Source organism: Acomys minous, assembly GCF_964271855.1.
Source record: "Acomys minous genome assembly, chromosome: 16".
NCBI lineage: Eukaryota > Metazoa > Chordata > Mammalia > Rodentia > Muridae > Acomys > Acomys minous.
In genome coordinates, this window is record NC_140498.1 from 2,997,060 (window position 1) to 3,134,710 (window position 137,651).

At 51.2% G+C, this 137,651-nt stretch overlaps 5 protein-coding genes and 2 long non-coding RNA genes across 18 annotated transcripts; 3 read left to right on the forward strand and 4 right to left on the reverse strand.

Moving 5' to 3' along the window:
• Nucleotides 1-6,067: 6,067 nt before the first annotated feature.
• On the reverse strand, nt 6,068-12,976 carry KCNAB3 (potassium voltage-gated channel subfamily A regulatory beta subunit 3). The gene is made up of 14 exons (XM_084761126.1): nt 12,352-12,976; nt 11,026-11,069; nt 10,896-10,933; nt 10,584-10,663; nt 9,065-9,109; nt 8,925-8,969; nt 8,755-8,798; nt 8,508-8,594; nt 8,184-8,269; nt 7,904-8,024; nt 7,727-7,821; nt 7,482-7,602; nt 7,251-7,339; nt 6,068-7,000 (listed from the first exon to the last, which is right to left on the reverse strand). Exons 1-14 carry the CDS (start codon nt 12,591-12,593, stop codon nt 6,923-6,925), a joined length of 1,215 nt encoding a protein of 404 aa, XP_084617252.1. The 5' UTR covers nt 12,594-12,976; the 3' UTR covers nt 6,068-6,922.
• Nucleotides 12,977-13,504: 528 nt separating this feature from the next.
• TRAPPC1 (trafficking protein particle complex subunit 1) lies at nt 13,505-15,313 on the reverse strand. 2 transcript variants are annotated; one of them, XM_084761127.1, is made up of 5 exons: nt 15,159-15,313; nt 14,968-15,066; nt 14,779-14,849; nt 14,321-14,459; nt 13,505-13,838 (listed from the first exon to the last, which is right to left on the reverse strand). In XM_084761127.1, exons 2-5 carry the CDS (start codon nt 15,064-15,066, stop codon nt 13,710-13,712), a joined length of 438 nt encoding a protein of 145 aa, XP_084617253.1. In that variant the 5' UTR covers nt 15,159-15,313; the 3' UTR covers nt 13,505-13,709. The 2 variants fall into 2 exon arrangements, with proteins under 2 accessions (XP_084617253.1, XP_084617254.1); XM_084761128.1 differs by having other exon boundaries at nt 14,968-15,082; nt 15,159-15,257.
• Nucleotides 15,314-15,388: 75 nt separating this feature from the next.
• CNTROB (centrobin, centriole duplication and spindle assembly protein) lies at nt 15,389-35,484 on the forward strand. 3 transcript variants are annotated; one of them, XM_084761123.1, is made up of 19 exons: nt 15,389-16,373; nt 17,081-17,165; nt 17,371-17,455; nt 17,951-18,107; nt 18,857-18,973; nt 19,482-19,598; nt 19,923-20,021; nt 21,054-21,290; nt 21,555-21,701; nt 24,724-24,854; nt 26,357-26,482; nt 26,893-27,055; nt 28,991-29,249; nt 30,632-30,786; nt 31,436-31,499; nt 31,946-32,116; nt 32,278-32,410; nt 34,690-34,762; nt 35,000-35,484. In XM_084761123.1, exons 1-19 carry the CDS (start codon nt 16,104-16,106, stop codon nt 35,120-35,122), a joined length of 2,712 nt encoding a protein of 903 aa, XP_084617249.1. In that variant the 5' UTR covers nt 15,389-16,103; the 3' UTR covers nt 35,123-35,484. The 3 variants fall into 3 exon arrangements, with proteins under 3 accessions (XP_084617249.1, XP_084617250.1, XP_084617251.1); XM_084761124.1 differs by having other exon boundaries at nt 15,390-16,373; nt 17,374-17,455; XM_084761125.1 differs by having other exon boundaries at nt 16,235-16,373; nt 17,081-17,169; nt 17,374-17,455.
• Nucleotides 35,485-50,749: 15,265 nt separating this feature from the next.
• Nucleotides 50,750-96,885, forward strand: GUCY2D (guanylate cyclase 2D, retinal). Its single transcript, XM_084763331.1, has 22 exons — nt 50,750-51,167; nt 59,448-59,572; nt 76,743-76,889; nt 78,653-80,537; nt 80,627-80,931; nt 83,316-83,667; nt 83,925-84,009; nt 84,252-84,354; nt 84,775-84,876; nt 86,467-86,547; nt 88,303-88,509; nt 88,716-88,872; nt 89,263-89,412; nt 90,756-90,904; nt 91,478-91,641; nt 91,736-91,928; nt 92,333-92,507; nt 92,758-92,856; nt 92,989-93,083; nt 93,219-93,304; nt 93,498-93,608; nt 94,148-96,885. The coding sequence occupies exons 4-21, from the start codon at nt 79,808-79,810 to the stop codon at nt 93,589-93,591; spliced, it is 3,327 nt and encodes a 1,108-aa protein (XP_084619457.1). The 5' UTR covers nt 50,750-51,167; nt 59,448-59,572; nt 76,743-76,889; nt 78,653-79,807; the 3' UTR covers nt 93,592-93,608; nt 94,148-96,885.
• Nucleotides 83,671-85,136, reverse strand: LOC311586979. The gene is made up of 3 exons (XR_014775716.1): nt 85,017-85,136; nt 84,763-84,903; nt 83,671-83,781 (listed from the first exon to the last, which is right to left on the reverse strand). It is a non-coding gene; the product is annotated as an uncharacterized lncRNA (long non-coding RNA).
• Nucleotides 96,886-114,978: 18,093 nt separating the features above from the next.
• On the forward strand, nt 114,979-126,339 carry ALOX15B (arachidonate 15-lipoxygenase type B). 9 transcript variants are annotated; one of them, XM_084761523.1, is made up of 14 exons: nt 114,981-115,166; nt 115,272-115,494; nt 115,760-115,841; nt 119,236-119,358; nt 119,556-119,659; nt 121,559-121,731; nt 121,940-122,086; nt 122,196-122,399; nt 123,396-123,482; nt 123,627-123,796; nt 123,979-124,100; nt 124,233-124,333; nt 124,414-124,584; nt 125,152-126,339. In XM_084761523.1, exons 1-14 carry the CDS (start codon nt 115,020-115,022, stop codon nt 125,329-125,331), a joined length of 2,034 nt encoding a protein of 677 aa, XP_084617649.1. In that variant the 5' UTR covers nt 114,981-115,019; the 3' UTR covers nt 125,332-126,339. The 9 variants fall into 9 exon arrangements, 8 of the variants coding, with proteins under 8 accessions (XP_084617651.1, XP_084617652.1, XP_084617645.1 ...); XM_084761524.1 differs by having other exon boundaries at nt 123,396-123,470; XR_014775374.1 differs by having other exon boundaries at nt 114,980-115,166; nt 123,396-123,796; nt 124,414-124,938; nt 125,152-125,289.
• An 8,566-nt stretch (nt 126,340-134,905) lies between these two features.
• LOC311586578 lies at nt 134,906-137,133 on the reverse strand. The gene is made up of 3 exons (XR_014775589.1): nt 136,980-137,133; nt 136,263-136,312; nt 134,906-135,082 (listed from the first exon to the last, which is right to left on the reverse strand). It is a non-coding gene; the product is annotated as an uncharacterized lncRNA (long non-coding RNA).
• Nucleotides 137,134-137,651: the final 518 nt, after the last annotated feature.

Genomic DNA, 137,651 nt, shown 5'->3' on the forward strand with positions numbered 1-137,651 from the left:
ACGGCCTTAGGAATGCTGGGAATCCTTTCCTGCCGGACTATCCAGGCCTGGACACCCACACGGTATGATGGTTGAAACGAAGCAGGCCTGCGTGACTTCTGACTCAGGGGTCTGACTTTTCCCACAGGTAAACAGGACGTGGTACTCACAACCCACATTCCCTCACGGTGCGGCACCCACACCCAAGCTGCCTCCTCATCCTCTCGTACCCAGAGCCCAGGTTCTGTGGCGGAGGATAATAACACAGCCTTGACACAGCTGGCTCCAGTACAAATCCTAGTTGTGACATCACAGGCAAGTTACTTAATTTCTCTGGGACTTGATTTCCTCAGCTACAAAATGTGGATAATAATAGTACGGATGGAAAGAGCTTGTGTTTGTAAGGTGCCTTAAATGGTGCCTGGTACACAGTAAACACCAGATAAGCAACAGCTGTTATTATCCTTATTGTCCCTGGCTCCAAGGCTGCTTTGTGCTCACTTTTGCATCTCGGTACCCAGTATTTCCCATCTCTTGGTTATGGGAGGGTGGGTATCGACACATCCTACATGAGTAGCATTTACTGGCTCACCACAGGTAAGCTAGCTGGTTTTTGGATTTTTAACATTAGAGTTGTGAAAACGTGGAGGGTAAAATTTGTTTTGTTTTGTGGACAGGGTCTCACGACGTAGGTTTTTCTGGTCTGGGACTCTGCATGTGGTTCTAGATGGCTTCAAACTCACAAGAGATCCCACTGCCTCTCTCTCCTGAGTTCTGAGATTGAAGGCGTTTGTTATTCTGCCTAATGGCGGTGACCTTTTTGTGCAGTCTAATTTGGAGCTCACTCTGTAGCCTAGGCTGGTCTCAGACTCATGGTAATGCCCCCTCAGCTTCCAGAGCACTGGGATTGGGGCTTCCGGAAAAGGAATTTTGGGAGATTTGCCTAAGATGCATTTTATTTTTAATTATGTATGTTTGTGGGTCTGTGCACACGAGTACAGGAGCCCCTGGAGTCCAGAAGTAGGTGCCAGACCTCCTGACACTGGAGTTAGAGGTGGCGGTGAGCTGGCTGGCACCGGTTCTGGCAACAAAAGTGGGTCCTGTGTAAGCGCAGCACAGACTGGGGGGGCTGGCTGGGAACTCTACACAGTGCGGAGAATGACAGGTGTGTGCCATCACATCCTGATTTGGCTCGCCATTGTTTTCAAGCAGACACGAAGAGGGTAGGAGCTCAGTTACTTTCCCGGTCACTCGGGAGAACTTGTCCGCTGCTCCAGTGACACTGTCACGATTCAAACCTTTGATAGAGCTTTGCTTTGTGAAGGCATGCCTCACATTCTAAATTATCTGCAGAGGGCCTGGCGAGGTGGCGTAAGTGCCTGCTGTTCTTCCAGAGGGCCTGGGTTCAGTGCCCAGCACCTGTGCTGGGCAGCTCACGACTGCCTGTAATTCCAGCCTGAGAGCTGAGTCTTCTGGACTGCGTGGGGACCTGCACACACCTGGCCTACAGACACACAGACATGCACACAAGACTGATGGTGACTCTTAATCTCTGTGCTTGCTTGTGTGTCCGTGTGTGTGGTTCGTGCTGTGGCACGTGCGTGAAGATCCGAGGATGACCTCAGGTGTCTGCACTTTCATCCTGTTTGGCTTTCCCTGTCATTGGGTGTTTGCTTGTTTTTGAGGTAGAGTCTTACGGTGACTGGCCTGGAACAGGCTGGCTTCAAACTCAGAGAGGTGTGCTTGCTTCTACCTCAGAGTGCTAGCCTTGGAAGCAGGTACCACCATGCCCGGCCTAACATCCCCCCTTGCTTAGGACAGGGTTCCACAGGCCTGCACGCCAGGATAGCCGGTCCACAAGCCTCTGCGAGCCTGAGGATTCTCCCGTAGCCACGCCCACCTGCTGCAGGAGAACCGTGATTACAGACACAGGCGCGATGGCTCTCGGCTTATGTGGGGGTCTGTGGATTCAAACTTGGTTCTCACACTTACATCCGAGCCCCTTAACCCTGCCAGTCATCCCTGAGACCAAATCTTAATCACTGAAGAGAGAATGAAGAGTCCAAAAGTGTTTCACAGCCACGGGTCCCGACCTAATGTTATCCTGTCCCGTGTTCCAGCCATTGTGGCCAAGAAGCCAAACTGAGGATCTCCCTTTTCCCAAGCCAGCCTTTCTTCCATTTTTCTCCTTCCCCTTCCCTCGCTAGCTCCATAACGTGGGTGGTAGCCTTAAGCTCTCCCTCTCCCTCACCGTCCTTTACTGACTCATCCCCGAGCCCAGGTCACTTTGTCCCTTCAATAGCCAGTCCACCTGCGTATGTGACCACCTCTTGGTCAGCCTCCTGGTCCGAGCTGTTGTCATCTCTTGCCTCCCTAGCCAGTTAACTCACAAACGCACTGGTCTTCTATAGGCTTTCCCCCTCCAGGCTGTCTGCAGAGAGCTCTCCAATATCAAACAGTCACACTCTAAAAACACTTCTACTCCTGCTTCAACTCTCCCTGTGTGGCGGGTGTTGAATGGCACCCGGACCCCGTGCTCCTTCTCCCATCACTGGGCATGGTGGCACAAACTGTGACCCCAGCACTTAGGAGGCTGAGACAGAACGCTGGGGAGTTTGAGGACAACCTGGGCTGACACAGTGAGACTGCTTCCAGACAAAAAGACTCTGCTTCCCTATCTCTGCAACGGAGGACGGCTTTGTCACCAGCCATGACCGAAAAGAGCACGAGGCAGAAATCAGGTGTGTGTTCTGAGGTCAGCCCTCCACAGCATTGCCCGCCATCCCTGTCTGATGCCTCTGGCTTTGAGTTCTATGGGCACCCTGAGACCACCGTAGATGGTTAGATCTAAGCACTGGAGGGGAAGCCCTGTGGAGGAAGATGGGTGAACGCCAGGCAACGGCCAGTGCTGGGTGCTTGACGTGCTGGCAAAGCCGTCTGGAATAGTCATGCCCAGGTAACCTGCTTAGTAAATGCAGCCACGTGAAGGAAGCCACGCGAGACAGCACAGGACTGCCGCCAGCCAACCCACAGAATGACTTTTAAAAGTGTGTAAGTTAGGCATTTTTAATAATTATTTTATTTTTTAATTATGTCTGTCTCTGTTGGCTGTATACATGTGTGTACAGATGCCCGTTGAGACAAAAACAGAGTGTCAGATGCTGCCCCAGGGCAGGAGTTATGGGGGTGTGAGTCACCCGAGGAGCCCCGGGAGGGCGTCAGTTCTTTTGTTTTTCGAGACAGGGTTTCTCTGTGTAGCCTTGGCTGTCGTGGGCTCACTTTGTAGACCGGGCTGGCCTCGAACTCACATCGATCCACCTGCCTCTGCCTCCCAGGGTGCTGGGATTACAGGAGTGTGCCACTACGCCTGGCATGGTTTGGACCTTAAATATACTCCAAAGCCATGTGTTGAAGGCTTGTGTTCAGGTGATGGTACTTTGGAAATGGGGTGTAACTGTTAGAATTTGAGGGGGTGTATCCTTAGGAGAGACATTGAGAACCCAGCCCCTTCCTCTCTGCTCCCCAGCTGTCATGAAGAAAGCAGTTTATTCCACCATAGTGGTCTGCCAGAGGCTCCAAAGCAAACAGGCCAAACAATCTTGTGCTGAAGCCTCCAAACCCATGAGCCGGAGTAAGCTTTTCCTCTGTTTCCCTGTGTTTTGTCTCAGCAGCAGCAGAGTGTCTGATACTGCTTGCTTGCTCCCTGTCTGCTCCGAGGCCCCCACGCTCTTGTTTTTACATTACTACCTACGCCATCTGCTCGCAGGCAGCCTCACCATACTCCTTCTGGATGCTGTTAACACCACGTGCTTCCCTCTGGACACAGGAGTTTGTAAGACAACAGTGGCCATGTGCTTGTCTCTCTCAGCAGCAAACTTCATGAAGGGCATCCCATGTCCTCAGTGTTGATGCACGGCAGCTCATGGATGGGTGAGAAATGACGGCAAATGTCTGTGTACAGGGGGGCTGGGACGGTCAAGGATGGTTCTGTTTACAAGGGACTTGTAAACTACACCTGAAGGTAATTCTAAGAGGAGGTTTTAAAATGTGTTGAGCAGAAGAAGGAAAAATAAACAGAGAGGAAAGTGTGTTGAGCGCTCAGGGAGGCGTCAGAGGACGAGCATTGCTCTCCCAGAGAACTATTTAAGGAGAATACTATTTTGAATTGATAAATCCTTGAATGTTTGTCACAGAGGAGCTAATCATAGCTTAGCCGTGCATTTCGCGTCTCTGAATCCTCCACGGTTTTCCAGCAGGAGCGGGAGATGAGAGGGGTGGATGTAGGATGTAAGTCCTCATTAGTGGATCCTGACGGTGGCTGATCCCGACAGCCTGCGCGGGGTAGAAGGGAGCCGCCGGGGGTATATTTAAGGGTGGCAGAAGTCGTCCTCTTTTGCCCGGTGATCGCTGAAGTGGGAACTTCCCACCCACTCCCTTTCCTCCAAGAAATCAGAGTCCATAAAGGGACTCCACGTCCCTGCCGCCTTCCCACCTGGCCCTCCGCGGCTTCCCCTCGCAAGCAGTGGCTCTTTCTGTCTCTCCCTGTCCCCTCCAAAGAGATTGTCACCACTCTTGTTACACCACAAAGCCACAACTCCAGGGACCTTTCCCATGCAGCCACAAGAACACTGCTTCACTTCTGGGCACCTGTGGGTGTGAGACAAGAGGGAGAAAGAGACCTACAAGACAAAAGTGCCAGCTTTGGTTCCCAGCATCTACATGGTGCCCCACAGTTCCAAGGGATCTGACATCCTCTTCTGTAGGCACAGGCGCCGGTGTGGCGCACAGATGCACATGCAGGTGAAAGGCTCATACACCCAAAACCATTAAAAACAAACAAATGAACAAACCAAAAAAAAAAAAAATGGGGTGGGGTGGGTGGTGGGGAGGTGGCTCAGTGGTCGCTCTTGCAGAGGACCTGGGTTCAGTTCTCAGCACCCACGGAGTAGTTTAAGAACTGTTTGTAACTCCAGTCCTGGAGACCCAACACCGTCTTCCTGCCTCCGTAGCCACTAGATGTAAGTGGTGGATTGTAGGCTCAATTTTCTTAACAACTACACTTTATTATGAACTCACTAACAGAGCCTACCTCCCTTCCAACCCGGCTAACCCAAACAATAGGAAAAGGAGGTTAAAGGACACAATAATGAAACCTTAAGGCACGACCTCCAAGCGTAGCCAGCAGGACCTCAGCAAACCCACAATTCAACCAAGGTGGCTGCTGGCACCTGGAACAGCAGCGGAGGCCCAGAGCCTCAGCCGGAGCCCAAAGCCTTGAAGCTTCCCTGAAGCAGCTCTCTCCAGGAGCGTCTGTCCAAGTGTAGCATGACCAGCCAAAACAATCCCAAGTCTTCCCCTCTCCTTCTGGTGTGTGTGTGTGTGTGTGTGTGTGTATCCTCTCAGTCTCTACTAGGATGTTTTCAGCTGGCAACATCCAGGCTCCCCCAGGAAGTGGTTCGACTTGTAAGTGGAAAATCATCCTGCTCTCTCTCAAGTCTGTTCCCCACCGCACACTTGGGATCAACACAAAGACACGTTTATCTCTCTTACAGTGCATAAACTATACATGCAGGCAAACTGCCCACATGTATAAAATAAAAATCAAAGGTGGGGGGAGGGGCAGCAGGCCAACAAGATGGCTAAACAGGTAAAAGTGATGGCTCCTCCTAACCATCACAACCTGAGTTTGATCTCTAGAACCCACATAATGGAAGGAGAGAACCAAAAGTTGTTCTCTGACCCGCCTCCCCCCATAAGAGCACTGTGGCACACGCTTACACAAAATAAAATTTAAAAGATAATGCAAAAAAAAAAAAGTTATCCAGCTGCATCTTTCATTAAGAAGAAGGGGTGAAAGAAACAAAGGTCATCACTAGGTTCTTAAGAAAGGAGCTGTGCCGGGGTGACCTGGTGCTTGGATCCTCCACGGGTGCCATAACCAGGGGTGGGATGCCAGAGCCACTCACACCGAGGGCCAGTGCTGCGAGCTCTCTAACAAAGGAGCATGCAGAACGCTCTGTGAGACGCGCCCCTCAGGCCCCACCCCCAGGCCCCACCCCCAGGCCCGCAATTTCAGACAACGTGAGGATCAAGCTGAGGTTTTATTTACAGTTCCCTGGGAAGTCTTACAGCAGAGGGGCCGTCTTTATTGCTTTAGGTTTATTGCCAGGAAGAAGACTTGAGTCCTCTGCCGCTCCATACTAAATCCAGTCCAAGCCCAAGTTTGTCCCCAGAGCTAGTGGCCCAGAGGTCGTCATTAAACCCTCCAGAGCACTTTGTTTTCTGCGGGCCACCTTGCCATTTCTGCCATACAGCCATCAGATTTCTTTCTGCCTTTGCCAACACTGTCTTCCCCCACCTTTAATTCCCCTCTCTGCAAGCACGAAGTGTGACTGACCCTAGTTCGAGATTTAAGTCCTCCACCTCCAGGCAGGAGGCGGCGATTTTGGAAGATGATAATTTACTTTCTGCCAGGACCAGCCTGGCGTCTATTGAACAAAAGCTACAAAGCCCCGTTTCCGGTGTAGGGTCATTTTTGAGGTACTCTCAAGTGTTTCCTTTATCTGCTGCATGTTTTCTGGGTTTCGGCAATAGGGAAAAGAAACGAGCGGAGCGAGCCCAAACGGCAGAGAGGAAACGGCTCATGCCCGGGATTAGCAAGAAGGCCTAGCCCTAGGACACTGCTGGGGCGCAGAGGACGGCTGGGAGATCTACTTTCTCTCTCGAGCCCCACGGCGAAAGGATATGGCTTTGTTCATGCGAATCGCTACTCGAAGCCGGGACTCGTTGGTGGGCGGGGCTACCCCGATCCTGCCGCGGCGTGGGAGCAGGGCTGGGGGGGGGGGGCGGTAGGATCCGGCGCTAGAAGGCAGGGCCGATTGCAGGAAAGTCGTTTTCTGGCAGGTGCAATCACTCCGCGCTGGGTCCCCGCTCCCCCAACGGACTATTTCTTGGAGTGCGGCTTGTTCCCCAAGAGCGCATCTATTTCCATCACCGTTTGCGGCGTCAGCTGACTCAGCACCTTTGGGGATGGGCAGTGGAGAGGGCAGGGTTTTTTTTGCTGGGCCAGGGAGTAAGGGCCACAGTGGGACCCAAGGAGAAAGTCTCAGCTGTTTGACAGGTTGGCCCTGTCTCCCTGGACTTCCCTTTGCAACTGTGTAAGAAGGTCACTTCAGCCCCATTAAGGGTTAGACAGCGTGGTCTCGACTGGTGGGCGGGGGGAAGGGGAGAGCAAGAGATTCCGTCTGTCTCTGAATCTCCCTCGGACTCACCTGGAGGGAGCCCAGATGTTCCACCAGCTGCTCTGCACTGGACACCCCTAGCAGGACTGAGCTGACACCCTCACTTCGGAGACACCAGGCTGGGTCGAGAGGAGGAAAAAGAGGAGTGTGGGCACTCAGAGTCCAGACCCGTCTGCAGAGGGCCCTCTCCAGGGACGAGCTAGTCTGGATAGGTTTAGGAGGAATCCCAGGGGGAGGCAGGGCCACCCGGGAGGGTCTCACCTGTAGCAAGCTGGGCCACCGTGCAGCCTAGCTGCTGAGCAATCGGGAGAAGGTCCATGACTCTGGCTTGCTGCTTCTTGCCATCTTCAACCTGCACTTTTTCCTTGAGCCACTGGTACCCCTGGAAGCCGAGGAGAATCAGCAAAGAAGGGGGGGGAGAAGGCCCTACTCACTCCCACCCTCCCTTTTAACCACACAGCAGCCTAGACAGCTCAGATTGGCCTCCCTGAGCCCCTAAATCTCACCTTGACAGTGGCCTTGCAAGTATCCGGAACTCGCTCATCGTACTTGCTGGTAATGAGGCCACACGCCAGAGGAGACCAAGTGACTGAGCCAACACCTAAGAGCAAGAGGATTTGGTGTGCAACAGGGACCTATGTCGTGGGTGGAAGCAGGGACAGGTGGGGTGGGGGTCTGCACACCAATCTTGTGGTAGAGCTCAGGCAGCTGGGTTTCCACCTTCTCCCTCTGGAAGAAGTGGTTCTCTGCTTGCTCACACACGGGAGGGATCAGGTTGAACTGCCTGGCCATGGCGTAGGCCTCCTGGGTCGGCGTGGAAAGGAGACAAGGGTCAGAGCAGTCCTTATGTTTTCTTCCTTGTCAGCGCAGTGCGGTATGGACAGGTCATGAGAAAAGGGAGCCGGATACGGAGTGTGCGTGAGTGTGTGTGTGTGTGTGGGGGTCAGGGTCAGGGACACATACCATGATTTCTGCAGCGCTCCATCTGGATGTCCCCCAGTATAGGGCCAGGCCCTGGTTGATGACATAGGTCATGGCTCTCACAACCTCTAGGTGCACGAGAGAGGAAAAGCCTCAATGTTTGACCCACGGGACCCTAGACTCCAGATCTGTCTCACCAAGAAACTGTGCACCCCAACCAGGCCCCAGGCGTGTCTACAGCCGTATCCATCCCCCACCTCCTTCCTTGCCGAGGCCCTGGGGTCTGAGCTTCTGCCATTGGGACCGGGGGACATTCGAGTGGGGGAGACTGGCTTCCTGATGCAAGTCTGGGGGTACTGTCTTTACCCTCCATGGGACTGTTAGGGTCTGAACGACTGGCGAAGACTATGTCGACATATTCCAGCTGGAGGCGGTCCAGGGATCCTTGCAAGCCTGGGGGTGGGGGAGGGGAAAGGAAGGTACATCTCATCCCCAGTGAAAGTATCAGACCGTGTCGGACCCCACCCCTTGTCACCTCAGGACCTTAGCAACATTCCCAGTTCCTCCGGCTTTCATGCCTGCCCACCTCAGGGCCCCACGCGGCAGCTCTCACCTTCAATGATGTGTTTGCGACTCAGGCCTCGCTCAGTTTCTGCTCTGTAGGGAAAGGCTACGTCAAAGATGAGGGCTAATCCGGAGCTATGAGAAACTGGGGGGGGGGGGCGGGCGTGTCCTGTCCCATAACGCTACATTCTTGGTTAAGTCTTCTCCCCGATTACTTACTGTCCTCCCCAAAATATCTTGGTGGTGATAACATAGCTCGATCTCCTAGGAAAAGCAAAATGGCGTGTCCAGCAGGACCGTGATATTTGGTTGATCTTGTCTTCAGGAACCACCCTTCCCCGCCCCCCCAACAGTCTCACCTCCAGCCTTTGCTCTTGAGGATGTTGCCTAGGGTTCTCTCAGCCCTGAAACACAGACAAAGTAAGAGCACTGATCTCTCCAAGGCAGAGCAATGTCTTCCTGCCCTCCCAGCTTGTCCCTTCTGGTAGAAGAGTGGGGGAAACGGGAGCCACTCTGGAGGCTCAGCTTCCTCTCGGACAAAGGCAAGGGGCTCCCGGAGCTAGCAGTGTATTCATGGAAGTTTCACTCATGCACGCGTGTTGTGTGTCAACCATGTACCAAGCCCCACTGTGGGTGCACACAACAAAGTGAGAGAAACACGAGCCAGGGAGAGGACAGCCTCTTCTGGCTTCAGTCAGCTGGGTGGTTCTCTGCTTCCTCTGCCTCTGCCAAACTCTCGCTACCCCTCCTAAGCCCAGCTCTGGCTCTGCCCGTGAACGTCAGCCCGTGGGGAGACCCACACACTTCCCCCTTCTCGTCTTCCTTCCCCGTTTGGAAACAGGGTCCCTGTCTGTAGCCCAGGTTGGCCTCAAACTCTCAATCCTCCTTCCTTAGCCTTCCATTGCTGGGACTCCAAGTGTGTGATGTCACACCCAACTCGTGCTGTTCTGTTAGCACACTGTCGGGGGCTAACTGGTGGCACCTCTGAAACTACTGAAACACCTTACAATGCTGGATCTTTTCTAGCCCCTTGTTTGTATAATCACTTAGACTGTACACTTTTCAAGGTTATAGCAGCCTTTCCCCTGAAAGAGCGCACACTTTGTCCTTTTGTGCTGGCCTCTATGAGGGTTCTTGGGGAGACAAGTTCCACGGAGGTGCCAAGCCTCTGAGCTGAGCAGCAAATACAGTCGCAGCCATTTGCTTAATGTCAGAAGGCAGCCAGAGTGTCAAGGAGGCTCACAGGTTATGCCCGAGTCTGGGCAGTTGGGTCAAGGCTTCGGAGTCTTGTAGAATGTTCAACAAACAAAAATGCAGATTCGTCGGCCACCTGGACTCAGGCTACTTCCAGTGTAAAGTCACTGGCAAGTGATATGATGTGGTGTGTCTGAAAATACAGCTTTGTAAATCTTCAGGGTAAATCTGCTGGTTTTATTTTAATGTGACTGACTGCAGCGTAGTTTACTGACCTCTAATCCAGAGAGGAAAGTGTTGTGAGAACCATAACTACCATAATACACAGGGTGTCTATGAGCTTGAAAAGTTGGGCTTTGTTGTTCCCAGAATTCTCAGGGTTTTTTTTTTTTAAAAGATTTATTTATTTATTTATTTAGTGTATGAGTGCCCTATCTGCATGTACACCTGCACGCCAGAAGAGGGCGTCAGATCTCATTATAGATGGTTATGAGCCAGCCTGTGGTTGGTGGGAATTGAACTCAGGACCTCTGGAACAGCAGTCAGTGCTCTTAACCACTGAGCCATCTCTCCAGAGCCCAGGTTTTTGTTTGTTTGTTTGTTTGTTTTTTTAAAGAGAGAAACAAGAATCCCTGATGTTCTCTCAACCTGCTTTCTAAATTACTCTTTCACCCCAGTTCTTACTTTCCTGCCGCGTACACTTCAGCAGTGTCAAACAGGTTTACACCATGCTCATGGGCTACCGTCAGGATGTCTTCTGCTGTCTAGGGAGGTAAGAAAAGGTTGAAGGTGAACGGCTGCCCCTTAGTTAGCTCCCTCCTGGCATCCTAACTGCAGCGCGCCAGCCCTGGTTTCCACATTTTTCTCTCTTTTAGCTTCAGAAGCGCCCCCGCCCACATGCTCGTCCCAACCCCAGCCAGATCCACTCCTCCCTCGCCTGCCTTATTCCCTCTCCACAGCCACTGCTACCCTTCCTCTATGTCCCGTCATTTATACCTCATCTGAGATCTGAGAGCCAAATGTGACCCAGGTACCTGCAAGAGAGAATTCGGCCACATGAGAACCACGGGAGCCGGGCCATAAAATAATGCCCCCCTCCCTTTCTTGAATTTCTGTTCTAACTCACCAAGGCCAAGACAGGACACCCGGAGTCCAGACTTTCCTAGGTTCCTGCAGGACACAGAAGCAGCAGGAGAGGGTAAAGTCTCCCCTGGGGACTCGGGTTACCAGTCCCCAGCTCCTGTCCTTTCAAACTGAGAAGGCCTCAAGGGTCTCAGCCCAAAGAAACCAGACCCAATGGGCTGATGGGATGGACAGTGCTATCCCCATAGCAGAGGCCCTAGGAATATTGTTGAAAGAACAAGTCAACAAACAGGAGATAGATTGTCCCTCATGAGCCACTGTCCATTGCCTCCACTCTCCCCCTATTCATCTGTGCCTTCTGGTTTGCCTTTCTTCCGGGTGAGGTCCTGCTTGCATCGGGGCCATCTCTGGGACGTGTGGAGTAGTGGGATTTGGAAAGTGTGGCTGGCTGTGGTGAGTTTGAGAATAGGCTTCCCCCCCCCCCCAGCCACCCCACTCCCCACCCCAGTCAAAGCAGGACACACCGAAGAGTGACAACAGAGCGAAAGATGTAAACCAACTCAAGTTCAGGCGCTTGGCTGGGCACACAGATGAGGCCCCAGGAAAGGCATTTGTGGGGATGGGAGGCTTTGACAGCAAAGCCCAGCTCTCTCTCTCCGTCTCTTCATTGACTTCTGAAGACAGAACTAGAAATCTCTTCCCAGGGCACAGATTAAACAGCTCTACTTCCTAATCATGGTTGCTCCGGGGAGGATTGGATACTCCAGGCGGCTCATCCCCAAGCAAAGCGCCCCCCCCACGCCCCATTTTGAGTTCGGAGTTTTTGGCCAGCAGTTCCGAGTTAAAGTAAACAATTTCACAGCCCTTCCCACCCAAGTCCTGTCTTCCAGCACGGGGGTGAAAGATGTGGGCCATCCTTTTACACGCCCCTCTCCTCCTCTCTCGACCTCACCCTGGGAAGGTTGAGGGAGACTGGCCTCGGGGCTGATGGGGGCAAAATCTGGGTCAGGCGCCCCAACCGGCCAGAGTGAGATGCTGTTTCCTCTTCTCCCCAGGACGCCAACCCAAGGACACTCCATTGGAAGGGAGAAGCAGCCTGGAGATTCAGGCGTTCCCCGCTTTTTTACGGATAAGAGGGGGCAACTCAGGGGCATTGTTTAGGTATGACAAGACTCTGTCGACCTTAGTAAACTTGGTCTCACAGTTGGGGTAACTAAAAGAGACGTAGACAGGGAGTGCCAATCAAAGATGAGGGGGAATGGACCGGGACCTTTTAAGCTAAGTTTGAAGGGGTCGTGGCGGCTAACCTAGAAAGGCTCAGGGGTCCCGAAAGAGGAGCGAATGGGTAGGCTGCCCGGCCACCCCATACCTGTATTTCATGCCAGTGCCTCGGCCGGTGCTCTCTCGAAGGGCCCCAGCGGGTGCTGGGGGTCGGGGGACCAGTGCAGCTCTTGACTTGGAGCCCGATCCTCCACCCCCGGGAGGGTTCCCGTGCCCACCGCCCACTGACCCTCCATTACCGCCCCCAGGACCCGGCCGGGGTCCGCACAGACGGTCCTCACTGCTCCGGCTGCGAAGGTTCTGCTCGGTACATGCGATAGACACCTGCATGCCGGCTGGCCAGGGCGGGGGAGGGGGCTCCGAGGGAGCGGGAGGAGGGAGCGGGGAAGTCCGAGGGCAGACACCCGTGTGGTAGTAGCGCGATCCCTGGGAGAGCGGGGAGGCTGGAAGAGGCTGCAGCTAGAGCCGCCAAATGGGATCGGGCCCGCGGGGGCGGGCTGCTGGAGGTCGCGGGGTTTGCGGCGGGAAAGGAAAACCGTGGTGGTAGAGGGGGGGGGCGCGCGCCGGGAGTGGTGGGTATTCAGATGCCGGGGGCCGTGATGCCTGGAGTAGGAGGATAAACGGGTAAGGGTAAAGATAAAGTCGAGGACGGTCTTCAAGGATAGAGACCCAGGAACAGGGGGTGGCGAAAGACCGATGCCACTTCAGCTGGAACCGCTGCGGGACCGCTGTGCGCCCAGCCGCGTCGGCAGCGAGCCCAGCTCATCAACATGCAAGCCCCGCCCCTTCATCTGCATGGGACCGCCTGCCTCGGAGCTGAACACGCTGCTCATCTGCATAAGCTCCGCCTGGGGAAAGCGTCCCAACTTAAATAATCAGAGTGCCTTGCTCAGCACAGCCCGCTTTAGGGTCGTGGCTCTCACTTTGTATACTTGAAGCATGTCAGCTAAACCTCACTCCTCCCCGGTCTGTGGTGCGCAGCTGAGAGAGCTTTTTGTGCCCCAGAAAACAAGGTTTGGAGACATTGTCACAGCTAGAGGCAAGGCGGGATGTGTGTACTACATCTTGCAGGTGGTGGCAAAGGTTGCTGCTAAAATTCTAAAATGTAACAAAGAATTATTCAGCTTAGGAGAAATCTGCTGGGAAAACCTCTTCATAGGCTCCAGGGGTGTGTGGCTACCCTAGTTCTCATCTGCGTTGTGACTAACGCTGGGAGGGGCCACAGAAACACCCAGACAGCAGAAGGTGACAGAAAGTTTATTCTGCGTTTCTCAGAGTCAAGTAGGGGGTAAAACTGGCGAGAATTCTTGTAAGCGTCAATCTTTATGACTTGGAGGCAGTGGATAGAAGTAGGCCTTCAGGTTGAAGATCTCTGGGTGGGGGCGGGGAAGGCAGGTGGACGGGCCCAGGCAATCACAGGCTCTTCTTAGAGATGAGGTAGATGTTTCAGCCAGCTCGGGCAGAGAAGAAGGGCAAAGAGCGGACGTAGGAGTCTAGCCGGGAGCGGAAGAGCTCACTTTGCACAGTCTGTCCCAGCGGGCACAGCGGATTCTTCACAACGAGCTCCACGTACAGCTGCGGAGAGGAGGACGTGTGAGCCAGATTTGCGACACTTCTCATTTTCAATCTCAAACCAGGTATAACCTCAGGGATGTAAGAATGTGCAAGGGGTGGGGCCGGAGGGATGGACGGCCTAGCAATGAAGAAAGCACACTGCCTTTGTAGAGGCTAGTCAGTGGCCGGAGCCCACGCTGGTCAGCTCTCCAGAGGACCTGTCACCCACAGACATCTGAGCTCATGTGCACACACACACACACACACACACACACACACACACACACACACCCTTTACGCAATACATATAATAAAAAAAAAATAAAGTCATTTTTTGAAAAACCTACACAAGCTCTCCCTTAGGAGAAGCTATTACTGTTTAAAGAGCTAAAGACTCTGGAGAAAACTGATTTCCAGGGGGGGGATATAATTCAGAAGGATTAGCCCAGAAACCGGAGGGACTCCCAGGGCTCGGGGAGAAGGGTTCCACGGCTGACACTGACCGCACTGTAGATGTGGTGTAGCACATCTCGGATAGGACCCACTCCCAAATCAGTGTTCATGACAACCTTGATCCCAGTGGGCGTCTCGTAGTAGTGGAGTTTGTACCGGCTAGTTTGGAAAGACAGAAAGCCATCCTTCCTGCAGGGTGTTAAGACAGGCGTGGAGTCACTCCCAGGGAAATGTTTGTGACTCCCTCCAAGGTCAGCGCCTTCCTGTTCCTATAAACAGTTTGTAGCAGCCTCGCTGAGCTACGACACCACCTACCATCGCTTCCACTTCTCAACGTGGTCGTTGCTGCCTTCACTCTCCCCGCTTTCAGATCCTCCCTGCTCCTGCCAGCGTCAGGACTCTTGTCCCAGATTCAGCCTCTAAGACAACCCCCCCCCCCCGGCACATGCTTCTTTCCATCCCGAGGCTAGCTAGCCCCCCCTTCCACACCCCTCTAACGCGGCCGTACATGTCCAGCGGGGACATCTTGCTGACAAACGAACGGATGGAAAAGAGCATCCCATACATCAGCTTGTACTCCTGGAGAGAGAGGGAGTAGAGGGAAGTCTCGGTTATGGAGGGAGCCAGAACGGGAGCGGGGTTGGAACCGGGATTTGGAGGGACTGGGACTATGTGCGATTTGGGACTCTCCGATCACCTCTTCCTTAGGGATCCCTGCTTGCTTCTTGCGGTGCCACTCGCTGTAGTGTAGACACACTCCATTCCGGTCAAATAGGTACAGATTGTGGACAGTCATCTGCAAGATAAGGAGCCTGGCTCAATGGCTTGCACTTACTCTTGTAGAGCCTGGTTCTTCAGCCAGGTGGGAACCCCACCCCCGAAACTCACCGGAATTGCTCCGACAGAGGGTGACAGGCTACTTCCGGTTTCCAGGGGTGGGGGGGCCCGAGCTGGGTCTCCAGCGGCACCAGCAAGAGCAATAACTCCGCCCGGATAGACTCGGCCCCTTTCCTGCAGCCAATCCGCGGCCAACGGTGCCGCGCGCATGCGCGCCCGTGCGGGGCGAGCGCAGGGCGCGTGCTCTCGCGGGCGGGTGACGTAAGGAGGCGGGGCTGCGGGCGGTGGGCGGGAGGCTGCCAACGGTTTTGAGAGCGGAGTACCGCGCTAGGAAGGGGGTGGTCTCTGGTCTTTCTCTGTCGGGGCTATAGGGTAGGAGGGGGGACAGTGCCTTTCATCTTGGCAAACCAAAGGCCGACATGCTCAGAGTAGTCGGAGTCGGGTGGTCGCAGGGCGGGGGCGTGTGCTTTTGAGGGTCTTTTATAGCGATTTCTTAAGAGTGGGATAGGGAGGAATTCCGCTGTGGCGGCGGGCGTTGTGATAATGAAGTCTTGTAAAGCCAGTCGGCAGACAGATACTGGGTCTGCTTTGGTTTGGGGTCTGTTACAGTTTGCACATTTTGAGTGTGAATAATAATAATTTTTTAAAAAGCTAACCAGGGCTAGCCCGTGCCGAAGCTAGCCCTGGACTCTTCAGTTAAGAGGAAGGCAGTGCAGCGGTTCTGTGGCCCCTGCGTGCAGGTCTTCTGCCCTTTGCCTTGCCTGGTTCCCTGGAGCTGAGAGAGAAGGAATGTCTTTGCCCCATCCATGGCCTCTGGAGCCAGTGGACACTCCTCCAACCAGAAAGCCGTGATACCCTCCTTATTTGCTAAGGATCCTTATTTTCCTCCCTTCCAAACCTTCCTTCTTGGTGGACTTTTCCACAAGTGCGGAGCCTCTCAAAACTGAGCCGGAAGTTGCCAGTTTTCGGCTGTGTCCCCTGGTCTCTTCACTGCACATGGCTACAGCAGCTCCCGGCCCCAGTTCGCCTCTCCGGCCAGAGGACCTCCTGAGTGACTCGTCAGAGCCCCCGGGGTTGAACCAGGTGTCCTCGGAGGTGACCTCCCAGCTGTACACTTCTTTGCATCTCAGCCGCCAGGCGGAGGCCACAGCCCGGGCTCAGCTGTATTTAGCTTCCAACTCCCCACCTCCTCACGAGGGCTTAGACAGCTTGGCTCAGGAGCTGAGTCGCAGCCTGTCGGTTGGGCTGGAGAGCAACCTGAAAAAGGTGAGAGAGGCGTGTGTGTCTTGGAAAGTGTTCCGCCCTGGAACGTTGAGGTCAGCTTTGCTGTGGCTTGGACCTGTTCTGAGATTTAAATTATCTGCTCGTTACACGGATCTTAATGCTTTCTTCTCATAGAAGATGTGTATGAGGGGATGGCATGAAACTATATAACTGGGGAAATTGTGACGGTTCCTAGTGTGTCTCCCCCCCCCCCCCCCCCGGTTTTATTTGGTCACACGCCTGTGTTGTAGAGTAGGTTGGTGTCCTGTGAGTCGGGGTTAGGTTTCTTGGACCCAGATGATGACTGGGGACTTAAAGACAGCAGCAAAATATGTAAAGCTCCTTTCAGCACAAAATTGTTTTGACTGTATGGTCCAAAATGTGGCGTGCAAGGCATTAAGCATGTGTGTTCAGAGATCGTTACTCCAATGGGAAAGACTGGTCAGGCCCTCCGGAGTGCGGACTCCGACAGGCACAGGCGCACCAGGCTTTGGCTCACAGCAGTTGCCTCCAGCCTGGTCTTCCACTTGCTCGCCTTTCCTGCCTCTGTGAACATTTGGGTTTAAGGCTGAGACCTCCCTTGTGGGTCTGACTGCTTCCCTCAATTTGCTGAGGTCCACCTGAAAATTCTGCTAACCCGGCGGCATGTGGCATGCAGACTACACCGGCTGACTGGGGCTTCCGTGGGCTTTTTCCCTTCCCCTCTTTAGGATGGGTCTAAGCATATCTTTGAGATGGAAAGTGTCCGGGGTCAGCTCCAGACCATGCTCCAGAGCTCACGCGATGCTGCCCATCGTAAGTCAGCCCCCCTTAGAGCTCTAGAGGAAAGCTGAGGCAGAAGGGTGGGAGGCAGCAAGCAGCAGCCCTGGGGCGAGGCTTGAGAAGAAGAAACAGCCATTCCTTGGGTGAAGGTTTGGGGAGTGGGGAACTGGAAAGGCCCCTTTCTTCCAATGGCCTCCGTCCTGCCTGACCCTGACTTTGGAGTCTCTTGGGCTGCAAGCAGGGGACCCATTCATTCCTCGCGCTGGCTCGGAGAGACGGGAAGAGGACTCCTTTGACAGTGACAGCACGGCTGCCTTGCTCAAGTGAGTGTTCTTTGGGGTCTGCCTGGCCTTGGGGTTCTCCTGGCCTTGGGGTTCTCCTGGCCTTGGGGTCCTCTTGGCCTTGGGGTTCTCCTGGCCTTGGGGTCCTCCTGGCCTTGGGTTCTGCCAGGCCTTGGGGTCCTTGTGCTCCACTCCTTGGTCCCTGTCACCCTAATTTCCTAAGGGTCTAGGTCCTTGGTTTTCTGAAACCTGGGCAGGTACTGTCTTGTCTAGTAGTTGGCGCTCTCTCTCCTCAGCCCATCTTCCCCTAGAAGAATAAGCTGGTTTCTGCTGTTATTAGATGTGTGTGTGTGTGTGTGTGTGTGTGTGTGTGTGTGTGTGTGTGATGCGGAGGACGGAACCTCATCAAGTAGTCACGGGCCTCTGTGCTCCTGTCGTGGTTTTCTGATATGTAAAATGCCACAGTAGGCCAGCGCACAGTAGGCCAGGGCTCTCAGAGGGTCTCCAGTCTTGACATTGTCTGTCTGGCTCGCTCAGCACCCGGCCTCTGCAGGACCTGTCTCCATCCAGCTCAGCCCAGGCGCTGGAAGAATTCTTTCCCCGCTATACCAGCCTTCGGCCAGGGCCCCCCGCCAACCCCCCAGATTTTCAGGGCCTGAGAGATGCACTGGACTCAGAGCTTACGCGCCGAAAGGTGAGGGCAAAGAGCTTTCTTCTGAAGTGGCAGGGGTGGAAATTAGGGTCCTTGGGTGGAAAAGTCACGCTGATTGATAAGCCCAAAGGCTGGGAGAGGCCTTGAGAGCTGGCCTGTGTCACATGTGCCACCACCCCAGCAGAGTCCTCAGCTTCTCACTGGTGACACACTCAGCTTGTTTCCCCCTCTAAACTCTCGGCCCCTCCAAGGGAAGTACTATGTCCTCTTTGGCACCTGCTCTCACATAGCAAACACCCTCCCGTAGGCACCTTTCAAATGGGCAGGCACTTCATTGGCTTGACAGAGCTCTGGAGCTGTTGGTGGTCTGATGGCTCCATGGGTGCCTTACTGTCTGAAGGGACAGAGTGATGAACGGGATGACGACAGGGCAGTGTCACTGCTCGTCGGCTTGGAGCTCCCACCATTATCTTACACTGCTGGGCCGGGAATGAAAGGCTTTGGTGTTCAGTGAGCTCCTTAGAGCAGGAGTGGCTTCCCACGCCACCTCTGCCACAGTTACAGAGAAGCCGGGAAAGGGGAGAGCGCGGAAGCTGACAACCATTTCCTGAGCTGGTAGAAGAAACTGTTTAGCGGTCTTGGGTCTCAAGGTTCCTGCTCCAGAATTCTTGATTCTTTCTTTTGAAATCAATTCTGTTTTGGGGGCCCATCTCCCCCTAAGGATCCTGACGTGCCTGGTGCTGTGGTCAGGCTAAGATGAACAGCACCCACATCCTCGGGTTTCTTTCCAGCACTGTGAGCAGCACATTCAGAGCCTACAGACTCGGGTACTAGAGTTACAACAGCAGCTAGCCGTGGCTGTGGCCGCTGACCGCAAGAAAGATCTCATGATCGAACAACTAGACAAGGTGACAGCAGCAAACGTGGCTCTCTCCAAGGAGGGCACCGTGGAAATGAGGGCGGCAGGGTCTCATTGTATGGTTTACCTTTAAGCTCTTCTTGTTGTTGTTGTTGTTGTTATTACTGTTATTTGAGACAGGGTTTCTTTGTGTAGCCCTGGCTGTCCTGGACTTGCTTTGCACAGCACACCGGGCTGGCCTTGAACTCATGAAGATCCGCCTGCCTGGGATTAAAGGCATGTGCTACCACCCCCGGCCTTCCTTTGAGCTCTTAATGGCCATCCTGCCTCAGCCCCCAAGTGCTGGGATGACAAGAATGAGCCATCATCCCCTGTTTAACCAGTGTGTGTGCACGTCAACAGCAGGGAGAGACAGACGGGTCTACAGTGTGTGTGCACGTCAACAGCAGGGAGAGGCAGACGGGTCTTCTGATTTGGGAGAAGGAGGTCGCTATGACTTGTAGAAAAGAGGGCAAAAAAAGTGGATTTGAAATTCCATTTTATTTGCCTGTCTTGAGACCCTGGCTCGAGTGGTGGAGGGCTGGAACCGACATGAGGCTGAGCGGACAGAGGTGCTGCGGGGACTTCACGAGGAGCGCCAGGCAGCAGAACTCACCAGAAGCAAGCAGCAGGAGGTAGGCGCCCTGGTCCTGTGACTTCAGAGCCTAGGTCACAGGTGTCAGGATAGGAAGGACTGATTGATTGGCTTTGGTATTAGCGTTCCCCAGAAGCTGGCGTCTCGCTTGGGGTTGCTGCCCTTACCTGCTGCCCTCTACACTCCTGCACCTACTGGCAGGTTTATGTTGTCCTGGCTTCCCCCAGGCTTCCCCACTCCATCTTCTCTCTGGTGCCCTAGGTCATGTAGTTACCACTGCACTTTCAAGTCTGCGTTGCTAGTTATTTCTGAAGTAGAGGTATTTTCCTCATTTTCACTGTTCTGTGTTTTTCTCTCCTGAAAGACAGTAGCCCGCCTGGAACAAAGCCTTTCTGAGGCTGTAGAAGCTCTGAGTCGGGAGCAGGAGGGAACCAGACTGCAGAGGAAGGAGAGCGAGGCGCTGGTGAGAAGGCGGGCGAGGTGGTCAGCCCTGTGCAGATCGTCTCGAGGAGCTTGTGATTTGACGGCACCTGGCACAGGCGCGCCCTCAGAACATGCGCTCCGCTGCTGTCTGTCAGAGGTTCCGCTCACAGCAGCCTGCTGCCAGGCAGACTTGAGAGACTGCAAATTGTTTGTTTTTGGATTCCGAGACAGTTTCTCTGTGTAGTGGCCCTGCTTGTCCAGGACTCACTTTGTAGACCAGGCTGGCCTCGAACTTCCAGAGATCCGCCTGCCTCTGTTTCCCCAGGGCCACCGCACCCGGCTCTTCATTTGGCTTTAAAAAATGTAACATTTTATTTCTTCTTTACCAATCTTGTACACATAAATAATGTTTCTTGTTAAATGCACCTCCAAATTCCTTTCCTTAGTCCAGTTGGTGCTGCTTTTCAGTTGTTGACTTATCTTGTGGCTTGGTCACTTACACTCGGGTCTTGTGCAGGTGACCTTAGCTGCCGAGCTCATGGGTGCCTTACCATGGCGTGTTCAAAAGACAGCCCTCCACAGCCCTCCACAGCACTCCACAGCCCTCCTCTGTCCCTCTTCATCTCATTTCCTGAGCCTTGGAAGGGGGTGTTGATGTAAATGCCCCCATTTAGGGCTGAGCGCTCAACAGTCACTTACTTGCAGGACTGCCACCCAGTTCTGAGTTCCCAAGTTAACTTGCCCACAGCAGAATGAACCTTTTTCTGCCAAATCTGTGTTTAAATATGAATTTTTAAAATGTCTTTATTTTTATTTTATGTGGGTGGTTGTTTTGCCTGTGTGTGTGTGTCTGTGCAGCACACACATGCTGCTCCTTACAGAGGCCACAAGAAGGCTTCCGATCCCTGGGAATGGACTTAAAGACAATTGTGAGCCACCACGTGGGTTCTGGTAATCAAACTTGGATCCTTACCGCCCCAGGTGTGCATTCACCCGCTGTGTTGTAACCTGGGAGCTAGCCAGGCCGCTGGTCTCTTGAGCGCACACTAAAGCTTTCTCTCCGGGACTTCAGGAAGAAGAAAGGCAAGCCCTGGCGCTGAGGTTGGAGGTGGAACAGCAGCAGTGCCGGGCCCTCCAGGGGGAGCTGGACGAGGCCAGGGCTGGGCAGCTCAGTGAGCGGCGGAAGCTGGAGGCCCTGCAAATTGCTCTAGAAAAAGAAAGGCAGGCCTGGACCCAGCAGGAGCACCAGCTGAAGGAGCGCCATCAGGCAGTGCAGGAGGAAGGCCAGGCTCAGCTGGAAAGAGAGAAGGTAGAGGTGGGGATGGAAACATGGCGGGGAGATGACTAAATAGGATGAGATGCCGGGATGTGGAGCTTAGTAGGGAACCAGGATGGAGGATAAAGAGCTGTGCGTGGAAGGCAAGCCTGGGGCTGAGGACGGGTGTGGAGGGCTGCGGGCAACAGACGTGGAGTGCTGAGGATGGCGGGAGGAGGCAAAGCAGGAGCGTGCGTTAGAATCAGACCCAGGACATAGGAGACGGGGCATGCGTTGAGCCGGGATTCTCCTCCTCAGGGGAACAGTCAGAGGGAGGCGCAGGCAGCCCGGGAGGCCCAGCAGCAGTTGGCGCTGCTGCAGTCTGAGGTGCAGCGTCTGGAGGGGGAGCTGGACACGGCCCGGAGGGAGCGAGACGCGCTGCACCTGGAGATGAGCTTGGTCCAGGTGAGCCCAGCAGGCCCTGGGGTTTCTGCAGGTCTGGACAGCACAGTGACCGGGAATCACGGCGGGCTTGTCATCTCTGGTGGGTGGGACTTACCTTTGTCTAGTTGGATAATACTCTGTCTTAAACTCCACTGTTTCCTCGCTGAAGGACAGTTTCCCACAACGTGGGCTGACTCACGGTTACCTTTAGAGTCCACTGTTCAAATCTGAGCGGCCTTACACTGTTGTTAAGAGACAGCACTACACACACCGCACACACCGCCTGAGCAGCTGAGAGCATCTGCCAGACCTGACACCAGTTGGTGCAGTTTGCTTTGTATTTGTCGTTATTTATCTGTTAAAAATGTTATTTGTCGTTGTATATGTGGTGTGAGTGTGTGGTGGGGGTGAATATGTACCATGACACGTGTGTAGAGGCTGGAGACCAGGCTTTCCTTCTCCTGTGGGGAACTGAGCTCAGGTTGTTAGGGTTGTGTGCTGCGCATTTTTACCAGCCCCATTTTCATTATTTCAGTAACTTCTGCTAATATCTCTAAGTTGGGGACCCAGGAGGACAGTGTTTATTTTATTTACTTGGGAAATTCCTGTAACAGCTGATAACCTGGCTCAAAAATAGCACCAAAAATCCAGATACAATTGGATCAAAAAATACTTTTCAGCCAGGCCTGGTAGCATACGTCTGTAATTCCAGCAGCTACTTGGAAGGCTGAGGCAGGAGGATCTCAAGCTGTGGCACAGCCTGGGCTGCTGTGTGAATGTGGATTCAGGGAGAGCCTGGATGACTTAGCGAAATGTGTCCGAAAGTAAGATGTAGCCTAGGATCTGGCTCAGCGTGTGTGAGCCCTGAGTTCAGTTCCCAGGACTGGTTAAAGAAACAAAAGCCTTCCTTAAAAGCCCGGCATGGTGGCCCACGTCTTTAATCCCAGCACTCAGGAGGCAGAGGCAGGTGGATCGCTGTGAGTTCGAGGCCAGCCTGGTCTACAAAGTGAGTCCAGGACAGCCAAGGCTACACAGAGAAACCCTGTCTCGGGATAAACAAAACCCCTTAAGAACACTGGCTGCTTTTCCAAGGCCCCCAGGTTCGATCCCCAGCACCCACACGGCGGCAGCTGACAGCCATCTGCATTTCCAGTTCTAGAGAATCTGACATCTTTTTCTGGTCTCTGTGGACCAGGAACCAACATGGACGTTTAATTCTATTTAACTTACTCTCAGAAACTCATGGGTTGGCCGTTAGCAGACACTACACATAAAAATGGCTCACAATGGTCAGAACAGAGAAGGAAACTAATGGTCAGAACTAAATTCACATTTTACCTGCAGGAAAAAGCAACCGTTTCTAGCTAGTACACAGAATCTTAAATTCACATCTGTTAGCCTCTGATCATCTACTAAAGCAGGCCTCGGCAGACTTTCTGGAAGGTTCTCAGTGGTAACTGCTCCAGGTCCTAACACGAGCATCTGTGGAGATGGTATGTAAATAAGTGGGTGTGGCCATGCCCTGCTCTGGGGGAACTGCCTGGCTGGCTGTGTGGAAACGCTTGGAGAGAACCATGTTTCAGTCACGGGGGAGACACTCCCGACTCTTAGTTCTGACGTTGTGGGCCTCTGGTTATGTGGACCAGTCAAAGGGAGTAAAGAAGAAGAGCTCAGAGTGCTGGCTCCCAGCTTCTCACAGCTCAGCGGTGTGGGCAGGGAGGGCAGCACCAGGCAGGAAGCCTGGTGAGGATGGCCCTGCTCACAGTGTAAGCAAAACAGGACGTTTTAGGGTATATGGTTTTCTGTTTTATTACTTTTATTTAAATTTTTAAATTTTTATGTGCACTGGTGTTTTGCCTGCATATGTGTCGATGTGCAGGTGTCTGATCCCTTGGAACTGGAGCTACAGACAGCTGGGTGCGGCCATGTGGGTGCTGGGAACTGACCTCAGGCCTCCTGAAGAGCAGCCAGTGTTCATAAGCACTGAGCCGTCTCTGCAGCCACTTACTTATGTATGCTTTAGGCAAGGTCTTGATACGTAGAAGTTGGCCTTATCACACGGCCTCAGACTGCCAGGTTTGAGATTCAGCAGGAGCCGCCATTCCTAGCTTGGCTATGTGGGCGTGAAGCTTGGGAAAAAAGATCAGGATAAAATGAAAAATTTGAGAATTAAGAGAGGTATAAAAAATGTGCCTAGAGGCAAACGCTTACTATATATAACTTAGACTTCTCTGGCCTGAATGTCAGCAGGTAGGAGAGGAGAGAAGGAGGGACAGGACTAAGGGACAGGACTAAGGGACAGGACTAAGGGACAGGACTAAGGGACAGGACTAAGGGACAGGACTAAGGGACAGGACTAAGGGACAGGACTAAGGGACAGGACTAAGGGACAGGACTAAGGGACAGGACTAAGGGACAGGACTCAGGGACAGGACTCAGGGACAGGACTAAGGGACAGGACTAAAGCGCAGTTGGAGGCGGAGCAGTCGGCCAAGGCTCAGGAGGAGAAGGGAGAAGAGGTCCTGCAGAGGAAAAAAAATCTGTCTCGACAGAGTTTTGGCCCGAGGGTCAGGACTTGCAATGACATCATTGAGGACATAGATGGAGGAGCAGCCACTGTGGGGTTAGAACTGAGCTCTTTGCAAGTGAAGATTGCAGTGCGCTGGAGGAGTGAGGCGTGAGAGGGGAGAAAGTGGAGCCGGCAGGTGTGGGCCACTGACTGCTCAGATGCCTCCTGGTGTCAGGTCGATGTCACACACGTGTTACCTCAGGCACACTGCAGATGGCTCTAACATTTCCTTGGGTTAATATCGAGTTCTTTTGTCCAAAGCCATTTTCACTTTTGTGTACATATATGATGTGTCTCGTGGTTCAATAAAGAGAAGAAATCTGTGTCACTCTCTGAGGCAAATTGCCTGTTCTTCGTCCTTAAGGAGGCAGATGAGGAGGTTGTTGGTACTGATTTCGTTTACATTTTCCATCGCCGAGAAGACTGAGCTCAAACAGACTTGAACTGACAGCCGTGGCCTTCCTTCACTCCCAGGCCAGATACGAGAGCCAGCGGATCCAGATGGAGTCAGAGCTGGCTGTCCAGCTGGAGCAGCAGGTGGAGCGCCTGGCAGAGGCTCAGGAGAGCAGCCTGCGGCAGGCGGCCACCCTAAGGGACCATCACAGGTACTTAGGACTTACTGGAGTGTTTCTCTGGCAGCAGCATGTGTGATTAACTTCCGGCCCTGTGCTCCGAGCCTTTTAGCCTCTTCCAGAACGACCCCCAGCATACTCCCAGTTCCATCTGTTCAGATCTTGGTCCCTCTTGGGAGAAGGAGTAAGCACATCAAGTGCTTATGGAGAGGCACACGGCAGGGAGCTCTCACTCTCATAGGGCAGAGCCAGCACTGAGGGCAGCACTGTGGTGCTGAAGGTAGCGTTCACAGCTGCCGCATGGGCGAGCCTCCCTCTCACAGCCTTACTGCCCTCATCCCATCCCTCACCGTGTTTTCTAGAAGTGCTATTTTGTTTGTTTGGGGTTTCTGTTGTTCTTTTTTGAGACAGGGTCTCACTATGTAGACCAGCCTGGTCTTGAATTCCTAGAAATCTGTCTGTCTCGCCTTCTGGGTGCTGGAATCAAAGACGACATCACACCTGGGGGAAATGCTTTCTGTTATATCATTTTCAAGTGGACATGGATTATAGTCCTGTAATCCCAGTTTGGGTGGTTGAGGCAGGAGGATTGCTAGTTTGAGATGAGCCTGGGCTCCATAGTGAGATTCTGGCCATCTAGTCTGTTGCTTTCTGGGCAGTCCAGCATGTGGCCTCAGCTTTGCTCTTACCTGTTCTTGTGCTGTGGCTGGACCAGGAGATTGCAACTGTCTGTCTCCCTGACCTGAACCCATAGGAGTAAGGAGGCCCTAATAGTGAGGTGTGGAGTGGGAGGACCAGGGCTGAGGATGGGGCCAGCAGGTCTTGCATAAAGGACGACTTAATGCCAAGCAAGTTTATTACGAAGTATAGCATCAGCCAGGAATGGTGGCATGTGCCTGTAATCCGAGCACTCAGGGAGGTAGAGGCAGGCGGATCTCTGTGAGTTCTCAAAAAAACCAAAAAGGAGGAAGAGCATTGTTTATGTATTATTGGGGGGAGGGGAAGGGGGCTCAATGGCCAAGGTTAGCAGAGAGCTAGGTCAGACACTGCTGGCAAAGAGAACACAGGATAGATATCTCAGACACAGCTGCCTAAGGACTGGAACCACAGCCCGAGGGGAAGAATCGGTTCCCCAGAACTGCAGCCTTCGCTCTCTTGCCCTAGACGAGCCTTGCCAAGTCCACTCCTGGACAAGGACACACAGCGCTGTTCCCTCTGTCTTCTCATGAGGGCCCCTGAGAAAGTATTGGGTTGGTCGGGCGCCTCACGTCTCACCTCTACACAGTCTGTCTTTTTTCTCGTTGATTACATCATTTTGTTTAAAAATGGTTTTATTTTTAGTTACGTGTATGCACATGTATCTGTGTTCAGGTACAGATGCCTGTGCCAGATGGGGGGTTGGACCCCTGGAGCTGTGTGGGTGCTAGGAGCCACACTTGGGCTCTCTGCAGAAGCAGTACTAGCCACTGAGCTAGCTCTCAGCCCCTGATGCTGTCTCCTGTCAGCAAAGTCTCGTTCTCACTGGGCCTTCCTAGGAAGCAGCTGCAGGAACTCAGCGGACAGCACCAACAGGAGCTAGCTGCCCAGCTGGCTCAGTTCAAGCTAGAAACGGCGGAACGGGAGGAGCGGCAGCAGCAGGTGGCGCAGGACTATGAGCTCAGGTGCTGGTCTTGGGGTCTCTTTCCGTGGGTAAAGCCCAGGCTGGGATGGCGAGGAGCAGCCTCTCAGAAGAGCTGACCTCTAAGGACTCCAGAGTCTGAAGGGCGCCCTGGCTCTTGACCTCTACGCCTGTTTCCTTAACCTCCCTGAGCCATCTCTTTCTGTGTGTGTTCCTGTGGGTGCTGTGTGGGTCAGAGGTCAATGTCAGATGTCTCCTCCCCCTTATTTTTGAGACTCACCAGTCAGTTTGGGTAGACGGCTAACTGTCGAGTTCTCTGGATCTCTAGGGATCGCCATCTCTTTCTGTGTGTGCTCTGCCACACCCTGCCCTGGCATGGGCGCCCTGACTCAGGCTTCTGCAGGAGACAGGCCACCAGCTGAGCCACCTCCCTGGCCCCCTCTTTTCCTTCAGACTGGCAAGAGAGCAAGCCCGGGTTCGTGACCTGAAGAGTGGCAACCAGCGGCTGGAAGAGCAGTGGGTGCAGCTGGTGGAGCGGCTCCAGGCCCTGCTGCGGGCCCACTGGGACGAGGCCACCCAGCTGCTCAGTACCACACTGCTGCCTCCCAACCCTCAGGTAGGCGTCGCCCCGGAGGGCAGCTGTCCTGCCCAAATAAACCTTTCTTCCATGGACATAGCTCACCAGATGTGCCCGTTCCACTGGGCACGGCTCTGTGACGCCAGTACTAAGACACGAATGAATGTGTGCTGCTAGTTGGGTGGACTAGGGGCCGAATTCACTATGACAAGAAGTCGTTGCTAAGGCCAGAGAGATACCGGTCAGGAACGGTCAGCACGAGGACCTGATTTCATGCCCTAAAGCCCTGTGGAAAACTGCATGAAGGGGCGAGGCTGGCACTGTGCAGGGGAGCGGCCGATGGGAAGGGCACTGAATGGCCAGTGGGGCATCTCAGGCTGTCCTACGAGGTCTTCACGTGCACCCACCTGGGAATCCCAACTGTAGTGGTTCAAGGACGCCGTAAGGACCTGGCTGCACAAACGACCGTATGCCCAGGACTAAGCAGAGCCCTTGACCTTCCAGTGGGCGCTCTAAGACTGCGCCAACACCGGGCAGCATCGCATGTGGTGCGCACCCAGCAGCCTGGGCTGCCTGCCTCTCCGCTCCTTCCTCATCAGCTTGTAATTAGCTTCCTCCCTTCCTCCCCCTCCCTCCTTCCTTCCTCCCTCCCCCCCCTCCTTCCTTCCTCCCCCTCCCTCCTTCCTTCCTTTCTCCCTTCCTTCCACAGAGGAGCTGTTGCTTACATGCCCACCTGTTAGGAACTCCTTTCTCACCCAACACCTCACCTATCTGGTCTCTCACTACCTGCTCGGTTCTGACATTTGATGCCTCCTTTGTCTATGGACAGTGAACTGTCTCAGCTGTTGAGGCATAGAGAGCCATGGGAGTGTGTGTGTGTGTGTGTGTGCGTGTGTGTGTGTGTGTGTGTGTGTGTATGTGCATGCGTGTGTGTCTGTGTGTTTTGGTGTCTGCTTATGTAGAGGAGAAGGCAGGCGGTCAGGCTCACAGCTTTCCTCAGCTTTATAGTGAGTTCAAGATAAGCCTGGGCTATGAGAGGTCCTGTCTCAAAGGAAAAGCAAAACAAAACAAAAACAACAAAAACCAAAGTAAGTGCTTGAGAACTGCACACACACACACACACACACACACACACACACACACACACACACACACACACACACACACACCCTGAGTTGTTGCTAAGTCCTGCCCTAAGCTAAAGTAGGGGCCCTTACTCCTAGTCTTTCTTATGTTGGTATCTCTTAATTTATGATACAATTACTGGCTAAAATGTTTTAGAATTAGTAACATGCATGTGGCACAAACAAAAATCCAGTTAAGATTTAAGAAGAAGCTATTCAGTAAAGGTAGCCTCCCCCATGTCCCAGGCCCAGCCCTCTATGCAGGCAGCCATGAGCTGGGATCCTGAGCATCTCCCTCCTCCCCCAAACCCCTCCCACCAGGTGCCACCCTGTACCTACTGCTGTGTAACTTTGTATGAATGCATTTTACATCTACAGAGTTACAATAAGTATCAAAATGCAAGTTGTTGTATAAGTTATCTATAAAATGTCTGGAAATAGAATTGTAATATGAAAAATAATCAGATTAAACTTTGGTGGAAATTGCTGGGTGTAGTGGCACACGCCTTTAATCTTAGCACTGGGGAGGCAGAGGCAGGTGGATCACTGTGAGTTTGAGGCCAGCCTGGTCTACAAAGTGAGTCCAGGACAGCCAGGGATAACACAGAGAGACCCTGACTCAAAAACAGACAGACAACAAACAAACAAACAAAAAACCAAAACAAACCCAAAATAAAACAGAACAACAACAAAAAGTCTAGACAAGTTTAAAAAAAGCTTGGTAGAAATTAGATGCTGCCATTCCCTATGAAGGAACTCGGGGAGGTGACAGCCATATTCAAGTGTCTGCGCTAAGCCCTGTCTCTTGGGGCCCACCAGGCTGTGAGCTTTCTTTCCTCCCCCTGGCCAGGCTCCCCCTGCTGAGCCCTCTAGCCCTGGGCCTCTGGAGCCAGAGAAGGCGGAGAGGAGGATGTGGGCCATGCCTCCCATGGCGGTCGCCCTGAAACCTGTGCTGCAGCAGAGCCGAGAAGTGACGGATGACCTGCCTGGGGCACCCCCTGTTCTCGGGAGCAACTCCCCAGATCTCAGCCTGCTGCTGGGACCCCCTTTCCAGAACCAGAACTCCTTTCAGCCCTTGGAGCCCAAACCTGATGTGGCTCCACCCACAGGTAACTAAGGCAGAGGTCTGTCTCCTCACGAGGGAATGGGGAATGGCTTCCTTACCAAGGTGGAGACCAGAAGATGGCATCAAATCCCCTGAAACTGGAGTTATGTGTGGTTGTTAAGCCATTGTGGGGGTGCTGGGAACTGAACCCAGGTCCTACTTAAGTGCAGCAAGTGCTCTTAACCATCTCTCTAGCCCCTACATGTGAGTTTGATTGAGGCCAGCCTGGTCTGTACAAAGCGAGTCCAGGACAGCCAAGGCTACACAGAGAAGCCTTGTCTGGAAACACCGGGCGGGGGGTGGGCTGTCTTGCAGGCCCACCAAAAAAAGGGGTGGTATTTGCCTCAGATTCACTGCTGTAGCCAAGTGTGACCTTGAACTCTGATTCTCAACTGCTGGGATTTCAGGAGTATACTGCAGACCCAGTGCCTGTGGTGTGGGCAGGCACTCTCAGCTGAGGTACACCTCCAGTCCCCAGGATGTATCTTTTTTTAAAAGATATATTTACTTATTATGTATACAGTGTTTTGCCTGGATATAAGGCCTGCAGGCCAGAAGAGGGCACCAAATCTCATTGTAGATGGTTGTGAGCCATCGTGTAGTTGCTGGGAATTGAACTCAGGACCTTTAGAAGAGTAGACAGTGCTCTTAACCTCTGAGCCATCTCTCCAGCACCAAGATGTTGTTTGTTTTTCGAGACAGGGTCTCTCTGTGTAGCGTTGGCTGTCCTGGACTCACTTTGTAGACCAGGCTGGCCTCGAACTCACAGCAATCCGCCTGCCTCTGCCTCCCGAGTGCTGGGATTAAAGGCGTGCGCCACCACCACCTGGCCCCCAGGATGCATCTTTTGTTCATGTTCTTTAAGGAGTTTATGGTAAACTTGTTTAGAGTTTAAGTCCCACAGCCTTGTACTTGTGTTGCATTTCTGTCTTAGAGCTCAGCTGTGCAATCTCCCAGGCTCCCTTCACCTTCCCCTCTCCAGCGCCTTTAAACTTCGGCGGCGTCTCTGCCAGCTGTGGCGTCCCTCTTACATTTATTTATTTGTTTTAAGGGTTTTTCTTCTTTTAAATTTATGTGAATAGGTGTTCTGCCTTCACGGCCGTCTGTGGGCCACATGTGTGCAGTGCCTGTGGAAGCCAGAAGAGGGCATTGGATCCCTTGGGACTGGAGTTCCAGGTGGTTGTGAGCTGCCATGTGGGGGCTGGGAATTGAACTCGGGTCCTCTGGAAGAGCAGTCAGTGCTCTTAGCCATGGAGCCATCTCTCCAGCCTCTGCTCTGCCTTTCGGTAGTGCCTTTTCGTTGGGAGCATTATGGTAGGCTTATTTACGGAGAGACTTCGCCCATATGTAACACACGTGTGCCAGCACACCCGTCTCCTTTTACAGTTGGACCCATCTCTGCATTGGAGGCCTTCGCTGCTGATCATAGGGCAGAGCGACCGTTCCCGGATGAAGACCCTGGATCTGATGGTGATGGCTCCCTAAAACCAGGGCTGCCACCTGCTTCTCAGCTTGAAGGCCTTAGGAATTTTTTGCAGCAGGTAAGAGAGAGTCCACCAAGATGGTTGGTTGTTTATCCTGCCTGCTTTCTCATGTCCTCTGGGTTAGGATCCCCTCCAGCCTCCCAGCTGGTGTGATCACATGTGTATGAAGTGGGTGAGCACAAAGTCAGTGTCAGCTGTTTTCTTCTCTAGGTCCCGTCGCTTTTTTTTTTTTTTTGAGACAATGTCTAGTAAACCCAGTGTTTACTAAATGGCTGCAGGAGCTAACAGGCCCTCAGGCCTGGCCTGTCTCCCTCTCCTCTCCTTTTTTTTTTTTTTAAAGTCAGGGCCTCACTATGTAGCCCTGGCTGGCCTGTGACTTACTCTGTGTAGACCAGGCTGGCCTCAAATTCACAGAGACCTGCCTCCCTCCCCAGTGCTGGGACTAAAGGCGTGCGCTGTCACTCCCGGCCCTGCCTGGCTTTTATGTGGATGTCAGGGACTGATCTCAGGTCCCATGCTTGCTCAGTGTCACTGAGTCATCCCCCTGGCCCCTTCCTTGCCTTTTTAGGACCAATTATTTGTCCCAGCCTTTAGTCTATCTGTTTCTCAGTCCGCACCTCTCCTCTGGAACCTGGGCTGCTGAGCCCCTCAGACCCTGGCCTTCTTTCCACTGGTTACTAGAGGAACAACTGTCTTGTTTCCCCAGCTGCTGGAGACAGCACCTCAGAGCAACGAGAACCCCTCTGTCGACCTGTTGCCCCCTAAGTCTGGTGAGTCCTAACTCTGAGGAAGGTCGGGCTGGGCCTTGAAGAGGTGTGATGGAGTCGAGCTTCTTAGCATAGACAGCAAATGTGAGAAACAGGCTCACAGTAGTCTTCTGTAGAGAGATTATACATGTTTATTTGAATTTGGATTAAAAAATTTTTTTTCCGAGACAAGGTTTCTCTGTGTAGCCTTGGCTGTCCTGGACTCACTTTGTAGACCAGGCTGGCCTCAAACTTACAGCGATCGCCTGCCTCTGCCTCCTGAGTGCTGGGACTAAAGGCATACGCCATCACGGCCCGGCCAGTGCCTAGTTTATTTGTGCTGTACTGCACCCAGGGTGGCTGAGCTACCGGGTCCCCCACCACCACCACCTCCCAGGGGCTGAGTGCTGCCCAGCCGTGTTGGGGTGTGCTTGCCCCATGTTCATTCTTGCACCTCTCTCCTATGCTAGGTTCTCGGACTGTCTCTTCTTGGGAAGAAGCCGCTCCAGTGCCGCGCCTGCCGCCTGCTGTGCACAAAACTAAAGTTCCCTTACCCCTGGCGGCTAGTCTTTTCAGGGCCCGAGAGCTTCCCTCATTCCATTTGCAGGGCAGTGGTCACAGTACTGGCTCCCCAGAGAGAGGTAAGCAGGGAGCTGCAGGGGTAGGGGTGGGGGGTGGGGATGGGGTAGAGGAGGTTGGGGGGGGTGGGGATGGGGAGGAAATGCTCTGAGCATTGTGGAGTCCTTGGAAGTGAGCTAAGGCTGAGAGGAGCCCCAGGTAATGGTGTCAACTCGTCCCTCAGGTACAGAAGGGCTCAGCCCCCCAAGGCAGCTAATGGAAGTGTCTGAGCTGTTCCGCCTGTACCAGGCTCGGGGGTGGGGCGCCCTGCCTGCCGAGGACCTGCTGCTGTACCTGAAGAGGCTGGAGCAAGGCGGGTAGGTGTGTGTGTGGGGGGGGGGGGGGGGCAGAGCTCCAAGGGTGGAGTGTGTGGAGGTGATGATCCAGCTGTGTCGCCACTGAGTTCAGTGTGTAGTTTTCAGGGGCTGCCGTGGGGTGACAGAGGGGCAAAATGTAGATTTGTGGTTTCCCCATCTGTTTACTGATTTTTCTTAAATCCCCACCCGTATGTCTGCACCTCAGCTTTTTTTCCTTTCTACCCCGAAGCTCAAAACTTAGAATTACAGAATTTTTGCTTATTTTTCTAAATTTTTTTCCACCTGTGGCTCTTTTTACCTGAAGCCTTAACAAGCATTTGCTCATAGTTAATCATAAGGACTTTTTTATATATTTTTGAGACAGGATCTCACTATGCATCCCCTAGCTAGCCTGGAACTCATTGGATAGCTAAAGGCTGACACCAAACTCAGAGAGTCACTACCCCTGCCTCCCCAGTGCTGGGATTAAATCACACACACACCTTGATTTTATTTTTTAATGAAACTTGAAGTCAGCAATTCAAATAACAATTTTTCACATCAAACATTTGAATACAGTCCAAAGACAGTAATTTGATGCGTGCTGGGGAATATGGGGTTGGAGAGTCAGCTCATCTGTTGAGGTGCTTGCAATACAGCACGAGGAGCTGATGCTGAGATGCCAGGTGTGGAGCACACACCTGTAATCCCCTGGGTAGCTGTTGTGGAGCCATCTTAGCAAACTGTTGAGCCCCAGGCCAATAAAAGACCCACCTCACAAACTGCAGTAGCCAGGTATGGTGGTGCAGGCCCTGCTCCCGGTGCTCGGGAGGCAGAGGCAGGTGGATCTCTGAGTTCCAGGCCAGCCCGGTCTACAGAGTGAGACCATATCTCAAAAAGAGACACAAGGCTAATGTGGATAGCCCCTGAGGAACAACACCGGAAGCTGTCTGTTCTCGGCGCCCAAGCACATGCTCACACGTGCAGAGGCACAGTCTGTGTTTCCTGTAATTAAACCGTCATTTGTATGAAAGCAGAAATCCTCATATGTACAGCAGGAGCACTGCGATTCACAGTGTGCGTAGTTAGAGCTGCGGTGGCTCCAGTGTGTTCCTGTGTGGTGACCACAGGTGTGGTGCAAAGCATGCGTGCAGTGTGTTCAGAACCAAGGTTGTAATGAAGTCTCACCGAGCCACACCACCCAGAAACACCTTGGATTCGTTTTGAATTTGAGTTATTTGGTTATGCCTTATTCAGAAGCTTTTTCTGTGTTCCAGCTTTTCACCTCCATGTTTAGCTGGGCCAAACCAGAGTGTAAGGAGCTTGGCTTCCGGGTAACTCACTGGTTCCCACATGGCTCCTCCCACATGGCTCCGGGTCCATTTTCTTTTCTTCCCCCCCCCCCCCCCCCAGAGCTGAGCTAAATCCCCAACCCCTCCAGGTCAGTTTTCAATTCTTCTTTCCTTATTTGATGCTGGAAATTGAATCCCAGGCCTCATGTTTGAAGGACAAGCGCTCTCCCATCTGAGCGTCTCCCTAGACTCATTCATTATATTTTCCCCTGGGGATAGTTTCTCTGTGTAGCCTTGGGTATCTTGGACTCCTTTGTTGACCAGGCTGGCCTCAAACTCACAGCGCGCACCACCACGCCCGGCACCAGACTCACTATGTATTTTTTTGAGACAGGATTTCTCTTATGTTATTTTGGTTGTCCAGGACTCACTTTGTAGACCAGGCTGGCTTTGAACTCGCAGTGATCCACCTGCCTCTGCCTCCCAAGTGCTGGGATTAAAGACAAGCGCCGCCATGCCTGGAGGGACAAGCATTTTTTTTTAAAGATTTTATTTATTGGCAGGGCGTGGTGGCGCACGCCTTTAATCCCAGCACTCGGGAGGCAGAGGTAGGTGGATCGCTGTGAGTTCGAGGCCAGTCTGGTCTACAAAGTGAGTCCAGGACAGCCAAGGCTACACAGAGAGACTCTGTCTCGAACCCCCCCCCCCCCCCAAAAAAAATTTTATTATTTATACAGTATTCTGCCTGCGTGCGAGCCTGCAGGCCAGAAGAGGGCACCAGATCACATTATAGATGGTTGTGAGCCACCATGTGGTTGTGGAAATTGAACTCAGGTCCTTTGGAAGAGCAGCCAGTGCTCTTAACCCCTGAGCCCTCTCTCCAGCCCTAAGACAAACATTCTTAAGAAAGGAAATCCAGAAACATTTTAATTTCTGTGCAGAGTTGTGTGGAATTGGGGAATTACTCCCCAACCCCACCCTCACTCATACCCATGATTTGTATGGTAGGACTGACGGCCAAGGGGAGCTTGTCCCCCGAAGAAACACTGACTCCCGCTTGGGTGAGATTCCCCGGAAAGAGGTGAGGGAGTCAGCAGGGACCCGAGGCAGGGCTGAGGGTTGGGGGTGGAGAGTGGGGACACAGTCCCCTGAACACCCCACCCTCCCTTCCTGGCCCCGCCCCTCCGCCTCCTGGCCCCGCCCCCTCTCGCTCTCACCCGGGCTTCTTTCCCCCAGGCTCCCTGGCTGGGGCTTCTCTGCACCCACGGTGTTCTACAAGTGTATGATGGTGGTTTCCTTTTTTCCTCTCAATTCTCAGATCCCCTCCCAGGCTGTCCCTCGACGCCTTGCTTCAGCCCCTAAGACTGAAAAGCCGGCAAGGAAGAAGAGTGGCCATCCTGGCCCGAGCGGCCTGAGGAGTCGCGGAGGCGTCTGGAGATGAGGCCGTTCTCCTCCGCGCTGGCCTCTGTTGCTGTTCATTTTAATCAGTGCCCTATAGTCTGTATCGCAGGAATTTGGAAAATGGAGATTTTGTAGGATGCTGCTTTGTAAAGAAACCTTTAAACATACTGTTTTGGTATTTTAAACTATATTTGTTACTTCCTATGAGAAAATACATGGAATCTTTGGGCCTGGTGTGTGCTGGGGCTCCGTGGACGCCTGCAGGGTTAGCCTGTCAGTATTAGATCTATGAGTGGCTCTTTTTTATACATTTTGTATTTTTTATACTTCCTGAAATAAGTATATGTATTACTTTAGTGATCAACTCCCAAACTTAATAAAAGAGTAAATTACTATAAAAAGCATTTGAGAAAAAAACCTTTTGATCCGTGGAGAAAACTTTGTCTTTTAAAATGTTCTAGATTATTTTTATGTTAATTTTTCCTTTTCTGAGACCAGACCTCTCTCTGTAGCCCAGGCTACCTGCAAATTTTCAGCCCTCCTGCCCCACAGGTGCTGGGTTCTGAGCGAGCGTGTGTAACATGCCTGGCATCTCTGCTTCCTGAGAGCAAGTGATTCTTTGGCCCTGGGGATTCAGTTGGAGCTAGAAACTTTACAGCTTTAAAACATGTGGATATGCCAAGTATAGTGGCACACGCCTTTAATCCCAGCACTCTGGAGGCAGAGGCAGGTGGATCTCTGTGAGTTTGAGGCCAGCCTGGTCTATAAAGAGAGTCCAGGGCAGCCAAGGCTACACAGAGAAACCCTTTCTGTCACACATACACGCACAGGCCAAGGGCTGCTGGGATGGCACCAGACTGGGGGAGAAGTGCTTTCTTGAGCCCCACCTTTAGGAATGTTTGCATCTTTATTTCCAGTGTCATCAAACTGGTCTGTGTGACACTGACTTTGGTAAGAGTTGTGCACTTCTAAAAATACTGGTAAAATGAACACTTGGTTTCTATTTCATCTCCAGACTCCAGCCTGCCACCATCAGCCAACACGCCCTACATTTTTTCTTGGGACACAGGCTGGAGAGAATGCCCCTCAAACGGTTCAGTGCTGACCTAACCACCCTTGCAATGGCGTCCTAGCAGGGCGTTTGAATTTGTAGTTTCTGAGGGAGTTAGGAGGGATGAGGGGATCCCGCCCCCTCCCACCTGGCACGGCCTCCCTGGTCAGCTTGGAGAAATTCTGAGGAGAAGAGAAAACCAGCCAAACAAACCCTGAAAGATTTCAAGAAAACCTCCCTGCTTCCGTGCCTGGTGCAGATGAAGGTTCTGGCATGTGTGGGAGGGGCTTGGGGAGTCTGGAGGTGGCCTCCACTCAGGGGGAAGGTACAAACCAAGGCCTTGCAGATGATCACAACAGTGGGGGAGCCCGACTTCACATGCTAACCAACCTGTGGCCTGTTGGCAGCCATCTGGCTGCTCTTCCCTGGGCTCTGTCAGTACGGCTCCCAGCTGGTACTCAGGGGACGACTTGAGGGGTCTGGTGTCTTACGACACATAGCTGGAAATACGATGCCCCGACTTTGCTACGAATTCATTAGCAAAATGGTCGACATTTGTTTACAGCAAACAACAAACAGTTCAGAAACTGAGCCTAAGTGGTCGGTCAGCCACGTGTGCAGTTGGCACTGTGTGTAGTAATAATAATGGGACAAGGAGAAAGTGGATCTTGATGGACAGTCTAGCAATCTGGCTTACAGAAGACCTCCCTTTCAAAAATTGAAAACTAACCTTTGGTGGTGGTACAGGCTTTTACTCTCCACACTTGGGAGGCAGAGGCAGGGGGATCTCTGAGTTAGAAGCCAGCCTGGTCTACAAAGTTAGGTCCAGGCCAGTCAAGGCTACAAATCAAGGCCAGCCCCTTTCTAAAAAAAAACCAAAAAATAAAAATAATTTTTAAAGGAAGTTGGTAACTCTTCACTGTGAAGATGAGAGAGGATGGGAAAGCGCACTGGATATGCAGACCAACCCAAGTGCAGAACTGAACTACTCTTTCAACAATGAATGTTGCAAGAACTTCTCTAAGCAGTGTGCTTTTTGAGAAGAGAAAGATGGTATTAAAGAGCAGCAGTCAGACAAGCAAGTAGCGCAGCAGCGAGCCTGAGGCTTACGAGACGTATGAGCACTTGCTGCTCTTGTAGAAGACTCAGGTTTGTGTCCCAGAAGCTTAAAACCAACTATAACTGTTGGCTCCCACCTTTTCCAAACCTACTTTGAAGTTCTTTAATGCTTACACCTCCCTTCCAACCCACCTACCCTAGATAGGAGAGAAAAGAGGTTTATGGGAACAGGAGAAGCAGACCTTTTGGGACTCAGTTCCTGGGATGACTCCCCCGGTGTGGTCAGCAGGATTTCATCTTTTGGGTATACTTGGAAAAACAAGACATAGGCAAGCTCTGCAAACACTAGCTATATGTTTCTGTCCAGTCTTTTTGAGATGGATCCTTTGGGCTAGCGCTTTCAAAGTTGACATGTATGCAGATTCTTGAGGAAACAGCAGCTGAGGCAGTCTTCCAGGCTGAAGCACCTGGGCTACCTGCTTTGTCTTATTGTCTGTTTTTTTTTTTTTCCTCTGAAAATAAGCAAACAGCAAACGTTTAAAAGTATTAGTGTAGGTACATTTCTATGTATGTATGGAATATGCAAGATGCACAAATTATCCAAAGATAAACATCTGCCCTATTTTTGAGCAGGTGTAAGGCATCAACTTTATATGTCTGAGCTGTCATATCCATGCTGTATAAAAGAATGGCGTGTCATGAGGACCAGGCAGCCCTAGGGTGCACTTGCTACACAAACAGTCATGTTTCGGGCAGTAGGAGGTCTTCCCTGGTCAGAGCTAATCTTTACGAGCTTTGTCAGTTATGACATTTTTTTCACTCCCTGTAGATACATAAGCATAGCCATATGCATCTTGTAGTCTTTTGTTCTAACAGAATTAACTCTTTGTCTGCTTCTGCTGTTAAGACGCCTTGGACTATGAATTAACTATGACTCCCCTTGTAATGTTTGAAACAAGTTACTTACCTCATAAGTATGTAGGCTAAATTTTCTTAACAATTATACTTTATTATGAACTTATTAAAGGGCCCTACCTCCCTTCCAACCTGACTAACCCAAACAATAGGAAAAGGAGGTTAAAGGTCACAATAATGAAACCTTAAGGAGATCCGTTCTGAGGAACGATTCTCTCAACCAGGGTGGCTGCTGGCACCTGGAACAGCAGCTGAGGCCGGAGCCTCTGGAGCCCAAAGCCTTGAAGCTTCCCTGGAGCAGCTCTCTCTAGGAGCGTCTCTCAAAGTGTAGCATGAACAGCCAAAAGAATCCCAAGTCCTTGCTCTCGCCTCTTGTTTTGGGCATATGTGTGTATATACACATATATAATATGTATATGTATACACACACACACAAACTCTTATTGGGGATTTAGCTCAGGCCCTGGGTTCAGTCCTCAGCTCTGAGGGGAAAAAAAAAAAGACAAAATAACAAAGAGTCTCTACTACGATGTTTTTGGCTGGCAACATCCAAGCTCCCCGACAAAGTGGTTCGACTTCTAAGTGGAAAAACATCCTGCTCTCTCAGAAGTCTGCTCCCCATCCCACACTTGGGATCAACACAAAAACATGTTTATCTCTCCTACATAAGTAGCTAATACAATTGTAGGCCTCAGGAAGTTAATATCTCCCATCAAATTTTGAAAATCATTAAGAGTTTGCAACTGTGTTGATGGACTAGTGTGGAACTGTAATCCAAATAAACCCTCCCCCACCTCCCCCACCCCCCAAACAAAGTTTGCAACTGGTCTCTGCAGATCTGTACCTTTTGTGTCAAATTTGTTGCTGAGTTATTTTATAGCCCCGAAGGAGAGATAAACCTGTTTTTTAGGATCCCAAGTGTGGGATTGGAACAGTATTGTGAGAGAACAGTTGAGATTAATCCACTAGAAGACCGACCACCTCATGCAGGAGCTTAATTGTTGCCGGCCGAAAAGATCCCATGAACAGACTCTGGGAGGAGATATATAAATGAGCTCAGAACTGGAGGCGGGGCTTTTTTTGGAGACTTGGGATAGATTTGGCTGTTCGTTGCTGCACTTTAAGATGCTCCTAGAAAGATCCGCTCGAGGAAGGCTTCGGGCTCCGGCTGAGGTTCTGGGTTCTGGTTACCCCAGGTTCCAGCAGAAGAAATCCTACGGCTCACACCTGGAGAATCGTTCCTCGGAACTGATATCCTTAAGGTTTTGTTACTGTGTCCATTAGTCCTCATTTCCTATTGTTTTGGTGAGTCAGGTTGTAAGTGACGTATGCTTGGGGGCTGGAGAGATGGCTCAGAGGGTAAGAGCACTGGCTGTTCTTCCAAAGGTCCTGAGTTCAATTCCCAGCAACCACATGGTGGCTCAAAACCTTCTATAATGAGATCTGGTGCCCTCTTCTGACCTGCAGGTGTACATGCGGGCAGAGCACTGTATTCATAATAAATAAATAAATCTTTAAAAAAAAAGTGACGTATGCTTGGTCACTAAGTTGTTAATAAAATATATTGGTTAAGAAAATTGAGCCTACATAGCCCAAATAGGTAATTGAATCTATTTATATTATTTTTTCTGAAGTAAATCCAGCATGGCAGAATTCTTTGTGTTTCCTTAAACATTTTCTCTGAAGTATCTGCATCAGAACCTGCCAACAAAATATCATCCATGAAATAATGGTAAGTGATAGATTGAGGAAATTGCCTACAAATTATTTCTAACGGTTGTTGCACAACGTATGACATAAAGTTGGACTATTCAACATTCCCTGTGGAAGTAACGTACAATGGTATCTCTTCATTGGACCACTACTGTTCAGAGTAGGTGCTGAGAAAGCACACCTTTCCCTATCCTGCTCATGCACAAGTACTGTGAAAGCAACAACAACAATCTTTTAAGTCAATTACTATTATAGGCCATGACCTAAGTAGCAAAGAAGGTAAAGGAATTCCAGGCTGTAAAGGACCTATTGGCTGAATTACTCTACTCACTGCTCTTAAATCCATTACCATTCCTCATTTTCCTGTTTTTTTTTTTTTTTAAACAACACAGGGGAATTCCATGGGCTGGCAGACTCTTCTATATGGTGAGCCTCTAGCTGGTCTTATACCAGTTTTTGGAGTGCCTGTAATTTTTCATTTGTTGTGGCCCACAGCTCTTGCCACACAGGTCTATTTGATACCCATTTTAGGGGCAAGGCCATTGGTATGTCAGCAGTGGCCCTTTTTATAAATTTGGAAACTCAATACCTGTGAAGGTCTGTGTTTGGGCAGTGGGCACAGCTTGTGACTGCTCTTGATTACACATATCAGTACCTTCCCCAGAAGCATCTACCATTTCACCCCTAGTTTCATCACTGTCTCTGTGATGGCAGGAATATTAATTTGAACACCCCATTGTTATAAAAAAAATCCCTTCCCTATAAATTTATGGGTATGTCAGCCGCATAGGGTCTCAGCTTCCCTGTTTGCCCTTCTGGTCCCACACACTTAATCTACCATACACTTTGTCTTATTTGAGATGATTTGCCAATTCCTACAAATTGTTTATTAACCTTCTGAAGTGGCCAATCTGGATCCCAACGCTTTTGCGAAAGGATCGAGACATCTGCTTCTGTGTCCACCAAACCTTCTCTTTCAACGCGGTTCATTTGTACCATTAATTTAGGTCTCTGATCATTAACCATTGTTTGCCAGAACACATGTCTTCCAGTACTCCCAAATGCACCTGTTCTTTCTACTGGAGCGGCTTTGCCCTTGTGGTAAGGAAACAGTAACAGCTGAGCAATTCTATCCCCTACATTAATCTGCATCTCCTTCTTTACATGTGCCAGGATTTTAATTTCTTCCTTACAACCCCCATCTATAATGCCGGGATGCACAGTAAAGCCTTGAGAAGGTAATCCACTTCTTCCCAGGGTTATTTCTACTGTGTCCCAGAAGGTAAAGGACTAAACATCAAGGGTTATTTTGTAGCATTCAACCTGTGGGGACTGTGTAAGAGATGTATCTGAGGCCAGATCCAAAGCTGCGCTGCCTCCAGTAGCATGCACTAAATCATACCTGGTCTTCATGTTCCTGCAAGTTTGTTATCTCCTGGCTGACCAAAGAGAGATGGCCCGCATTGTTTGCTGTGGGGCCTTGAGCTAACAGGCTCCTCCTTTCATGTCCTGAAGGTAAGAGATTACCTCGCACATCTCTCTTGGACTGACAATCCCTAGGCCAGTGTTCCCCTCCCACAGTGCCTACAATGCCCTAAAGTCTTGGCACATCATCACCATCACAGCCGGAAGCTCCTTGTAATCTTCTGCCGAGTACCATTTACTCCAAAGTGAGTGCACCTGTTATTTTGAGGTCTGGAACCTTTAACCTTACAGTATTTTGTTTTAGGTTTTGTTTTGTTTATTTGTTTTGTAAATGACCCAATTTACCACAATTAAAGCACCGGGCGTTTGCTATCTGAGACCTCTAGCTTTCGCTTGTCCTATGATACTGTTTTGATGCCTCTGAGAGCTAATATTAACTGTCTCTCTTACCCGTTCACCTAATGGGTTCCTCATGATTTTAATGCTCTAGTTGCCCTCTTACACTCAGTATTTGCATTCTCACACCCCGTGGTCAGTGTCAATGCCTGTGTGCTCTCGGGTCTTTTATGGCTCTACCTAGAGAGCTGAACCCAGTCTCTGTAAGAATTCTGTGACAGTTTCTCCAGGGCCTTGAAATACCTTAGTAAATAAAGTGGTTGTTTTACCAGGCTCTTCAACCATGTCCCAACTCTTAAGGCCGCAACACAAAACTATTCAATTACTACGTCTCCAGGCCTGGCTTGTTCTCTTAAGTCCGCATAACGCCCTTTACCAAGCAATTGATCTTTACCAACATTTATCCCTCTTGTTATATTTTGTTCTGTTCTTGTGGCTTCGTTTCTCTACCACGATAGCCACTGTAACTGCTGAGCAGCTTCTAACACAGCTGACACCGATCCCTTCCAGGCCTAGGGGGAAAGTCTATGCTGCGTAGCCCAGTCACTTAACGTTTGTTTAACAGAAGATGAATGCCTTCCAAACCTTACAATAGCCTCTTCAAAATGCGTTAAATCTAGCATATCTACTGGACGCCATGCCATCTCATCATAAGCCTCGGCACCATCATTTGCAGGTGGTGTCTGTGTAGCCCTAGAGAATTCCTCTATTGCAGCACTTGTCTCCAAAGCCCTTTCGGCCTGTCTGCTTTCAGTTTACAGCCTCTTGAGCTTCCTGTTTTTCTCTGCCCTCCCCTGGAGCCCCCTCGTCTGCATCCTGGTGCACTGACCACCTAGCACACAGAGCAGGACGGGGCAGCAGTTGTGGGAGACACTGGCAATCAGTGGCCAGGTGTTTTCCCTTTACCAACGCTGCCTTTTGCTTTCCAAATGCTTCAGCCTCTACCCACAAACTCGCTAGTTGCACAGCCAACTCTGTAGTCCTTTCCAGAATGATAGAATTTACTGACCCTTCTGGTTTTCCTAACTTATCGGTTTTTCTTCCAATCTTTGTAAAAAAAAAAAAAAAAGTAATACAGTAAAGAGACAAAGAAAAAAACAGAGAATTCCCTCTGGGTATAGAGGAGGAAAGAACTTTGCTACTGCAGCTGCGATTTTGCTGACCCCCTGGAACTGCACGTCTCTATCTTTAATCCTGTATCTTCCTCCACAGCATTAAAACTTAAGTTTCCCATTATGCCCAAAGCACGTTGGGCGCCACCTGTTGGCTTCAGCCTTTTCCAAACCTACTTTATTTGAGCATTATTTCTTTAATGCTTATGCCTCCCTTCCAACCCACCTACCCTAGATAAGGGAGAAAAGAGGTTAATGGGAACAGGAGAAGTAGACCTTTCTGGACTCAGTTCCTGGGAGCGACTCCCCTGGCGTAGTCGGCAGGATTTCAGCTGACCAGCAATTCAACCAAAGTTGCTGCTGGAACCTGGAACAGCAGCCGGAACCTGGAGCCCTGAAGCAGTGCGGTCTCTCTAGGAGCTAGGAGCGTCTGGAAGTGGAGCGCTGGACAGCCAAACAACACCAAGACTGTCGATGCCGCCCCCGACCAGCAGGAAAGACACCAACACCAGGAACTCTTCTTGCAGCAGTTTACTCAGGAACCTTGACTACTGGAGTGACCCCGGGAAAAGCTCCCACAGAACCTTTATAGTGTGCCTGGTCCTATCAGAAACTGCACGTTGTGGCTCTTGGTTGGTGCGTTCGGATCACGCCACCTCACGATATGCCTTTAGGCATGCGCATAAGGGGCTTGCGCAAAGGCACATTGCGCATGCGCATAAGGGGCACATTGCACCGCGGAAGCAGCAGGGGGCGCTGCTATCTGTGGCTCTCCACACAAGACCCCAAAAGCCCCGCCTCCTGTTTTGGGCTCACATATATCTCTCCTCTCAGAGTGTGTACTAAGATGTGTTTTCAGCTGGCAAAAAACAAGTCCCCACATGAGGTGGTTCATCTTCTAGTGGATAAATATCACCTGGTCTCTCACAAGGCTGTTCCCCATCCCACAGTTGGGATCAAAACAAAAACACGTTTATATCACTACAATAACTCTAAGAGATCTGATGCCATCTTCTAACACCCTACAACCCCTGCACGCACATGATGCACATACATACACTCATGCACAATCACACAAATATACATAAAACAAATGTACATACAGCTGGGCATAATATCATGTGTTCATGTCAGTGACCACCTATGACCATAAAGACAAAAAACATTATGGGTTCTGGGAATCCAAACTCCTGTTCTTAGGTGTCAGGCAAGTACTTTATCCATTGTGCCCTCTCCCCAGCTCTACAAACACTATTTTTTTTCCCCTTTGGTTTTTCAAGACAGGGTTTCTCTGTGTGGCCCTGGCTGTCCTGTACTCCCTTTGTAGACCAGGCTGGCCTCAAATTCACAGAGACCCGCCTGCCTCTGCCTCCCAAGTGCTGGGATTAAAGGCGTGCAACACCACCGCCTGGCTACAAACACTATTCTTAATAGAGAATGTTAGAAACGTTTTCTTTACAGCATCCTCTTTAGGGGCTGGAGAGGCTCTCAGCACTTAGGAGCGCTTGCTGATCTTGCAGAGAACCTGAGTTCAGTTCCCAGCATCTGCAGGGTGGTTCCCAATGTCAGTAAGTCCTGTTCCGAGGAAGCCGATGCCCTCTACTGGCCTCCTGGGGAATCAGGCCTGCACTGAATACACACACACACACACACACACACACACACACACCCCACAGCAAGCAAACAGACACATCTTGTGAAAAGTAGTAAAGCATCCTTTTGGAGTAAGGCTGTTCTTTTTTTATTGCCTCTGTTAGCACTGGGGTGTAATACTAGAAGCCCAAGGATGGGAAAAGACAAAACCAATATCTACAGATTAAGCCACCATCTTCATGACATAGTTTAAATAAATATCAAATGATATACTTAAAATATACGATGGATTTTTACTAAGTGACACCAAGTTGATACATATACTTCAAGTGTTAGTGCTATGTTAAATAGCGTGTTAAGATTTATAGCAAATTGTTCAATTTTTAAAATGTCAATGTAAACAGCTTAGCTTAGCAAAAGAATTTTAAATTAGGGGCTAGAGCGATGGCTTAACAGTCAAGAGCACTGGCTGCTTTCCCAGAAGACAAGGGTTCAAAATGCAGCACCAACATGGTGGTTCACGACTATCTATAACTTCAGTTCCAGGGATCCGGCGCCGCCTTCTGGCCTCTGCAGGAAGCGGGCAAGCAGGTAGTACACAGACATCCACGCAGACAAAAATACATACACAAAATAATTAAATAAAAACAAAAAGTTAAAAGAGATAGCCGCAGGCATTTCTTGGGGGAAAGAAAAAAAGCGAACCCAAGGATCCAGGCAATGCTGGGAGGGATGCTCATCCTCACTGAGCCGAAGACGCTGCAAATAAACCCAGAGTTAGCTATTGCGTGCCCCCGCCCCCTTTGGCAACATTTTAAAGGTCTGAATGTATTGTCACTGAGGACATGCGTGCAACGACGACGGCAGCAGCTGCTCTGCGGGTGAGAGAACCAGGAGGGGCCATGCGGGCCGTTTTGGGAAACATTTTGGCAGCGCCTGATGTGATGATGCACACCCGATGATGCAGCAGCAAAGCCATCCCCAGGGACGTGGCCTAGAAAAACCACTCTGCACCAGGAGACAAGTCCATGGATGTCACAGAAAGAAAGAAGAAGAAGAAGAAGAAGAAGAAGAAGAAGAAGAAGAAGAAGAAGAAGAAGAAGAAGAAGAAGAAGAAGAAGAAGAAGAAGAAGAAGAAAAACCCAAACCAAAACAACAACAAAAACCCGCAGACCTTCCACCGTGGCAGTGTACCATCAGGAAGCAGAGCCGTTCACATGGGTAAACAGCAGTCGCAGGCGGCTTTCTGGGTGAAGTTCATAAGCACGGTGCTGAGGGAGGTGCAGGTGGCGGGAGAAACCCGGCAACACGTGCTGCTTACGTAACGCTGCACTCAGCGCGGGGCGGTCCAGTCCGGCGCGTGTCACCGGAGGGGGAGCCTGCTGAGAAGGAACCCACGCAGGGGCCACAGCCGGCTCGGGCTGTTGGAGGTGAGGAGTGTGTCCATCAGCGTGGAACGACAAGGAGTCAGACAGGCCACAGTGAGACAGAGTGGCCGTGTGAAAGGGAATATGGTGGAAACTGCTACCTTTTGGCCGTGGTTTTGTTGCTGGGAAGAGACAACACGACCCCTGCAGCTCTTATAAAGGAAACCATTTAACCGGGGCTGGCTCGCAGTTTGAGAGGCTTAGTCTATCATCATCATGGCGGGAAGCACGCAGCGTGCAGGCAGGCGTGGTGCTGGAGGAGGAGCTGAGAGCGCCACATCTCGATCTGCAGGCAGCAGCAGGAGAAACCGCCCTACACTGGGCATAGCTTGAGCTTAGGAGACCTCAAAGCCCACCCCACAGTGACACACTTCCTCCAACAAGGCCACCCCTCCTAATAGTGCCCTGTGGGCCAAACCTTCAAACGCATGAGTCTATGGGGCCCGTCCCTACTCAGCCCACCCCGGAGAGTGACCAAACAGCGGCTGCGTTGTGAAGAAAGGGAGCCGAGTTTGCGTCTTGGCAGAGCCAGTGACCAGTCACGGGGAAAGGAAAACGAGCCAGTTCTGCTACAGCCCTGGCTGGATGCGTCACAACGTGTAGAGATAAACGCGGCCGCACACGTGAAAGCAAGCCGTGTGCACATCTGTGTGCTCGGCGTGTTCCCGAGCAATACCGTTACTTTCCCGAGACTGCTTTAATGAGTGACCACAAGCCAGCTGGCTTTAAGTGACGGGCGTCTATTCTCTTGCTATTCTGGAGGCCGAAGGTCTGAAGTCAAGGTGGGGCCAGACCGCGCTCTCTGAAGGCTGTAGGGAGGATCTCCTCTGTCGTCTCGGCTTCCGGCAGTGACTGCCAACAACCCCTGAAGTTCCTTGGCACACAGTCAGTTTCGTTGTCACAACACTCTCCCTATACCCCTGTGCTCTCCTTGGCCTTTTTCATAAGGACACTATATTTATTGGCTTTAGGATCCACCTTAACCCATTATGACGTCATCTTAACTTGGTACCCTCAAAACCATTTCCAAGTACAGCAAATCCATCTATGCGCAGTTCAGCTTTCTATCTTTTGGGGGGTACCCACAGTCAGCTACAACCTGACAAAATGAGATGGGGGGTTCCAGCAATCAACACTGTGAGCGCTCTACTGTTGTCACTGTCGTTTGCAAACAGGCTGGCCTCAAAGTCCCGGACTCAGTTGCTCCTCCTGTTTCACCTGGGCAGAGAGAGAAAGAGAGACAGAGAGACAGAGACAGAGGACTATTACTGAACTACACCCTAGTTTACTATTAAATACTCTTGTTCAACTTGTTTATGAATAACATAAATGCTATGTTATTTTAAGGGGTCTGGGGAGACGGCTCAGTGGATAAAAGTACTTAACAACATGAGTTCAATTCCAGGGACCGCATGTTGGAAGAAAAGAGCTGACCCCCATAAGTTGTCCCGGCCTCACCGTGCAGTATGGCGTGTGCACATCCACCACACATACACACAAACGAATCGGATTGTGGGTCTCGTGGACCGTGCCTCGAGAGGAATTGGCACGGGACTAGCAAGGCGGAGCGTGTTCAAACCCTGGTAACTTCAAATTTGAGACTTAAAATCTCATCCCGAGAGTGGAAGATTTGGGGCAAAGCTCTCCCCTTGTTTCAGAGCCTGACTCAGGAGCATGTGACACAACCCCCAGGTGGCTACAGGTGCTCAGTCACATGAGCTTGTCACCTGTTCCTTGCCTCCATGCAAATAGAGCATCCTAAGTCCCAGCCAATGAGATACATTTGCCCTCAAAGCTCCTCCCCACTGCCCAAGGTTTATAAGTCCCTGTTTCACATGCCATAAAACAGGGAGCACCAATCACTTCACTTTAGGACGTCTGAGACTGGCTGTTTATTCTGAGTTACAACACTAGGGAAAGAATTCATTGCTGGACCCCCTGGACTTGCCTGCCACTCAGGCAGTCACAGAAGAACCTCAAAGCCCACCCCTAGAGCTCCCGGGCCACCAGGAGCCTCTTCTGTTTATCTCCACTCCTCACGGTGCCCATGGGGGAGCCAGCTTCCAGCTGTTCCTGTCACTGCCCCTCACAGTGCCTATGGGGGAGCCAGCTTCCAGCTGTTCCTGTCACTGCCCCTCACGGTGCCCATGGGGGAGCCAGCTTCCAGCTGTTCCTGTCTCTGCCCCTCACAGTGCCCATCTGGGGGAGCCAGCTTCCAGCTGTTCCTGTCTCTGCCCCTCATGGTGCCCATCTGGGGGAGCCAGCTTCCAGCTGTTCCTGTCGCTGCCCCTCACGGTGCCCATCTGGGGGAGCCAGCTTCCAGCTGTTCCTGTCGCTGCCCCTCACGGTGCCCATGAGGGAGCCAGCTGCTGGATTCTTCATCTGAGTCCGGTCAGGCCTCCGTTGCCCCCTGGCTTGGTCTCCTGGAGCACTGACCTCCCCAAGGTGCTGGCAGCCCAGCTAAAAGGGCACTAATATTACTGTGTAGAAAATCTCCTTTTCCTGCTGCCCCTGCTGGACAGGAGATCTTGTGACAGAGATCTTGTTTTGTGCTCACTCCTGAGCTTTGTCCTTTCCCACCCCGGAGACTGGCAACACTTTATAAATAACAGTAAGTCTCTGTATCATTATTCTAAATTTTGGCAGATCCAAAAAAGTCTGGCAATACATCAGCATAAGTGTGGCTTCATAAAATGAATCAGGCAGTGTCTTCTGTTTTTATTTTTTGAATAATTTGAGGAGTATTGGTATTAATTCTTCTTTGAAGGTCTGATAGAATTTTGCACTAAAACTATGTGGACCTGGGCTTTCTTTGGGAGACGTCTAATGACTGCTTCTATTTCACTAGGTGCTTCAGGTCTCTTTAAATGGCTTATCTAGGGGGCCGGGCATGGTGGCGCACACCTTTAATCCCAGCACTCAGGAGGCAGAGGCAGGCGGATCTCTGTGAGTTTGAGGCCAGCCTGGTCTGTATAGTGAGTCCAGGGCAGCCAAGGCTACACAAAGAAACTCTGTCTCAAACAACAACAACAACAACAACAAAAACCAAAATAAATGGCTTATCTGGTCTTGACTTAATTTCTTAAGTAGTATGTATCAAGAAAATTATCCATTTCTTTTAGATTTTTCAACTTGATGAAGTACAGATTTTTAAAATATGTTCTTACGTGGGAAGATACAAATGAGGGGATAACATTCGAGATGTAATCTGAATAAATTATTATTTTTTTAAAGTATGTTTTTAGCTAGTGACGCGCGCCTTTAATCCTAGCACTCAGGAGGCAACGGCAGGCGGATCTCTGTGAGTTTGAGGCCAGCCTGGTCTACAAAGCGAGTCCAGGACAGCCAAACTAACACAGAGAGACCCTGGCTCGAAAAACTAAAAAAAAAAACAAAAAACCTACCATGAAGTATATATCAGTTGTCAATCACATTTAACAAGACTAGTATTTTATTTTTTTTTTAAAGATTTATTTATTTATTACATATACAGTGTTCTGCCTGCATGTACACCTGTACACCAGAAGAGGAAACCAGATCTCACGTAGATGGTCGTAAGCCACCATGTGGTTGCTGGGAATTGAACTCAGGACCTCTGGAAGAGCCGACAGTGCTCTTAACCTCTGAGCCACCTCTCCAGCCCCCCGACTAGTATTTTAAAAGAAACATAGCTGGTCGTGGAGTACAAGCTGTAAACCCAGCGCTTGGGAGGCAGAGGCAGCAGGACTGTGGGACTCTGCCGGGTAAGGCTGAAGTCTGGCTTCTCTGGAGAGTTGGTTCAAGTCAGTCTATGAGGACAGACTCCCACCTAATCTGGGAGCCCAGGTTTTGTAAGGGACGTCACATAGCCCTAGAAGTCATTGTTACAGTTAACTACCGTTTCCTCCTCCTTGTGATAGGGCCCCGTGTTGCTGAACGGAGGCTCTGTGCCACTTTATGTAGATGAAAGATCCTGGCAACCTTAGCCCTAGCAATTCAGACACGTTCACGCGCAGAAACCCTCCTCACTGCTGGCTGCCTGGTGGGGGAGGGGGGTAGCGGGGAGAGGGGGGAGGGGGAAGTGGGGAGGGTCTCGAGTGCTCATTCTCATGCTTGTGCCCGGGCTTATGCTCTCCTGCTTGCCATGCCTCTACCATGACCGTCTGAGACTCCATTTATTGGAGGGTCATCCGCCGCTGACCGTCTGGTGGTCAGGCAGCCATGGCGGGACTGCCTTTGCAGCCGCTGGCTGGGGCCTGCTCAAGCGCTGCCAGTAGCTCAGTGCTGGCCTGGCGGTGATTCACTGGGGGTCACCCTGCCTGTCAGCGGGTTTTGGACATCCGCCTGCTTTTGCTGCTGTGCTTGGCACTGTGACTGTGACACTTGTGGACCTCCTGAGTCTCCACTGTCAATTTTGAGACTTGCAGTCTCATTCTAAAAAGAGCTAACTGAAACACCCGGTTATGGAAACTCACTTTCCACCTCCTCCGGAGAGGCTGGGAATCTGGATTAGCGCCCAGGCCACGAGCCTCACACCGCTCCCCCCCACCCCCACCCCAGCACTCTAATCTGCCCTAAGCAAGAAACCAGACCTTGGGACTTTTGATCTCCACGTCTGTCCGTTCTTGTGCGGGGGCAAGCAGTACCTGGACTGACCGACAGACGTGGAGCCCAGTCCCCCAACCCCCCCCCCCCCAGCTATGTACAGAATAAATTCTGGTTAACCAGAACTATGTACAGCCCTGTCTAAAAAAAAAAAAAAAGTCAAAAGGGATTTATATAAAAGAGCTTATATAAAACCATAATACAATGTAACTTTTTTCCCTCCCTTTTCATTAGTCCTTTGAGAATTCCACACCGTGTATTTGGTCATGTTCACCCCTCTGCCACTCTGCTCCCCATCTACCTTGCTTCTTCCCTACCTGCCCACCCAACTTCCCCTCCCCCTCTCCCTCTCTCCCCCCCCTCCACACCCCCACCCCATCAAGTACAGCTGGTGTTGCCCACATACTCTCGGATGTGTGACCTTCCCTGGAATGTACGTCAGCCTTAAAGAAAACTGACTCCCCCTGTTGGCAGGCATCAGTTCCCGATAGCTCCTTAACTAGGGTGGGATTTGTGCCCAGCTCCCTCCTGCTCTGTGCCGGGCTTTGGTTTGAGCTTGTGCAGATCATGTGCACGCTGTCACACTCACTGCGAGTGCAAATGTGCCGCTGCTCCGCTGTGAGGAAGAAAGCACGTTTCTTTATTCCCATCAGCCACCTCGTCCCAGCAAAGCTTTGGGAGGAGGTGTGTGATAGAGACGTCCAACTTCAGGCCGAGACTTCTAGAGTCTCTTCCTCGATGCATCTTGACAAGTTGTGGGTCTCCGTGTTCATCTCCTGATGCTGCATGGAGCGGCCTCTCTGTTGAGAGGTGAGAGATGCACTAACCCATGGGGATCACGGCAAATTACTAGGAGCCAGCTTAATACTACATTTATTTTTGGGTTTTGCCTCCCGAGTCCTGGCATTAGAGGCATGTGCCACGATGCCTGGTGGTATTTGGTTTTTCGAGACAGGGTTTCTCTGTGTAGCCTTGGCTGTCCTGGACTTGCTTTGTAGACCAGGCTGGCCTCGAACTCACAGCGATCCACCTGTCTCTGCCTCCCGAGTGCTGGGATTAAAGGCGTGCGCCACCACCTCCCGGTGGGTTATGTTTATTTTTCAAGTATGTTGTCTGCTAGCTGGGTAGGCCTGGTGAATACCTTTCTCCTCCTGCAGTGTGTACAATCATCTAGTGTTACGAAAGCTAACTACAGAGCAACATTCCCAGATGGGCAGCAGCTTGGCTTCTCCGAGTTTTATGGCTCAAGTACATGGTGTCTTCAGTAAAATAGGGTCTTGTTATTAAGTAACCAAAAGAACTGGCAATGGCTTGTAGTTCTTGGGTCCTCACTAGCCCACAGCTCCAAAGCAGCAGCCTATTCTTGGCTCTGGGCTTTTTGTTAGGCTAGGAAGTCTAGAAGGGGCCCTGTTGCTCTGTGTAGGGCAGCTCTATTTAAAATCTTTTATATGTGTGTATTTATATGTTTTAGGATGTTTCAATAGTAGCAGGTTTCTTTGTTTTTGTTTTTGTTTGTTTGTTTGTTTGTTTTTTGAGACAAGGTTTCTCTGTGTAGCCTTGGTTGTCCTGGACTCGCTTTGTAGACCAGGCTGGCCTCGAACTCACAGAGTAGCAGGTTTCTATACAGCTTTCAAAAGGCCTGTAAGGTTGATTACCCCACCCCCCTCAGCCTGCCTGTTTAACCTATCTTGTTCCATGACTCTTCCCCTTTAACCCTTTATACCTCTGTATTCTATCTCACCTTTTTAAAATATAACTTTAAAAGGAACATACTTTTTTTTTTACCATTTCTTTTTCTTTTTCTTTTGCTACTAAAAGCTCAAGTGTTAGCATAACTAGCAATACTCCTGGAAAATATTGTAAAAATACATATGGTTATTTCCATAAATACCCAAAGGGGACTCGTCATTGAAATGCTCCCTAGAAGCAATAAGAGGTTGTCTCTTTAACATGACAAAAAGACTATTTAAAGCCAAAAGTCACAATTACACTTAATGGGGAAACATGAATTATTCCTCTTTAAAACAGGAGCAAGATGAGGACAATCACCCCTATTTAACTTGGGTCTAAAAATCCTAACAGAGCTTCTGGAGGAGAAAGAAAAGATATAACCAAAGAAAAGGAAAACCGCAAGCCGTCGTGATTTGCAAATGAAGTAAAAATTGTCTCACAAACTAGAGATAGTGGATGCGGGGAAAGAACCAAGGTGCAGCACAATGGCCTCGGCATCCTCACCACAGGGCCCATGGCCTGGCTCTGTACTCACCACAGAGCCCATGGCCTTGGCATCCTCACCACAGGGCCCATGGCCTGAGGCTGTCCTCACCACAGGGCCCATGGCCTGAGGCCGTCCTCACCACAGAGCCCATGGCCTGGGTCTGTCCTCACCACAGGGCCCATGGCCTGAGGCCGTCCTCACCACAGGGCCCATGGCCTGAGGCCGTCCTCACCACAGGGCCCATGGCTTGGCCGTCCTCGCCAAAGAGCCTCTCTCATGTCACCCCTCTCCTGTGCACCATGATTTTACTGCTAAGTGCGATACATCCTTTTTTTTTTTTTAATGTATGAGTGCTTGCCAGCACACATGTGTGTACCACACGTGTTCCTAGTGTCTATGGAGGGCTGAGGAGGGCATCAGATCTCCTGGAACTGAAGTTACACGTAGCTGTGAGTCGCCATGTAGGCGCTGGGAACTGAACACAGGTCCTCTGTAAGGGCAGCAGGTGCTCTTAACCGCTGAGCCATCTCTCTCTCCATCCCATACTTTAAAATAAAATATTTTATACACTGTATTGGATTAATAGGGTCTTACTGTCATGTTTGGCAGATAAATGAGAGTATTGGCAATAGTTTGTAATTCTTGGGGGTCTGTGGATCCCATTAGCCAACAAGAAGAGGCAGATGTTCTTGGTGATGGGGCTTCCTTTGCAGGCATGTGGTGTCTAGTTGGGTTACCACCCCTGCTTCCCCTGTTGCCCATACACTTACTTCCTTCCTTCCTTCCTTCCTTCCTTCTTCCTTCCTTTCCTTTCCTTTCTTTGTTTCTTTCTTTCTTTATTTTTCATTTTCGAGACAGAGTTTCTCTGTGTAGCCTTGGCTGTCCTGGACTCACTTTGTAGACCAGGCTGGCCTCGAACTCACAGCGATCCGCCTGCCTCTGCCTCAGAGTGCTGGGCTTACAGGCGTGCGCCACCACGCCCAGCTGCCCATATGTGTCTTATTAACCTATAGCATAGCACTTGAACTTACTTAGAACTGTTTTTGTTTCCAACTGTCTCTAAACACCAGTTACCTCAGGTAGTAACTGTAGAGACGATGGGGTCACATGCACACGGCCTTAAAGCCCTGTTTAAGAAAGGCAGCAATGTGTTTTCTGGCTGGCATGGCGTCAGGCTAGTCCCATTTTCTACTGTTCTTTTATCTCTTCGTTTCCTTTTTTTGTCTCTTCCTCCCTCCTTGCCTCCTCCCCCACTTCTTTCTTTAGCAGGATCTCCTCAGGAAATCCAGGCTGCCTGTGTGACCATGTCCAGCGTTAGAGTTCCAGGCATGCGACATCATGCCCAGCCTCTGTTTTTCTTTTACGGTGTCCTAAACCAGGTAACTGGCTGCCCGGGAGGTGTATTGAGTGGTTTTAAATGTAGGTGATGGAACAAACGCCCAGGTCCCGGCATATGACATTAAACCATTGTCATTCGGGCACAGGGTCTCTAGCTAATCATACTCCTGACAGCTGGTGACCAGGTGGCAGGGCTTAGGCATTGCGCTAGCACAAACTGCCCAAAATACTACGGCTTAAACAAAATGCGATCCTCGTTGCTCAGGATTCTGTGGCGAGTGGGTCTCTGTAAGTGTGTCTCCCTGGGGACATACAGGCAGTGAGTCTGAAGCCTCGGGTCGGCTGTGTCCTCAGTCTGCAGGACTGAGCCCTCAGCCTGTGGGGTCTGGTGCTATCTGTGGACCAAACCAGACTGAGCCAGGCACGGTGACACATGCCTTTGATCCCAGCCAGCCCCTGGGAGGCAGAGGTAGGTGGATCTCTGTGAGTTTGAGGCCAGCAGGGTCTACAAAGCGAGTCCAGAACAGCCAGGGCTACACAGAGGAACCCTGTCTCAAAAAACCAAAAAGAAGAAAAAAAAACCCAGACTGAATCAGAGGACACCCAGCTGGAGAACTGGTTCATGAGTAAAGAACAGAAGTGCCTCTCACACTTGGTGTTCTAGGTGCCCCAAGTGTCTTTCCCATCTGAGACCGTCACCGTCTTTAGAGACGATTTCTTTCACTCAAGCTGCGGACCTGTTCTGCCAGCAGCTCTAAAGAGCGGGTGTAAGGAGCTCTCTGCTCAGGATTTTACAGCTCTGGCCTTCAGGTGTCGGAGGCCCGGCACCCTGCGGCAGTGTTGTACCCCGAGCTTTGTTGGGGTCGCCTGGCCCTTGGCCGCTGGTGTGACAGCTCTGGGTAAGTTCTTGGCAGCTGTCAGGACCCATGAAAGTGTCCAGGGCGAGGGTTTACCACAGGCCCTCAGCGCCTCTCTCTCATCTCCATCTTCACAGTCTTTCATCTTCCGAAGCCGCTCCTCCTCGGCATCGCTCCCCGCTGCTGCACTCCCAGCATTCCTCCGTAGCTTTCTGTCCTCCAAAGCCTCTGCTTACGACTGTTCGCTGGACCCTTCTGTCCCCCTCTGGGGGCTGCTGGCTTGCCTGGGACTAGCAGCTGTCGAAATCACCTGTCCTTCACGCAACTAGTTTGGCCTATTCTACCTGTGATAAAAGACCAAAGATGGCTAGATCAAATCAGGCAGCTGACAGGAGGGAGGGCTCCCAGCCGGTCAGAGCAGCATCTTTTTGTACTAGCTGTCATGGGGCCTTCTTCCTCCCTGGGCTAAGGACGTCACCATGAAAGCTGAAGCTCCTGTAGGCTGCAGCATCTGCGGATGCAGTGGCTCTGGTCCTCTGTGGGTCCTCTGGAGTTCTCACGACCTAGGTAGAGGCTCCCAAAGCCTCCAGTATTAGGGTGGTACCAAGACAGCTGCGTTAGCGGCCCCCTCAACCTCAAGGAAGTTTCTTTGGGCCATCTGCAACTGGAGTTTCCTCCCAGCATCACTGGTCAGATTTAGATCTCCTTCAGGTAGCTACAAGGGTTTTTAAAACTGCCAGCGATTGCTCTGACAACAGCCGGATAAATAGCTCGGTTGACATCTCCCATCGCCTCTGGGGACATGAGCTCAGGTCTTTCAGCAGCAGCGACGATATTGCTCACAGTATCTGGGGACTCCACAGAACGGTGGAGACAGCAGCAGTGGCTCCTCGCTGTGGGTCCTGAGGCAGGTGCATGGTTTTGTCCTTGGCAACCTTGCTTCAGCCTGGGCGCTGGGAAAGGTCTGATGGCTGTCACTCAAGTCTACCACTTACCCGACCAGAGAGATGCCATCTTTTGAAAGAAAAAGAAAAAAAAATGTATGAAGGGTGCTTGTGACAAAACAAAGATTTGCTACATGGTTAAGGATTTTTTTTTTCCAGTAGGTTTTTTTTTCCGAGACCAGGTTGGCCTCGAACTCACAGTGATCTGCCTGCCTCTGCCTCCTGAGGGCTGGGATTAAAGGCATGCGCCACCTCACCCAGCTTTTTTGATTTTCTGAGACAGGGTTTTTCTGTGTAGTCCTGGCTGTCCTAGACTCGTTTTATAGACCAGGCTGGCTTCGAACTCACATCAATCCTCCTGCATCTGCCTCCCAAGTAGCAGATTTTTTTTCTGATAATTTTTAACCTTTAGTCAAATAACCCGGGGGAAGGGCTCTCAATCTGCATTGTCACCGCTGCTGCTCAAAACACCTGCTCTCCTTCCTTCGAGCTTTTTGGAATATGTAGTTCGCTGTTGCGTCTGTGGCCGCCTTAGTCACACACCAGAGCACCTCACTGCTGTCTGCCTGGAACTTAACAGCTAACCATCAGCAGCGCCCACCTCTCCCTTGCGTGTCTTTTTATTACTGAATCATGTCGGGAACACTGACTGACGAGAACAAGTTTAATTCGCTGACTTCCTAGAAGCCAGCCCACATAATACTCATTTCTAAACTTGCTTTTGAACAGGGCTGTACTTTTTTCTGTTCTGTTTATTTGTTTTGTTTTGTTTTATTTTGTTCCCCCCCCCCTTAGAATTTCACTTGAACAAGAACGAAAAGCAAATTTTAAAATAAGCATTTCCTACTTTCTGCTCGCTAAGGCCTGCCCCACTATCCCTGCTTTGCTCCCAAGACATCTGTAGCATCCTTTAAAGTAAAAGGCCTTTACTGAAATAAACACTGTGAAAGTCTGGGGGCCTCGGCCCAGAGAGCCCCAAGCAAACAAGGACAGTATTGAGTGACACCCAGAGTCCATCTTTGACTCAATTAGGTAGAATCAATCTTGTCACCGAGCTTCCAAGGAAATTCAATTACAGGTCAAGTGCAGGAAGCCGGCTAACTGTGGCTTAAGTGGCAGACATGACAGGCGGTCGATAGCTGCCTGGGGATGAGTTTGACTTCAAAGTCCCTGAATCTGCACTGAGAAAAGGCACTCGTTGGGGGGTTGGTGTGGGGGTGGGGGTGGGGGGGCGTTTGGGGGAAAGGAAGAGGCTCCAAGTGTCGAGAGCTCACCACTGAGGGCCCAGGCCAAGTACAGACAGGGGAACCCCACAGGACCCTGCCACACTTAGCGCAGTCACCTGTTATGAGCGGGGACTCACGGAGCACGGGAAGGTCCATCAGGACCCGGTGTGTGCAGTCTGCGCGGCAGAGGCCCTTGTGTCCAGTCACAGACAGAGGTGCCGGCAGAGAAGTCTGACACTCCGGACGGGGCGCGGTCGGGAGATGTTTCTCTCTCTTAAACATCATTCCCCCTCTAGTGGTCACACAGATTTTTACAAAGGCCTGTTTGTAGCCTAAAAAAAAAGAAAAGAAAAGAAATCCAGAAACTATAAGTGAAAAGACTAAATCCACTACATTAAAAATAAGCTCTTGAGTCTGGCAGGGCGGTGGTGGAGCACACCTTTAATCCCAGCATTCGGGAGGAGGCAGAGGCAGGCGGATGTCTGAGTTGTCTCACTACAAAGTGAGTTCCAGGACAGCTAAGACTACACAGAGAAACTCTGTCCGGAAAAAAAACAAACCAAAGCAAACCAGAATTCAGAGGCAGGATCTCTGTGAGTTTGAGGCCAGCTTGGTCTACATAGAGAGACCCTGGCGATGATGGTGGTGATGGTGATGATGGTGGTGATGATGGTGATGATGGTGATGGTGGTGATGATGATGATGGTGGTGATGGTGATGATGGTGATGGTGGTGATGATGGTGGTGGTGGTGATGGTGGTGGTGGTGGTGATGATGGTAGTGGTGATGGTGATGGTGGTGATGGTGATGATGGTGGTGATGGTGGTGATGGTGACGGTGGTGGTGATGGTGACGGTGGTGATGATGATGATGGTGGTGATGATGATGATGGTGGTGATGGTGGTGGTGGTGATGGTGGTGATGGTGGTGGTGGTGGTGATGGTGATGGTGGTGATGGTGGTGGTGATGATGGTGGTGATGGTGGTGGTGATGATGGTGATGATGGTGGTGATGATGGTGGTGGTGGTGATGGTGGTGATGGTGGTGGTGGTGGTGGTGGTGGTGGTGGTGGTGATGGTGGTGGTGGTGATGGTGGTGATGGTGGTGGTGGTGGTGGTGGTGGTGGTGATGGTGGTGGTGGTGGTGGTGATGGTGGTGGTGGTGATGGTGGTGATGGTGGTGGTGGTGATGGTGATGGTGGTGATGGTGGTGGTGGTGATGGTGGTGGTGGTGGTGGTGGTGATGGTGGTGGTGGTGGTGGTGGTGGTGGTGATGGTGGTGGTGGTGGTGATGGTGGTGATGGTGATGGTGGTGGTGGTGATGATGGTGGTGATGGTGATGGTGGTGGTGGTGATGGTGGTGATGATGGTGGTGGTGGTGGTGGTGGTGGTGATGGTGGTGGTGGTGGTGATGGTGGTGGTGGTGGTGATGGTGATGGTGGTGGAGGAGTGGGCATAAATATTAAAGAGCTTTTGAACACGTGAACAGAAGTGAAATACAAACTCAAAGAGAAGTGTAAGATAAAAGCAACGGAAGGTCATTGTCCCCCTATCTGACAGACTATCAAGGATCCCCAATGCCAAAGCTGGACAGCATAGCGTGATGGGGGATTTTAGAGAAACCAACCAGCCCCTTGCACTTCCCCCTTGGCAAAAAAAGGACACACACTGTGAGGTGTGTGCCTACCTGCACAGAGCGACAGAACATGTTCACCGAGCCGCTCACAAGTGGGCAGGCCACTTATGTGTAAATCACGTGGTGGACCAAATGCCATGCACTGTGCAGGGAGGGGGAGGAATTCCAGGTACTGATCTGAGTTTCTGGTCAGTCATTGCCAAGTAAAGCAGGCACAGGAGAGAGTGGGCGGTGCCTCCTCCAAAGAAAGGAGGAAGTGGAACCCTCGGTTAGGGGAAGTGGCACCTTTACGGGAAGGACGTAGAAACAAAAGAAAGGGAGAAGTTGTTTTTCTGTGGTTCTTAAAGACATACATCTATTTTTTTTTTTTAATTTTGCGAGACAGAGAGATGGTCTACAAAGATGGTCTTTGGGAGGTGGGACAACACTAAGGAACTACAAGGCAGAGCCTTTCTGGAAAGCCCTTCCCCATGGCCAGAAGCAGTATTAGGAAGTGGCCTTAGCGATCAACCGACTGTATTTGTGTTTGTTGTGGGGTCTAGGACAGCACCTAGGGCACCTCCCATGCTAGGCAGTGCTCTGCCCCCGACACACACCAGGCCACAGTTCTGTACTTAACATTTTAAAAATATTATGTATGTGTTCTTTGCCTGTGTGTATGTATAACTATGCACCACGCATGTGCTTGGTGCCCGGGGAGACCAGAACACGGTGTCAGATTTCATGGAACTGGAGTTGCAGATGGCTGTGAGCCACCATGTGGCTGCTAGGAATAGAGCCCTGGTCCTCTGGAGGAACAGCCAGTGCTCTTAACCACTGGGCCAGCTCTCCAGCCCAGCTCTGTGGTTGTTAAAATTATTTATTTCTCACAGAGTTCCAGAGAGCAAGAAGAATTCAGACTCACCTCCCTGAGGCCTCACAGCACAGTGTGAAGACAGCTGGGGAGCCAGGACCGCACTTCACCACAGGAGGAAAACCGACCTCCTCTCTGGCTGAGGTAACGGACAACCGGAGCCACAGCGTCCCCAGACAGCTGATGAGCCGTCAGCTACAGGGGGACCTGGCTCTGAACTGGCTTTAGCTCCATCCTCTTCATCACTGAGTACCAGTGTGGCCAGAGAGTGGCCCTTGTATAAACGACGGTACAGCAAGCCGATGGAATGCAGGACCAGGTCTCCCACTTCCTAGTCAGACTGGGAAGGTTCATAGGGCCAAGGGGGACAGTTCATCTCCTCAGCTGTAAGGCAGAGGTCAAGAGAAACAGGCTGGCTATGTGATGGAGAATTCCACACCTTATAAAACCTAAATAAGTTTTTGAGGAGTTGTTGTTTGTTTGTTTGTTTCAAAAGCCCACCCTTGCCAGGCATGGTGGTGCAGGACTTTAACCCCAGCACTAGGGAGGCAGAGGCACATGGGCAGATCTCTATGAGTTCAAGGCCAGCCTGGTTTACAGAGTGAGTTCCAGGGCAGCCAGGGCTACGTAGAGAGATCCTATCTCAATAACCCTCCCCCCAAAAAAACACCCCACCTTCAGTGACCTACATCTGTCAGCTGGGTCCTACCTCCTAAAACTGGCCTACAGCCTTTAAAACATCACCGCCAACTGGTGAGCAAGGGACAAAATGGGAGCCTGAAGGAAGTGGACTTTCAGTGATTCGTTCTAGAGTGAGACAAGTCATGTAAACCGAACACGTGGTCTGGGGAGCTGACAGGTGAGCCAGCTGGTAAGCCACTGCCCTCTCTCCTGGTCTAGCAGATTTTACCAACCTCACACAAGCGAGAACCATCTAGGAAGAAGACCCTCAGCTGGGTCAAAGCATCAGACGGGGCCTGTGGGCAAGTCTGTCAAGCTTTAACATTGATATGGGCAGGGGCCCAGCTCACTGTGGGTGGCGCCCATCCCTGGGCAAGTGGTCCTGGGCGGTATAATAATAAAAAAATAAAAAGCAAGCTGAAAGCCAGGTGTGGCGGCCAACGCCTTTAATCCCAGTACTCGGGAGGCAGAGGCAGGCAGATTACTGTGAGTTCGAGGCCAGCCTGGTCTACAAAGTGAGTCCAGGACAGCCAAGGCTACACAGAGAGACCCTGTCTTGAAAACAACAGCAATAAAAGCAGACTGAGTAAGCCATGAGAGTAAGCCAGTGCTCAGAGTTTCTTCATGGCCTCTGCCTCAGTTCCTGCCTCCAGGTCCTGGGCTGTCTGCCCTTCAGGACAAACCACAGCTGTAAGTCGAAAAGGGCCCTTTCCTCTCCAAGTTGCTTTTGGGCTTAGTGTTTATCAAAGTACTACACAAAGCCACCTGAGACATTACCTATAGTATGAAACTGCGTCTGCACCAGGATCCGCAGCGCGAGGCGAAGGTGACAGGTGCAGCTTGGGAAATGATGGCTCACGTCCCAGTAGCTGGTTTTCCTGGTGTGGATCGAATGCAGAGCAAAAGGAAACCAACTACATATATAATCTCTTGGTAAAGTGACCAGAGAGCGTTGTGGTGAATCTCACTGGGCCAAGGCTGTGCTTGGGCCAGCCTCAGTTACAGCTGCTAAGCTCACAGTGCTGCAGAGAGTAAGGAAGTGAGGCTGATTTGTAAAAGCAGGAAAAAAAGAGAAAGTGCGTGATTCAAAGACTCGCTGCTTGGTTATTGGGAAGTAGGTATCTGGAAGAACAGGAAGTGCTCGTAGCCACCGAGCTACCTCTCCGTATCTGAAAAGGTGATGCTAAATGGTGCTGACATAATTCGGCCCCCCCTCGCAGCCCCCGCCGCCCCCCCATGCCCCTCCCCCCCAGGTGGGGACTAGGTGTTAATATAGGGTCTTATGTATCCCAGTCTAGTCTCAAATTTACCTCTCCTGCTTCCTCTTTCCAAGCATTGGGACTGGAGGCGAGCGCACCATGCCTGTGGTGCTGAGCGTCAGACCCAAGGCCGCATGCGTGCTGCGGACTGACCGCAGCATTCCCAGCTGCCCCTGCTTGTGGAATCCGACGAAAAGCCAAGTAGAAGTCCGCAAATTTGGGTGGCACTGCTCCGTAAGACATCTGGCCATGGGCTACGACTGGCCCAGACAGACAGACTCATCGTTAGTGACTGAGCCGGGATTCTAGTGGCCTGTCATTTGTGTTTTGACAATCATTTTAAAAACCAGGCCATTAAAACAGCAACTTCCCTCTTTCTTGCTAAAAGCTAAGTTATTTCTTCAGGATGCAACCTCAGAGTTGTGACCTTGGGAAGCAAAGTGGCACCGTAAGTCTCTGTAGTGAGCAGAACCTGCGAAACAGGTTCGGGGTCTCATGCACCTCGGGTAGCAGTGAGACCTGCCAGCAGCTGCAAGATGGGCCAGGGCCACGCGCAAGCTCCGCTTGACCAGAACTTCTGCTGCTATGAAAGGAGACCCTTCTTTGCATGTTGCCATACCAACCTGCCAGGCCAGATGTGCCCACTGAGGCAGTAGTAGCACGACCATTATGGGATAGCCAACCATGTCCTAATAGGATCTAAGACTTGCCCCACAAGATGGCACTTATATTTGGTGCTGTGGACCGGCTTCAAGGCCCATCACTGGAGGGAGAGGCCTCAGGTCCTAGGGGTGAACACACTGCTTCTGTTTTGCTAAGTGGATGTATTGTCAAGAAACCTCCTAAGTCTTTGTGTCTATACTCACAGGCAGGTGCTGCTCTTAGCCTTGTCAAAGAAGAGGTTTCCTTTGTTTTTCTGGTTTTTTGTTTTTCCAGCAAATGGTGATGCAGACTCATGGCTGGTCAAAGTGCTGAGAGTGACTATTGACAGCACTCGGGAGGCAGAGGCAGGTGGATCGCTGTGAGTTCGGGGCCAGCCTGGTCTACAAAGTGAGTCCAGGACAGCCAAGGCTACACAGAGAAACCCTGCCTCAAAAACAAAACAAAACAAAAAAAAAAACACAAAACAAAACAAAAAAAAAAAAACCAACAACAACAACACAACTAAAAAAAAAGTGACTATTGAGTGCTCAGTTATCAACAAGACATCCATATCATCCCTGACAAGGTTCAGGGACCATCACAGAAGAGGAAGGAGGCGAGAGCGTGCCAGCCAGAGGATGAGGAGGAAGGCTGAGAAGTGCTGCACAAGACTGGACCGTCCACATTCACTCACGGATGGGGAAGAGGCACCCAGAGGACTGTTGGCAGCTAACGGCTGCTGGGGTCGGGGGAAGCCACTAGTGAGGTGTGTGTGCTCATGCAGGCGGCCCTGGTTAAACTCACTGGGTCACTGGACACAACTGCAGCAGAGACGGTGATGAGAGGGGGCTGTAGGGAGGGAGAGGGGGCTCCTGGGGGTAGGAAGAGAGCTAAGAGAGAATGGGGGTGTGTGGCCAGAATGAAGTATATACATGTATGAAACTGCCAAAACTAAATAAATAAATAAATTTTAAAATGGCCTGGTGGTGCACGCCTTTAGTCCCAGCACTTGGGAGGCAGAGGCAGGCGGATCGCTGTGAGTTCGAGGCCAGCTTGGTCTACAAAGTGAGTGCAGGACAGTCAAGGCTACACAGAGAAACCCTGTCTCTAAAAACAAAAAAACCCAACAACAACAACAAAAAGAAACGAAAAGAAAAGAAAGGTAAGCCTCGTGGTCAACAAAGCCAGTCTTGGGGGAAAGCCAAACCTGAAAGCCCTGGAATTGTCGGCCTGGACCAGACAGCTTAGACTTCCTGCCTTACCCAGGATGCTCTTCACTAAACCCACCGTCTGGAGAACCACGCTCTAACGGAGCTCTAGAAAGACACGAAGAAGCAACAATTCTCTGAAAACAAAACCACCTCACAAAACCAAGCCAAACTTCAAACGTGGTCTACAGCTCCCCCTGGTGGACAATACTGTTTTTTCAGCGTCTAAATCCCATGCTTTCACTCCATCCTGGGTTCCTGGGTCTCAGGGTTAGGGTTAGGTCAGCAGTACAGTACATGTAGGTCAATTTAAAACGCCTTTTTTTTTTTTTTTTTTTTTTTTTTTTTTTTGGTTTTTCGAGTCAGGGTCTCTTTGTAGCCTTGGCTGTTCTGGACTCACTTTGTAGACCAGGCTGGCCTCGATCTCACAGCGATCCGCCCAACTCTGCCTCCCGAGTGCTGGGATTAAAGGCGTGCACCACCACGCCCGGCCCTAAAACGTCTTTTTTAATTCAAGAACATGTAATTGCTGCTATTTATAGTCCTTATTACATCACATTCCCACAATGTCGTGTAGTTCGTAAGCACAACCCCCCAAAAAAGCCATGTCCCCAAATTGTGCAGCTATTTGAGAATGAGCTAGAATTCCAGGAATCAAAGAAGGAAACGCCACGATGGAAAAGAGACACTGAAAAGAGTTCGGCAGCTAAACATTACAATGCAGTAACCGTACTGACTTCCGGCTTCGCACCTGTCGCTTGGCTCTTTTCTCCAAGTCGCACGGAAATGAGCAAAGAGAGACCGGCAACAACTAAACAGCAGCAACGATAACCACTCCCAGCAAACCCGAACCTAGAGAAAACGCATCAGGAGAAAACAGGAGGAAAGGCTATTTTCCCCTGGAGAGCCACACTGTCCCAGGCTGGTCTCAAGGGAGGCTCCCGGGAGGCGGGTGGGAAAGGTCTCACCCAGCGAGCAGCTGGCTTACAGAGGGCCCACGGGGCCCACGCAGCGCAGTTTCCGAGCTGTGGGATCCTAGGAGGCAGACCTATTGCAATCTATTATCTGTCCCCTCTTTCACTCAGTCAGGGAAGGAGGCTTGCTGAGAAACCGTTAGAGGTAGGTGCAGCAGCCCTCAGCTAGTCCCAGCGGCCGCCCCACCCCCGAGTCGCTGCCTCTGCTGTGCTCCCGCTGCCGCGCGCCACTCTGCCGTGCCTGCTCCCACTAGAGGGGCTGAGCACGGGAGGAAGTGGCACTGCCTCACCACGGCCTCCACAGAATAGTGGGCAAAAGCGTCCTAGGTACACACGGTCTCTACAGGCCGCTCAAACCTGAGGCGCCGGAGCCTTACACCTGAGGATGCTCTCAGTGGCTGATCCAGTCCTGGTACCTGATGGGAAAGGCTCCTGGCTCCCCTGCAGCACCTGGGCAGCCCAACACAGAAAGCGGGAGATGCTCTGTGCGCCTCATGTTCAGGGAACCACACTGTCTCCAGCGCCTCAGCCTGCACCTCCGCTCCCACGCTCTTTAGAACCATCCTAGCAAAGATGGGTATTAATGGCCGAAACTTGGGTTGCAACCAGCAGCTGGTAAATGTGTGTCCGCACAGAGCTGCACCAGTGGAAAAGGAACGTGTATGCTGGTGACAAAGCCACAGAGGACAGTGTACCCAGGACAGGCAAACTCCTAGGAAAGAGAGCAGTCGAATAGGATCGTAGGGAAAAGTAGCCATGGTTGAGGAGACCCAACTTTCCCTGGAGCTGTCTGCAATGACAGTGGTCACACAAAATGTCGTTTGCTTAACTGCTACCAAAGTGTACACTTACAAACAGTTAAAATGGGAAATTTTATGAGATATATGATGTATATCATATTTATATGAACTAACAAAAAAGATTTGTTAGGGAAAAAAACCAGAGAATTAAAAAATTCCTGGAAATTTAGAACATAATGGCAAAACTGGAAAACTAAAACGGGAGCAGGGAATTATGGGATGGGCTGCTCTAAAATCAGCGTGACTAGGAAAGGCAGCCAAGGAACTTGCTTAGGAAAAAAACCTGAGGGCTCTGTTTGGATTTATAATTATTTCCATCTTTAGTCAGTTCTATTTCCAAACAAGTCTGTGGTCTCAGTCGTTAAAAAAGAAAGAAAGAAAGAGAAGAAAAAAGGGGGAAAAAATCAGGCACAAACTCAGAAATCCAGTGTTTCTTCCGCAACGTAAAAACGTGGGCTGTAGAGATGGTTCGGTGGGTAAAGGCCCTCGTCACACAAGCCTGCCAATCTGAGTTTGATCCCAAAAATGCTTGTAAAGGCAAGAGAGAACTCATTCTCCAAAACTGACCTCTGACCTCCACATGTGTGAGCATACACTAATTAATGACAAGTTAAATGATGATGATGACATCTTTTGTACCACTCCTCAAGGTGAGGGCGAACACGGGGCCCTTAACAGGAATCAGGGGAGGGGTGACAGGGAGCAAGAGTTTGACTTTTTGTTGCTGGACGTGGTGGCGCACGCCTTTAATCCCAGCACTCGGGAGGCAGAGGCAGGCGGATCGCTGCGAGTTTGAGGCCAGCCTGGTCTACAGAGTGAGTCCAGGACAGCCAAGGCTACACAGAGAAACCCTGTCTCAAAAATCCAAATAAATAAATAAATTAAGAAGAAGAAGAGGAAGAGGAGGAGGAGGAATCCAAGCACCACAGCAGCATCCGGGACTGCAGAAGCGTGGAGTCCTGCGTGCGGCTTCTGTGTGGGGTCTAGAGGCTCATTCAGCTTTTCGTGCCAGAGGGCAGACACCACCAAGCCGTCTCCCCAGCCCCCAGGTCGGTCTACTTTACCAATAAAGACTCAGGAGCCAGATGCTGGGGTGAGAAACCTGCCAGCTCAGAGAGGCAAAGAAAGCACCAGCTGACCGGCCTACTCAGCTCATGTCCCAGTGGACAAGGCCCAGAAGGCTCATTAGCCCAGCTGACAGCCCAGAAGGGAAAGGCCAAAAAAAAAAAAAAAAAAAAAAAAAAAAGCCCCCAAGGCCAAAGGCTTGCTAGCCCAAAGCCCAAAAAACCAAAGGCCGAGGAGCTGAGGAGCTGCGGAGCTCAAGAGCTAGAGAGCTAAGAGCCAAGCTAAAACCCCAAGAGTAAAGCCCACGATCTAAAAGTGCCAAAGAGCCCTTCTACTTTTTCACGCTGTCTTAAATACCCTGAACTCAAAGTCCCTCCTACTCTTTAATCCCTGTCAGCTGGCTTCTTGCTCCGCCTCTTGTCCTAGGGTTAACTTTATTAAATCCTGTGTGTGTGTGCTCGGACAGCTCTTGGCTTAAAGGTGTGTGTGTAAGGCTGGCTGCACACCTTAATCACCTGTTTACAATCAACTGAAAGTTCTTGGATTAAAGGTGTGTCAGGGCCCAACCACAAGAAACAGGGATTTACAGTTCAGTCTCGGGGGTCACAGTGGGATCACTGACAGATTTTTTTTTTTTTTTTCAAGACAGGGTTTCTCTATGTAGCCTTGGCTGTCCTAGACTTGCCTTGTAGACCAGGCTGGCCTCGAACTCACAGCTATCCGCCTGCCTCTGCCTCCCGAGCGCTGGGATTAAAGGAGTACGCCACCACGCCCGGCCACGGACAGATTTTTTACAGTTCACAATCTCAGGGATCATGCTAAGATCAAACATCCTGCAACATGATAGAAAACTCTCCTGGGAGGAGAAAGACGGAGGAGAGACATCAGGCACATGCTATTTCCCCTGCTTGGTTTGGAACTGGGGGGATCTGTATGGCAGAAGCATCCAGATGTGTGTGCCCGTATGCTCGTGCATAAGCAAAGGGAAGCTCCAAACCAGGAGAAGCCCCTGGGGGAGGTGTGTGTACGTGTGGGAGCTACATCCAACCGGGATTAGGACAAGAACAGAGAAGGGGGAGGGGCCGGACTGCCACCTCAGGTCAGGGACCAGATGAGGTTAGCACGGGCAATACCATCACTCCCTACTACGGTCAGATGCTACGGTGGGAAAAGCCATGGGCAGATAAAGGAGTGCCCTGCAGTGAAGACGAACTTTAACATGAGGGCATATTTACTCCAAAGACAGCATCTCCTTCCTCTGGAGGTCACAGGGCCTCTTCAATAACTCTCAAGTTAATGTCCTTTCTCCCACTACCCATGGCAGGGAGGGGAAAAGAGGTCGGTCACAGGAATAGAATCTCCCTAGCGGGGCCATCTGGGCATGCTGTGTCCATGTAGAGCCCCACTACCTAAACACGAACCAGACGGAAGGACACAGCAGACAGTAAAACAAGGGACAATGGTGGGGAAGGGGCCGGTGAACCGTCTGGTGGAGTCTTAACAGCCACTGTTGCGTGTTTGAAAACGTAATGCGGTAAGTAAGAGAGATTGTCAGGGGCCGGCGTGATGGCTCCGAGGGCGAGGGTACTTGCTGCAAAGCCTGAGGAGCCAAGTTTGCTCCCCGAGGCCGATGCGTGGTGGGAGGAGAGAGCTGACTCCTGCAGGCTGTCCTCTGACTTCCACTGCACGCAACCACAACCTCAAAATGTAAAAACTAAAATAAATATTAAAAGAATAAAGCAAAAATATTCTGGCTGTAAACACTAGAGCCGAGACTCTTTCAGCTAACCTGGGTGTATTTACGGCTTATAAGTTATACCTTAATCATTTTTTAAAAGATTTATTTATTTATTATGTATACAATTGTTCACATGTACACCTGCAGGCCAGAAAAGGACATTAGATCTCATTATAGATGGTTGTGAGCTACCATGTGGTTGCTGGGAATCGAACTCAGGACCTCTGCAAGAAGAGCCAGTGCTCTTACCCACTGAGCCATCTCTCCAGCCCTCCTTAATAATTAAAAAAAAAAGAAAGAAAGAAAGAAAAACCCTGTAGCGTGTGCTGTCTCCCTCCACCTCTCCCCTCCACTGCTCTCTCAGCCTCTGCATGAGCTGCCCGCTGCTCTGGGCTTCCTCTCTGCATAGTAGCCTCGTGTTATGGTCTAGCTTGTGAAACCACATAGCATCATTTCTGCCATTACCACTAGCCCACCTAGACTCACATGTAGGGGACACAGACACTTGATGTGAAACACCAAAGGCAGTGGGACCTGAGGAATGCTGCCTAGGCCATCTTTGGAAAACCCAGCTTCCCACAGCTCCCCCGTCTGGCCACAACAACTCACATTCCTCCCACATAAAAATGCAAGTCTCACCGCGCCATGGCAGCCATGGCAGCCATGGCATCGACTCAGAGTCTAGGGTGTCAGCATCAGGCCCAGATGAGGATGGTGCCTCACGTACAGGCCACCGACTTTCGAACACTCCCGAGTGCCTGTTCTCAACTAAAGATAAGATCTAGGGCTGGCGAGACTTCTCCGTGAGTAGAAAAACAACAGCCACCGACTTCGATCACCAGTAGGAGAGAACCAACCCCCGCAGGCTGCCCCCTGACTTCCGTAGGCATGCCATGCCACCTCCTCCCCAGATAGATGGATGAGTGCCCAGCCAGTGGGTTGGCCAAGAGCCAGCTCTGAAAGGAAGGTAAACCCTCTGGAATAGCTTCTGCATTCCTGGGACCACGCAGCTAGGGAACGTCTGGACAAAAGAGAAAGACGGCAACTCTGGCGACACAAGCTTTGGTGCAGCCTTGTGCCCTGGTGCCACTGCATGAACTGTCCCCAGGCCTTCAATATCCCCAGAGGCAGAACCTCCATCTTCAGGCTTGTTTGCTTCAGACTAAATTCCCTGCTGACTTGAAAGGGTTGTTGGTTTGTTTCTCTGCTTTTCGAGACAGGGTCTCTCTGTGTAGCTCTGGCTGTCCTCGAGGCAGAGGCAGGAGGATCTCTGTGAGTTCGAGGCCAGCCTGGTCTACAAAGGGAGTCCAGGACAGCCAGGGCTACACAGAGAAACCCTGTCTCAAAACAAAACAAAACAAAACAAAAAACTTGTTTGGGTCTTGGATGCTATAGCTCGGTACCAGAGTGTTTGCATGTAATCCTCAACAGACACAAACACACACACAACACACACACACACACACACACACACACACACACACACACACACACAGAGTTGTTTTGTCTCTTTTAAAGACTAAAATAGAAATAGGCTGTTTCCACAAATAGAAATGAATTCCTTCTGTGAACTCCTCCGTGACGTTGAGGAGAGGGGCTGAGGAGCGGGAAGAAAGAGTTTCCCTTCTCTTCCACAGACAGAGACGCCCAGATCTTCCTACGTGCTTCCCGGGCAGTGGACGCTATTCATAGTCCCTGGGTTTAATTATAGTTCTGTCCTCTGGTCACTTGGCTCTAAGCCCCAGCCCCACCCTTCCTATAAGAAGACGGGGTTTGTGTCTGTACATTACAGATGGAGTACAAGTTAGCAGACCACAGACAGGGAGGGTAAATGAGGCTGGGTACAGCCAGTTATGTCATCTCAGAATAAAGACCAGGATGGATTTAAAATAGTAGTGCAACAACATATAATAATAATAACAACAACAACAACAACAACAACAACAACAAAAAACAACTCAGCATGTCAACTCTTCAAACAACTAAAAATAGTTACTGTGTGATCTGGAAACTTCACTTCTAGTTATAAGCTCCTAAAAATGAATTCTTTGTTAAACTCATAGTGGCAACCTCAAGAGTGGATGGACAGATGAACAGATGGACAGATGGACAGACAAGCAGCATATTGTAGGCTCAGTTTCCTTAGCAATTATATTTTATTATGAACTTAATAAATTAATGTACCTCCCTTACAACCTAACTACCCTAAACAGGAGGGAAAGGAGACTAAGGAAAACAAGAATGAACCCTTCTGGGTGTCAGTTCCTGGGAACGTTTCCCCTGGCACAGTCAGCAGGATTTCAGCAGGCCAGCAGTTCCACCCAAGTTGCTGCTGGAACCTGGAGCCTCAGTTGGAGCACAAAGACTTGAAGCCTTTGTCAAGGGGAGCGATGAACAATACCAAGACGCCAAAAAAAGCCCCTCTTCCTGTGTTGGGCTCTCAGAGTCTGTACTAGGATGTTTTTCAGCTGACAAAAACCAAGCCCCTCCCCCACCCAACGAAGTGGTCTGTCTGCTAGTGGATAAACATCACCTGCTATCTCACAAATCTGCTCCCCATCCCACACTTGGGACCAAAACAAAAACATGTTTACACCCACTAACAACAGTGTTATCTATAGTGGAATGTTGTTGACAGACATGGCTCCTGGGTGTGTTGTGTTTAATAATTAGATAATGATAGAGTCAAGGTACCAGATATTATGTTATATGGAGTTTATTAAATGAGCATGGGGGGAGAAGGAGAAGGGGGAAGGGGTACCCCAGAGAGAGAGGGACAGAGACAGGGCCAGGAGGAGGAGGAGGAGGAGGAGGAGGAGGAGGAGGAGGAGGAGGAGGAGGAGGAAGAAGAAGAAGAAGAAGAAGAAGAAGAAGAAGAAGAAGAAGAAGAAGAAGAAGAAGAAGAAAAGTAAGAGTGAAGAGGAGAGAGAGAGAGAGCGCCACATGGAGGGTCTGTCTTTTATATGGCCTTGGGCAGGGTCACACGCCTGTGACAGGTAAGCGATGACATCACAAGTAGGCAGACTGAAGCAGAATCCTAACATTCCTCTCTCTTTCTATAATTAAAAAAATGAAGGCTGGATTGTTTTTATATAAGGTAAGTTAAGGTATGTAAATGTAGGCAAGGGAGAAAAGAGAAAAATGCAATAGCAACAAATGTCCAAATTATATAGTGAAGGGGAAGGAAAAGCTCTGCCCTGAAAGATCAAGGTAGAGGGCAGGCTATGTCAGCCATGTCCTGCAGCAGACAGGGACCGAGGATGCTGGGGGAACCTGGAGCTGTCTGTCCCGGGTCTGCAGCACACCATTTCAGTCTTTTACAAATGGATAAGGGGCGAAGTAATTGTCTTAACTACTTCCTGCTGACAGTAGGGCGGCGATAGGGGGTTTAAAAGGCTGAAATGTTGGCCAGGTTCTGGAATTTGCTATTGCCTTTGTTTTCCAGGGTCTGAGAACATCTGCTTCTGGGAAGTGCAGTGCAGGTCCAGCTAGGAGGAACAATGCAGGTCCAGCTAGGAGGAACAATGCAGGTCCAGCTAGGAGGAACAATGCAGGTCCAGCTAGGAGGAACAATGCAGGTCCAGCTGGCGCGATTTCTGAGGTTGGACGGGAGCACTTGTGGGCAGCTGCTTTGACGATGTCTCAGATGTAGGCAGTCTGGCAGGATACAGGAACATACACATGGGCAGAAGACAAAGTTAGCAGGTTGGGGAGCAAGTTCCCTTTAGGTGTGCATTTCAAACTCTTGGGAGAGCAAAGATAAAAGGCTTGAGGCCGGGCTGGAGAGATGGCTCAGAGGTTATGGGCACTGACTGCTCCTCCAGCGGTCCTGAGTTCAATGCCCAGTAACAACATGCATGGTGGCTCACAAACATCTGTAATGTGATCTGATGCCTTCTTCTGACCTGCAGGTGTATGTACACACAGGCAGAGCACTGTATACATAACAGTCAAGAAATCTTTTTTAAAAAAAAAGAAGAAAGAAAGAAAGAAAGAAAGAAAGAAAGAAAGAAAAAGGCTTGAGGCAATGCTGACAATTTGTGAAAATTTTTGGAGAGCAAAGAAAAAGGTTTGGACATGGGAAACTTCCTTCCATTTTATTTACCCTAGGAAAGGCTTGAACACGGGAGAGCAAGAAAAGGTCTGGATATGGGGCTCCCTTCCATTTTACCCGATTGGTGGCAATAATTAAAACAGTTTAGTTTTAGGTCTGTCCAAATTTGGTTGCAGAGGCATGTAAGCTTGGGCGCCCTTAATGTGGGCTTACGGATTTGAGATTCTCTAAAAGACACCCCAAAGAATGTTTCCCATGGGGAGATGAGGTCAGTAATCCATTAGGGCATCCCCCAAAATGGATAGTTGTAGGTGGAGAGGCAGGCTTCCTTGGGCTTTTTTTTTTTTTCTTTTTTTGGGGAGGTTTTCGAGACAGGGTTTCTCTGTGTAGTCTTGGCTGTCTTGGACTCGCTTTGTAGGCCAGGCTGGCCTCGAACTCACAGTGATCTGCCTCTACCTCTGCCTCTGCCTCCCGAGTGCTGGGATTAAAGGCGTGCGCCACCATGCCCGGCTCCTTGGGCTTTCTTAAGGATATCAGCCCCTGGCATCGTCAGCAGGGTTTCAGCAGACCAGCAATCCCACCAAAGCTGCTGCTGGAGCCCGGAGCAGCAGCTGGAACCTCAAGGCTCAGCTGGAGTCCAAAGCCTTGAAGCTTTCCCTGGCGCAGTTCTCTTCAGGAGCCTCTTGAAGCGCAGAGAGGAACAGGCAAACACCAAATCCCAACCACTTAAGTTAGCGGCCCAAATAACAGGTGCAGACCGGTTAGTAGCTCGTCAGTAGCAACCTCAGCCAAGAGCGCAGCTCGACAGCGGATTGAGCAGGCCCGGAGACATAGCTATTCAGTGCCCTGGGATTTGGACAATGGCTGTGGACATTGAGGACAGCTGCAGGAAGGAAGCTATATCAGAAAACTCACCTGATGGGCACGAGCCTAATTGGAGGTCAGCAAACAGAGAGGTGACGGCAGTCTCTAGGACAAAGGGAAGCATTTATGTGACTAGGAAGGGGGAATTTAGCTGGTGTTGGGTGCAGAAAGGTGGCAATCAGGTAGTTAGGTGAGGGGCGTCCCAAAACCAGGGAAAAGGAGAAGGAATCCTACCCTTAGAGATGGGCGGTAGGCGAGAAACTTAGGCTGTGGATTACAGTGCTTATCTGGACTCCGTTTGACCTGAGACATTTATCCCACGGCACACACGTAGTGTCACACTCTTGTACACACATGTAAATAAGATTTTGTTTGCTTGTTTGTATTTTGGTTTTTCGAGACAGGGTCTCTCTGTGTTAGCCTTGGCTGTCCTGGACTCGCTTTGTAGACCAGGCTGGCCTCGAACTCACAGCGATCCACCTGCCTCTGCCTCCCGAGTGCTGGGATTAAAGGCGTGCACCACCACGCCCGGCCTAACATCATAATTTTTAAAAAGAGTTTTACTAACATGTCAGGCCTACAAGATAATCCCTAAGTGTGGAGCACAGGACGGCCCTTGATGGGTGTGTAAGGAGTGTGAGGTCCCAAGTGAGTGTGTATTGTTGACAAGGCTAAGTCTATGTTAAGGTCCATAGTGCCTCGAAGTCCTTGGGAGTGGCCCACGGGAATAGCAAAGCTTTCCTCTGGTCAGTGTCCGACAGGACGGGATATACAGAAAGCATCCCCCAGCCTCCTCCTCCCAGTGTTACAGCCTAGCCTGCTCCCTACAAAGACTTCCTACTGCGACCGTCTGGACCCGCCCCCCTTCCCAGCTGTGTATCAAAACCCTGCCTCCTTAATCAGCTGCATACAAAGAATTCCCTTCTGGGATTTGGATGGTGGTGGGGGTAGGGGTGGGGGGGGGCAAGCCGGAGCACAACCCTCCCTATGCCGGCCTTTCTGAAGGTGCACTGGCTGCACTGGCTTCTTTTCTTGTTGCTGAGAAAATACCTGAGGAAAGAAAGCAACTAAAGAGGAGGGGGTTGTTCTGGCTTCCTGGTGAGGAAGGATGGCGTCAGGGAACGTGAGGTGGCAGAGTTCTGAGCCTGGTGCTTGGTTTCCTTTTTTTCCTCAGTACAAAGGACTCCAGTTCAAGGAATGTTTCCACCAACACTCAGGAAGAGCCTTCCTTCCCTCCTCATTTAAACTGTTCCAGAAACTTCCTCATAGATCCCCCCAGAGGTGTGTTTCTATGTAATCCCATGAAATTAACCATGAGAAGTGTCATGGGAAGACGCCTGAGAACGGGCTTGCCACAGCTGCCACTGGCAAACTGGCCCTAGTGCAGGTTTGTGTTTCATCAACAGTTCAGTTGTGTCACACACTCTTATTTTTGCCAATCTGATGGATGTGAACAGTTTGTCACTGTCTTGTTTTATTTCTCTTCCTGGTTATTAGAGAGAGGCTGAGTGTTTTCTCTTATGCTTTTGTGTTGATGTGCCTACTCATGTCCTCTGTCTGTCTGTCTGTCTGTCTCTCTCTCTCTCTCTCTTTTTGTTTTTTTTTTGTTTGTTTGTTTGTTTTCAAGACAGGGTTTCTCTGTGCAGCCTTGGCTGTCCTGGAACTCTCTGTGTAGACCAGGCTGGCCTCGAACTCACAGCGATCCGCCTGCCTCTGCCTCTGCCTCCGGAGTCCAGCTCTCTCTCTGTTTCAATACTGGAATATTTACATTTTATGTGGGTAGAGATGGAGATTAGATAAAGACGTGAATAGGTAGAGATGTAGATAAGGAGAGATATATAAATACCAACTTTTGCTAGTTGTTTTTTTTTTCTCTCTCTTTTGTCCTTCTTTGTTTATTCATTTATTTCTTTTTTAAAATTTATTTATTATTACTATGCTTACAGTGCTGTCTGCATGTACCTCTGCAGGCGAGAAGCATCAGATCACATTACAGATAGTTGTGAGCCACCATGTGGTTGCTGGGAATTGAACTCAGGACCTCTGGAAGAGCAGTCAGTCCTCTTAACCACTGAGCCATCTCTCCAGCCCTCATTTATTTCTTTATGGATCCCAGGCTGGCCTAGAGCTATTTAGTTGAGAATGATCGATCCTCTTGCCTCTACCTCCTGTGTGCTAGGACTGCAGGCACATGCTACCATGACCTATTTTATAAGGTGCTGGTGACTGACCCCAGGGCTACATGCATTGCTAGGCAAGCTCTAGATCACCTGAGCTGCCCCACTAGCAGTTTGCTTGTCTTTAAAGATTTTCTAGTCAGTGGCTCATGTTTTCTTTGCTGTATGCTTCTTCTTAGAGCCAGGCATTTAAAACACATATTAATCTTTCCCTGTATAACTTGGAGTTTTCCAGTCTTGTTTAAGAAACACTTTTTCACCCTGAGCTGATAAAGGCACCGTCTTTTTTCTTTCTTTCTTTCTTTCTTTCTTTCTTTTTTTTTTTTTTTAGCATTTTCTATCAACCTTTTATTCAGAAACAGCTTCAAACTTATGAAATTACAAAAAATAACAAAAAACATATTTATGTTTCTTCTGTGATTCACTTATGCACTTTTCAGAGTGTGTGTTTGTGGCATGTGTATGTGTATATGTGCGTGTGTGCACTTGGGCACACTGGTACATGGCCAGAGACTGACATCAATGTATTCCTCTTTTTCTCTCTACCTTTTTTTTTGGATGTAGGGTTTCTCTGTTAACTAGTCCATGTAACTAGTCCACCAACCAGTCCAGCTGGTCAGTTATTGGGGGGCCGAAACCTGTATTTAAAGATATGGGCGAGAGAGACGCAGAGCTCAAGCGAACAGTTGCTTGTCAAGAGCCGTTTATTGAAGGTAATGGCAGGCTTTTTAAAACCTGCTTTAGGGAGGGCGGGGGTACGCAAGGAGAGTAGTGGAAAAGTACAAAATCTTCTGGGGTTGAGCCCCGGGAACATTTGCAAGGGGAGGGGTCTTCCAGGTGCGACAAAGCAGGATGTCTCTGTGGTTATCTTAGGATCAGATCGCTGTCTTCTCAGGACTAAGCCGGATGCCTTGCATGCCTAATGAGTGGCCCAGCAGGATGTTTGCTGCAAATGCTGAATGGGTGGGGGTCGGCCTCAGGCCATTTGGTCCCTGGCACTCTGTGTAGCCTTGGCTGTCTTAGACTCACTTTGTAGAGCGGGCTGGCCTTGAACTCACATCGATCTGCCTGCCTCTGCCTCTCTTAAGTGCTGGGATTAAAGGCGTGCGCCACCACGCCCGACTCTATTTTTAAAAATTATAACACAATTGCATCATTTCCCCCTTCTCTTTCTCACTCCAACTTCTTTTATGAACGCTTCTTGCGGCATCTTGCTCTCAAATTCACACACACACACATGCACACACACACACACATATGTACACAACTACAACTTTCTCAGTGTTAACTGTATGTCTATGACCTCCAGCTGACCATGGGTATTGGCTAGCCAATCGGATAGCTCTTTCCTGGGGAGGACCACTTCTACGGCTCTTCACACCCCCTGCTGCCTGTAGCTCTGTGTGTGGGGGTGAGCCCTCAAGCCTGCCCCCTCCATTAGAATGCCCATGGGTGTCCTTGTTCAGATCTTGTCTAGGCGGCCATGTTGAGGGGACTTGATGGTAGCTTCTCTGGCATCTCTAGGAGACAAAACGATGGAAACTTCATGAGTGTGTGTGTCCTCCTTGCAAAGGTGCCACGCTGATAGTTTCTGTATTGTTCCAAGTTTAGTATTCATGCTGCACCACTGTGTTACTTTTTAAAAAAGATTTATTTATTATTATTTATACAGTATTCTGCCCACACGTGTGCCTGCCCACCACAAGAGGGCACCAGATCTCATTACAGGTGGTTGTGAGCCACCATGTGGCTGCTGGGAATTGAACTTGGGACCTTTGGAAGAGCAGACGGTGTTCTTAACCTCTGAGCCATCTCTCCAGCCCCACTGTGTTACTTTTATGTCTTACTTTAGGTGCATGGATGTTTTACCTGCACCTATGTCTGCGCACCTGCCTGAGGAGGCCAGAAGAGGGCGCTGGATCCCCTGGAACTGGAGTTACAGAAAGTTGAGGGCTGCCATGTGGGAGCTGGGAATCAAACCTGGGTCCTCTGGAAAGCAGTGAGTGCTCACTGACCCCTTAGTATGTGCTTTTATTACACTTAATGGTTGATTTTGTGAGTGTAAATATACCACAATGCGTGTGTTTGCATGCTTGTGTGTGTATGTGTGTGTGTGTGTTAACTTGCTGAAGTCAATGCTCACCTCTCATATGGGTCCCAGGAATCAAAAACTCAGTTGGTTAGGTTTGGCTGAAAGTACGTGTGTGTGTGTGTGTGTGTGTGTGTGTGTGTGTGTGTGTGTGTGTGTGTGTGTAGGCAAAGGTTTACTGTGTAATTCAAATGCTGATTTCTGGACCCTCCCCCAATATCTGGTTGTAATCTTTGTTCTGAGAATCTCCTGTCTCAATGTTGTATAAGCTCTGCTCCCCAGCTGTCCCCTTGTATGCCAATAAGGCAACTTGCAGACAACCACTGAGCAGAGGAAAGAATAGGGCTGGACTTCCTGCAGGCCAGGGAGGAGCAGTTAGAGGAGGAAGTTGGGGATTGAACCAGGGCAGAGGTCCAAGAAACATCAGGAAGGAGCTGGAGCAGGGAAAGCTACAAAGTGCAAGTATTCTCTGAGATGCACATTGGAAGGAAGCCAGATTATCTTAGAGGATTGAGAATAGAGTAATAGCTGCTCAGTTCTTGTACTGTGAAGCTTATTATTAAGCATATATAAAAAAGTCTCTATTATTTGTGTGATAGCAGGTTAAGGGAGACACTAAGAAACAAACAGTTTTATAAAAATAACTTTAGCACGTGCGTGTGCGTGTGTTCCTGTGCTTGCATAGACATGTAGAAGCCAGAAAATCACCACACGTGTTATTCTTCAAGAGACATTTTGAGGAAGTCCTATTGTTGGTTGCAAGACATGACTTCACTATGTGGCCAGACTGGCCTCAAAGTCACCACCCTCTTACCTCTGCCTTCTGAGTGCTGAGATTACAGGCTCCCACTATGTGTCCCACTATGCCGACATCCTTTTTATTACTCTACCGATTTGAAGTTTTTCCCTAAAGGTAATCTAGGAGTTGGAAGGAGGGAGGGGGAGGGGGAGAGAGAGAAATTACGCATGGGATGAAACAGGACACTTCAATCCAACCAGCGGAGGATGGGTGGGAGGGGCTGTAGCAGTTACGAGTCTGGAGAGACCACGCAGCAGTTCAAAACCTGACTTTCTGGCTGGTTCCCAGCACCCACTTGGTGGCTCACAATGGTGTGTAACTCCGGCGTTCTGATGCCTCCCCTGACCTCCACTGTCAACTGCACACGTGTGGTGCACGTATGCAAACATATACTTGGGCACACATATGTACGTAGAAAAAATATTTTTTGAGACAGAGTTTATGTCCCTGGAACACTGTCCTAGGTCTACCAGGCTGACTTCGAACTCACAGAGATCCACCTGCCTCTGCTTCCCTTGTGCGGAGACTGAAGGCTGTAAGTACTGTTTTTACAATTAAAATTGCAGCAGTTGTACTTGCTGCCTTCCAGCCCATAAGCAGCAGGTGGAGTGACAGTTTATAATCGTGAAAAACAAAACTTCCTGTTTTCTTCAAATTCCCCCCCTAGTGTTAGTATCCACGGGTGATTATGTTTTGTTTTGGAGGCAGGATTTCTGTGTAGCCTTGCCTGCCCTGCACTCGATTTGTAGATAGACCTGGCTGGCTTCTGTACACTTCGACCTTTTCTTTTGTATTTTGCTTCGACCTTTTCTTAAACCTACTTTATTTGAGGTTCTTTAGTGCTTACACCTCCCTTCCAACCTATCTACCCTAGATAGGAGAGAAAAGAGGTTACTGGGAACAGGAGAAGTAGACTTTTTTCAACTCAGTTCCTGGGAGCGATTCACCAGAGCCTGAACCCGGACCCGGAAGCTTCTTTAGGAGCGACTCTCTCCAGGAGCTTATCGAAGTGGAACATGAACAGCCAAACAACACCAAGACCCAAAAAGCCCAGCCTCCTGTTTTGGGGATATATATCCTCTCAGAGTCTGTACTAAGATGTGTTTCAGCTGGCAAAAACCAAGCCTCCCACACGAGGTGGTTCATCTTCTAGCGGATAAACATCACCTGATCTCTCACAAGGCTGTTCCCCATCCCACACTTGGGATCAAAACAAAAACATGTTTACATCCACAACAGGCTTCCAACGGCCTCCTTGAGTCCTGGAATTAAAGGCGTGCGCCACCATGGGCCACCAAGGATGGTCTTTTTTTTTCTTTCTTAAAAATTTTTATTTTTTTCCATTAATGGTTCTTATCTGATTCACAACTGAAAAAGAGATAAAGTTCTGGTTTTCAATTGTAAGTCTGACGTTGAATTTATGCGCGGTGTGAGGCACAGACCTGATTCTATTACCTGCCCTCCCTGTGTGTTTAGCCAAAGCAGCTCTGGCTATCTGGAGGTAGCGCAGACCCCCCAGCCCCGCCCTCACCCCCTAGAGAGGAGCAGGAGGGACTCTCATCCTCCACAGCCCGCCCCTTTCTTCTTGATTAAAAGATCCTAATCGGCTTGAGGAGATTAAGGGCTGCAACGGGCTGGTCCCACACCCCCGCCCTGGGCTGGGCTGCCAGGGGAGACCGAAGGGGCATCGACCCTGTGACCCCTTAGCCAAGGCCCAGCCCTGGACTTCCAGGTAAGTAATGAATGATCCGCTCGGTGGACTGGGTCCTGTGTGAGGTCTTGGGAGTGTCTCCACTGCCTGCTGAGCCTGCTGACCAGGGACGGAGGACAATCTGGAGACAAGCAGGCCAGGCCAGCGAGACCTCGGGGCGGTGCGCTGGGCCCTCATCTAGGGTCCAAGTGTATGGAAGCCGAGACTCCCTTGGAGTTGTGTGGAATTTGAGAAAGGGGCTTGAGCGGAGAACCCCGCCGGAGTGAGTGCTGAGGGTCTCCACTCTCATCTTGTTCCTTATGTTCACAGAAGAGGGCAATGACCGCGTGGCCCCTGCCTGAGGCTGGGCTTCCGGACGGCAGGTTCTGCGTCCCTGCGTGGCATTCCCTGTCCACCCACTCGCGAGTCCTGCGCTGGTCAGGGCCTTGGCTGCCCGGACTCCTGCTCCTACTGCTGCTCCCGCCTCCTTCTGCCCTCTCCGCTGTGTTCAGGGTGGGGGTGCTGGGCCCCTGGGCTTGCGACCCTATCTTCGCACGTGCCCGTGCGGATCTGGCTGCACGTCTGGCCGCCGAGCGCCTGAATCGTGACCTTGCCTTAGACGGCGGCCCCCGGTTCGAGGTCGCGCTATTCCCGGAGCCCTGCCTGACCCCGGGCTCCCTAGGGGCTGTGTCCTCCGCGCTGTCTCGAGTCTCTGGCCTGGTGGGTCCGGTGAACGCTGCAGCCTGCCGGCCAGCGGAGCTACTAGCCCAAGCGGCTGGAGTAGCGCTGGTGCCTTGGAGCTGCCCAGGCACGCGGGCGACGGGTACTACAGCCCCGGTGGTGACTCCCGCTGCAGATGCTCTCTATGCCCTCCTTAGAGCATTCCGCTGGGCGCGCGTGGCCTTGATCACCGCGCCCCAGGACCTGTGGGTGGAGGCGGGACGCGCCCTGTCCACAGCACTCAGGGCCCGGGGCTTGCCAGTTGCCCTAGTGACCTCCATGGAGCCTTCAGACCTCTCGGGAGCCCGGGAGGCCCTCAGGAGGATCCGGGACGGGCCTAGAGTTCGAGGTAGGGTCCCCTGGAGAGTGCGGGGGGGGGGGGGTGGGCGGGTCCTGCGGGCAGGGGGCAGCACAGCGAGCTGGCCTCTGTGTTCGCAGTAGTGATCATGGTGATGCACTCGGTGCTGCTGGGCGGCGAGGAGCAGCGCTACCTGCTGGAAGCTGCAGAAGAGCTGGGCCTGACTGATGGCTCCCTGGTCTTCCTGCCCTTCGACACGCTTCACTATGCGTTGTCTCCAGGCCCCGAGGCTTTGGCTGCAATTGTCAACAGCTCCCAGCTTCGCAGGGCTCACGATGCCGTGCTCACACTCACACGCCACTGTCCCCCCGGAGGCAGCGTGCAGGACAGCCTGCGTAGCGCCCAAGAGCACCAGGAGCTGCCCCCTGACCTCAACCTGCAACAGGTAGATGGACTAGAAAACTCGAGGAAAAAGAGGAGAGCCAGGGAAGTGAGCAGAGCACAGGCTAGGAGAGGATGGAACCAATGGGAAGAGGAGGGTGGAGCCAATGGGAACGAAGAGGGCGGAGCCAATGGGAATGAAGAGGGTGGGGCCAATGGGAATAAAGAGGGCGGAGCCAATGAACCCTGAACGAGCTGCAGCTGATTTGGAGTTTCTTGGGTGGGTGCTGTTGCTCTGGTTTTGCTTAGGGAATTCTCATTATTACGGTGTACCCTCTGACAGCAGGCGACAAGATCTCTCAAACCCAGTTCCTAAATTGCCACGTCATTTTTAGTATGCTTCACAGCTGACCCATCCCAGCCCCTCAAGAGCGTATCACCCATAACGCGGTGTACGCAGGTCCAAGCTTCACGCCCAGCTCAGAGTCATTTCCTCGGGGGCCTCGACTTTCTTCTCAGGCCACACGGTGTTCTTAACTTCGTGAGAGCCTTGATGGGAGCGAAAGCTCCCCAGATGGAGGTAGGGGGCTCCCATAGTCTGCTCCAAAGATAATTTCCAACATCCAGGTAGTAAGCAGAATTCCTTGAGTCTGTAGGATCCAAATTCAAACCACCTAATTCCATCCCAGTCATAAAGGGAGTCTAGAATCTGCTGAGGGGAAGCTAGATGCCAGTAGGAAGAGAACTAACCACCAAGAAGGCGCCCTCATCCAGGCCTCGTGACATGGGTTCGTAATCCCCTAGACTCACTCAGAAGGCTGCGGCGGGAGGAGAGAAAAGATCAGGGCCTTCCTGAGCTATACGCTAAACTCAACGCAAGTCTGGTCAACAGGGGCCTGGCTCAAAAAGCAAGAGAAAGCTGTACAGCACAGCGGTAGGGTACTTACCAAGCTTGGACAAAGCCTTAGGCTCAATTTCCACAGCCATACTGAAAAGGGAGTGCCTGAAGGAAGGCCGAGGTGAGGCGTGGGGTGGAGAGGAGTGCCGAACCCCCACCCGCCAACGCCTCTAGGTTTCTCCAAGAAGAGATTTGGGGTGGAAAAGAAGAAAGAATGGGAGTAAAGTAAGAGTGAAGGGGGTGGGGGGCTGTCAGTCAGTGGAGAAACAGGAGAAGAGAGCAAAGGTGCGCTCATTAGTTGTCAGCGCATGGCACAGCCAGCTGTCGCCGCAGGAGGCCTGGCTCTCCACCTTGTGCCCCCACCAACTCAGGCTCTCCTTCCACCTTGCCGCTGCCCTGACTCAGGACGCAGCACTTCCGGGCTGGACTCCCACCTGACCCAGGCGTCTCTCCGTCAGCCACACCAGGCTGGGAGCGGCAGGCTGGCGTCCTGCATCCTGAGTTGGGGACCTCCATTGCCCTGTACAGACGCACTGAGGTCTCTTCACGTGGCCTGGCAGGGCTCGCGTCTCTCTTTCTCTTGTATCTTCAGCCGGACGGAGCCACTTTAGGTTTCCTAAGTGTGCCCTCTTTTTTTTTCTCCTCTCTCCTATTCCATCTTTCAGATTCGTGGCCTGGGGCAGTGGCCACTTCTTCTGGAACCTTCTACCTCTTCCTCTCTTGGCATTTCTAAAGCTCTGCTTCCCTCTGCCTCCACTTATGGCACTCCGTTTACATCCTTATCTTTTCCACCTAAGCTAAAAGAAAGTTTGCTCGCAGCAGAGGACTGTCTCGCATACCACTGTGTCACTAGTGTTTCATGGTGTCTGCACTCCAAGAAATACCAATTGAGAACAGTGGGCAGGACGGGGACCGATGACAGTGCCCCTTTGGGGTGGGGGTGGATGAAACACTGACGATCCAGTTAGGTCTGGTAACGCAGCCCAGTGATCCCAGTTACTTAAAAAGCCGAAGCAGGAGGATCAAAAAATTAACATCTGGCTGGGAGAACAGGGTCTCCAGAATATCCACCTAGAAATAGGAGGATCAAAAGTTCAGGGTCGTAAGTTCCAGGCTTGTGTGGGTTACATAACGCACGCACGCACACACGCACGCACGCACACAGACATCTGCCTAGGCCACAGAGTGGCTTTAAGGTCAAGCTGAGCAATGTAGGAAGACCATGACTCAATAAATTAAATAAGCAACGACAAGAGCCACACAACCAAAGGATGCTGGGGAAACAGATGAACGTAGGTGTTGAGATTGAAAACATAAGGCGGGGTGGGGGTGGGGAGGACTGGATGAAAAAGTCCAGGCGGTGGAGAGCCAGAGTCCCTGATGAGAAGACCCTAACTCAAAGGAGGTGCGATCAACAGCCAACGGGGAGGATGGGAGCCTTCACCTGGGAGACAGGAACCCTTAGGGCTAGCCTGGCACAATCAAGGAACAGGCAGGTCGGTGAAATCTCACCCCCTCAGTCCTGGCCCTGAGTCCTCACTCTCCTCCAGGTCTCTCCGCTGTTTGGCACCATCTACGATGCCGTCTTCCTGTTGGCTCGGGGCGTGACAAGAGCAAGCGCTGCGGTGGGTGGCGGCTGGGTGTCTGGTGCCTCTGTGGCCCGCCAAGTGCGGGAAGCCCAAGTCTCTGGTTTTTGCGGGGTCCTGGGAAGAACCGAGGAGCCTTCTTTTGTGCTGCTGGATACAGACGCGTCAGGAGACCGGCTGTTGGCCACACACCTGCTGGACCCAATCCGAGGCTCCGTGCGCTCCGCTGGCACCCCGGTGCACTTCCCCAGAGGTGGACCTGCGCCGGGCCCAGATCCTTCCTGCTGGTTCGATCCAGATGTGATCTGCAATGGAGGTGAGGGGACACCTGCAGGCCCCCGCTGGCCATTCACAAAGCTGGGGGGGGGGGGGAAGGAATCCTGCTGTTCTTCCACAGCCTCCTTCAGCCCATGGCTTGCTCAGGACCCTTCTGGAAGATTTCCAAAACCCCCAGGACCCTTGTAGCATCTCTAGAGTTCCCCCTTGGGGGGATTGTTGACCTTTCACCCAGCTCCCAAGCCCATGTCTTGGTTTTGGCATGACCCAAGAGATTCCCTCTCTTTGTGCCCTCAGGGGTGGAGCCAGGTCTGGTCTTTGTGGGCTTCCTCCTCGTGATAGGGGTGGGGCTGACAGGCGCCTTCCTGGCTCATTATTTGAGGTGAGTGGTTGGGGTTGGGTGTGTGTGTGTAAAATTGTGCCACAACGACAGCAGATGAGGTCCACACGAGGGGGAAGTCATCATGGGGAGGGACGTAGGATCCAGGGGGCTGACAGAGACCCTGGGCATGTTCAGTGGGTAGCCGGATTCCAGTACACTTCCCTCAGCTAATGTTCCTCCTCTGCTCTCTCCGCTTGGCCTCATGGAATCTGTGGGGATGACCACCTCCCCCCACCAACCAGGCACAGGCTGCTACACATGCAAATGACCTCTGGCCCCAACAAGATCATCCTGACTCTGGAAGACGTCACACTCCTCCACCCACAGGGGGGCAGCTCTCGGAAGGTCAGGAAAGCAGGCAGCCAGGAGCCACCTGTGTTTTTTTGGGTTTTCGAGACAGGGTTTCTCTGTGTAGCCTTGACTGTCTTGGATTCACTTTGTAGACCAGGCTGGCCTCAAATCTTCTTCCTGTGCGTTCGGTCCCTTCCCTGAACCAGCTGTTCCCCACCCCCAACCACTTCCCATGTAAGAACCTTAGCTTCTTCCCCAGCTCTGTCCTTGTGAATCAGACACCCTAACTGTGCAAACAGGGGGTGACAGCCTTGCCTTAGGCTGGTGTGAAGGTCCCACTAGAAAACGTGGTACCATTTCCACCTGCCCTGCGGATTCCTCTTCCTCCTCTCTGTCACCCACAGAACTCAGCCTCAGCCCAGGACTGTGGCCCCAGAATATATTCAGATACTTTGCACTGACCTCTGTCTGCAGGTGGGCCAAGGAAGCAGGTCCAGTCTGGGTACCCGGAGCACGTCAGACATCCGCAGTGTCCCCAGCCAGCCCCAAGACAGTACCAACATCGGCATCTATGAGGTGAGCCTAGGCTCCGGTTCCGCTGACCTGTACTCCAGGGGAGGAAGAAAAGAAAGGGTCAAGTCAGATCCTGCAGGCCCCGGGCAGAGCGACAGAGCTGGGCAGGATCCAAGGAAAGTCACAGATTTAGCAATCCTAACCTGATTCCCCAATCTGGAAATCCTTTCTGCAACAAGATCCAGGTCAGGCACCAAAAGCTGGAGGTGCCCTGGATCCTCACACACGCGCGCGTGCGCGCGCGCGCGCGCGTACACACACACACACACACACACACACACACACACACACACACGCAGGCTCGTGTAGCCAGTGGGGCCGATCCCTTCTCCCCTGCGTTTCCCCGACCCCACCCCTCAGCAGTCTCATCCAATTCTCATCAGACCCAGGAACACCAGCCCTACGTCAGAAAAGGACACCAACACCTTGCCCAGAGCATGTGAAGGTGGCAGAGTGGGCGAGGGGTACTGAGGAGAGGGTTGAAGAACTCAGCTAGTCAAGAGGGACAGCGGGGAGCTCCCAAGCTCAAGGTCCTGAAGAAAAGGCAAAAGTTCTGACCCTGTCACCTGAGACCATCGTGACTGGTTCTCAGCGACATGTTATTGGTTTGTTTTTTTTTTTTTCCGAGTCAGGGTTTCTCTGTGTAGCCTTGACTGTCCTGGACTCACTTTGTAGACCAGGCTCACAGATATCCGCCTGCCTCTGCCTCCCGAGTGCTGCTGGGATTACATGCTGTTCTTTGACCCAAGGGCCCACACTCTGCCTATGCCTTGTCTTTCTTCTCCCTGGCCCTGTCCACTAAGTGCAACTCCCAGTTTTTAGTGACCACTAAAAGATGTCCCCATATTTACTTCCAAGTGCTTATTGAGAGTCAGCACCAAGTCTTCCTAACTCTCTTCTAGTTTACATCTCTCAGTGACGGATCTGATTTGCAAGGCTCAGGGCAAAATAAGAACAAAGGGAGCCGGGCGTGGTGGCGCAGCCTTTAATCCCAGCACTCGGTAGGCAGAGGCAGGCGGATCGCTGTGAGTGAGTTCGAGGCCAGCCTGGTCTACAAAGAGAGTCCAGGACAGCCAAGGCTACACAGAGAGACCCTGTCTCAAAAAAACCAAAACCAAAAACAAAAACAAACAAAATAAGAACAAAGCGCTCCTCGCTCATCCCGACGGTGGTGTCACCGTGGCACACCGTGAACTGCCCGACCCTGCAGCTATCTGGGACAAGAAGGCCAGGGACCCAGAAGGGTGACCGCTCTCTTCATAGCTAGTTCCCAATGGTCCCTGATGACTCTTGGTGCTCTCTTGGGACACGGGGGAGCGATGACGGCTGTGTATGCAGCAGTTCATTTGTGTGACGGTTGATTCGACTCTCTGGGAAGGTGAGGACCGCCGTGCACAGCTTTGCGTCTTCCTCACCTTGGCTCTGACCCAGATACCCGCAAACACATATGGTCATACCCCAAGCTGCCTGCATCTGACATCCTGCCTCATCACAAATGTGCTCTGGGCCCCTGGGCCAGTGGAGATGTGAGAGCCCTAGAGCACGGTGATTCTTAGGGTTTCAGGGACTGACTTCCCTCACCTTCTCCTGCAGGGCGACTGGGTTTGGCTGAAGAAATTTCCAGGAGATCATCATATGGCTATCAGGCCAGCAACCAAGACAGCCTTCTCCAAGGTGAGAGCCGAGCCACGGCTTGCCCATTCTTGGCATCTTTTGCAGCGTGTGGCAGTTCCCAGGATTTCTTTCCTCTCTGGAGAGGACTTCCCAGCATCCTCTCTTGTGATGTTAGCTTTTTTCTTTGATTTTTCTTTTTTTTTTTTTTTTTTTTGACTGTGCTGAACTGGCTTTGTAGACCAGGCTGGCCTTGAATTCACAGCAATCCACCTGCCTCTGTCTCCCGAGTGCTGGGGTTAAAGGCGTGTGTCACCACTCCCAGCTTCTTTGATGTTCTTATCACAACTTTTATGTGATGAGAGACTTGTTCATGTATCATATAAGGTGTATGTTCACCTGTGCTCTGCCTCCACCGTGGAATGAAAGTTGAATGAAGGTTGCTACCATGTTCCCAGCACCCAGCGCACAGCCTGGAACATCGGAGGCCAGTAGGTTTGTGTTGAGTGAAATGATTATAAAAAGTAAAGCTGAGGACCCACCAAGATGGCTCAGTGGACAATGGTGCCAAGGCTAGTCACCCGAATTTGTTCCCCAGAACCCAGAACTGGCTCCTGCAAGCTGCCCTCTGATCTCCACATGGATGCCGTGGCACGTACATGCCACACACATACAAACATGCAGATATGCACACACATACACAAGCAGGCACCTTTTTGGATTTTTTTAAAAAAAATTTACTATTATGCATACCAAGCTCTGCCTATGTGTACACCTGCAGGCCAGAAGAGGGCACCAGATCTCATTATAGATGGTTGTGAGCCACCTTGTGGTTGCTGGGAATTGAACTCAGGACCTTTGGGAAAGCAGACAGTGCTCTTAACCTCTGAGCCATCTCTCCAGCCCCAAACAGGCACCTTTTAAAAAGATAAAATTTTAAACAAATTTCCACTTCTCTTAGGACAGTTGTGTGGGATGGCCTCAGCTGTGCTGACACTGTGGACAGCGTGGATGAGGAGAGAGTAGACTAGCTTACTCTGGCGCCTTCAACTTTACTGTCCCCTTCCCGCAGCACCAAGCAGCCTTGGTTTGGCCTCTTTCCAGGGGGCCACCACAGGGGCTTGTGAACAGCTGTGAGGGACTGAAGTGGGTCACCTTTGTGGCTGTGGACAAAGTCACCAGCTGGTCCCCAGGGAAAGCTAGAAAGGCAGCCATTGGTCTGTCCGGTCCCTCACCAAAGACCGCCATATTAGAAAGAGCAGGTTGAGTCAGAGCTGTTTTCCCTCATGGCTTTCCCCTCTGACTTAACTTTGTGGTTAATTTAGCCCGAATGGGTTAAGTTCTTGGTACACAGCTGTCTTCTCCTCTCATTCGTAACTTTAAACTTAGTCGTTTTCACATTCTGAACAAGGCTCCTTCACCACACTGTGTTGTCCAAAGATATAACTACGTAGAGAGGAAAGCTGCACCCCGCCCCCGTTTCACTTACCTTTTTTCTTTTTTAATATTTATTTATACATATTCTGCTTGCACATGTGCCTGCCCACCAGAAGAGGGCATCAGATCTCATTGTAGATGGTTCTGAAGCCACCATATGGTTGCTGGGAATTGAACTCAGGACCTTTAGAAGAGCAGTCAGTGCTCTTAAACCTCTGAGCCATCTCTCCAGCCCCCTCACTTAACGTTTTTCAATCCCATGTTCCCAGTTTCAATCCCATGTTCCCCCAAACAGGCATTAATGGGGGGGGGCAGGTAAACATTGGTGCCCCAAGCACTGCCCCCCAAGGCCAGAAAACGCCTGTTGGTTTCTGCCTACAGCTGCGGGAGCTCAGGCATGAGAACGTGGCTCTCTACTTGGGCCTCTTCCTGGCTGGTACAGCAGACAGCCCTGCTGCCCCTGGGGATGGCGTCTTGGCCGTGGTCTCAGAACACTGTGCTCGGGGCTCCCTGCATGACCTCCTGGCCCAGAGAGACATCAAGCTGGACTGGATGTTCAAGTCTTCCCTCCTACTGGACCTCATCAAGGTATGCGTGTGTGTGCATGTGTGTGCGTGTGTGCGCACGTGTGTGTGCGTGTGCGCATGTGTGTGCGTATGTGTCCATACGTGCGTGAGTGTGTGCGTGTGTGTGTGTGTGTGTGTGTGTGTGTGTGTGCCCGTGCGTGTGCACATGTGCGTGCGTATGTCCTGGCAGTCAGGGCAACTGAGGCAGCCTCTTCCACTCCTTCCAAGGGAATGAGATACCTGCACCATCGAGGTGTGGCCCACGGGAGGCTTAAGTCACGGAATTGCGTGGTGGACGGGAGGTTCGTGCTCAAAGTGACAGATCATGGCCACGGGCGACTGCTGGAAGCGCAGAGGGTGTTACCCGAACCTCCCAGTGCGGAGGGTAGGAGTCCCCAGCGGCCTCCCAGGCACTAGAGCATCCCCTAGAGTACGCTTTTCCCTGCACCCCTGCCTCATGCTCTTCCCATTCCAAATCTACTGACCCTGCTCAGCTACGGGAAAGGTCTGTGGCTGCGCAGCTGAGGGCTTGCTGGGAGTGCCTGAGTTCTGGGTCCCTTGTGAAGTGGTGGAGGCCTGCGCCCTGGGGGCGGGGTCTTCCCTAGGCACCGCCTCCGAGAGGGCAGGGTTTTCTCTGAAAGGCTTCTAATCTCCTACAGTCTCTTCGCTGAGGTATTTGAGGGTTGTGGGGTTAGTTAGTATCAATGAGGACGAGGGTCTGGCCTAACGCCACTGCAGCCTCTCTCACGCCCATTCCCCACCTCCCTGTTCCTAGATCAGCTGTGGACAGCCCCAGAGCTGCTCCGAGACCCAGCCCTGGAGCGACGGGGAACTCTAGCTGGTGATGTCTTTAGCCTGAGCATCATCATGCAGGAGGTTGTGTGCCGCAGCACCCCTTACGCCATGCTGGAAATAACACCCGAGGGTAAGGTGGCTTGGGGACAGGTAGGCACGCTGAAGTTAAAACAGCCAGGCCAGACCCAACCTGGCTCTTTAACAAAGGAAAGCCCAATGATGCTTAAACCATGGTGGCTTTCTTAAAGCTCGGCTCTGAAGATGGTAGTGGGGAAGCCAGGCAGGAGGTAGTGTTGCAGGGCATAGATCTTATTTAATTTATTATTTATTTATTTAGGTTTTTCGAGACAGAGTTTCTCTGTGTAGCCTTGGCTGTCCTGGACAGCTTTGTAGAACAGGCTGGCCTCGAACTCACAGCGATCCACCTGCCTCTGCCTCCCAAGTGCTGGGATTACAGGTGTGCGCCACCACAGCCTGGCTAGGGCATAGATCTTAACAGCTTCCGCCCTGACCCTGGACCCACCCTGCTCCCCCAACACACACACAAGGCAGAAGGGGGACAAATTGGCCAGAGGGCAGTCCCGCTGGACTCAAATCCAAGCCATTCATTGTCTTTAGGGGTTCTCAGCCTAACCTTTACTCTGCTTATGTTCAGTAAACACTAGCTTGTGTCACCTCTTACTGATGCTCAGAGTTCAGGGGCCTTCTGGCCACTCCTGGAGACAACACCTATCCACACTACACTCCTCCACCAACCAAAGATCTATTTACTTTTATTTTCTTATTTATTTATTTGTGTGATGTGTATGTAAGTGTCCATGTACGCAGACAGTTGTGTGTGCATATGTATGTATATGCAAATAGAGTCCAAAGTCCAAGGCCAGGTGCCTTTCTCAGTTGTGCGTTCTTTTCTTTATTTTTTGAGACAAGAGTCTCTCACTGAAGCCATAACTTAGCAAGATAGGTTGGCAGCCAGCTCTTGGGAGCCTCTTGTGTCTGCCTCTGCGTCTGGGTTTTTAAAAACGTTTTTATTTTAATGCGGCTGTTGGAGACCCAAACTCAGGTCCTCTGGCTGACATGGCAGGGGCTTGCTGTCTGACCTGTCTCCTAAGGCCTGAAAGTGTTAAATTAAAAAAAACAAAACAAAACAAAAAACCCTCTCTGGCTGGGAAGTCGGTAGAGTACTTGGTTAGTGTGTGCAAAGCCCTGAGTTCAGTTCCCAATAGCCCATAATCTGGGCGTGGCGTGTAAGCCTGTGGTCCCAGCAGGTGTGTGGGAGGTAGAAACCGAAGGCTCAGAAGGTCAGAGTCATCCTTCAGGGTCATCCTCGGCCATCCCAGCTACACAGCCCGTCGGAGACCAGCTTGGAGCCATGACACCCTCTTTCAGTGCCCCATTTAGACGAGGGTCAGAGGTGGCTCTTGCTTGGCAATGCCCACTTCTTACAGCTGCCTCTTGTCTTCTTGCCTCCAGAAGTGGTACAGAGGGTGCGGAGTCCCCCGCCGCTGTGTCGGCCCTTGGTGTCCATGGACCAGGCACCCGTGGAGTGCATCCAGCTGATGACACAGTGCTGGGCAGAGCAGCCGGAACTTCGGCCCTCCATGGACCTCACCTTTGACCTGGTCAGGGCCTGGGATTGGGCAAGGACTGGGCTGGCCCCTGGGATCCCAGACAAGCAGGCTGCCAGGATCCGTGACCTTCTAGGCTCTCTCCTAAGGATCAACCTAGGGGCTGAGGAGATGTAGCTGGGAAGGCAAACAAGCACTCACAGAGGCCCTTGGGATGGGAGAGAGGACCCTGGGCGCGAGAACCACTTAAATCCAGTCAAATAACACTGAACAGGAACAGAAAGGCCTTGGCCTGACCTAGTGCCTCGCCAATTCCAACTCAGAGCCACAATCTCTGGGAGCTCTCATTGTCCACACACCTCCTAACAATGTCTGAAAACGTAGTGGCTGGGAGTCAGGGGTGCTTTATGAACAGTGCAGGAGAGGATCATGGGAGCCGAGGTCTTTATGATGATGATGATGATGATGATGATGTTGTTTTTCGAGACAGGGTCTCTCTGTGTAGCCTTGGCTGTCCTGGACTCACTTTGTAGACCAGGCTGGCCTCGAACTCACAGCGATCCACCTGCCTCTGCCTCCCAATGGCTAGGACTAAAGGCGTGTGCTGCCACCTCTCTCCTCTCCTAGTTCAAGAGCATCAACAAGGGCCGGAAGACAAACATCATTGACTCCATGCTCCGGATGCTGGAGCAGTACTCCAGCAACCTGGAGGACCTGATCCGAGAACGCACAGAGGAGCTGGAGCAGGAGAAGCAGAAGACAGACCGGCTGCTCACACAGATGCTGCCTCCGTGGGTGCCTACGGGACAGGGATGTGGGGAGGGCGTGGCCAGCCTAGGGCAGCCTCCAGGTGACCCCTCCCCCCACACTACTCGCCCTTCCTAGATCTGTGGCTGAGGCCCTGAAGATGGGAACATCTGTGGAGCCCGAGTACTTTGAAGAGGTGACACTGTACTTCAGTGACATTGTGGGCTTCACCACCATCTCGGCCATGAGCGAGCCCATTGAGGTGGTAGATCTGCTTAATGACCTCTACACACTCTTCGATGCCATCATTGGCGCCCACGACGTCTATAAGGTGGAGCGCGCCGGGAGACGAAACCTCCCGCCCTTCAGTTTCGTTTTCTGTGTATGCCTGGGTGGCTTAGAACCTGCCGTGTAGAGCAGGCTGGACTCAGACTTGTAGCAATCCTCCTGCCTCTGCTTCCTGAGTGCCTGGAGTTTATAAGCCCGCGGCAGCACTCCTGCCTCTGGCTTTCGGTTTAAATGAAACAGTTCCACGGGCCTCGGGACAGCAGCCTAGTTTGCCTCCGCCCTCCGGTCCCTAATCTCCTCCTGCAGACCGAAGGGCAACTTCAACTCCTAGCTCTGCTTCCTCGGATATCTGCCTTGATCCCGTTAGACCTCCGGACAAGTGTGGCTGATCTGAGTGTTGGAGGGGAGGGGCGCTCAGAACCAAACAGACGTAACTCCTTCCTGCAGGTGGAAACAATTGGAGATGCATATATGGTGGCCTCCGGACTGCCACAGAGGAACGGGCAGCGGCACGCTGCGGAGATTGCCAACATGTCGCTAGACATCCTCAGCGCGGTAGGCTCTTTCCGCATGCGCCATATGCCGGAGGTACCAGTGCGCATCCGCATTGGTCTGCACTCAGGTAACTAACTACTTAGCCCTCTCCACATCTGGCTCCAGATTTAATCCATAGGAGGCAAACTCTTGGCGGGGACGGGGCGTGGGAGTAGGTGCTTGCCTTGAAGAAAATATATTTAAGAGTGTTTTTATTGGGGAGCTGGGGGGAAACACAGGTGCTACGGTCTTTCAAGGCCCTTCTTGCAGCCTAGCTGCTGACCACCGCCCAGTTCCATCCATCTCTGCTTGCCCTCTGACCCGGCATATCTCACCAGGCCCGTGCGTGGCTGGCGTGGTGGGCCTCACCATGCCTCGGTACTGCCTGTTTGGGGACACAGTCAACACTGCCTCACGAATGGAGTCCACTGGGCTGCGTGAGTGTTAACCAACAAGGAGAGCTGGGGGAAGCGGGAGCTGGGGGAAGGAGGCTGGACAGGGGAGGTAGCCCAGGATGGGAAAACATGGGAGGTAACTCCTGAAATCACGGTGTGCCCTCACTGCCTCAGCTTACCGTATCCACGTGAATCTGAGCACTGTTCGGATCCTCCGCGCTCTGGACCAGGGCTACCAGATGGAGTGTCGAGGCCGCACAGAGCTGAAGGTGAGTCTGGACCACGCTCTGCCGCTTCGTGGGGGTCCTTACAGATAGATGTAGGGCCGCCCAGTTTCATGTAGACCTAAAGCTTCTCCGTCCCTCACGCTGCTCTGCCCAAGTCACCCTTTCTTTTGCCTTCAGGGCAAGGGCGCTGAGGACACGTACTGGCTTGTGGGCAGACTCGGCTTCAACAAGCCCATCCCCAAACCACCAGATCTGCAACCAGGGTGAGTGGCTGGCTTGAACCTGCTGGGTGAAAGCCGGGCGGGCGCCGCAGTGGCGCCAGCCAATGGGCCCTTTGCGTCTTTGCCCTTTCTTCCTGCCTCCCACACCAAGTCTCATGCCAAGCAGCAATGGCCCAGGCCCTGACCTCCCTCACCCCTGGTTCTTTTCCCTGAAGCTGCAGTTTCCTCCCTGCAGGGCCAGCAACCATGGCATCAGCCTGCAGGAGATTCCCGTAGAGAGGCGCAAGAAGCTGGAGAAAGCCAGGCCAGGCCAGTTCACTGGGAAGTGAAGCTTCACTGGGCGCAGGTACTGTGACTTCCCTCATCCTCGGAGACCACTCACTTGTGTAGGGGTGGCAGGGCCATGTGCGTCAGAGGGGTCAGGCACTACCTTACCAGCTCAAAGACTAGGTAGGAGTTGCCTGCATGATGTCCACCTAAGCCAAGTGCCCCTATTCCTCTCTGATTTAGGGAGCAGAGGCTGATTCCTCAGCCCAGAAAAGGGGATTCCCTTAGAGGAAGTGTCAACATTAGGCATCCTGGCTTAATAGGTCTGGAGTGATTCCAGAATCGAGGTTTATGATTCTTTTTCTCTCTAGACTTTTCCCATGGTCTGCCCCCTATCCCATGAACATAAACCAGGCTTCTCAGAGAGGCCCTGAGAGCTGCAGACTGCACAGAGGACAGACTTTTCGGGGGTAGCATTTACCAGTAGCCAGGGGGAGCTTCCGTCTGCAGTTCTGTCAGCGAAGGTCTCTCTCACTGGCCTTCCTGCAAGGAATCTCTAAGCCACGGTGCCCCATGTGCACACCTTCCTTCCTCTCTGAGACTGCTGTGTCCTCTCAGGGTTACTCAGCAAGGATGTCCCTGAAGCTGCTGCCACACATGGGACTCATGACCGAAGCTTCTGCCCAATTCTGCCTCCAAGGATTTTGAGCCAGGAGTCTGCTGCAAACCAGCTACACAACCTTGAGAAGCTCTGAAGCGTTGTCCAGGCTCCCCCACAGTGGTAGAAGCGGGGGGGGCTAATCGGTTTCCACCACCCTGTGGCCCTTACAGTAAGGTTTTAGACTGGGCCGGCTGGCCCTGGGATTCAGGACTCTGTGGCATACAGCCCCCCCACTCCAGCTCTAAAGACCCTGAGCTCACTGCAGGGGTGGAGGGTGCTCTACTCCCTTGGTCCTGGGAGACCCCAGAAGTAAGGATCTGAGATCAGAAAGCCCAGGGCATGTGGAGGGCAGGGGTCACCCTGCAGCTTGGGAAGACCAGGGCTTCTGTTTAGCCTCAGCCCTACTCCGATCTCCATTGCGTACTGGTCAGAAATGGGTTCCTTCTCCAATAGACAGAAACAAACCACTCCAGGAAAACTTGCTTTGATGCTCTCGCAGCAAATGTCCACACCAGCCCTGGCAAATCCCAGCTGCAGGTTTCCTCTGTGGAACCCTGAGGTGCCTGGCCCTGGGCTTTGGCCTGTTTGATTCTTGCTGTCAGGGTCATTGACACAGTCTGACTGCAGAGTGTTGGCACCAGACACCCAGGAGGTGGCGAGTGTCCTGGACCTGGTGGTGTGCAAACAGAACTGGAGCCAGTGTTGATGGAATCTGAAGAGATTAAGCCCTCTCTATGAGAGGTCAGGCTGGTAGGCCAGCAGCATCGTTAGACACACAGAGCCTGGCCTATGAGAGGTCAGGCTGGTAGACCGGCAGCATCGTTAGACACACAGAGCCTGGGTCCCAGTCCGCGCCCACTGACTCAGGTCTACATGTGGAGGAGGCCCCTCAAAATATTACAGGCCCATAACCCCTTCTCAATCTGAGAATACCCAGGATAGAAAGTAGCCATTACACTTGTTTGATTTGGCTCATGAAATGTTTTCGTTTTGAGCTCATATTTGAAATCAATTTAAAAGTGGTACACCAAACATACATATATGTGTATACATACACACACACATCAATCACCATTGAACAGGCAGAGGCAGATGGATCGCTGAGTTTGAAGCCAGACTGGAACACATAGTGAGTTCGAGGCCAGCCAGGGCTGCCGTTAAGCATCTCTCTAGACAGGGCTGGAAAGATGGCTCAGCTGTTAAAGGCTAGGCTCACAACCAAAAAGATAAGAATCCCTCTAAACAAAACAAAAAGACCACCTGTAGTCACCCCTAAGCATCTATAACGTACCGGGTCAGGAACGCTCTTGGACACTAAAGTGCTTGGATCTCAGGTCCCTTGTATAAGATGTGACCTTTCATGCTGCACTTGTGCACTTCATCCTATGTACTTCAAGTGATTTCTAGGTTATTTGTAATGTATATGTTAGAGAGTGACAAGAAACGTGTCGGTACATGTTCGTCGCAGACACAGTGCCCTAAGTTTAACTGCACAGCACACATTCATGGTTGTCTCTGTTGACGTAAAAATCAGAGCTCTCACCTCAAAGGAAATAGGAGGTCATTCTGGAGACATTTTGAGGAACACGGCCTGCGAACACAGACTTCTGTTACTCCACATTCCACTTAAAAAAAACTCACAAATCAAGGCAACTTTAAAATGCATGGGAGAAGGGACCAGAGAGGTGGGTACAGTGAGAGGGAGGGGCTGGTCTGCAGGTCCAAGACACTATTTTATGGCATCTTAGCTCTTGGGTTGGTGGAAGCTCGTGTTCTGCTAAATTAACAGCTTCTAAGAGGTTTTTATTCTTTACCACAAAGTGTTAGTTCTAAGTTAACAGCTTCTAAGAGGTTTTTATTTATTATCACAAGGTGTTAGTTCTAAGTTAATATCTTCTAAGAGGTCCTTATTTATTATAACAGGGTGTTAGTTCGGATACACAGTGGGGAAGGAATTGCTGCTGCGGAAAGCTAAAACTAGCCCAAGATAAAGTAATTAGCCTCTGAGGCTACAACATTCCAGTCTGAGATTCTAGTCGGTCCATCAGTCTCTGCAGACACGAAAATTCCTTCAGGGGTTTTCTTGGCCACAGCCAGACACAGCTGCTTTTCAGGAATTTTCACTCAAGCTGGATCTGTGGAAAATACAAAGGGCTGACGGTACTAGATCCCCCCTTCTCCTGAAATCAAAAGCATCATGTCGGTCTAGTACCACGCTTGGCCACAGTTGCTTTAATCCAGTTTAATCCGCCCCCCCAGTTCTCAAGGTCCTCACTACTCCCCACAAACCCAAACGCCAAAGTTTCTTTTGAGAGCACCCACACCTGGCATCTGAAGACATTCCTCTGCTAAGATCACAGCAGCTTCTAGAGCCTTTGTATTCCTCCTCCTTCTGTCCCTCCTCCTCTTCCTCCTCTTCTTCCTCTTCTTCTTCCTCTTCCTGCTCCTCTCCCTCTTCCTTTTAGTTCTAATTAATGGCTTTTTCCCCCTTCCTAATGGCAATTTAAAAAAAAAATAGTAAACACAGCCCTTTCTGTTCTGGTTAGCTAAGTGATGCTGCTATAGGCTATTTAGCAACTAATTTTTTAAAAAACTATGTTCATAAATGATGCATTAAAGCTGAAAACAAAGCAAAACTGATCTGGTGTGCACAGCCACACAACAATTTAAAATACACTTACATTGTTAAACATCTTCTGTAAATTTTTCTCTGTACTTGGGTGCCACGGTTGAAGGACAAATTCCAAATTGCTAGCCTTAGGCCTGACAAGGGATTAACTCTCAAAAATCCTGTCCTTCCTTCCCTCTTGTTCTCTCTGGTTCCTTCTTCCCTCCCCATTCTGCCTGGGGCCTGGAGTAGCAGCTAGTGTGTAATTCAGGAAGTCTCAAGGAAGAGTCACAGTGGGTTAGGAGTTGGAGGACTAGGCTGGGCAGGCTGGGGCAGGGCACCCCAGTGGAAGAGAGGGATGAACTGCGGTCCATGCTTACCCTGGGGCTAGAGGAGGAGGTGGGCAAGGCCCCGCAGGTCCACTGATTCCTTGCCTCAGCATCATATCCAGGCCAGCTGGTGATGGTGTCAGACGCCTGGATGTGATGGGGTGGGAGAGTGAACCAGAGGTGGGGCCCTCGCTCCGGACTTCACAGAGGCAGTGAAAGAAAGAGAAGAAATGTTGCACGGCTCCTCACAGTCGCTCGGTCCCTCTCCTCCATTTCCCCCTCTGTCTCCTTCCATCCCTGTTCCCCTCTTCTCTAGCCTAGAGACCTATTTCCTCATGTTTCCCCTGCCTTTCTCTGCAGTTTCCCTGACCTCCCCTGGGCTCAGATTACTCACTGCCAGTCGTAGAGTCCTGACTCTAACACTCCCTGTTGTCTCCAGACCCAGGCAGCTCCCGGCCGGTGAAAGCACCTGACATGGTCACTGGATACCCACGTTTCCAGATGTGCTCACACTACCTCGGCCAGCTGGCCTGCCCCAGGAGCCCACACGTGTGGGGGTGGGGTGGGGGGGGTGGGGCTCTCCTTGCCTTTGGGATGGCTCTGTAGCTGGGACCCAGGGCTCACTGGCGCCTTTCCTGTGTGCTGCTGTTTCGGTCTGGGCTGTGCTTTTACTGGCTTACCTGGGGTAGACCCCAGACACTGAACTTTGGGGAAGTGGGGGTGAGCTGCACCTCGGCAGGGGCTTGTGAAACACCACTGTAAAGTCATCCATGTCACAGGACTCTTGGACTGTGCACCCAGAACACCAGGTGATGCGTCCTGGTGTTTGGGTCCTGGGACGGTGGAGACGGAAATAAAGGCATGGCTTCCTTCCACTGCATTGTGTGGTGTTGTGACTCCCACCAGACAGGAGAAAGCCGGCGACCACAATTTCAGGTCAAACTGAAGCAAGCTTTTATTCCATCCAGGCGCACCAGAGAGCTAGCCAGTGACTGCCTCCTTGGTTGAGTTAGAGAAAGCAGCTCTGACTCCGTGTCTCGGGGCCTCTGAAGGAGTAGAAAAGTAGCTGCAAAGCAGGTTTACAGACGTGAGGCAATGGGGCTGTTAGGGAAACACAGAAAAGTCTCAACCGTCATCAACACGTGACCGTCACGTGGCCTTGCTAAGACAGGGAGGGCAAGGTGCCCAAGACCAAGTCTTCAGGGTTCCACCGCTGTGAGGAGACACCATGACCACGGCAGCTTTTATAAAAGAAAACACTTCCATGGGGGCGGCTTACTTCTCCGTCATCATCGTGGCGGGAAGCATGGAGGCAGACACGGTGCTGGAGAGCTAGCCGAGTTCCACGTGTGGATTGGCAGGCCTCACGAAGAGAGGGGGCCACACTGGGCCTGCATTGAACACCTGACACCTCAAAGCCCACCCCTCCCCCAAGTGACACACTTCTTCCAACAAGGCCGCTCCTCCTAAGGGTGCCATCCTCTGAACCTATGGGGGCCATCTTCATTCAAACCACCTCGGCGGTCATGGGCTGGCAAGTCAGGGTGTTCTTACAAACTAGCCAATCAGGTGCCAAGAAACAGAAACTCAGCTCTTACAATAAATGAAAACATCATTAATAACAAAATGGTTCCTGTCCTCAAAATGTAGTCAGGCAGGTCCCTCATTCCCCTCTTGAATTATGTGTTCTGTTAAAAAAAAAAAACTTGATTTATTAAAATGCTTTTAATAATGTTGTTCGGCAGCAGTGTTTATGTGCCGGGTGATCAAGTTGGTAACACACTGGAGGCCACGTGGTCTGACTAGGACAACCAGTAGAAATAATATTAGAGGGTAATTAAAGGTAGAGAACCATCTTAGTGATGTTGTTTGAGAGGGTTTGATTTTTTGTTGTTTTTTTTTTTGTTTTTGGGGGGTTTTTTTGGTCTATTTTTTAAATGTAGATCGTCAATTTGGTTGTCAATGGTATGAGAAAAAGAGATCAGCGATATTAAAACAGCACATACCAGTAAACTGCTGACAACCAAGCAACAGGTAGTCTCCGGTAGCCCTGTTCTGTAAAGCTGCTGTTCTCAGTTCTCCTATTTCTTGAGTAATTTTGGCTAATATTTTTGCTGTAATATTAGCAGTTTCGTCAATTAAGCAGGCTATTTTAGAGATCTCTCTCTGTAGCCCTACAATGCGTAACTGTAGCTGGTCCTAGCTGCTTTGTGGGCTCTTCTTTCTTCCATCCTTCTCCACCCTTTTTTTCCTTCCCTTTCAATTCCCTAACACTAGAAAAGAGAGAAAAAGGGAATAGAGAGGAAGGATAGAGGTCCCTGAACAGAGTCAGCGGTCAGAAAGGGGGCGATGTTCTCCTTAGACTACTTCCTGCTGCTTAGGGACACTGAGTTCCCTGGGGCAAGCTTGTTCTTTGCTGTCATGGTGTCTAATTTCTCCTTCTTGTTTCTTCATTGTGCATAACTACATGACAAACCAAGACCAACAACTGTAATGTCCAAGTTGTGAAACCCCCGAAGACCACCAGGAATCAGCTGGGTGCAAATCACACGGGGTCTCATTTGTTAGTCAAGCTTAGAGCCTAAACGTCAGCCCCATCGTGAGGAGGGAAGATGGCAGCCCCTAGTGCTAGGGGAACAGGGTTTTTAAAGGAAAAAAACTGCAGGGGGCGGTGCTTCCAAGCCGTTTCTAAGCCTTGCTGTTACATGAGGGGTACAGGAAAGTTGTCCTTTAAGCTGATTGGCTGGGAGACTAGGGCTAAGTGAGGGGGCCAGGGCCAGACCGCAGGGGGCAATTTTTCATTTGTTCTGGTCACTGTGACCTGCAGCTCTAGATTGGTTGCCCCGGGTGCAAGCTCCTAGGAACAGTTGCTAGCTGAGTGTTTGTGGCTCTCCCTTGAAACTCCAGGTAGGGGTGAGGGTCAAATTCTCAGGTCCTGAACGCAAAATGGCATTGCTTTTGTCTCTACACAACAACCAACAGCAAACCAACAACCCACACCGCCTCCCAGACCCTACCATTTATATACCTTATGTCAAGCCCCAGAATTCCAAACATCACACGACCACCGAGGTTATGTGGTGAAACCACGCCTCTGCTAGAGCACAAGGCAAATCATAGTCAACTGCCTTAAAGCAGCCCCACGCCTGGGATTAAAACAAAAACAAACAACAAACAAACATATTCTTATAATATTTCTGTGTTTTTAAAGGAGCCAAAACTACCAAATTCTCACTGCAGGTAATAAAAAAAAGTCGCAGTGGCAGTTTTCAGGCAGGACTCTTGTGACTCTGTAAACATTTGCTGAGCAAAATGTGGATAGTGCGTCCTATCCCTCGTAAACCTCTGCGTCCTTTGTAAACCTTTGCGCCTCCCACAGGGAGAGCAGAGTAAGTATGAGTCCCACAGAAAAAACGGTCCATCCTAAGGGCAATCGCTAAGGGCAGGACGTGGTGAGAAGTGGGCTTATGATGAGAGTGAACGTTAGTGGGATCAAAACACAGACAGCGGGAGGGAAAGCAACGTGAACACAAGCCACAGCTCTAGAAATGTTGGCGAGGGCACGTTCCGTCTTGACCCCATTATCCTCGTATGCTTTTCCTATGTAACCCCTATTCTGTATGAGTTTCTTTTTTAAGAGCCAGGAATAGAGGGGTCTCCTCTGACACAGAAGGAATTTTCTTGTTGGCTTTTTGGGGCTAGAAGGAGCCAGAGGTTACAAGCTATGGCCTTTAGCTACAGACAGGGTCACTCGGTATGTTACGTTCCTGTGAAGAGGCTAGTCCCGCCCTTTCCCCAACTCGGTATCTTACACACGTTTCTGTGAAGTGGCTAACCCAGCCCTTTCCCCTGCTTATCTAGCGCACCTGTAATTTCCATTATAGAGCCTTTTAAAAGAGTATCTCGGGCTGGGTGTGGAGGCGCTCCCCTTTAATCCCAGCACTCGAGGAGGCAGACACAGGCTGGTCTTTGGGAGCTCAAGGCCAGCCTTGAAAAGTGAGTCCAGGACAGCCAGGTCTACACAGAGAAACCCTGTCTTGAAAAAACAAAGAAGTTCTTAAAGGCCTATCCACCGTCCTCAGTCCATTCCAAAGAAGGGTTGCCACAGCAGAGTACAAGGGTTTGGAGACCTCAGCAAACCCAGGTATCCAACAGCTCCCAGCAGCTCCCGAACTTGATTCTTGCTGGTTGGAGTTGGGATTTGAATTACGGCCGCTATGTGTGCCTAGGACAGCAGTCTTGTGCTGGTCCATAGTCTTGAGTTCCAGGCTTTTGAACAGGTGACAAGGGGGTGTTCCAGACTGACTGACAAGGAATAAGTACGCCTGCTCCAAAGAGGCACCTGATGTGACCCTATTTGCTCAACTTGAATGGGCAGAGCCCCAGATGTCAGTTGCACTATGATGGGGACTCATGTTTGGCTATCAGGAAGATTGTCCTCTGTACAAACGGTAGGAATTTCCTGGATCAACTTTGTTCATCCCCCTTCCTGGAAATGGGTTGGATTTTGGAGGAGCAGATAGTCCTCACTTATTGGGCAGCTTATAGTTAAAGCCATGCACTCGGGAGGCAGAGAGCAGATCTCTGTGAGTTCGAGGCCAGCCTGCTCTACAAAGCAAGGTCCAGGACAGCCAGGGCTGCATGGAGAAACCCTGTTTCCAAAAACCAAAAGAAAAACAAACAAAACAAAACAGTGGTGATCCTCTTTAAACTGGGCATGGTGGCACATGCCTGTAATTCCAGCACTCAGGGAGGCAGAGGCAGGTGGATCACTGTGAGACCAAGTGTTTCAAAAGACAAACAGGCATACAAACAAAACAAAAAAAATTTTTCTTTTTTTGCATGCACGCGTGAGTGCTTCATCTGCAAGTCTGTCTGCACACCTGTGTGCCTGGTGCCTGAAGGCATCGGATAAGCTGGAGTTACAGATAGTTGACAGTCACCATGTGGGTGCTGGTACTCAAACCCAGGTCCTCCTCAGGAGTAAGTGATCCCGGTAGCTGAGTATCTCTCCATCCCTCAAAGGGTTATATTTCTTGTTTTGGTTTTGGTTTTGGTTTTTGGTTTTCGAGACAGGGTCTCTCTGTGTAGCCTTGGCTGTCCTGGACTCACTTTGTAGACCAGGCTGGCCTCGAACCCACAGAGATCCACCTGCCTCTGCCTCCCGAGTGCTGGGATTAAAGCTGTGCACCCCCACCCCCACCCCTCACTCCGGGCTTTGTTATACTCTTGTTTGTTTGTAGTTGTTTTTTTCTGAGACAGGGTTTCTCTTTGTATTTCTCCCTGGCTGCCCTGGAACCCAATCTGTAGATCAGGCTGGCCTAGAACTCACAGAGACCACCCTGCTTCTGCCTCCAGAGTGCTGGGACAAAGGCTTACGCCAGCACCACCCAGCTGAAAGTGTTAAATTGTTGACTATCTGTCCTCTACTATGTAACACTAAGTGTGAACAGGCATTCGGTGTGTGATTGTTCCTTAACAACGCAGTACAACAGCTGTTTCACGTAGCCTTTGCACTGAAGTAAGTATTATGAACAATTAAGTGACGGCCAAAAATATATGGTAGGAGGAGTTTAGGTTCTACGCAAATCCAATACGACTTCACAGTATCAGAAGTGAGCGTCCTAGTGTGATCCAATTCAGCTGCTAATGGTACTGGGAGTGGGGGTGGGCAGTTGAGGTGCACCTGCAGCTACTGAAGGGGCATGAACGGCTACCCTTCCAGAATGAATTATTAACATGTACCACGTGTGGCGCAGACAACACACACACACACACACACACACACGCACACACACGCCACAGCAGGCTTCCTTCTCCACTTTCATCCTGTGGGTCCTCAGAATGAAACTCGGGTTGCTAGACCTGGCGGCAAGCATCTCTATCCACCGAGCCCTCTTGGCAGCCTACATCATTTTAAAATGCCAAATAAAATAGCTTTCCACAGCACAAAGCCCTCATGATCTTTTCATCTTGAGCAAGTATTGGTCTGTTGGGTTAGAAAAGTGCCAGGTCAGCAGGAGGCTGGCCTGTACCTCTTCCCTTAAACCACCAAGCCAAGCAAATAAACGTCCACCCACCTTCTGCCTCTGCCTCTTGCCACATTCCCTTCATCACTGACTGGTGCTCAGCCTCCAGGTCTCTCCCTGGGTCCTGAACACCTGCTCCCAAGCTGTTTTCTGCATCAAACATCTCTGTTGCTGGGTGGTGTGGCACACCCCTTTAATCCCAGCATTCGGGAGGCAGAAGCAGGCGGATCTCTGTGAGTTCGAGGCCAGCCTGGTCTACAAAGCAAGTCCAGGACAGTCAGGGCTACGTAGAGAAACCCTGTCTCAAAAAACAAAACAAAAAATCCCTGTCAGTACCATCGATGTCTGGTCTGACTTGAGGCCACAGCGAGTCTCACGCATGTGCTCTCAGGGCCCTCGCCTTGGTTCCTAGGGCCATCTTTCTGTCAGTTTACCTCATTCCAGGTCAGGCGGGCACACAGAGGTTCTTCCTTAGTCTCTGCCTGATTTGGAGACTAGGACGACAATGGTGACCCCAGGACATTAAGGGTCATAGCAGAAGGCTTCAGACAGATGTCACCAGAAGTGAGCACTGCTGGACACTTTTTCCTTAGTACAGCTGCTAATGGATCCTGGCCCTTTAGAGGACCAGGTCTAGACCAGATCTCCACCTCGGGGGTGGGGGTGGGGGTGGGGGTGGGGAATCCCCTCAGCCCTAGTGATATTGAAATATGGGGTAACGCCCTCGTGCATTAAAGTGGTTGAACTGGATGATCTTAGATTCTTCCCCAAATGGGAGCTGACCCCAGAAACTGGTCCTTCCAGCAGTCAGTCAGTGCTTCCTAAGATGTAGGAAAACATGCCCTGTGGTGGCACCGCTGCAGCAGTCTGTCAGGATTGGGGGGGGGGGGTTGCCAGTCGAGATTTATGCCTTTTTCTTTTTCTTTTTCTTTTTTTTTTTAAAGATTGGAGAGATTTGAGCCCATCCACCTGATGAAGGGAGGAAGCCAATGTTGCGGGAGAGACACTGCATGGGGTTCCAGAGGAAGGTGGTTTTGTAGCCAATAGGAACAGACCAGAGTGTAGGAAAGATCATGGCAGGGGTGAGGAGAGGAACAGGAGGGTGGATGGAGCCTGGGGCTGGCGCCTGGTAGGCTAGCTCACTGCAGACACTGTAACTTTACACTCTGAAGCTTTCTGTGTGTGTGTGTGCGCCCACCTCCAGTTCCATGTCTGCTACTCACTGAGTGTCAGTATTGTCCCTGAGATTGTAGATTCTATTAATAAAGGGGCAGACGCTGATAGGATTAAGCTCCTGGGGAAATACGAGTTGCTCTCGGGACAGCAGGAGGCCAAATCTCTTCCTCAGAGGCAGGGGGGGAGGAGGAACAGCTGTGTCTGAAAATTGTTAGGGGCTCCTTCTCCACCTCTCAGCAGCACTGTGCGTGAGCTGACCAGATGATGGCGGTCCACAGGGTGTGGGAGGTCAGGATGTGAGAGGGCTTGGGGTGGGTAAGAGGAGAGGGAAGCCGCAGTGCAAAGCTTAGGGGTCACAAGAGATCCATATCCTCAGGGTGGTCAAGTTCTGGGGTCCATCACCTCCGGGTGTGAAGACCTTCAGGAAAGGAATGCTGTCTAGTGTGGGGTGTTGACAGCAAAAACTGTATGTAACTAAGGAACCACATAGCATGCAGTCACCACACAGCATGTAGTCACCAAGTGACACCCAGGAGCGGGGCAGTGGGCACTCAGGGACAACTGAGATGGACAAAAGGCTTTGGAACAAACATGCCCTACTGGGGTCTGCCCAGTCATTGCTGGAGGGAAGGGCCATTTCTTCCCCAACATTCCAAGGCAGATAGGTCTTAATACTCAGAATTTGTCTATTGGGAAAATCGTTCTCTGTCAGGGTTACTGTTGCTGTGATGAAACACTGTAACCAAATCAACTTGGGAGGAAAGGGGTCATTTGGTTGACACTCACTGCCCATCACCAAGGGAAGTCAGGACAGGAACTCAAGCTGGGCAGGACCCCTAAAGCAGGAGCTGATGCAGAGGCCGTGGAGGGGTGCTGTTTTGTTTTGTTTTTTTCTTTTACTTTTGGTTTTTCAAGACAAAACCAAACCAAAACCAAAACCAAACCAAACCAAACAAAAGCCTCTCAGTCCTAGGAGAACCCTATGTCAACTTGTGCAGAGGATCTTATGTTACAGAGTTCCTACAGTCTCCCCAGCACTTCTGGGGGACCCAGACCACCCCAGGAGCTCACGGCATGGCTGTGGTGGGAACAGCCTGCTTAGCAACTCCTATGCTCTCCTCCCAGTGACCCAGGGGTCGGCATCTGCCTCACACTGCCTCAGGAAGAAGCCTTTGCTGGGGAGCTTGGGATTGGAACAAAGACACTCCAAAACCTGTTGGTCCGCCCTCTCAGGCATAGATCCTACACATAAAAACACAGGACGCGCTGGGAGCCATTATCCACCAATGGAAAAGAACTGGAAGGCGAGGAGGTTCTCCCTTTTGTTGCGTGGTTTTAAAACTGTCACATTTGCTTTACGGCATCAACGCTCCAGGGAGAGTGCCATGGTGAACACACTATGCTCCCAGCACTGGACAGGTGGGAAAAAGAGAACTGGGGGTGTTGGAGCATGCCTTTGTGCACAGCAATTGTAAGGACCAGACAAACTCCATATTGTGTTAAACCTGGCCAAGGGCTGAACCCAGATTCCAGAAAAACCACAAACTAGTCTAAATGGAAAAACATCCCCTAGCAACACAATCAGCTCACCTTGGGAAAGTCCAAATATACTCTCTGCTGGTCAAGCTGACCGGCAGGTGGTCTTGCACATAGCAATAACCAATTAGGAGAAGCTAGGCCAAAGTTCCTAATGCCCCATGACTGCTTCAACCAATCTTTTCTATAGGCCAGCTTGCCCCTACACCTGTTACCCAACCAGGGAATGCCAAGGCTTGTAACTCCCTGCTTGCAGCTTTTCTGCCCAAATGTCATCCAATAATATACTGTAAAACCCATTTCTTTGTCTAAAACCTATAAAAAACCCCTTTCAATTGAGACTTGAGGCTACTTCAGTGCATAGGAGGTGTGGCCTGGTTTGAACCTGCAATAAAGACTTCCTTGCCACTGCATTTGGATTCTGCTCTTGGGTGCTCTGTTCGGGGTGTCTCTCAAAATTTGGGCATAACACAATAACCAGTTCCAGGTACCAACAGAAGACTCAGTTACTTTTCTATTTCGGTGACAAAACACCATGATCAAGGCAACTGTTTGTTTGTTTGATGGGGGCCAGGTTTCTCTGTGTAGCCCTGATTTCCTGGACTCACTTTGTAGACCAGGCTGGTCTCGAATCCACAGCGATCCGCCTGCCTCTGCCTCCTGACTGCTGGGATTAAAGGCGTGCACCACCACGCCTGGTTCTCTATTTTCATTGATAGTTTAGGTCCATATTTAGTTTTCCCTTCTGCTCATGTTCCTTCCCTTAACACACGGCTCAGCTTAGACAAGCATTATTCAGCAGCTAGTGTCCATCTTCCTGCCCTCAGCCAAGTTTGGTTGTGTGAGCCGCCAAGGCGGAGTGAGAAGTGCCCATTGGACGACCTGTCTGTCTTGGGTCTTGCCCCTGCTGCGTGCCTTGCTGCTGGGCTGCAGAAATCAACCGAGGGTGAGGTTTCCCGTTGCTAGGGGGTGTCCTACTTGTCCCCAGTTCCTCATGGGGCTGTGAGCCTCGTCTCGGTCACTCTCCTCACGGGATCCACTTTTGGAGCGGCCCCGGGCCACTCGGCGGCAGCTCACCCTGGAGCAGGCAGCTGTTGTGCCTTAGGCCTGGAATGGTCCTCCAAGGTTCATGTCTTAAAGGCCTGGTCTCCAGCTTAATGCTTTGGAAGGTGGTAGAACTCTGAGGAGCTAGGGGTACGTGGTGAGAATTTAGGCCGCCGGGGAAATGCCTTTGAGGGTAACCTGAGCTCCAGCGCCTTTCCTGGCTCTCTTAGCTCACTAGTCATCATTAGGCAAACAGGAAACCCCTGCCACACACCCCTACCATGGTTATCACATCGCCCTAAAGGAGCAGAGACACATGATAGGAACGGAAACACCTGAACCCTTGCCGAGTGTAACCCTTCCTAACCGTCTCCGATACCTCCTCATAGTGGAGGCTAACACGGCAGAGACGCTTTAAAAATCATGAATGTCAGGGGCTGGAGAGGTGGCTCCGTGGTTTAGAGCACTGGCTGCTCTTCCATAGGACCAAGGTTCAATTCCCAGCACCTATATGACAGTGCACAACAGTCTGTAGCTCCAGTGAGTCTGTGTATAGCAATTTCCCCTGAGTTCAAACTTGGACCTTCCCAGAAGGAAGCTCATTAAAACTCAGGAAATTCAGCTGGGTGTGACGGCACACTCCTTTAATGCCAGCACTGGGGAGGTCGGGGCAAATCTCTATGAGTTCAAGGCCATCCTGGTCTACCTAGTGAGTTCCAGGACAGCCAGAGCCATGTAGAGAAACCCTGTCTCAAAAACAAACAAACAACAAAAAAAACAAGCTCAGGGAAGTCTAAGGGGGGTGTGGGGAGTGTCGAGGCAAACCTTCTGGAAGCCCATAGAGAGTGGTAAGTGATGTGTCAGCGGCTCCTAAGACTCCTCGAATGGTCCTGATCCACTGCACACAGTGTTGCTCTACTAGGGACTCTGAGCTCACTAATGAAGTCTCAAGTGGATCTGAAACTAGGGCGGTGACTGCTTCCTGGTGAGGTGACCTTACCGCTTCCATAAATCACTGCCTATGCTAGGCGGGGCTTTTGGGAAGTCATCCATGCTCCTGTAAGTAACTCTTCTCACATAGGCCTGTAACTTTTTTTTTTTTTTGTAATACCCCATTACTTCACCAAGTTGGAATTTGCTGATATTCCTTCAGTCTGTCAGCTGTTCCCTATCTGGGGTGAATAGATATTTGCGTTACATCTCCCCAAGAAAAGACTCACCCAGCACAGCAGGCACCCAAACGGGGACACAACAAAACCAAAGATGAGTTTTGGGAGAAATGATTGCATAGTCCTGGTTTGAGGTGCAAGGAATGCAGCTATGGTGGTGGTAGTTGCACGGGCCTTGCTTGAGGAATATAACTAAAATGGTGCTAGCTAAAAGAGTTTGTAACGGGGGAATCCCTGGGTGGCAGTGTTCTATGTGGTGTGTGTCGGGTTCCTGGTGTGTGTGGTGTGTGTCGGGTTCCAAGGAAACAGGACAAGTCTCACTCAGTACCTGTGGCTCCACCCAGCTCCTCTCACCCTGCCCCCTACCTTAAACCTCGGCAGCTGGGCACTCCCCCCCCCTTGGGAACTGGGCGCCCCCACCTCCCCACTCCGGTTCTGATTCCTATATAATCCAGTCATTAAGGGCACAAGCTCTCTTGCCTTCTTGGTCCTCGGCTCCTGTCTTGGTCGCCTTGCCCTCCCTCCTCTCTTTCATTTTCCTCCCCCTCTCAATCCTCCTCCCCCTTTTAAGTGCCTCAGGCTGACTCTCTCTCTCTCTCTCTCTCTCTCTCTCTCTCTCTCTCTCTCTCTCTCTCTCTCAGATCACAGTAAAAGCCTTCTCCTCCACCACACCCACGAGCTGTCGTGCCCTCATCTTCACTGGACTGGAATGCCTGCTTGGTGACTGGAGCGAGCGCAGAAATGATCTGAGAATGGTTGAAGGCTCCCGAGAGAAGCGCGCAAGCGGTGAGACTATCATCATGGCGCCCTCGGGGTCGCCTGGATGCTGCTAAGTATAGCAAGGCGCGTGTCTGAGTCTAAGATGTCGGCCCCGAGGGACTCTGTTTCACGGTGAAGTTACAGTGGGAAGGGATGCACTTGGTTAGCATCTTCCCTTCTAGTCTCTGATTCGAAGGATAAAGGATAAAGGTGGAGGGGCTGGGGACTGAAAGGGAAAGAGAACAAAAGCTAGATCTTTGCTGAAAAGCCCTCCGTGGGGGCTAAAAGCTTGGAGTGCATGGGAGGAGCTGGATCCGGAGGAAAACGGAAGTAAGGTAAAAGATACCCCACTCATGCTGGACCGGCACTACAGAGGAAAGAAAGGAAAATCCACGCACAGCAGAGGGGTCCTTAATGTTACCCTGGTACAGGAACCCATGATAGAACCGCTTGTGTTGGGGAGGACTTCAACAAGAAATGACGTAACCTCCCACGGCCTGTTCCGCTAAGCTGTACCGGCGCTGGTGGACTCAGTCCGAGTGCTGCAGAAGCCGAGAAACCCAACCATGTCCCTTCCTACCCTCATTAGAGACAAAGGCTGCATAACCCGAGGCAGTGTGGAGGGAAATCAGTCTCGGAGGAGTCATTAACACACCTGGCTATCACCAACTGAGGTCCTGAATACCCCGGACTAGAGGACAGTACAGGAAGGACAGGTATCACTGCAGGAAGTGGGCATGCAAGAAGCAATGTTCGATTTCCAGTTTGCCTGATAGATTGACTGTGTTCGTAAAGAGTTAAGAGAAGTCAAGGGGCTGGGCGGTGGTGGCGCACGCCTTTAATCCCAGCGCTCAGGAGGCAGAGACAGGCGTATCTCTGTGAGTTCAAGGCCAGCCTGGTCTACAAAGTGAGTCCAGGACAGCCAAGGCTACACAGAGAAACCCTCGTCTTGAAAAACCAAAACCAAGGGGGCTGGAGAGATGGCTCAGAGGTTAAGAGCGCTGGCTGTTCTTCCAAAGGTCCTGAGTTCAATTCCCAGCGACCATATGGTGGCGCACAACCATCTACAATGAGATCTGGTGCCCTCTTCTGGCCTGCAGGTGTACATGCAGACAAAACACTGTATCTATCTATAATAAACAAATCTTTTAAAAAAAAATAATAATAAAGGGGAAGGAGTGTTGTGAATAAAAAGAGAAAAGAAGGATTGGATGTGGCCAGGGCTGGGGAATCGGGAGAGAATAGTGAAGACGGCAAGAGGTAGAGCTTAGTCAGAGTAGGTGGATCTGGGGTGAGAAGAGCCAGGAGCTTAACGTGGGCCTTTGAAGTGTATTACAAGTACTCCTGAGCAGACACTGCGCAGGCCTGAGCCAGCGCGCACGGCCTTTGATGCGCACCACAGGTGTACGCCAGCCAACCGTCCCTTCTGCTACTAAGGGTAAAGGACTCCTTTTGTGGGGTGGGAACCTGTTTCACCCGTTCCTGGGAGGATGCTGGCTTTTATCTATAGGAATGGGCTTTAAAAGCTGGTATACGGCGAGGCAAAGACACGCCTCGTGCTGCACTTTCTATTCGGAGCATGCTTAGACAGGCACTAACAGGTGATAAAGAGCCTCTGTCCGCGCTGCAGCCCTCTGCCCGCCCCGTGAGGCCACTCCCTTGTCACCTTACTCAGGATCTTTTGTCGAGGGGTAAACATTGTCCTTGTTCTCTGACCTCAAAAACAAAACAAAACAACAAACAACAACAACAACAAAAAACCCTACAATTTTCTACATCAGAGCCATTAACAAAAACATCTTAGCCTACCTTTACTCACCAGCTACAACTCCACATTCTTTCCCAGGGTGGTGGTCATCGCTAACTATTGACATCTCTAAGTTCTTTCTGAGGGTGGTGGACGAATCACTGATCTGCTCCAGCAGCAATGCTTGAAAAATATCAACCACAGGCTGGAGAGACGGCTCAGAGGGTAAGAGCGCTGGCTGCTCTTCCAAAGGTCCTGAGTTCAGTTCCCAGCAACCACATGGTGGTTTCCAACCATCTGTAATGTAAGTGCCAACGATATGGCCCAGTGAGGTGCTGGAAGCCCCATTAGCGTTTTCATGTAAGTCCTAGATTATGAGGGATGTGGTGATTGCAAAGAAACAGCAGTGAAGTCCTCAGGACTTAGCATAGGCAGCTCCACTCGCCTGCCTCTAGGCTGCTTAGCAACCTATGACGCCAGGTGCCCGCCTGCCTCTCTCTGCATTGGTCTCCCCCATCTCTCTCTCTCTCCCCTCATGGCCCACTCAGGCCCTAACTCCTCTTCCCTTCCCTTCCCCCAAATAAACCTCTCCATATCAGATCTGTTGCGTCTCTCTTTATATTTTTGATGATCACACACAGAGTCCTCAGGACCCTGCCTCTCCAGGGCACAGTCACCATGGTTGTGCTGACTGGTGGGCCGAAGTCCATGAACTTTAACGCTGTTTTGATGTCCCTTTTCCCTGAGCCCCCAACAGAAACGGGTCAATCCAGGGCACTCAGAGGCAAATATGGCAAGATATGTGTCAAGCTGAAATTTCTAAGGATAAAAAAATTGACAGAAGTCCCAATGTTATACTAGTGAGCTTCTGGAAGGCTTTAAAGCCCGAAGAATAGCAGGGTGTGGTGGCGCGCGCCTTTAATCCCAGCACTCAGGAGGCAGAGGCAAGCGGATCTCCGTGAGTTCGAGGCCAGCCTGGTCTACAAAGAGAGTCTAGGACAGCCAAGGCACACAGAGAAACCCTGTCTCAAAAAAAAAAAAAAAAAGCTAGTCTAGAGATGTGTGCAGCCTTGCCCCCCCCCCCAGCGGTAGGCAGCCACACCCCCACAGTAAGCTGGGTTCATTCCCGCCAGCAGGAAATATGCTGGCAGTGGATAACGGTCCACTAGGGGTTATTACAGTGAGCAGGTGTAGCCGAGGAAGGAACAATGGAGTGCCCACCCACTAAGCTTGCTGCTGAGGCAGTAACAATGGCAACAGCAGCCTACAGTCTGTCAAGCCAAAGGTGCCAGGTCAAGTGGTAGGCGCAAACGTGACCCTGCTCCCCTTTAAATGGTCCTCAATAAACCTCACAGCGGAGAGGTGCGGTCCCTAGAGCAGTGGGTCTCAACCTTCCTAATGCTATCACCCTCACACAGTTCCTCATGCGGTGGCTGTCTTCTTTATAAATATAGAGAGATGCTGCACAACAGATCTGATATGAAGAGGTTTATTTGGGGGAAGAGGAGTTAGGGCCTGAGTGGACCATGAGGGTAGAGAGAAACAGAGAGAGAGAGAGAGAGCAGAGAGAAAAAGAGAGAGATGGGGGAGGGGTGGGCACCCCGGATACAGGGAGGGAGAGAAAAACCTAGGCAGTGATGTGGGGGGCAGGGGGGTCCGATTGGTCCTTTCTATCTGGTGCTCAGCTGAAGCACTGTCTGCCTCACACCTGGTAGCGGCTGGCAGGTGATGATGTCAGAGGTTGCTAAGCAACCTAAAGGCAGGATCTGCCTGTGAACTAACAGTGAGCCCCCCAAACCATAAAATTATTATCGTTGCTACTTTGTAACTGTAATTCTGCTACTGTTACAAATCATAATGTAAATGTCTGGGTTTAGATGACTCCTGTGAAAGGATGGGTTGGCCCCCAAGGGGGTCGGGACCCATAGGTTGAGAGCTGCTGCTCCCCAGAGGAAGCTGGCTGGTTCGGGGAAAAGGCTGTGGAGAATAGAGAGTTAACTAAGGTAGTGTCCCACCCATGCCACTCTACCCAGCAAGAACCGGTCCAAGCAACAGAATTTTTTAGGCTCCTTGTACCTTGCTAACCTTTAGAATCTATCACCTCAGCTGCTGACTTCTCAGATTAACTGACACTTGACGATGAGTCTACAGAGATCTGTGAAAAGGTTTCATTAAATGAGTGTTTTCATGCTAATCTCTGAGAGTCTTGTGGGGGGGGCAAGGGGAACAAAACAAAATTTTAAAGGTCTCGAGGATGGATGGCAACGTGCGTGACTCAAAGCCATATGGTTTCTCTCAATACCCGCATGGGTTACCACCCTACAAGCTGTTAGCAGTGAGACCCCTGAGGTCCCCCAAAATATTAAATAAAACGAAAGCTATTTTACCACTGTTGTTGGCTGCCTGCCATAACTAGAGAATAAGACCCCATTGCTGAAGATGTTGGATCATGCCTTTAATCCCTGCACCCTGAAGGCTGAGGAAGGCGGCTCTCTGAGTTCCAGACCAGCCTGGTCTACAGAGCAAGTTCCAGGACAGCCAGGGCTACACAGAGAAACCTTGTCTCAAACAGACAGCTCCAGGGCTCCGGCTGTCCGGAGTGGTCACCCACACTGGCAGATAGGATCAAAATACATTGTACATATATGTGAATAACTCAAATTAAGACACTAAAAATGTTATTTTTAGTATTTTTATTTACTATTTAGTAACAATAACAATGGGACCATAGCACGCACTCCTGCAAGTAAGCCCTCCCCCACACTCCCTTAAGTTACCCCATTTTGGTTCACCACATTGGATATGGTCATTACCGTGATCCGTTGTTATTCCATAGCTGGGGGGGGGGTAGACATTTGTTGACATCACCCTCAGAAGTCATGTCACACGACAACGTACGTGTGTATGTGTGTGTGTGTGTGTGTGTGTGTGTGTGTGTGTGTGTGAGAGAGAGAGAGAGAGAGAGAGAGAGAGAGAGAGGGAGGGAGGGAGAGAGAGAGGGAGGGAGAGATTATCCCTAGTTCTCTGTAACCTCTACCCCACCACACTGTAACACTGTTTCAAGGCCCTTGCAGCACTCCGGGCCAGGACCTCCGCAACTAGGAGCCAACGTAAAATGTTCCACTTGCTACAGTCACAGGAGAGTTGAGAGGAGGCACACAGTGAACAACCTTCACTGTCTCCCCCTCTTTCGCAAAAGCTTTGCATTTTTAGAGCAGCTTGGAGCCTGCACCCTCCGCCCTTTCCCAGCCGTCTCTCTGTTGGCCTGTAGCTCAGACACATCACTGCTCCTGCGACTTCCAGGCACACACTCTTACTGATCGCTGTCCTTGAATGTCTAACAGGCACTTCCGGACCAGAACCCCCAAATCTGTTACTTCCCTCAAAGCCAAACACTGCCTGCGCCTTCCTGTGGACACCTCTTACTCACCACACCTTTTCCTTCTCCAGTGACTCCAGAGCCTCTGCAAAGACAAGTCCCCCAACAGGAAACCACCTTCCCGACTTCCTTTTCACAAATACATATATTATTTTAAATTGATTATTTGAGATTATTCACATATGATACTAGGTATTTTGACCATGTATACCCCATGCCCCCTCCAGCTCTCTTTGACTTTCACCCATGGCCCCTTCCCTGTCCTCTCCTTTTTTTTTTTTTTTTTTTTTTTTTCTGAGACAGGGTTTCTCCGTGTAGACTTGCTTGGTAGAACAGGCTGGCCTCGAACTCACAGCGATCCGCCTGCCTCTGCCTCCCGGGTGTTGGGATTAAAGGTGTGCGCCACCACCGCCCCGCTTTAACAACGCGCTGAGTCCAGTTAGTGCTGCCCATCCACACACACTCTGGGCCTCTGGGTCTCTGAGGACCTTTTCTCTCCTCCCCAACTTGTTAGGCTCTCACAGCAGCAGGGGGTGATGCTTCTCCCAGCATCCCTTACCATTTCAAATTCTAAGACAAACTGCATTTGAATGTCTTTTTTCCTCTCGCGCAGTTAAAGTCAGGCCTGAACTTTATTGCCAGCATCTAACAGTCCTTCCACAGTGATGGCTTTTAAAATTAGTTATTAAAAAAGAAATGAAAGAATACATGTAGCCTGAGATATAGGAAACAGGGAAGTGGATTCTGCACAGACATTTAAAGCTAAAACAACACAAATAAACTTAACACTTGTACCCCACATCCCTGTTGCGGCTCAAACTCGCCCTGGGGCACTGGCGTCGCCTTCCTCTCTCAGTGCCACCCACTGTCGGTCCAGGTTTCAGTCTTTCAACCCAGACCCTCTCTGTCCTAAATTCTGTGAAGCCGTACTGAAACTCAGTGGGTAGCAAGCACCTTTCCGCTTAACCGGGCATGGTGGGCGGAGCATCCCTGAGGTTGAGCCACGCAGCCTGGTACTCCAGCTTGCAGTAGAGAGCCAGACTGGTTAGGAGTATGGCTAAATTCAGAGTTAGAGTATCCACCGGGGAGGCCTGCGGGGCTGGCACATGGGACAAAGTGTCTGTCAGCATCGTGGGGACCGAGGGAGAGAGCCCTTTAATACCGCTGGACCATCTGGGCAAGGAGTTCACTGCCGGTGCTGTGAGTTTTTGGGGGAGCAGGCAGTGGCGACCGACCGTGGAGGAGGGGGCTCCCCCGATGGACCACTCTTGGCGTACTAAATAGTTCCGTCCCCCGCCCCCCCAGGAAGAAGACTTCAAGGTGACGCTCCCCCAGGACGTTGGCGCTGTGCTGATGCTGCGCGTGCACAAGGAGCCCCCGGAGCTGCACCTCCCGCTTGGGTCCCTCCCGCGGGACGCCTGGTTCTGCCGCTGGTTCCAACTGGAGTGGCTGCCCGGGGCTGCGCTCCGCTTCCCGTGCTATCAGTGGCTGGACGGGGCGGCGGATCTGGTGCTGCGAGAGGGAGCAGGTGACGGGGGAGAGGGGCCACGGAACTGGTTGAGGCTCTGTCAGCGGTACAACAGTGTGAAGGAGGCTAGGGCTGGGGGATGGAGAGGCGAACTGGCGTGGACATCAGGAAGGGCCAAAGAGGGGCTGGCGGAAGCCTGCTGCGGTAGACACGCACCCCGGGGGGGGGGGAGGGGACTGGTGAGTTGGCAGTAGTAGGAGGGAGGATGTCAGGAGCCAGAGATCAGGAGACTGGGTGTCTTTTCCATGCACGCCCCCACCCACAGCCAAGGTCTCCTGGGAAGACCACCACCCTGCGCTCCAGCACCAGCGCCAGGAGGAGCTGAAGGCCAGGAAAGAGTTGTACAGGTGAGGAGAAGCGAGTCACCATTGCAGGAGGATGGCACGCATGTCCATGACACCATGTCCAGCAGCAATAGTTGGCAATGGTAGCCCCTGAGAGAAAGACAGATTCGCAGGCCCTCCGAGGCTGACGCTGGGCTTGAGCAGAGACACACCTTTGAGGCAACTCTAGCACCCACTGGCATTTGAAAGCCCTTCTTCTAATGGCTGTTTCCTGTGACTTATTTTTGAAAGCCGCTGCTCTAAAAGCTGTTTCCTGTGACCTATTCTTTTTCTGTCTTTCTTTGTGGTTGTTCCTTTTGTTTCTCCTTCCTCTCTCACTTGTCCCGGTCGTTGCAACCTCTGTAAACACAGGCGGGACTCCAGGCGTCTGGAACTTGGAACGTTTCTGTCGGGATAAGGCACGCTCTCAGCCAGGTGCTTTCCCCCTTGCCTGCTCAGCGTTGGTAAGGGTTAGAGCGGAGACAGGGTGAGCTAGATGTTAGCTCACAGAAGGTGGGATTACCAAGGCGTGAGGGAGGAGTGAAGTCAGCAGCTGGACCCAGGGGGACACTTTCAAAAGAGCTTGGTGCTCTTCCTTAATCTTGGATGCTTTCCAAAACCCCGGGGCGGGCTCCCGCTTCTGCCCCAGGTCTCTGGAGAAGGAGCAAGCACGGGCTCATTTGGTTCCCTGGTGGTTCTACATTTGTCATGAAAGCCACGACACTAAATCTCACAGCAGCAACCAGGGAGAGGGACCAGGTACTGAAATCTACTTCATCCTTGGGCACCCAGGGCCAGTCTAGACCCTGACAAAAGTCACTGGGAGGTCTTAGGTAAATCATCCAATCTCTTCCATCTTTATTTCCTTCTTCTTTTGGGCTGCTAGGGAAAACAAACGAGGAATGGTTAAGAATGGGGCTAATATGATCATGACAAGTAAAAAGCCTCTGATTTGATCACCATCACCACATAAGCCAGACATGGTGACATTATACCTATGATGTCAGCATTTATGAGATGGGGACAGAAGGACCAAAAATCCAAGATCACCTATAGCTATATAGTGAATTTAAGGCTTATTGTCTAGGAGACCCTGCTCCCCCCACCCGAGGGAGGCAGGATGTGGGAACACCCAACAAGAATGCTAAGCCCTGCCTAAGGCTGTGCTGTTAGCATTTTTCCTATGTCTACTCTCTCTCTGTGTGGGTCAATTTTTCATACTATAATTAAAGTGAGGCTTCAACCCCCCGCCCCCCCAGCATTAGCATCTCTTGGGTACCAGTTAGAGAAGGCAAGCGCTCAGGCCCACCTCATACCTAAGTGAGAATCCTCATGTTACAAGACTCCACAGGTGATTCAAACGCAGGGTTGTTTGAGACCAAGAGTTTGGCTCCACCTGGTGGCAGTATAGTTTAATTGCAAGCTGTCAAAAGGTCAAAACAAAAAGCTTTTTCATTATTAAATTGTTTTTGTTTGATCCTGGGGAATCAAACCCAAGGCCTTTGCGTTCTGAGTAAACACACATCACTTATCTATATAACAAAACCTCTCTCTCTCTCTCTCTCTCTCTCTCTCTCTCTCTCTCTCTCTCTCGCTCTGTGTGTGGGTGTGTGTGGGTGTGTGTGGGTGTGGGTGTGTGTGTTTTGAGATAGAGTTTCTCTGTGTAGCCTTGGCTGTCTTGACCAGGCTGGCCTTGAACTCACAAAGATCTGCCTGCCTCTGCCTCCCTGAGTGCTGGAATTATAGGCATATGCCACCGCATTTATTTTTTTAAAACTTGTGGGCTGGAAAGATGACTCTGTGGTTAAGAGACACACACACACCGGGCAGTGATGGTGCACACCTTAATCCCAGCACTTAGGAGGCAGAGGCAGAGATCTCTGAGTTTGAGGCCAGCCTGGTGTATGGATCAAGTTCCAGGACATCCAGGGCTACATAGAGAAACCCTGTCTCAAAAAAACAAACAAAAAAACCCCACTGTAATTATATTTTTATTTGCATGTATGTGTCTGTATGTGCATAACCTGTGGTGTGCACGTGGAGGTCAAAAGACAACTGGCAGGGATTGGCTTCTCCTTCTACCATGTGGGACCCAGAGACTGACCGCAGGTGGTCAGGCTTGGCAGTGAGGAGTAACTTGTTTTGTTTTTCTTGTTTTTCAAGACAGGGTCTCTCTAAGTATCCCCAGCTGTCCTGGACTCGCTTTGTAGACCAGGCTGCCTCAAACTCACAGCGATCCACCTGCTTCTGCCTCCCGAGTGCTGGCATTAAAGGCGTGCACTATCACACCTGGCAAGCAGTAACTTCTTAATATTTAATACACACACACACACACACACACACACACACACACACACTGGAGAGTGAACCTATGTGCATGCTTGGCACATGTCCTACTGCTGAGTCTCAGCCCTTTACATCTTTTTGGTTAGGGAAAGGGTCTCACTAAGTTAGCCTCAACTCCTCAAAGCTTTTTTTGGTTTGGTTTGGTTTTTTGAGGCAGGGTTTCTCTGTGTAGCCTTGGTTGGTCTGAGACTCTCTTTGTAGACCAGACTGGCCTTGAATTTACAGAGTGCTGGGATTAAATATGTGTACCACCATGCCCGGCTAAAAGCTATTTTTTGAATGACTGAATGATAATCTTGCAGGAAAAAATTTTTATTGTTTTACCAAAAGATCTTTGGCTGTGGCTTGCATGACTGTGGGACTTAGAGACAGGCGCCTTAGGCCAGGGCAGTGTAAACTGATAAAGCTCCCCAGCCTGTGGAAGCTGGAGTGCCTTCCTATGGGAGGTCCGCCCAGAGCAACCCAGTGACCCCTGGGAATAACTGCAGCTCAGGACTGCATCCCTTCACAAGTCACATCTGTGTTAGGCACCATGTGGCTCAAAAACAAAACAAAACAAACAAACAAAAAACCTCAAAAGGAGGCATGACAGCAGAACAGAGGCATTTACCAAGCAGGGAAAACAGCAGCATCTCAGACTGCAAACCTCCCCTCTCGCCTCAGCCCTGCCTCCTTCCCTCCTGCTCTCCTGGAGTTCCACTCTACCTAGGTAACAGTACTGACATTCACATACTATAATACACACACACACACACACACACACACACACACACACACACACACACACTCTGCTTTGGCTCAGCTCCAACCTCAAATTCCTCTTAATTGACCCAACTTTGGTCAGGTGCTCAGAAGTCTCCCTGTGGGGACAGGTGGCTTTCTCACAACCCAGAGAGCATAAGGGGACAGAGGGTCTCAGGAAGGTCCCTGCGGCAGAAGACAGGAAGACGGCTGGCTGTGGCAGAGCCACCCCACCCCACCCCCGCCCCACGGGGCAGGGATCCAAGGACAGGAATCCGAGGGCTCCCTGAGGCCTTTTGCTGACCGCTTAGTTACCTGTCTCCCACGCCAGCTGGAAGACGTACATTGAAGGTTGGCCTCGATGCCTCGACCAGGAGGCTGTGAAGGACCTGGACCTCAACATCAAGTACTCTGCAACCAGGAACGCCAGATTCCACGTCAAAGCCTGGACTGCGTGAGGATGCCGCCCTGTCCGTTAGCCCCACCCCTCTCCATCCCTTACCTTGGTGATACAGCTCACTCAGCCCTGCCTAACACCTAGTCGCCTGTCCTGTCGGACAGTGGCTACCTTAGGGTCACTGACTGTATCGGGCAGACAGAGGAGGGTCTGGAGCCTTGTACCATCTTCCCACATGTCACGTCTTCCATCAGATTCACAGAGATGAAAATCAAAGGGTTCCTGGACCGCACAGGACTCTGGAGGAGCCTAAGGGAGATGAGGAGGATGTTTAACTTCCACAGGACTCCAACAGCAGGTGAGGTGCTGGCGCTGGGATCCCAATCTCTTGCTGGGGTATCAGTTCCCATCACTACCTGGAGGCTACGAAAAAAATCAAGTGCCAACTCACCGTGTGTCTCTGGGCTGGCTCCTTTCTATTAGACCTTAAAGTTCCCACAGAGATGAAAGAGGGAGCAAGTGGAGGGGACCCCTAGCCTAGTCCAGTAGCTGTCCAGATTGACTAGGGCTGGGGCTGTGGACACAGGACTCATAGTGAAATTATGCTGTGGTTACTAACGAGACTCATCAGTGGTCCTCGGAAGGTGTGCTTATTGGCTTCAGAAATGGCTGAAAGGAGGACTTTCCCTGGTTTTCAGGGTGCCCTAAAAAGTTCTCACGGGATGGGGGAGTGGTCAAGTGGGTACTAACAGTGAGGCTGAGGCCTAGGGCAGAGAGAACTCCAGGGAAAGACGAAGGCAGAAGAACAGGAGAGCTGTCAGAGAATGAAGCTGCTGTGGCCCAAGTGGGCTGGGCGAGGGAAGAAAGTCAGGAAGCAGGAGACACGCCCACACGTGTGCGGATGAGGCAGGTTGGAGGCTTTCCCAAGCACAGTGTGAGGCTAGTGACTGGCGGCCAGTCATATGACTAGGCATGCCTCATGGGGTGGGTTGGAGGCCTGAAGGCAAAGCAGGAAGAGCAGCCACGAGGTTCTAGCTGAGGTCGGCAGATGATGACACTTCATCGAGGCCACGGCTGTGCAGGGATGAAGTGGGCAGATGGGGCCAAGGGACGTCAAAGATTGAGAGTCCACAGAACTTAGTGGGAGGGGAACACAGCTGCTTCCTGAGGAGTTTCTAGACATCCGTGGACAGTGAGGTGGAAGACAGTCACCCGTGGACAGTGAGATGGAAGACAGTCACCCGTGGACAGTGAGGTGGAAGACAGGCATCCGTGGACAGTGAGGTGGAAGACAGACATCCGTGGACAGTGAATGGAAGACAGGCATCCGTGGACAGTGAGGTGGAAGACAGACATCCGTGGACAGTGAATGGAAGACAGGCATCCGTGGACAGTGAGGTGGAAGACAGGCATCCGTGGACAGTGAATGGAAGACAGGCATCCGTGGACAGTGAGGTGGAAGACAGGCATCCGTGGACAGTGAATGGAAGACAGGCATCCGTGGACAGTGAGGTGGAAGACAGGCATCCGTGGACAGTGAATGGAAGACAGGCATCCGTGGACAGTGAGGTGGAAGACAGGCATCCGTGGACAGTGAATGGAAGACAGGCATCCGTGGACAGTGAGGTGGAAGACAGGCATCCGTGGACAGTGAATGGAAGACAGGCATCCGTGGACAGTGAGGTGGAAGACAGGCATCCGTGGACAGTGAATGGAAGACAGGCATCCGTGGACAGTGAGGTGGAAGACAGGCATCCGTGGACAGTGAATGGAAGACAGGCATCCGTGGACAGTGAGGTGGAAGACAGGCATCCGTGGACAGTGAATGGAAGACAGGCATCCGTGGACAGTGAGGTGGAAGACAGGCATCCGTGGACAGTGAGGTGGAAGACAGGCATCCGTGGACAGTGAGGTGGACGACAGTCACCCGTGGACAGTGAAGGAGGCAAACTTGCCGTCCCTTGGGAGGCCAGGAAGGCATAGAGGCTGGGCTGGAGGAAGAGTGTCCACACTTATGTTGCATCTGAGGCTGGTGGGCCACCCAGGGTGGTACCAGGTGGGTGGCCTGAGGATGGGCTAAGCCCAAGATTTGATCATGGTGAGTGAGCAGCAAGTAGCCAAAGCCCAGGGACCGGGGAGGTCAGTCCAAGAAATGAACAGGTTCTCGGGATGGACAGAAGGGAGCCCCACCGTGCAGGTAAGGAGGAAACCTGTGGAAGCCGTGGTGACTGGTCCCCGTGTCCTCCACCCTCTGCAGAGTACGTGTTTGCGCACTGGCAGGAAGACGCCTTCTTTGCCTCCCAGTTCCTAAACGGCCCCAACCCAGTCCTGATCCGCCGCTGTCGCAGCCTCCCAGAGAACTTCCCAGTCACTGATGAAATGGTGGCCCCCGCGCTGGGCCCCGGGACAAGCCTGCAGGCTGAGCTGGAGGTGGGGCCCAGACTTTGAGCTCGGCAAACCCTACCCTCGTTTCTTTAGGCTCACCCCTCTACTGGAGACAGAGGGATCAACTATGTACTGCATGCCAAGAGCAGCCCCTCTCAAACCACACACCCCGCTAGCCCTGGGGTCCTCTCCGTGCTACCTGCTCCCTGCTTCAGAGAGCCTGGTGTGGCCATGGCTCCCTTTTCTTCGGCAGAAGGGCTCCTTGTTCTTGGTGGATCATGGCATCCTTTCTGGAGTCCAAACCAATGTCATCAACGGAAAGCATCAGTTCTCCGCAGCCCCGATGACCCTCTTACACCAGAGCTCAGGGTCCGGGCCCCTGCTCCCCATCGCCATCCAGGTCTGTAGGAAGGCAGAGGATGGGGTGGGATGACAGAGGGACGGAGGATCGCACCGACTGGTTGACAGAATCTGACACTGCCTCTCTCCCTGCTGTCCTTACCCACCAGCTCAAACAGACTCCTGGGCCCGATAACCCCGTCTTCCTGCCCAGCGATGACAAGTGGGATTGGCTGCTGGCCAAGACCTGGGTGCGCAATGCCGAGTTTTCTGTCCACGAGGCCCTCACACATCTGCTGCATTCTCACCTCCTGCCAGAGGTCTTTGCTCTGGCCACGCTGCGTCAGCTGCCCCACTGCCACCCACTCTTTAAGGTCAGTGGCTCAACAAGTTGATCCAAGCTGAGTGTGGTTCCTTTAAATCCCGACGCTTGGAGGGTTGAGGCAGGAGGATGTCTGTGAGTTCAGGACCTGACACAGCACAGCTCCAGGACTACTTTCCACATAGAAAAAAACCTTTCTCAAAACAAACAAGGTGGTGTGGCCTGTAATCAAGTGTTTAGATTCCTGGGTTTGTCCTGTGTCTATGGTGCCTCTTTCAGGTGGCCGCTCCTCAGGTGGCCTTGTCCTTCTGGGCTCAGATGCAGGACTCCAATTCTGACTGAAGAACACAGAGTAGGGCCTGCGTCCTGGGCCTAAGAGAATATCTAAACAAAAAGCAGAAAGCATTAGCAGCCAGAGGAGGGAAGAGCTGCCCTCAGGTTTCTTTTCTTTTCTTTTTGGTTTTTTGTTTGTTTGTTTGTTTGTTTTTTGAGACAAGGTTTCTTGGCTGGCCTGGACTCGCTTTGTAGACCAGGCTGTCCTCAAACTCACAGAGATCCTTCTGCCTCCGAGTACTGGGATTAAAGGGGTGCGCCGCCACCATCTGGCTTCCTCAGAGATGTCTTAACTGGATGAAGGAAACAAACATGTCCTGTCAGGGCTCCACAAGTTTATGCTCTTCAAGCTGATTGACAGAGCCTGACTGTGACTCCCAGCACCTGGGTCTCAGAAGCGGCCTGTTAGGGGCCACTCCCCTTGCCAGGCCCCAGCGCTGCTCTTCATGTGGCTCTGCCTGCCCAAGGGATAGAAAACCCCGGGGAGTTCCTAAGGCCCTCATCTGACAAAATGATCTGAGGGAAGGAAAAGGCCTCCCTGGGGCCGGAAGACATGCGATGGGGCTTAGCCTCCATCGCTGGGCAGCGAGCACTGTCACAAACTGCACAAAATCCTGTCCTTGCTGACTCTCTGTTTGTAACTAACAGGGTGGGTGGCTTGGGGCAGGAGCTGGTCTGGGCTTCCCCGACTTTTCCCATCTTCTGCCCCTTGCAGCTGCTGATCCCCCACATCCGGTACACACTACACATCAACACGCTTGCCCGCAAGCTGCTCATCGCCCCTGGGCAGGTGATAGACAGGGTGAGGCTGCCTCTGGTGGGGAGGGTGTTTTTCCCTTGGGAGAATATGGAGTTCTGGGGTGGGAGTGGCCCCCGTTCCCCTGGTAGCAGTGCTGACCGCTGCTTTGGAAGCAAGGTCCTGGCGTCTAGGAGTTCTCTCCCTCAGTCCACAGGCCTCGGCACCGGGGGATTCTCTGAGCTGATAAAGAGAAACATGGCGCAGCTGAACTATTCTATCCTGTGTCTCCCTGAAGACATCCAAGCCCGAGGTGTGGAAGACATCCCAGGCTACTATTACCGAGATGACGGGATGCAGATCTGGGGGGCAATAAAGAGGTGAGGGAGCCACCCCCCAGGAAGCCACAGGGGCAGGGGAGGCAGGAAGACCAGGCAGGAGATGAGGTGCACAGGAGATGCTCATAAACAAGGAGGGCGGGGCGTGTGTGACACTGGGCAAGGCTGCTTCTCAGAGAGGGTCGGGTTTGGAGCCGAGGACTCCATCCAGATGTGCCTTGCAGCTTCGTCTCTGAGATCGTCAGCATCTACTACCCGAGTGATGCATCTGTCCGAGAAGACCAAGAGCTCCAGGCCTGGGTGAGGGAGATCTTCTCTGAGGGTTTCCTCGGGCGAGAAAGCTCAGGTACAGGGAGGGACCTCTGCCCTTGGGCCTGCTCCCCACCGCCAACCCCCCACTCCCACCCCACCCCACCCCCCTCTCTGTGAGGCCCGCAGGCCCCCAGAAGCCCATGCCCCAGCCCAGCTTTTCTTACAGGTGTCCCCTCCTTGTTGGATACCCAGGAAGCCCTGGTCCAGTATGTCACCATGGTGATATTCACCTGCTCCGCCAAGCACGCAGCTGTGAGTGCAGGCCAGGTGAGGAGAGGTGGGGGTTGCGGGCATTGTGGCGGAGGGGGACCAGAGTCTTCGGCTCATTCCCTCCTCCCTGCCTTCAGTTTGACTTCTGTGTCTGGATGCCCAACCTGCCACCTACCATGCAGCTGCCACCACCTACTTCCAAAGGCCAGGCTCGGCCTGAGGGGTTCATAGCCACTCTCTCGCCAGTCAATGCCACCTGTGACATCATCACTGCCCTCTGGATGTTAAGCAAAGAGCCCGGGGACCGAGTAAGTACTGAGCCAGGAGTCAGGCCAGGCGAGGAGACTGGATAACGCAAGTGTGTGTTGTTTACCCTCCCCTGGCATCAAGACCCACACGCGCGCCGAGTGTGGTGGTGCACACCTTTAATCCCAGAGCTCGGGAGGCAGAGGCAGGCAGATCGCTGTGAGTTCAAGGCCAGCCTGGTCTACATAGTGAGTCCAGGACAGTCAAGGCTACACAGAGAAACTCTGTCTCAAAAAACAAAACAAACAACAACAACAACAATAAAAAATCCACACATACCTCACTGGAATTTCCTGGTGAGACACAAGACCGTCGTCCAAAGAAGACGATGAGAACTGTCCCTTTCCGCAGTGGTGGTAAATGCTCCTTTAACTCTTCAAACTAAATGGTCTAGGAGCCTACAAATCACTGTCGCCTGGGGAAAAGGTTTAGGGTAGGGGCAGGGGCAGCCGAAGACTGGGTCTGGTGACTGGGTCAGGGGTCAGACTGTGGCTATAGCCAGCTAAGGTGGGTTGTGGCTGCTCAGAAGATGGGGGTCTCAGAAGCTCAACCTCATGATCCGTCCCCAGAGGCCCCTGGGCCACTATCCAGACGAACACTTCACGGAGGACGCCCCACGCCGAAGCATGGCTGCCTTCCAGAGACAGTTGGTCCAGATCTCTAGTGCCATCAGGGAGCGGAACCGAAGCCTGCCGCTGCCCTATGCCTACCTGGACCCACCCCTCATTGAAAACAGTGTCTCCATCTGACCTCTCGGGGAGGATGGTCCCATGTGACATACAGACCTCCTGACCATGTCACTCCAAGCTAAGTGTAGCGGAGAAAAGGGGGCCTGTGTGCTTCTCCTGGATAGTGTGCTCTCGGTTCCTCTCTCTCTCTCTCTCTCTCTCTCTCCCTCTCTCTCTCTCTCTCTCTCTCTCTCTCTCTCTCTCTCTCTCACACACACACACACACACACACCTAATAAATTGAAACAGACAAACTTAAACCCCTACAGAAAAGACAGGATCTCACAGACAGGAACACCAAAATGTTTAGAGACACCAAGGCCGAGGCTTCACCTCTCATCAAGGGCTTTGTTGGTTCGCTTTGCTTTGCATCCCATGGACTATGACGGAAGCACAGAATTCCACTGACCACAGCCAGGAAGACCTCACAGTGGCCCGACTCAAAGGCATCTCTCACACAGGCTTCTTAGCAATGCAGGTAGTGACCCAAGCAAAACCCACGCAAGAGGCTGATGGTCATCCACCATCCACCGTGAAAACGGATGTAACCCTGAGGAGAAGGGTTCCTGGAGGTGAGGCACAGGGAGAAGCGTAGCGCTGAGCACAGGACTCTGAGATTGCGAACACTGGCTGCTCTTCCAGAGGACCAGGGTAGCTCACAATCATGTTCTAGAGGCTTCTTCTGGCCTCTGAGGACACCAGGCATACAGGCCAAACACCTGGATGCACATATATACATAAAAACTTTATATACATAAAAATTAGGTTTGGTTTTTGAAAGAAAGAGGGGGACACTGCCATTTCTAGGCCGCCTCTTCCCGAAGACTCCCCTAAAGTGAGTATAAACCAGGCCCATTTCCAGAGAATTTGAAAATATGAACATACCTCTAATACTTTGCCCTCTGAATTCCATCTCCATTTTGGAATCCTAATATTTCATGTACACTTTCTAGTTCTGGGTTTTTGTTTTTGTTTTCTGGGTCAGACTCTACAGAATATTCATTAAAGTAACAAATGAGTCCTTTTGAAGTCACCTAGTGACTTTCTTATTATAGGCATTAAAGTTTTGTGTTTTTCAGTTTCATAAGTTCTTATGAAACAATACTCAAAATGTAACATAGACACTAGGGCCGGATGGCCCAATGGTTAAGAGCACTTGCTGCTCTTCCAGAAGCCCCAGGGTCAATTAGTTTTCAGCACCCACGTCAGGTGGAACCACCTGTGACTCCATCGTCAGAAGATCTGACACCCCCTTCTGGCCTTGACAGGCACAGCATTCCTACACACGTGCGCGCACACGTGCACACACACACACATGCACACAAATTAATTTTATATATGTTTTGAAGGAGCAATAAACATGTTTTTTGTTTAGATCACAAGTGGGGGATGAGAAAAAGACTTGTGAGAGAGCAGGTGATGTTTATCCCCTTAGAAGTCAAACTACCATGTGGGGGAGATTGGTTGTTAACCAGCTGGAAAACATCCTTGAACAAATTCTGAAAGGAGGTATAAATGTGAGCCAAAAACAAGAGGCAGGGCCTTTGGAGACTTGGGATAGTTTTGGCTGTTCATTGCTCCACTTCAAGACGCTCCTAGAGAGACCCGCTCAAGGGAAGGCTTTGGGGCTCCAGACTCCTGCTGAGATTCCGGGTTCTGGTTACTCCAGGTTCCAGAAGAAATCCTGCTGATTACACCAGGAGAATCATTCCTCAGAACTGATTTCCTTACGGTTTTGTTATTGTATTCTTTAATCTTCTTCTATTGTTTTGGTTAGTCAGGTTATAAGTGATGAACGCTCAGTTAATAAGTTTGTAATAAAATATATTTGTTAAGAAAATTGAGCCTACGTGTCCTATGGAAGTCTTCACTCACCAGGAGAAATAGAAGATTCCAGAGGATCTTAGAAACCTACAAGAAGAACATGGTAACGGGTGGAACAGGGCTCAGGAGTATCTGCTCAAACTATTGCACTAACCAAGGACAATACAAGTAGTAAACATCAAATCCTTACTTTGATCTACCCAATGGACAGGACATTCTCTACAGTTATGTGGAGAGCAGGGACTGACTCTGACATGAACTCTGGTGCCCCATATTTGACAACCTCCCCTTGGTGGGGAGCCCTGGTGGCACTCAAAGAATAGGCAGGCTACCAAGATGAGACTTGTTAGCCTGTGACCATATGGTGGGGGAGGAGGTCCCCCTTGGTCATGGACCCAGGGGAAGGGAATAGGGTGGGGGTGGGAGGGAAGGAGGAACCGGAGGATACAAGTGATGGATAACAATTGAGTTGTGGCCGGGCGTGGTGGTGCACGTCTTTAATCCCAGCACTCGGGAGGCAGAGGCAGTCAGATCGCTGTGAGTTCGAGGCCAGCCTGGTCTACAGAATGAGTCCAGGACAGCCAAGGCTACACAGAGAAACCTTGTCTTGAAAAAAAAAAAAAAGCAAAAAACAATTGAGTTGTAATCTGAATAAATTAAAAAAAAAAAAAAGAACACATGGTGTGCTTCTGAGCTTCCTGGGGCCTACAAGAGAATTTTAGAAACTAGGTAATTAGACTCCACTGAAGATCAATAAAGTTGAAAAGTAACAACAACAACAAAAATTGAGCCTACAATGTTTTAATTTGCGCGCGTGCGTGCGTGCGTGCGTGTATGTGTGTGTGTATGTGTGTGTACACAAATCCAACCATTGAATCCAGTAGACCCATGCTTCAAAAATGACAGTGTGGCCAAGCAATGGTGGCACACGTCTTTAACCCTAGCACTCGGGAGGCAGAGACAGGTGAATCTCTGTGCGTTCAAGGCCAGCTTGGTCTACAAATTGAGTCCAGGATGAAAGTAAGTGGCTGTGAATGCGAATTAGTTAAACCTTGAAGGTCCAGGTAGGACTAGAAATCTAGCAAGCACCTGGGACCCGAGCGCCAGAGCCCACTGTCCTGGCAGTGGGAGGAGAGACGTTTCTGCTGACTTCTCCACTTCACTTGTCTCAGTATCCAAACTTACGAAGGATGCTCTCTAAGAATCATGACATGGGCCAGGTGTGGTGGCGCACGCCTTTACTCCCAGCACTCGGTAGGCCTCCACGTGAGTTCCAGGCCAGGCTGGTCTACAAAGTGAGTCCAGGACAGCCAAGGCTACACAGAGAAACTATGTCTAGAAAAACCAACCAAAGGGTATGACTTTCCCACGTACTCTGGTGCCTCATATTTGACCATGTCCCCTGGATGAGGAGGCCTGGTGGCCCTCAGAGGAAGGAGAGCAGGTTACCAAGAAGAGACTTGATACCCTATGAGCATATACAGGGGGAGGTAATCTCCCTCAGGAACAGTCATAGGGGAGGGGAGTAAGGGGAAAATGGGAGGGAGGGAGGAATGGGAGGATACAAGGGATGGGATAACTATTGAGATGTAACAAGAATAAATTAATTTAAAAAAAAAGAAAAAAGAAAAAAAAGAAAGAAAAAAACGACCAAACAAACAAACAAACAAAACTCCCAAAAGAATCATGAGATCCTCCCTCAATACTTCCCAGCTGACCTTTTGGTTATGTCGAGGCCACGTGACTGAGCCTGGCCAAACGACTGTCAGAGGAAGTAATGCTTGTCGCTTCCAAGATGAACAGTTTTCAGCTGAGAGGCCCCTCGCCACTGTAGCTCTGAGCCTGTTCCTTGAATTCCGACCTTACCTCTGTCACTGGGAGCTTGGGAGGACAAGGTTCACCGGCAGGGTGGCCAGCACGGCAGAAGTTCTCAGTAAGCACCTGTTGAATGCGGGAATTAATATCCAAATGATCCCCAAGCCCTGTGGTGCCATCTTAACTTACCTATGTCGTCTCCACTAGATGGAACTCAGTCACCTTCAGCGGTCATGCGCCAGCTCTGTCCTGATGCACGAGAGGCCTCCAACCAGTGTATGCTTTTTTTAAAAAAATGGTTGTGTGGATAGGTGGATAGGGGGTAAAAAGTCTCAACTCTGGCGCTCAAGGGGGTCCCTGAGATAGATCACCTCTTTAAAGTAATACGTTTATTAGAAAAACCCTTAAATGGTTGGGATAGACAGACAGACAGCTACACGGTGGGGGTTGTGAGAGAGGCTCAAGCCGCCATGTCAGATAGCGTGGTGGAAGCTTTGATGAGAGAGTTCACGCCTATGAGGCAGAGAGATCGTCCGTCTTACGGTCTCAGAAGGAAGGGGCAGGTTTATGCAGCCAGGCTGTCTGTAATTCCTGGGGCAGGTGGGGTGGGGTGGGGATGGGGTGGGGTGGGGATGGGGTGGGGGAGGGGTGGGGTGGGGATGGGGTGGGGATGGGGTGGGGTGGGGATGGGGTGGGGGAGGGGTGGGGGAGGGGTGGGGTGGGGATGGGGTGGGGATGGGGTGGGGTGGGGATGGGGTGGGGGAGGGGTGGGGTGGGGATGGGGTGGGGATGGGGTGGGGATGGGGTGGGGATGGGGTGGGGATGGGGTGGGGGAGGGGTGGGGTGGGGATGGGGTGGGGATGGGGTGGGGATGGGGTGGGGTGGGGGAGGGGTGGGGGAGGGGTGGGGTGGGGATGGGGTGGGGATGGGGTGGGGTGGGGATGGGGTGGGGTGGGGTGGGGGTGGGGGTGGGGTGGGGGTGGGGATGGGGTGGGGATGGGGTGGGGGTGGGGTGGGGATGAGGTGGGGATGGGGAATTCTAGGTAGGAGTGTACAACACTGCAGAGGTACAGGAAGTGAGGAGGCGGGACACATCCAGTTGAGGTGTACTCATTAAATGAGTTGGGGGGGGGGGAGGATGTGTCACCATTGCCACCAATAGCCCCGGATATGCGGTGGAGGCTGACACCTGAGTTCTGCAGGTTTCCGTGGGGAAGTGAGAGCGGTACCTGTCATTCTCTGGAATCTGGACACCTGACGCTTGACTGACTCACGGGCAGGCCCGTGCTAGGGGATTGCCTTCCCTCTACAGCTGCTGTCAGAAAGAGGTGACAGGTGGGCGTGGCCTCATCACCCACAAATATCAAAACCAACCTGAGTGTGCGGATGAACTTATGAACTGGAGTGCTACTGTGCCCCAGTAATAAATCGTTTGTTTTGATGTGTATCATCCACACACACACACACACACACACACACACACACACACACACACACACACCCTGTGTATATCGGTCTGCTGTTGGTGCACCTAAGCGCAGTGCCTGAAGCAGCCAGAAGAGGGCATCAGGTCCTGAGGAGCTGGAGTTACAGTGGCGGCTCATAGTCACCTGACCTGAGCGCTAGGGCTAAACCTAGGCCCTCTGGAAGTTCACCAACTGCCGTGGATCCAGCCCCTCAGCATATATCTTTTGAGATGAGCCATCATCTTCAAGAAAAGATTTCAGGCCGGGCGTGGTGGCGCACGCCTTTAATCCCAGCACTCGGGAGGCAGAGATAGGCGGATCGCTGTGAGTTCGAGGCCAGCCTGGACTACAAAGCGAGTCTAGGACAGCCAAGACTACACAGAGAAACCCTGTCTCGAAAAACCAAAAAAAAAAAAAAAAAAAAAAGAAAAGATTTCAGTGCATCTCAGCTGCAGGAATCCATGTGGTCAGGTCTCCACCCAAGCGTGGAAAAGCCACCACTACCTACAGTGCAGGTCCTGTGAGACCGGAGCCCTGTTATTACAGGTGTGGTGAAACTCTAAATAAACCCTCCAGATTTGTCTCACCTCGCTTTAAAAAACAAACAAACAAACACTAATTTTGGTGGTTACATAGCTTGCCAACGCATTAATAGGCTTGCACTAGTGTGCTATAAAGAAAACTTTGCCATGTATGCTAGTTAGACACAAGCTAGGGTCATCTGAAAACATGAACCTCTTTTATTTATTTATTTTTTTATTGAGACAGGGTTTCTCTGTGTAGCCTTGGCTGTCTTGGACTCACTCTGTAGACCAGGCTGGCCTCAAATTCATAGAGATCTCCCTGCCTCTGCCTCCCTGAGTGCTGGGATCAGGGTGCGCCACCTCCGCTGGCTGAGAAGATGAGTCTCAACTGAGAAAATGCTTTCTTATCCAACTGGCCTGTGGGCAAGTCTGTGGGCATTCTCTTGATTAGCAGTCGATGTGGAGGGCTCAGCCCACCATGGGTGGTGTCATCCCCAGGGCTGGAGGTCCTGTGCAGTACTGCGGGGCTGGAGCGTTGGCTGACCGGATAAAAGCAAACATTGCAGAGGACTGGGGCTTGATTCCCAGCACTGATGGCTCACAATCATCTGTTACTCCAGTCTCAGCAGATCCAATGCCCTGTTCTGACCTCAGCCGGTACCAGGCGCTCGTGTGGTGCACAGACACACATGCAGAGAAAACACACATACAAATGAAGTAGTCTTTTTAAAGGGGCGGGAAGCTGGATGTGAGCCTGGGTAATACGCACCGCTCCTCCATGGTCTCTGCTTCAGATCTTGCCTCTGAATTCCTTCTTGAGTCCCTGCCCTGACTTCCCTCAGTGATGGACTGTGATGTGGAAACATAAGATAAAAATAACCCTTTCCTGCTCAGGTGGTGGTGGTGGTGGCGGCGGCGGCGGCAGCAGCGGCGACGCACGCCTTTAATCCCAGCACTTGGGAGGCAGAGGCAAGTGGATCTCCCTGAGTTCAAGGCCAGCCTGGAGCTAGTCCCAGGACAGCCAGAGCTGTTATACAGAGAAACCTTGTCTCAGAAAACAAACAAAACAAAACAAAAAACCTTTCCTTCCCGAGTTGCTTTTGGGGATGGTGTTTATCACAGGAATAGAAGGCAAATTAGGACACAATGTAGTTAGGACGATAACAGTTGGCTAGACGGCCTTTCGGGGGCTCAGCAGCTACTTTATCTGCCGACATTGGTACTTGATTTGGCCTCTCCATCTGCACGTGGGTCATTGGAACAGGTGGGTTAGCGTCTCTGGCTTCGGCCAACTCTGCATATACACACTGATCATTTGAGAAACGTTTTGCCAAAGTCTATAATTCAGGGGAAGCTTTGTCTTATCTCTCTAACTTTGCCATATCTCTCTCTTCCCTGGTCAAGGCTAACGACCCCTATCAGCTGCCATGACCAGAAATACCAGGCTATGAAAAGGAGCAAAAGAAAGTGGTACCCGAGTTCTGGCAGATGCCCATCTGAGCACATGAATTTTCCTCATCCTTATTAGCCTTTTCTCTCACACACATTTTCCCCCACTCCATGTCCATGGCCCAATTTCCCTGCGGTTGGGTGTCTGGATTCTTTGGTTCTTAGGTTTACTTTTTCTCTTTATTTACATGTTATGTACCACACATGTGCTTGCCCACAGAGACCAGAAGAGGGCGCCAGCTCCTCTGGCTCTGCAGTCACAGCCTGTTGCGAGCCAACTCTCCCCAGGGGCCTCCCTTTGGCTGTCAAACATTTGAAATACTGGTATCAAAGGAATTTCAGAGTTCCCCAGGAGTCTCCTGCTGGGAGAAGGAAAGGGCTGGAAGCTTGGTGCGGCGAGAGAAAAACTTGTCTACCAGGAAGAGATTTCACAACCTGTCAGACCACCTTACAGGAAAGACTGGAGCTGAGACATTGAAGACGAGGAAGACCACACCTGGTCGGCATGCACATTTATGCATGTTCCTTGCTTCCATTTAAACCTAAACCTCTGGGAGGATGCCAAAGATGGACTCGGAGGGGTACTGGGCCTCTTTTTTTTTTCCCCCCCTTGGATTTTTGGTTGGTTTTGTTTAATTTTTCGAGACAGGGTTTCTCTGTGTAGCCCTGGCTGTCCTGGAACTCTCTTTGTAGACCAGGCTGGCCTCGAACTCACAGGGATCCGCCTGCTCTGCCTCCTGAGTGCCAGGATTAAAGGCGCCACACCCATTTCTCTCTGGGGCTTTCAAGCAGGACTAGGGAGCAGACCAGAGCACACTGAGTGTAGGAAGTGGGTCTGGGATCTCAAAATAAAAACAACCACACGCACTTGTGAAACCCATCAAATCTTAAAAATAGAAAACATCCACGCTAACACTCTGAAATGTGGCAACGCAGGAAAGTTTTCAATAGAACTTTTTTTCTTCTTCATTCTCAAATACTTCATAATGAAGGCAAAATGGAGAAGCCGGAAGAATATTTATTTTTTTCCTGGAGACTGAAATGATCCATTCTGAAAGGAAGCTGATTAAGGAAGAATACACCCTTCAAAATAGCTTCTGAAACTGGCAGCATTGTGTATGTTTAACTCCAGTGAAGAAAGTTAGACAGATTATACTACTTAAAGGAAGATTTGACCAGCACTCAGGAGGCAGAGGCAGGCAGATCGTTGTCAGTTCAAGGCCAGCCTGGTCTACAAAGCAAGTATAGGACAGCCAAGGCTAACACGGAGAGACCCTGTCTTGAAGAAGAAGAAAAAGAAAGAAAGAAAGAAAGAAAAGAAAAGAAAAAAAGGAAGATTTGACAAACTGAGGCCCCAAGCCAGGGTGCTCCTTGCCCTGTAGACAGGCTGACAGATGTGCTCTGTGCTCTACGTTTCCAGTGTTTGTAACCTGTGTCATGTGATGGTTTTGAGTTTGTCTTTGAGTCTCTTGTGCTCTGGTAAGCAATTCCTTTACCACAGTCTTGTAAATAATTCCAATAAAGCTCACTGGCTTAAAAAAAAAAAAAAGACCACATAGCCGGGTGTGGTGGCGCACGCCTTTAATCCCAGCACTCGGGAGGCAGAGGCAGGAGGATCGCGGAGAAACCCTGTCTCGAAAACCAAAAAAAAAAAAAAACCCACACAATCCAATGCCCTTTGGCAACGGAAGTCTTAGCTCTGCACAGCCAGTGAGGTCTCCAGGCTTCTTACTTCTAAAGGCACGGGGATTTGGTACCTGGTCTGGTGGTCACAGTACGGCGCGGCCGGCTAGCTAGCACACGGCAGCTGATGACCAGAGTGCAGTCCTTGAGCACAACGTGTAGCGTCGAGCACATATTTTGATTTCAGGGAAGTGCTGTCGGAGGATTTTTGCAAGGTGACATTATTACTATTTCCTTTAAATGTGGTGAGGCTCTTTCCTCACTTAACTCTTTGTGGAAAATACACTATGTTCCTTCTACATTTCCCACACCGAGCAAGTGTTCTTCCAAGTTAGCTCTGCCCTGGCGCAACAGATCTCTTTCCTTGATTGTTTTCACTATTTTTCTTCTCTTTAATTCTTTTCTCTTTGTGGATCTTCCAGGACCTTAAAATCTCTAGTAACAGTGAACAAAAGGGGTTGGGGAGGGGGTGTCACCACAACACTGGACAGGCTTACCTACAGGTTTCTCAGACTGGGAAGTCTGACCAGGAGGGGGCTAGCTGGGTACATATGCCAATCACACAGAGCTCTGTCTCTCCCCTCTCCGGGCAGCAGTGGGCACCAACGCTGGAGGGAAGAAAGTTGGGCTGGTGGGCACAAATGCTGGCCACACAGACGCTGCTTGCTTTTGCTTCAGGGTGCCAGAGAGGAGAGAGGAGCTACATGGAACATTGCCCCACCCCCCACCCCCCACCCCCCCCAGGATGAGGTGACCACACAGTGAGCCACAGAGATCACCACAGTAGTTAGTCAGGGTGACAGACTACAGCAGGCTGTCTTCATTGCCTTCAGGCCCCGCCGAACAGTTGCCTTGGTAAGCAGGCCTCAGCTGTGAACAGGACGGAACGCTTTCTGCAAGATGCTGAAAGGCTGTCCTCCATCCATACGCTGATGCGTGTTAACAGCTGGGGTCACAGTTCACATGATGGGGTAGCCAGACATTAGCAGCTGCCTCTGAAGCACTCAGCAGCTGAGGAAACAGAGGAAAAGTGAATATTTTCCTCATGCAAGGCAACAAAATGCCGTGTAAAAACAGTGCGTGGAGGAAGCCTGGTCTAGTGACCAGTAAAAAAGAGTTTAGCAACCTTTTGAGAGACAAAGGGAATGTATTAAAATCTACTGTGAGAGTGCAAAGGCGAGTTCCCAGGGAAAGCAGGACAGTGTCATACCCTTAATTAAAAAAAAAAAGTTAAGAAAAGAATATTAAGTCTGTGTCAGCAACCTTTGCAGCCAGTGCTGGAGATCTTGTTTGTCAGATGTGAGAGGCCTCAGTCAGATTCCAGGTGGCAGGCTCCCTTCCCTCCCGTGTGCCTGTAATTTCCCTCTGTCTTAAAGACTCACGCTGTGCCACGGAAGAGCCTTCCCCACACCCCCACACGCCCACACCCCCACAGCCTTCCGTCTCCTGTAGCATCACCAAGACCACTTGGAGCTAAGGTCGGAGTGATTAGAATCTCAGGTGAAAAGCCGGGCGTGGTGGCGCACGCCTTTAATCCCAGCACTCGGGAGGCAGAGGCAGGCGGATCGCTGTGAGTTCGAGGCCAGCCTGGTCTACAAAGTGAGTCCAGGCCAGCCAAGGCAACACAGAGAAACCCTGTCTCGAAAAACCAAAAAAAAAAAAAAAAAAAGAATCTCAGGTGAAAAGCTGGTGAGCCTCTCCTCCTTCCTCTCTGCAAAAGACTGTTAACATCCTCTTCAGCGGGGCTGGAGAGATGCCTTAGCAGTTAAAGTCAGTAAAGACCAGATCAGTTAAAAGCAGTTAAGAGCAGATCTGCTCTCCAGAGAACCCAGGTTCAGTTCCCAGCATCTACATAGTGGCCCACAGCTGTCTGTAACTCCATTTTCAGGGGATCCAATGTCCTCTTCTGGCCTCTGCAGGCACCACACACACACACACACACACACACACACACACACACACAGACACACGGTACATAGATACAACATTTATACACATAAAATTGAAATATTTTCTTAATTTAAGTATTTGAATCAACTCAAATTCAAAGAAAAAGTCTGAAAGAAAAGATGTGTCTACAGCTGACTTTTTTTTTTCCCCAAGACTGGGTTTCTCTCTGTAACAGAGCTTTGGCTGTCCTGGACTCATTTTGTAGACCAGACAGGCCTTGAACTCACAGAGATCCACCTACCTCTGTCTCCTGGAATTAACGGCACGCACCACCACGCCTGGCATACCTGGCTAATTTTAAGAAGAAAGAAAAGAAAAATATTATCTAAAACCGATAAATTAAGACGACAATTAAGAGGGCACAGCAGGTCAGAGTGGTCGTAAGTCTGTGTGATCACAGAATTGGCAGGGTTGAGTTCCCCAGCGCCAACGTGGCTGCTCTCAACTGTCTGTAACGTCATCTCCAAGGAATCTGACACCCTCTTAAAACACCCCTACACATAAATAAAATAGAAGAGGAGGAGGAGGAGGAGGAGGAGGAGGAGGAAAGAGCGCGGCTGAGAGTAGTCTTAGAGATGGAGCTATGGGGAAGTTCTAACTAGAGGTCAGGTGGGGGGGGGGGCAGCCATGCCTTGGAAGCCGGCAGTGAGGTGGGCGAGAGGGGGCGGGTCCTTTCCCTTCACAGCGGTTTGCTTCTCTTCTCTACTCCAGCTGTTAATTTGGAGTCAGATTGGCTTAGAAGGAAGGAGACGTGAACAAGGGCTTCTCCCACCATGGGGAAAGAGGTAACACAGACTGAGAAGCCAGGGGCCAACGGAGATTAGGGGGCATCGCGCAGGGGAGTGGCCTTGTGCCGGTGCCCAGTGCAGCGCAGGAATGCCAGTGAGCCGTTTGGGAGGCTCCCGGTCCCTAGACACTCAGATCCGACCTGTTGTTTCCCAGAAACAAACTCCCTTACTCTTGCCCTGTGAAGTCAACAGAACTTGAGATCTGGCCAAGAACAGCGCTCCCTATGTCCCGGTATACACCACGTCAACGACCGGGTCCTGCAGCGTCCCTACACAGCCGCAGGGCTGCTCCATGTGTGTATGCAGGAAACCTCAGGGAAAGCCATCCGTACTCTTCCATCACCAAAGATCTGGACCGGAAGTCCCGCCTCCTGTCACTGGCCTAGGTTCCGCTACTGTTTGTACAGTAGCTGTACTGAAGGTGTGCGAGTAGCTCTGGGATCGCCTGAATAACAATCAGGGCACCAAGCCAGGCGTGGTGGCGCACGCCTTTAATCCCAGCCCTCGGGAGGCAGAGGCAGGCGATCGCTGTGAGTTCGAGGCCAGCCTGGACTACAAAACAAATCCAGGACAGTCAAGGCTACACAGAGAGACCCTGTCTCGAAAAACAAAACAAAAACAAACAAACAAAGTTGCCATGGCCATGGTGTCTCCTCACAGCAGTAAAACCCTAAGACAGCACCTTCCAACGCTTGCAAACGTGTGGCCTAGAAGCCGAGTCTCTGAGCTCCACGTCTTCTTCCTGTGATTCTTTACCTTCTCCGGGCACCTACAACAACCTCTGTCCCTGGCAGCAACCCGAGCAACTAAGACTGGGGAAACCGAGTCAGGGCTTTGTAGTC

What these genes read in the sequence shown, in the direction of transcription:
- GUCY2D (XM_084763331.1), top strand. Translation starts at nt 79,808, where the DNA reads ATGACCGCGTGGCCCCTGCCTGAGGCTGGGCTTCCGGACGGCAGGTTC. An exon ending in CCAACATCGGCATCTATGAG is followed by an intron (nt 84,877 to 86,466) that starts GTGAGCCTAGGC and finishes CTTCTCCTGCAG; the next exon opens with GGCGACTGGGTTTGGCTGAA. An exon ending in CCGCATTGGTCTGCACTCAG is followed by an intron (nt 92,508 to 92,757) that starts GTAACTAACTAC and finishes ATATCTCACCAG; the next exon opens with GCCCGTGCGTGGCTGGCGTG.
- ALOX15B (XM_084761519.1), top strand. Translation starts at nt 115,020, where the DNA reads ATGGCTAAATTCAGAGTTAGAGTATCCACCGGGGAGGCCTGCGGGGCT. An exon ending in ATCTGGGGGGCAATAAAGAG is followed by an intron (nt 123,797 to 123,978) that starts GTGAGGGAGCCA and finishes TGTGCCTTGCAG; the next exon opens with CTTCGTCTCTGAGATCGTCA. An exon ending in CAGCTGTGAGTGCAGGCCAG is followed by an intron (nt 124,334 to 124,413) that starts GTGAGGAGAGGT and finishes CCCTGCCTTCAG; the next exon opens with TTTGACTTCTGTGTCTGGAT.
- TRAPPC1 (XM_084761127.1), bottom strand. Translation starts at nt 15,066, where the DNA reads ATGACTGTCCACAATCTGTACCTATTTGACCGGAATGGAGTGTGTCTA. An exon ending in CAGGGATCCCTAAGGAAGAG is followed by an intron (nt 14,850 to 14,967) that starts GTGATCGGAGAG and finishes CTCTCTCTCCAG; the next exon opens with GAGTACAAGCTGATGTATGG. An exon ending in AAGATGTCCCCGCTGGACAT is followed by an intron (nt 14,460 to 14,778) that starts GTACGGCCGCGT and finishes AACACCCTGCAG; the next exon opens with GAAGGATGGCTTTCTGTCTT.
- KCNAB3 (XM_084761126.1), bottom strand. Translation starts at nt 12,593, where the DNA reads ATGCAGGTGTCTATCGCATGTACCGAGCAGAACCTTCGCAGCCGGAGC. An exon ending in TCGCAAACACATCATTGAAG is followed by an intron (nt 8,595 to 8,754) that starts GTGAGAGCTGCC and finishes CCCCACCCCCAG; the next exon opens with GCTTGCAAGGATCCCTGGAC. An exon ending in CTTGCAAGGCCACTGTCAAG is followed by an intron (nt 7,603 to 7,726) that starts GTGAGATTTAGG and finishes CTCGGCTTCCAG; the next exon opens with GGGTACCAGTGGCTCAAGGA.
- CNTROB (XM_084761123.1), top strand. Translation starts at nt 16,104, where the DNA reads ATGGCTACAGCAGCTCCCGGCCCCAGTTCGCCTCTCCGGCCAGAGGAC. An exon ending in ACCCTAAGGGACCATCACAG is followed by an intron (nt 24,855 to 26,356) that starts GTACTTAGGACT and finishes GGGCCTTCCTAG; the next exon opens with GAAGCAGCTGCAGGAACTCA. An exon ending in GTGAGATTCCCCGGAAAGAG is followed by an intron (nt 34,763 to 34,999) that starts GTGAGGGAGTCA and finishes CTCAATTCTCAG; the next exon opens with ATCCCCTCCCAGGCTGTCCC.